Consider the following 144,179-nt stretch of genomic DNA (forward strand, 5'->3'; position numbering starts at 1 on the left):
TGTTTGCACAGCATTTGCCTAACCTTTCTGGCACAGAATAGGATCTTATTAAATATTTGTGGAGAATTGACAAAGATAGATAGATAGATAGATAGATAGATAGATAGGTGATAGATGTGGAGGTGACATGCAGGACAGTACAGGAGGAAGCAGTAGTTAGGAAAATGTTGAGACCTATCAACGTGAAGAGAAGGAGCAGGGACTACTTGAGCTATGGAATGACGTTATACTGAATGGAACTGCCTCTTGGTGTCAGAAGAAAGAGGAGGCATCCTTGTGCAAATTGCACTGCCCCATGGCATTCAGGTAGAGCACACTGTGGATTGCTACACAGGGGGGGCCCCCAACCTGCCTTGTCCACATGTCCTGGCTACCTTAAATCAGGGAGATATCATTTTTGCTTAAGAATATAAGATACATCCTGGATGGCTCAATTGGTGAAGTGTCCAACTCTTAATTTTGGCTCTGGTGATCTCATGGGTCATGGGACCAAGCCAACAAGGGGCTCCTTGGTCAAAGGGAGTCTACTTGAAGCTTCCCTCCCTCTGCCCCTCCCCCCATGTATGTACACATGTGCACACACTCTCTCTCAAATAAATAAATAAATCTTTTTTTAAAAAAGAATGTGATATAGATTCCTAAAGACAAATTACAATGACTTCTACCTGTATTATTAGGGGAGAGATAAAGTATAATTTTTAGTTATTTTCTTTATTTGCTCCCAATTAATAAATACTTGTAGGTTCCCATGGATAGAAGTCTTTGAGAGCATTAGACCAACACTTTAGTTAATATCATTAGCAGTTGGTTTATTCGCAAATATGGTGCCAATGTGGTATTTTACTGTTATGTTTGATGTCTAGGGTTGAGAAGAAGGGAATGCTTTAGCTCATTTTTATAGTTTACAGATAAATCTCAACTTGAGCTCTGAAGACATAGCTGCTATATAACTCTTTCTGCAAATATGAATAAACATGCTGAAGGGCTGGCTCACCGCAGCCATCACTGTTCAAATACAATGGAATCTTTCATCTGTGCCTGCCATCCTGGCTTTGAACTGGGAGCTGATGGAAAACAGTGTTGTGGTAAATGGCAACAAAAGCAGCCCAGGAAACGTGTAGCATTTTACAAATATTAAACAAGAGTACTAAACAAAAGAACCATACTGAATAGCTTGCCAAAGCAGAAGCTCCTAAAATTGTTTTCCACTGGGGTGGAGTGAGAGTGAGATTTTATTTTATTTTTTCAATATTTTATTTAAATTCAATTTGCCAACATATAGCATAATGCTCAACGCTCATCCCACCAAGTGCCCTCCTTAATGCCCATCACCCAATGAAGAGTGGGATGTTAGAAGTAAGTCTAACACCCTCATTGTAATTTGAGGAAACAAGAGACCAGAGTCAATAGACAATAGCTGGCATAATGACCCACAGTGCAGAGAGCAAGGTCTGTCTCAGGGCTTGTGACTTGGGGCTCTTTTGGACGTAAAGCTCTCCTTTGTAAAGAGTCTTCCTACTTTCATCACCTCTGCTATGCAATATTTATTGAACACTAATAACTCTAATGTAAAACTCAATGAGTTTTGAGGTTACCATACCTGACACATCAGATACTCTAATGTGTATGTTTCATGTCCCCTTCCCCTCCCTCTCCCATTTCTGCTCATTTCCATCATGCCTCTTTAAGCAGTTGCTTCTCACTGTATTCTTCACTGACTCATTCCCCTACCCTTTTACTTCTTTTCTTCCCTGAAGAAAAAAGATGATCCATCTCATCTAAGCTCAGCCTTTCCTCACCTAGGCTCAGTTAGGCAATTTAATATATCTTATTATGAATATATTAAAATGTTAAATATGCTAAAACTTTAGCTGTTATTAATAACTGTTACAGCTATTTTTTTTGCAGGTCTTCTCCACTGATCCACTACTTAACCTGTAGATAAATAATACATTTCCTGCTTTACTAAGCTTAAAAATGCCTAATATAAATTCCATTTTCTCAACTTCAGTATTTCCCAAATGCACACATTCTCTTCTTCTTCCCTTTGTTTTCAAATGACAAAATATTTTTTTTCTTATTTCTTTGGCTGATTCCTCCGTCTCTTCTTCTTATGTAGTCATGATGTAATCAACAATACATTTTCTTTCATCTTTAGACCCTACCTTTCTCCCAGTGACTTCTTCTCTTCTTTCCCTACTTCATATTTATGCCTTAGCAGATAAATTTTGTTGTGCTCAAAGCACAACTCTTTGTTTCAAAGCACAACTCTAAGTTTCTTAACTTTAAGTTTTACTTCAAGTAAAACTTAACTAGTTTTACTTTAAATTCAGGATCACAAATCTCAAATGATTATACAGCATGACTGGACCAATCTACACTATCAGAATATGTCTATTTCCATCCTCATCAAAAATGAATACTGACATCTTCTCTTTCTCTTCCAAATTTTTATATTATCCCCTTTTTGCCTTTATTCTTAGCTTGTTTCTTACATCATCAAACAAGTGGATGCAAACTATCAGTCAAGTTAACAATTGACCAAAAATACCCCATAGAATCTTATGAAAAAGATTTCACTAATGTTCATATAAAGGAAGTAGTCCTAGGACTACCAAAGGCCATCTTCTCTACTATACTTCAGATTCCATTCTCTCTTATTCTGTCAATATTTTTGCTATTGCAGTTACCTAACAGATCATTCTCAGCATGTCAACTTGGTACAGTATCTCTTATCTTTAAAGTACCCTCCTATGACCCCACCCCTCCTAAGCTTCAATCTGAACCTCTTCACATTAAAATTTTTCATCTCTTAGCCAATGTTCCCTCCTCATCTTGCACTCTCTTATCATCCCTGACTAATCAGATCTCCATCTCTACCCAAACATGATCACTCATAACTTCCATGCTTGTAAATATCTCTGGTTTTATCCTACTTGACCTCTCATCAGCATTCCACACAATGGACTAATCTCTGTTTTTTCTTGAAATGCTTTCTTTCTCATTCATGTTTTCACATTTTTCTGGTTTTCCTCTCAATCTCTACCCCCTCTTTCAATGTCCAATTTACATTTCGTTTCTCTTCTTCCTTTAACTTCATGTGAATATATCAGAGTATGTACTCAACATCTCCACTTGCTTGACTGGTAGACATTACAAACTTAGCAGGCCCAAAACAGAACTGCTGATTTCCAGTTTCAGTTCCAAAGATGCTCTTCCCAGTTCTCCACATCTTAGGAAACTATCAATTCAGTATTGGACAAAAACTCAAATACACAAAATTAGTTAAGTGCCAGCACTAGGACTTGAACTGGGGTCCTTAGGTTCCAAATATGCAGTCCTTTTAACTTTCTCCTGTACTTGAATATGTCATATATCTACTTAACAATTTAATCAAGGAAGAAGAATAATGATCATGATAAATAAACAATTGTGTGTTCTTCTGTAAGCTTTCTCATGAAGAGACATTCTTAGGGTCACTAAATTCTTCATTCTCCTCCATTGCACAAAATGCTGTTTCTTTAATGCTTGGGTGGCTAGTGTAGCCTTGAAGTCTGATGGTATATTTCTATCGCTTAAACACAAGGCAATTTTACTATGGTGATATTTGTCTTTTAAAGAGCAAACTAAATAAGACAGGAGAGAAGAATTAACTACTAATTAGGATACAACTTCTGAAGTGAATCTTTCTTTCAGTGCCCTGAGGAGTCCTTTCAAGCAGAGAGAAATGTGGATGGGTTTTTCTTTCTTATTAATATTTTGATTTTTAATGTAGCCAGAGGTTTAAGAGAGGAGTATATTTTACAAGTGTCTGAAATAAAATCTCTTGCAATCTGACGGTGCGTTTTCAGTTATCATGACAGAGGGGGCTATTATTGCTAATGACTTATGAGGTACAAGCTTTCTGTAGAATTTATTTAGGAAGGAAATTTGCCCTAGAGTAGAATACATTTGGTAGAAGTGTATTTTTACATTTATTTCCCTTATGTGAATATTTGGCTAAGTTCTTTGTGCAGCTCTCACTAGACCTCAATATTTACTAACTGACACACTAAACTTTCTTGGTGAAAACTGGTGTTTTGAGTTGTTTCAAAACCTGTAGGTGGAGTAAGTGTTTTCAGAACATGGTAATTTTTAAGAATGAATTATGTGTCTTTCAGATAAAAGTATACTTTAGGAAAATATTATTTTACCTTTTCCCTAGGAAAACAATATTTTGTATTTATATAATTTCTCCTCAGAGGCTCTCCAAACACTGTATAGCATAAACATTAAATGTTCCTAGAGTGCTATACATGAGCCATTAGTATTTTGTGATTAGAAATTGGAAGAGTCCAGATCCAGCATGGTTAAGACTTCCTCCAAATTACCAAGCAATATATAGTCGAACTTAAATTCTATATATATTTAATGTATATTTAATATGTTGAGTAAGTAATGATTATTGCTACCTGTGAGAAACTACAAAGATCATTTTTTAAAGTTTTTTTAGAGTATATATTTTTTTAAATTAAGATGGTTGAGAATTATTAATACCTGTATCAAGAACACAAAATCTCAGCTTACTTCTAGTGGGCAGTTATAGATCTAAGTACATACTTGTTTTAGTCCCATGCATTTTTTAATAAGATCACAGCAATGTAATTTATATTTAAATTAAATTACCACCAGCAGTCTTAGAACTTCATTGTCCACAGGAAATAACAAGAATAGAAGCCAAAATTTAAACTACATCTCCCTAAAGAGTATATGCTAGTGTATTGTAAAAAATATATCAGTGTTCTTCATTATTTCAATCTTTGCTTTAGCTTTTTTTTTTTTTTTTTTGCTTTAGCTTTCTAATTCCTCAGTGCTAAAGTAGCTGTTTCTAAACCCAAAGGGGTTCTTATTTTCAGTAACAAATTGATTAGCATAATCCTTCCTTTTGTTTATTCAATCACTTAAAACCTATTTTTGAACATCTGTTGTGAGCTGAGTAATGCAAGATGATGGTGGCATAGAGGGATGAACACAATGACAGGGTTGTGCCCTGCATGCTCTGGGAACACATAAGGCGGCTGCCTACCTTTAACTAGAGGCTGGGGATCAGGGAGGATCTATGCTATAACTGTACAGGAACTATAGCAGAGATCTAGGCAGTTTGAATGATAATATAGGCCTTTAAAGGATGCCACAATCCCAAGTACCCTTGTCCTGTTCTTTCCCGTCTTTCTTCTTCCAGAACTAAGAATGGAAAGAAATGAACCAGTGTAGACACTCTTCATTAAGAGGAAGTGTGCCCAAACAATACAAATGAAGAAGAACCAATGGTGGCCAATGGTGAAAATAGCAGAGTACCCAAATTCCATATTTTAAAAATATTTTGTTTATTTATGAGAGAGAGAGAGAGAGAGACCAGAGGGAAGAACAAAGGGAGAGGGACAAGCAGACTCCCTGCTAAGTGCAGAGCCCAATGCTGGTGCTCAAACTCATGAGCCTGAGATTGTGACCTAAGTCGAAATCAAGAGTTGGACACTTAACCAACTGAGCCACCCAGGCACTCCCCAAATTCTATATTTTAACAGTGATTCAAATCATTATTTATTTCTCATTTCCTCATTAGGAAATGATGGATTATAATGCCTGTGTACTCAGGACAATTAATATCCATATGCTGAGACCGATGTCCCCCCAAAATACTTCCAACTAGTAGCATGTACTGGGATCAGCAAATTGTTTTTCAAAGTAATAGTATGTTTATGTAATAAGTGACACTCATATACATCAAAACTGATTAGCACAGCAACATGATACTAGTCACATATGATCAGCTCATTCATTGCTTTTGTGTTCATGCTTTTGTTCTAAAGCTATTTTTAAAAGTATTTTCATGTACTTATAGCCTCTAAAAAGGACAGATAATAACATACCATTAGCTTGAGAACAGATGTGTCAATTGGCAAACGACCTATTTGCGTTCTGATCATTTGATTCAATATGCATATTTTTTTTATATCCTGAAAATACTATGAATTCCCAGAGGTAACTGTCTTTTAAGAAGAGTGTTAATAATCACTGGTGGATTCATTACTTTTCTGCATCACTTTACCAATTTGACATTATTCATAGGTTTATTAGTATTTTGATATGGTATAGACATTTACAATGCCTAATTGCTGGCAGACTTTTACTTTTATATGTGTAGAGTGTTGATAAATTTCCAATGAAATTTGTCATCTTCCTAACAGAGAGTGTACCCATTATTGACATATATTCAGGTTTCTCTGTTGTTATGCTAATAACTCTCTTTCACTTGTTTTGGAAAGGATTTGAATTGGAAATTGTCAATTGCTGTGAAGAGAACAATTGTAGTTGTTCCCATTACTGTGAATGTGTACTTGGGGCAGGGGGTGGCCATTGTTCCTGCAATCAGAGACATCAGCTTGATTCAGATGAGAAAACATGCATAGGTAATGTATGGTAAATGTCATCTTCAGAATTTGACCAGGATTCATTTAGCCCTTTCCTCTCTAATACATACTTAGAGCTGTAAATATGAGCCATGTCTCTCAAAACTGCAAGGAGAATTAAATTGAATAGTATCTCTGGCTACTGGGCAAATGCAAAAGAAAGATTACTTGGCAGAAGACATCATTATGTTTAGATGGTTACTTTGAAATTAAAGGAGACTTAAAACATTTTAACAAAATATGTGGACTTAACAGTTTTATGTCAAGAAAATATTGCATAGACTACCTAACCATTCAATGTCATTTGAAATTCAAACAGCACATGTACCTTACTTTACCTCAAGCAGAAACTAAACCATGTGCATTGATGTTTAACTTGGTAATGATTTGGGTGAGTGTTCAACTTTGGTATGGCAAATAACTACATTCCAAAAGAAAACTTTAAAAGATATTATTCTTTGGAAATCCCAGCTCAAACCCATTCTTAATGGATAACATTTTCAACATATTACTAGAACTTTTATCAAATGGGAATCTAAGAATGAACTCCACCCTGACATTGCTCTGTATGAAATGTTTAAACTAGAATATCCCTACAAACAGGGATAGTGAGCATCAAACTGTATTACTATGTACTTTGGTTCTGTGAATCTATAAGCCCCTAAAGCAATTTGTCATTATTCAGGAATTCTGATACCATTCTTTTGTGATACTTTATGTCACCTTTCTTAAAAATTATAATATGATTACTGAAAAAATCTTTGGGGCACCTGGGTGGCTCAGTGTTTGTCTGCCTTTGGCTTAGGTCGTGATCCCGGAATCTTGGGATCAAGTTCCTCATCATGCTCCCTATGGGAGCCTGCTTCTCCCTCTGCCTAAGTCTCTGCCTCTTCTCTCTCTCTCTCTCTGTGTGTCTCTCATGAATAAATAAATACAATCTTAAAAAAAACAAACAATTTTGACCATTTAATACTAGTCAATAGGATTAGAGACAAACTGAAGTATAATAAAAGAAGAGGTGAATTTCAGAGGTCTAAGTATTTGGGATTTTTTATTTTGGCACTACAATGTGACAGAGTGAACTTAGAGATTTTGAAGTATTCTGGTTTCATAAATTATTTAACCAAAACAATCACATTACATGTTATTTCTTGATCCAACATTGCTTTGTGCATTTTTCCCAGTTACAGTGATTAACTTAATGAAACCAGTTGTTTCTCTTGCCAATTTTTATGTAATGAAAAATAAGTTTATATGTTTCTATCTTGTTAATGTTTTTATCTCTGAAAAATGTAAAGGGCTTCCTTCTTTCCTCCCTCCTTCCCTGCCTTCCTTTCTTCCTACCTATCTTCCCATTTTGATTATTGGATAAGAGAAACTGGAATTTTGCTAAACCTCTGCAACTTACAATCTGGTGTCTTTCCTTATTCTTTGAAAAGTACAATTCCGCAAAGCTATTATTTATAGCTAGACAAAAAATAAATAAATAAATAACATCTGCCAGGGTCAAAATGTGGAAAAGTGCATATTTATGGTATTTCAGCAGTCAACATGATGTTATATTGTTTATGGCTCAAATTTATTTCATTTCGAACAATAAATAATACTCATTCCTTAAGTCCAAATATTCACTAAAGGCAATGATTTGTTCGGAGTGTACATATGCATACTTCGCTTACTTGCCTGAGAGCAGATTAAGGCCATGTATGCTTTGTAAAAACATTCATACATAAAGGAAACTAAATAATTTTTTAGCTTATTCTAAGACTAGTTTTTTAAAATATATTTGAATATACAAATAGATGTGAAAATCAGTCATCCAATCTGCAAATGTTTAGTCTTACCCAAGTGCAAATTTTATTAGAGTTAAAACCTAGAGATGTGTTAATGTAATTTGAAAGACAACTGTCTAAAACGTGACTATCTGATCAGCAATAAAGTCCCTACATTTTAACAATTTTTAATTATTAGAAAATATTTTTAAGATTTATTTATTTATTTTAGAGAAAGCAAATAAACAGGGGCAGGGGCAGAGGGAGAGGGAGAGAATCTCAAGCAGACTCACCCCTGAGCACTCATTGTTGTGCCTGATGGAAGGCTTGATTCCACAATCCTGATATCATGATCTGAGCCAAAATCATGACCTGGCCACTTCACCAACTGAGTCACCAGGCGCCTCTAGAAAATATTTTTTATTTATACCTTTTGGAGCTTTGTTCAGTGGTTACATATGGGGAACAGATACAGAAGCTCAAGTAATTTTACTATTTACTTTTGATGCTTCTCTGAAATTAGAGTTAAAATGTCAAATTGTTTTGCCTACTTACAATTAACGTTCTGTTTTTTATTAAGGCTACATTTTTATGTGCAGGTGAATTTCTCTGTAATATTGCAATATTTGGCATATTGGCCTATGTAGGAAAAAATAGAGATGAAGAAAGTTAAAAGGGAAAATAAGCAAGCAAATCTCACCAAATAAGATCAGAAAAAAAAATCAAGGAATTTGGGAAACATATGATGCAAAAATTGGGGAGACAGGGCATTTTAAGAAAGGCTTATAAGGTGGAAAGGATAGGGTTTCAGGTGAGTTCCAGATTGAGGAAGTTATGGATTAGACAACCTAGAACTAGCCCCAGAGGAATGATAATAGAAGAAGAATCCAAAATGGATCATAAAATGATAAACTAAGAAACTAATTTTCTAATTATGTGATGTAGCTGTGCTTCTAGCTAGTTGAGAACAAGGGAATCCTGAGACCTGTATGTTTAAAGGTTCTGGTGGTATCTGAGAAGACCTTAAAAAAAAAAAAATCTTAAAATTAAAAAAAACCAAAAAACCTAAAGGATAGTGTTTTAGATGAAATGAAACTGAGTTTTTTTAAAAAAGTTTTGGTCTCCTATATTCATGCTCTTTAATCCAAAGGACAAAGAAGGGTTTGATATTAAAAAGGCAAAAATATCATGTAGAATTTTGTGAGCAGCACTACTTATGACATTTGGCAGGCAGAAGAGTGTTTTGTGTCCAAATGACCCTCATTTAGATATTTTATGGTGACCCTTCACCTTGGCTGATTGATTGCATTTTTTCTCTCTTTTTTTCTTATCTGCATTTCTTACATTAGTACCCTTTCTAAGGTTAATTGAGACACTGACCTTTTATATCTGTGGCTGCTCGTGTAGTTACAGAACAGTGAAATTTAGTAAAGTCAGCACTGCAGGCCACCCAACTTAACAGCTCAACAAACAGACGGGGTCAAACTGAACCAAGGGCAAATAGCCAAAAACCCTGACCACACAATCCCCAGGTGTCTAGCCTAAGGAAATAGTGGGTGAAGAGTCTGATGCTACTCCTCAGCCAATTATGCTAGAAATGATCACCTCAAAACTCAGGCCAGATATCATGTAGCGGAAAGGTTCCAATTTGACATCTTCCAGTGCATGTTTATTTTCCTCCAGGCCATTCTGTCTTAGAAAACAACATTCAGGTTTATAGAATTGTAGAATAATAGGTGTTGAAGGAGACTTAAAGACCATCACTTAGAAAACTGTTTATCTGATAGTCCTGCCAGGCTAATGGTGTCACCCGTGGTGATCGAAGCCCCTAGACCCCCCTCACCCATCCAGTCAAAGCATCATTGAAAAATTCAAGCAAATGCCCTGAAATATTGCCATTTAAAACGTAACATTTACAGTGACTTTCTACCCCCTCTGAATTATGGTTACCACATCTCTTGCCAGTCACGTGGAATCCTTTTGCTTGGGGAATGCTCTTTCATGTGAAGTTCTAGAAGAGTAAACACCTTATGGAGGCTAAGACTACCTCCGCTTTGCAGCTATGAAACGCTCACTAAATGGAATTTTTTTGGGTCTTCTCAAGCTGTTTTTGTTGTTGTCATTGTTCTTCAGGCTCTCTGTTGACTCAGTCAGATTGCTGTTTAAACTGGGAAAATAGCAGATAACTCCTTTCCTGTGCTTATAAATGCATTTGGAGATTATTTACATACTTTAAAAATAAATAACAAGCATAAGAAAAAGCAGGAAAGAAACATAAACCCAAATGTGGGCCTCATTCTTTTTGTGTTATAGTTTCTCTAGTTTCTCTGATGTATGTACAGTGTAGCCCTAGAAACAGAAAATGATTTGTAGAACAGTTGTGACTTGGAAGTGAGGCTTATCGATACTTCCCTAGGTTGGTTCAATTCTTGTCCCTTAAATAACAGAAATGTCCTTTTCCCCTTCAGACCTTGATGAATGTGAGAGTGGAGAACGCTGCTGTGCCCAACTCTGTGTCGTCGTCGACTGTTTAGGAAGCTATGAAGGTAACAGGTAGGCTCTATCAGTCCTGATGGTGGTGGATGTGATGGTAAATTCCTGAGATCTAACATGAAACCATTATGTGATGGGGGCATCAAGGCAGAAGGAACCTCTGAGGCCAAGTGTTAGGGGAAGAAAGGGAACATTTTGACACTCTAGGAACTTGGATTTGTACGTGGTTCTACCATTTACTACTATATGAACTGGGACGACCCTAACTGCCCTGAACCTCAGGTCCTCATCAGTAAAGTGAAGACAATAATAGGATCAGTGGATAAATTAGGTAAAGTAATAAATGTAAAGGGCCTAGTACTGTGATTGACATCAAGAAATCACTCCGCTGAAAGTAGTTATTATTATTATAATATTCATTGGCTCATAATCCCTTTTACCTAATTTAATATATATACAGGCAAGTGAGAGGCCGTAGCACACTGCCATAGGAATCACTCATGGCAAGCTTGACTGGAATTAAACATGGTTACTGAAACTCATTTTAATTAGGGAGTTATAGCAAAATGATTCCCAGTTCATGCGCCACAGTCCAAATCTGTACTGAACCCTTTACATATCTGACATTAATCTAGCTAATCCAAGCTTTAAGATGAGTCATTTTACAATCTTCTAACTTATTTTTTTTAAGATTATTTATTTATTTATTCATGAGAGACACAGAGAGAGGCAGAGACATAGGCAGAGGGAGAATGAGGCTCCCTGTGGAGAGCCCGATGTGGGACTCGAACTCAAGACCCTGGGACCACAACCTGAGCCAAAGGCAGACGCTCAACCGGGCATCCCGTAATCTTCTAACTTATTTGTTAAAATTGATTCACTTACCTTTCAGATGCTTTCTAAATATGTATATATATTTAAATATCATAGGAAATTTAGGTGAGTAGGATTAATTCACCCTTTTTAATACTATTATGAATGGCTCATATAAGTCATTGCTGTAATTTATTTCTTAAAGTTTATCTTAAATATACAACCTTTAAATTTTCATTTAGGATCAATATTATTATCTTGAACCATGTTTTCTTTTTAAATAAAAGCAAAGATTAGAGAATTGATATCTATTTCAATAATGGTAAAATCATGTATGAAGGCTTTAATGCCTCAGAGAGAATAGTGTTTCTTTGCTTAAAGAAATAAATTACTGCACTCTGTTGAGGATGATAGATATGTTTCTTCATACAGATAGCCAAGCTTCCCAGCCTTGCAATGTAGATAATAGCAAAGAATGCAAAACTATATCTATATATTCTAAACACAGTAGAGTATATTACCATTTGCCACATTCCATCCAATTAGCAGGGCCAAAAAAAATTGAATTTCATGTACCATCTGCTTTTAAGTAGAGTGAGCCAAGAGATGATTGTATGGCGTGAATGTACATACTTGGGTACACACATCCAAATGGAAAAGGTATCCAAAATCTGAAGCAAAACTTAGAAACCCAGCTTTATAAATGAACTTTTAGTATCATAAACACGCTGACCAGGGTTTGGGCTCAGATGTGGACATATATGCCATCAGTTAAGCCAAATGAGACCAAGGCTGGGGCTCTTTCATTTCTAAAATTCTCCACAAGCCTTGTACGGAATTACACATGGAGTAATGCTTCACCATAGATACTGAATAATTCAAGAGTGATGAACATTCTACAAAGTGGTGCACTCAGACCATTGAATTTTTTTTTTTTAAGTTGTAAATTCTTCATCAAAATCGTGTGATCAAGAATTCAGGAAGAACTTGTCTGTGTAGATGAACTACAGTAAACTTGGAAATGAGTGGAGGAAAAGTAACTGGCAGGGTATACTTGAGGAAGAATTCAGGGACTTTGCCTTCTATACGGCAAACCCTTAGTATATAGCCTGATAGAGGTGACAAGGGGAGAAGAATTATGCCCATGAGGTCATAATGTCTATTTGATCTCTCCACACCTAAAAGCAGACATTATTTAAATTGTCCTAGACACAGAGGAGAGTCTGTCTGGATGTCAGTATAGTCTATGACCAGCTGTGTATTAATTCTGTGGGGACATAAGACTGTCCCCACAGAAGGCTGCAGAAGAAGAAGGCTGCAGAATTGGAAGTGATGGGAAAACTTGCATCTGTAAGTCCCTGTGAAGAATGTTATTGTATTTCTTCTAAACTACTTCAACCCTTATTTTGTTCTTGGAGAGCAACGGAGACCACATGTCCCTTACCTCAACCTGCCCTCCCCCATTCTGTCTTCACAGACTGAGCTCTTCCTTTTCCTTTGGTTCAGTCTGCTGCTGTGGCTTCAACTTCATGCTTGCTGCTTCTCACCTGCATTTACAAAAGACTTTTTGAAAGGGCCTTCTCAAAGAGTTGCACCTTCCAGTCGCCCCCTGCCTCAGCTGTCTGGTTCAAACTCTCTCATTTCTCTCATCAACCACTGCTCAGTTTTTCCTTCTTTTAACCATTGTGTTGAATCCAGGCCTTTTTCTGCTTGGCCTTAGCCTTAGATGATGGCAAGCTGGAGGAAGAGCGGAAGAATTAGAAGTTGTAAGATGTCCAGGTCTTCGATTCAAGAGCCCACCTCAACTGCTTCATGATGCCGCTATCTCTGTGCCTCCCACGCACGAAGATGAAGAAGATGATGATGAGGAGGAAACACATATTTGAGGAGAACTGACTGCTTTGAGCAAAATTAGTGAGTAAGAGAATTTATTTCATTATACCCACCTCTTTATTTTTAGGTAATGCACATAAATTCTCTTAAAGGTAATTTCATTATCAATATTTAATGCCATCGGATGTTTTGATATGTTAGCAAGAAAAGTGGGACCAAAATTAGTTCTTCACTGCTTCCCATCAAATTCACCGTCCTTTATTTTTCTTCCTTTTGCACAAAAAGGTTTCCATGTAGGTATGGGTAGGGGTGGGGGTGCAAGTTGGAGGGGGGACTGTGGAAGTGCATATGGTGAAATAGAGCTGGAAGCTCTCCTTAAATTAGCATAACAGGGAGAAGGATTGGATTAGGACCTTGTGGTTCTATTAAAACTCCACTAGAAGTCATTATTATATAGTTGAAATTTACCTCAAATAGCCTTAAAATCTAGATTCTTTCTACATTTTAAAATGCCAAGAAGCAATTGTTCATTATGCTAAAGTGGACCAAGAAAAATATCTTTAAAAATGTGAGCAGTTTCTCTTATACATCCACGCAACAGAACTGAAGCATCAAATCACTTCTGATCAAAATAAATTAGCATACCCTCTTTCAAAAGTAACAGTTTGCAGCCAGTCTGCTGCCTCTTTTTTCTTTTCTTTGTAAAACAGAGCTGCTCTTTTTGTTCTCCCTCTATTCATGGCATTTTAACACTATCGAAGCTGGATGATTGCTCTAGGAAGAGTTGGTTGAAATGGAGAAATATTTTAATGTTATGGTCAGTCAGTCCATAAGAATAATACCAAAAAATGTGTCTGTATAAAAATGGAAATGTTTTATTGTTTCTTAATTAAACTCCTGATTCTTTGGCCACTCAAAGTCAGAAGAGAAACAGAATAGAGACCTGGCTAAACAGGACAGGCTTTCCATGAGGAAGTCTGAAAGATCTGACCTAGAAACAGGAACAAAACTTAAAATGGAATGTTCCTTAAAACGACTGAAATCAAGTCTCTCCATTCTTATTCAAATTAAAGTAATTTCCCTGAGGAATAGAATGGAAAATCACATTATGGTACATTTATGCAATAGAAAACTACACAGCCATTAAGAAATAAACTAGCATGCACACAATATGGGTAAGTTCCACGAACATTCTACTGAATGAAAGAAATTTGATACCAAAGACTGCATGCTTTATATAAAGTTCATTTATATGAAGTTCATAAGTAAGAAAAATATAATCTGTGGTGACAGAAATCTGGATAGCACTCAATTTGTGAAGCTAATGATCAAGAAATAATCAAATCACCTTTGAGTTTTTGCGATGCCGGTAATAACCTGTATCTTGACCTGGATGGCATTTACAAGGGGTTATTTACATCATGGAGAAAAAAGTATGAAGTGTACACTTGAGTTTTATGCACTTGTCTGCATGCATATTAAATGTCAATATTAAATGTTTTCTCTTTGAAGAGAAAACAACAGCTTTGCATTTTAAAAAGCCTGGAAGAGGGGCACAGGGGCACCTGGGTGGCTCAGTTGTTAAGCATCTGCCTTCAGCTCAGGTCATAATCTGGCCCCATGTAGGGCTACCTGGTCAGCCAAGAGGCTGCTTCTCCATCTCCCTCTGCCCCTCCCTGCTGCTCATGCTCTCTCTCTCTCACTCACTGTCTCTCTCTTTCAAATAAATAAATAAGATAAATAAATAAATAAGTAAGTAAATAAATAAATAAATAAATAAATAAATAAATAAGCCAGCCTGAAAGGAAGAGCACCAAAGTGCCAGAAGCATTGATTCTTTTTGTGTTCAGGAATCAACGGTAATTTCTCTTTACTTTTTTACTCTCTTTTACTCTTTTACTCTCCTAAATAGTGGTTAGGGTCTATAGTCCAAGCTCTGTTTTAAAATATATTATTGCTATTGCTTTGCTATTCTCTTTGTCTGAAAGTGCTTAGGAAATATGCCCAAGGATCTTTTTTCTTTTCTTTTTTTGTTTTTTGAGGAATGAAGCATCTCATTTCCATTTCCAGTGATATAAATGGTATGAACCAACTAAGATGGTATCATCATTCAGAGGGTGAAGATCACACCTTCAGACACAATAGCAGTGTGAGCTGTGAGGACCATAGGAAAGGAGGCAGATGCCTGGAAGGAAGGAGTGAGTGCTCTTGCCCAGATGACTGGGGAGATAATCTTTGCAGCACAGTAAGTCATACTCTGGAGAATTGGTAAAAGGCTAATGAGCTCTCCTTTACTACTAGTAAAGTACTGTGTTGAGTTCTCCTATATGTGTGCTCTCCCTAAAATGTTTTAACAAGGTAAACAATTGATATGATGAGAAGCTAATTTATTTGCTGTGCATAAAGAATGCCTATGAAATGCTGAGGTTTTAAACTGAACATGTGATTAAAAGGGGAGATTTTGTGTTACCTGGGCAACTTGATGTGCTGTATCTTGTATATATTCGGAACATAAAAATTAATAAAGGATCCTAATATTCTAGGCCTATAAAATCCCTCCATTTAAATAAATCATTAGGCCCTGGCAGGCTATTCCCAATGAAGAAAAAAAGGGTTTGTGTTACAAAGTGCAATTAATGGAACTACTTGACTGCTTCATTTTGTCTGTGGTTTTTTTTTTTTTTCTTTTCCTTTTCTTTACAAAAATGTGTTAATGTAAGCCAATGACACTTTTAAGTTTCTTATGTCTCTCAGGAGAAAAATATCAAAGATTTGAAAAGTGATACCTTGAATACATCTTTTCCTTTGCATTTTAAATGGAGGTACTTGTAGGAGAGAAAATTGCCAAGTACTGAAATCAAAATATATGGACTGGTTCCTCTTTGTGTTTAAAATTTCCCTTATAAATTTTTTAACAAGAGGGTTTTCTTTCCTTCGTTTTTGTGATTAGCTGGGAAGATGATATGAGCAGATTTTCTTTTGAACCCCTCGCATATGGGAAGAAAGATGACAAGATAGATGCAAAACTTGAGTCAGAACACAGTGAAGTAGTTTACCCAAAATTACTAGTTAGAGTGTCGAGGATCTTCCTTAAGCATCCCTCTGATCATGTTCCTATGCTGCTCAAAATACTTTAAGGGTGACCCATTTCCTGATACATAAGCACACACTTCTAATATAGTTCTGGCAAGCATCTACAATCAGGCCCTCATAAATCATTTTCTTTTTTCCTAATCATAGCTTTTTGCTCAACTTATCATTTCCAGCAAACTAAACCACTCACTATTTAATGCTTTGCACTTTCAGCTTTGTGTCTTTTGCTGAACTGCTGTCTTTGTCTATTGCTGCTTGTTGCATGAAGCTTTTTTTTTTTTTTTTTTGCATGAAGCTTTATTTGATGACAACTATTTTTGGTGGACTGCAAGTCACCGTCTCTCTCTCTACATTGAATTAGAGTTAGCTATCTCCTATTATATCTCCTCTACTAGACTCAGAGCTCATTTATCAGGTCCTATCCATGTTTCACCAAAGGGAAGGCACCCAGTACGTGAATGGACAAATGAATAAAAGTTGGCATTGAGACACCCAGCTATATTGACCTGCAACTTGATGCATTCAGCTGTATGCAATTAGGATCAAATAAATGTGGTTTGATGACTATTAGGAAGTAAATACTTCCCTTAAATCCATTTCATTGGTAAATATGTATCTTCTAAACCCTTGATTTCTAACATGGCAGCATGGGAAATGAAACTAAAAATCTATCTCAAATACATCAGAATAAAACCTCTCTGATACACAATTAACATAGAAATATTGAAAATAGGGATCCCTGGGTGGCGCAGTGGTTTGGCGCCTGCCTTTGGCCCAGGGCGCGATCCTGGAGACCCGGGATTGAATACCACATCAGGCTCTCGGTGCATGGAGCCTGCTTCTCCCTCTGCCTATGTCTCTGCCTCTCTCTCTCTCTCACTCTCTCTCTCTCTCTCTGTGACTATCATAAATAAATAAAAATTTTAAAAAATCTCTTTAAAAAAAAGAAATATTGAAAATGAATTTGTTGAAATAAAGATAGGATGATTTCTTCCTTAGCTTCAGAAAATCTTGCTGTAAGAATTCAAAAAAACTTACTGCATATAAATCAACAATGTAGGTTTCAACCATGTTCCCAGTTTCTCTTTCCTATCCCCTTTTGTTTTTCTCTTTCCTTTCTTTCTCCATTGCATAGTATATTCAGGCTTAAAAGAAAAGAAAAAAGTCAATAAGCAGCCAAGTTTCCATGTTAGTATCTGGAATGGTGTGGGTAGGTAGATAGAGAAGGTGATAAAGTGCAGTTTTATAATATTTAGCCAATTATGATAAAATATCAATTAAAATGGTTACTTAAATCATCTCAACAGCTGTATTTGCTTAAGTCGCATTTTCCCCAATTTATTTTTTTAATGGAATACTATACACTTCCTAAAAACCCAACAAATCAAAGAAAACAGTTGTTTGCTTGACTTCATCAATCTTTGACAATGCAAAATACCTTGGGACCTTCAAGCCAGTCTTAGCTACATTCATTCCCAGTTAAAAATACATGCCATTTTTTTTCCTACATTTTCTTCCCATTTTTCAAAATAGAAGGTGCCATTTGTTTCTCATTAAGGTTAATGACAGTTTCACAACAAAGATGTCTAGGTAGCTGTGAAAATGTGAGTGTTAGAGTTTAAGGAACAAGGTAATTTTGCATGTGAATCTTGATTGTTCATTTCATAAGAACCTTCGTTCTTCAGTGACCATCATTTTAACTAGCTGCATTTGTAATTCCCCCTAGGAATGATTATGCCATCCAAGCTAGAAGTATGCCTGTGACTCTTTCTGGGTCTGCAACCCACAGAGATTTTTATTACCTGTAGCATTCTGATAGACAAACATTTCTTTCTCCAATTGTATCGCAAGTATATTACGCTGCCTGTTCACCTTCTCTACTTTCTTCAAAGCTTTTTCTCCAGAGACCCATGGAAAAGTATCTAGCAGCATCTGTGATTGTCAGAATGGAGGCACCCATGATCCTCTGGACAGTGCCAGTACTTCCCCCTCCAAGAGTTCCTGGGAAAACCTACTGTTTATAGGAGGTAGCTGGTGCTAGTCACATGACATAGCTCCTTAACTTCTTGAAGCTTCTAATAAGAAATAAACTAAGTGAAAATTACATCTAAGGGCACTTGGGTGGCTCAGTCAGTTGAGTGTCAACTCTTGGTCAATTCTTGGTTCTGGCTCAGGTCATGATCTTATGGGTCATGAGATTGAGTCCCTTGTCTGGCTCCCCACTCAGTGGAGAGTCTGCTTGAGGATTCTTTCCCTCTACGCCTCCCTCCACTCTCATTCTCTCCCTCAAATAAACAAATAAATAAAATCTTCAAATGAAAATTACATCTGTATTTTTCAAGATAGCCTTTTCTGAAGAAGAAAAAACGTGGTGTCTATGGATACAAATGTACAGTTGCTTTGACTGATACCACATATATCTAAGCAGGATAAATCTTGATACAGAGAAAGGCTTTTTCTTCCACTAAGCAAAAAGTTGAGTTTGTGTATATAGGTTTGGACATAGGAGTTAGAATTTATTTGCTCTGCATAATAAAAGGAATAAAAAAAATAGGGCTCTTTGGGCAAACTAGGGAGGAAAAGAAAGATCTGAGAAGCAAAAGAGAGGATAGAGAGAGAAAAAGACAGGAGAAATGAGGGATAAAAATCTCACAAAATGCCTATGAGTGCTGTGTGTGGATTTTACATAGAAACCAATGAAGAGGCCATATTTTCAGCATGAGCAGATAAAGCACAAAAAAGAAACTGCTTGTACAAGCCCAAGAGCTGAATGCAGAGTCAATGCGGAGAAGAGTCTTTGGAGACTGCTAGAAATCCTGGGGAGTTTATTAGATTCTCACAGATCACAGAACTGGAGATATGGAAATCAAGTTTACTTCCCTTTCTGAGAGATGTAGAAAGACTCCTGTTAGCATTCCAGTTATTTATGCCCCTGAACAATGTTTATTCACTTATTCAAAAGATATATATGAAGTAGTAAGGCAACGTGTATGCTAGGTATTATGATACAGTAGCAAAAAAAAAAAGATGGAAAATAAAGAAGATTCTGGTCTTTCCATGTGGAACTTACAGTCATATTCAGAGCAGACATAGGTTACAGATGTTGGTAGGTATTAAGACTTAAATATTAATGTATTAATATGTGTTTGGAGGTCAGACTGGGAGGCAAAAACAGACTGCATGAGCCAGGGAGCAACGTCTGGAGAAGTAACATTTAAGCTGAAGTTAAGCTGAAGATGGAAAAATGAGGAGATGTGACATGGGATGAGTGAAGGAAGAGGGCCCACACCGAGAGGGCCTCCTACCAGACTCTGAAGTGAGAAAGAGTGAGGTTTACCAGAGGAACGTGCAGAAGGTCAGCTGGTGGAGCAAACAGCCAGGGAGATGTTAATACAACAGAAGTCAGCTGGTACAGGGACCCATAGGTCTTGTTAAGATTGGAGTTTCTGATCTGACAGCACAATGGCAAGTCATTGTAGAATTTTAGACAGAGGGTATGGAACCATATCTGTGCTTTTTAAAAAAAATCTCCCTAGCTTCAGTCCAATTACATTGGACACATCTTACCTGTTACAGTCTCCTTATTTCATATAGCAACAGCTCTTGCACGTTTTTGCATGTGGATTAATATTTGCTTTGTGAGTCCTTCTGACCCTCCAGGAACCCCCAAAAGGATTCTTTGGGAAGAAATGCAAAAGGAAGTGTAACTACACCGACAATGGCCATCATCACAGGGTCTGTGGTGCTTGTATGTGTGGGCCAGGGTGCCTTGGGAGGTTTTGTCACCTGAGTAAGTCATGGGCAATAATTTGCCCTCTACATGAAGCAAGAAGGCTAAAAAAGTACCAAAAATATGTTAGAGGAAGAGGGTAAAAAACCTAGCATTTTATATAGTCCTATCATATATATGATGGTTTACGTTCTAGTCTTTGTTTAGTCTCCTGACATTATAGAATCTAGATTTTGATGAATGAAAGAAAACTATTTCTGAATCACTTACTTTTTTTTTTCTCGTTATTTACCTCAAGAGGATTTCATGGGCACCTTCAAATGGACATTTGACACTTTAGGAGAATTGAATATCAAAAGCCCAGAGCTACTTTCTTTTATTTCTGTGTTCTAATGCAAAGCAATATCCTTCCCCAGGATTTCTAAAACGGCTATTCATTTTGCATTTTGACCATCGATCACATTTTGCAAAAGTTGCAAGAAAATGAAATCACCAATAAATACTTCAGCCCATCAGAAACTTTTAGGATTTCTCCTAGTGAATCAGTGCCAGATGCCCACCACCCCATCTTGAAGCTGTGTACAAGTACCTGTGAGCCTACAGAAATCTCTGCCCTGTTCCTCTGCCTGTTTCACATGCCCTCTGGAAATCCTTCCTCAGTGAACCTCAGTAATACCATGACCTGCTTTTTAATAACAGAGACCTTTTGGAATCTTATCTCGTATTTTTACCTGAATGTCCATCGATCTTATCTGCTTTATAAAAGGCACGCCCCTTGAAAACAGAGAGTAAACTGTGAATACTCTAATAAGAGAGTCTGTGAAGGCATCGTAGAAAACTGAACCTGGGTCATGAAGAAAGGTAGGATTGCATAAGCAAAACAGAAAGGGAGGGGGAAAGGCGTGGGTAAATGTGAACAATGCAGGTATAGATGGTGTGTTCCAGAATGTCATATACCTCCTAGAATATGCCAGGAGAAGAAAACTCACCAAGAAACAAACATAGCATTCTATTATTATTCATCTAGGGTAACAAGACACACCCCATTTTTAATAATAAGTTTTGAATATCTTATAAGTAATATCAGATGTTTTGGCAAAACCATTTAAATCATAGTTCATCTGGTCAAAAACCCAAAGAGTAGGTGATGGGGAAGGTGATGGTGGTTACCATTTTGAATGTGACCACCTTTAAAAAAAAATACACATTCCAGTTCTTCAGGATTCTTATTGCTCAGACTCAAGGCTTCATTTATTAATGCCTCTTACCTGGCACTCGGAAGCTAGAATTTGCAACCCCATATTCTCTAGACTTGTAATAAATTACCAAAAACTGAGTGCCTTAAACAGCAGGAATGTATTGCCTCACAGTTCTGGAGCTAGTAAGTCTGGCATCGAGGTGTTGGCTGGCATGATCCCTCTGAAGTGGCTAGGGAAGGATCAGTTCCGGGCCTCTCCAAGCTTCCCAGAGTTCCTTGGCTTGTGGTCATTTAAGTCTCATCTTCACAGGGTGTTTTCCCGATGTGAGTCTCTCCATGCCCAAATTTCACCTATTTATGAAGATGCCAGTCATATCAGATTAGAGACCCAATCTCACTCCATCCTGACCTCATTTTAACTAATCACACTGGCAGTGACCCTCTTTCCAAGTAAGGTCACATTCTGAGGTGCTGAGTGAAAGGACTCCAACATATGAATCTGAGAGGGCACATCTCAGCGCATAACGAACCCTGAGTAGACATTGGACTGCCAAAAGCTGTTACTTCTTCCAGATGTCCTTTTCTCCCTCTGCTTATTTTCATGGTTATATCTTCTTAATATACCCAGTTGTCACATTTAAGCATTCTATTATGTCTGGGCTGTTCCTTAAACCACTATTCTATGTGCTGAACCCAGAAGAGTAAAGCACAGAAGCCAATCCAGGGAAGTTAGTGCTGTGCAATGAACAAGGGAAGGCCTATCAAGGAAGACCAAAGCTCTGAGAGAGAAAGAGAGACAGAGAGAGACAGAGAGAGACCTGGGGCTTCGTTTGTCTGGGAAAGGACTCAGAGGCCACAGGAAGTTTGAGAGAAGATCACGTAATTTATCATCCAAATGGGAACATATTCACATGAAAAGAGGTCCTGTTAACAAATTTGTTCTGCTTCAAGGGAACCGTCCCTGGTCACTGGGGCAAGGATCCCCCTACATGGTGGCATTGTAACCACTACTTTAAATTATCTCTGCTAATAATAGCAGATATTAGCAGATGCTAATAATCTCCATCCAGTAGAAAGTCAAGTGGTTTATTTTGTTTTCTCCGAGTAGCTTTTGACAACAAAAGCTCTACAGACACAGAATGCAATTACCTTGAGCTTGGAGGTTACTTGAAGGATCTTGATAAGTCCCTTGGACATTTGTAATGAGGGAGGAAAGAACATGTCAGTGGTTTGGGAAAGGGAATCAAATTACTGGATATAACTCCGCAAAGACAGAACTGAGGGTATGTTTTCCTAAATGCAAAGGTGGAACTTCTTCACATTAGAATTCCTGTGCTGACTACCCCCACCCCCCCTAAGACTCAACAGCATGGGGGAAATATTGAAGGGAAGGCAAGCACCATTTGCCAAAAATGTAGCCAAGAAAATGTTGCTGTCATGTTGAAAGTTGTGTGTAATCTACATGATGTAAAATTAGTTCGGATTACCATATAATGAAAGGGAAAGAAAACAATGGTGAGCCTTTACATCAGTGCTTGTCCATCATCTCCTTGCTGCAGCACAATGAGTATAGGGCCTGGCAGGTCTTAACAGTCCCTGGAGAATATTAACTATAGGCACCAATGGAGCACGTTGAGAAGCAATTTCTCTCCCAGAAGCACCAAAGCCTTTTAAGTAGTTCAGGCTTCACTGTTCACATCCAGTTGCCAAAAAGCAAATGAATTGCCTGATTTGAAAGACATTTGTTTTTCTTTTTCTTTTTTTTTCTTTCTTTCTTTTTTTTTTTTTTTTTTTTTTTTTGGCAGTCAGGATGATCCCCTTGTTTTCCCCATAATCAGGCCCTGCAGAACTACATGCCTGTACACTTGACAATGTAAAAGAAACAAAGCATGGTTTTCAGGTGACCCGTTTGCCTCAATCTGCTTGCAGACTGTCCCAAGGGGGTCTATGGAGCTGGCTGCTCTTCAGAATGTCAGTGTGTGGAGGAGAACACCCTGGAATGCAGTGCCAAAAATGGCACTTGCACCTGCAAATCTGGTTACCAAGGCAACAGATGCCAGAAAGGTACAATCTGATGATAAATTTTCTTTCTTCTCTAATAACAATGCTCAGCCTTTGTTCGGCACCATATGATCATTAATTAGTTAACCCACCAGTGTCCTCAGGAGACCGGTAAGCTTTATTAATCCCCTATTTGCAGGCGAGGAAACTGAGACACACGGAAATGAAGTTATTTAACCTTGTCTTCTCAGCTTCTGCTGTTAGCCATTCCCTGGCCAGCTTGAGCAAAAGAAGAAAGATCAAGTTGCAAGAGAATCTGATCTTAAGAAAATTAAAGCCGGCCAGTCACTTCTTTGAGCTGAAGTAATCAACCAAGAGTACTGGTAGCTTCCAGAGTTAAAGAACTGTTTTCTTTATACCTGAAGAGAAAGCGTTCAAACAAATACAATTCAAAGATTCTAACCATGAAGTTTTGGAAAATTTAAACAGAGTTATCAGTGTCATCCTTTTTCAAATATCTTTTTAAAGATTTTATTCATTTACTTATTTGAGAGAGAGAGAGAGTACAAGCAGGAGGGGTACCAGAGGGAGAGGGAGAAGCAGGCCCCTCGCTGAGTGGGGCTCCATCCCCGGACCCAGGGATCATGACCTGAGCCAAAGGCAGATACTTAACTGACTGAGCCACCCAGGTGGCTTCTTTTCAAGGTGCCCTTCTTTTTCAAATTTGTAAGTATTGTAGAAAAATTGTTAATAAATCCATAAATATAAAAGTTTATATAGAGCAGAATTCCAATTATAAATAATGTATAGATATGTAAGTGTGTGCATGCATATGAATTTGGGAAAAGTGTATTCTAAGATGTTAGTAGTACCTGTCTCTGGTTTGTGGACTCATGGAATGCTCCTCCCTAGGTATCTATCTACATGGCTCTCTCATTTTTTCACAAAGTTTTATGTTATGTTTTCACTGAATCTTGTCAGTCCTGCCTTACTTAAACTTGCAAATTGCAAAACTCCTTGAACTTTAAAATTTTTTTCCAAGGTCATCTTCAAACATACTATTCTTTTTATTATTAAAACATTTTCCAATTATTATTATGTCTGATATTATTGCCTTTTCTTCCTGAGCAGCAGTATGTCCATCTAGATTCTGTGGAGAAAGGACTATTTCTGTTGCTGGATTGTGACTTTCTAGGCAAAGAGGAAAATAACTTAGGGAAACAGAAGCCTGACATAACACAAATGAATGAAACACATTTGTGTTTAACATCATATAAGAGTAGGTCCCATGCCAATCTCTAAACCTCCCCCTGTCTTAACTGATATTTAGACCTACCTAGAGTCAGCCCCTTCTTCAATAATTCTCTAAAGGAGTCATGCCCTAGAAATCAACGCATGAGGATACAATGCCATACATACACACCTGGGTAGATTTAATTTATTCTGATAACATTTTCTTTAAGCAGCTGCTGAATATACTATATTGGAAAATGCTTCTGAGATTCCCACTGTGAAGGAAAATGAGTTGAAAGTATATGTAAATTAGCAAAATAGAGAGGTCACCATAATCTCTGGAAAACATATTATTTTTCAATCAGATAACTTTGTCCAATTCTGATATTTTTGTCTAACCACAAAATGAAATTATGAATCAGACTGGAGCGGGTGAATGGGATCGCCATGATTGGCAGTTGAAATCAAGGCAAAAAGAGCTCTCGAAGAGTTGTGCATGATGAAAATCAGGCCTGTTGTTTTTCTTTATCTTTTTTAAAAGAGTGAAGTAGCCCAAGTGCTCCTAGAGCCAGACATATCTTTAAAAATCTTAACTCTAGACCTGTGTCTAGATTGCCGATGAATAGTTAATTAAAGACTGCAAATTGTTTCAATGGCACTAATGAACAGTCCTCTCCACAATCAGCACCAGGCTTTATTTAGCCTATCAGCAATGACTTCTAAGAGTAGAAGAGCTACTTTCTATGTGAATCTGTGAAATAGCAAAAAAAGAGAAAGCGAGAAAAAGACAGCCAGTGTCTTTGCCTTATTTTGATTAGTTTGTAGCCTGTGGTATTTTGGACCTTAACTATAGGCAGATCTCTAAATGTGGAGGTCTCTGGTCCAGAGAGCCCACTGAGTCCATCAAAAGAGACCTAGTCAACCTTTATGGCATCATGAGGATGACAGATTTTTGTTACTATAGTTCCACTTTGGATGCACTTCAAATTGTGAACTCTGGTGGTCTCTAAAATCAAGTTAATTGACTTGAGAGATGCTAAGCACCTAGTATTGTAGCACAAGTTGTGTGTGGTGGCTGAGTTTCAGTTTCAAGGCCAGAAGACCTGGGTTCAAATCCTAATTTTGCTACCTAAGAACTGGATGACCCAAAGTAAGTCACTTTACCTCTCAGAGCTTTAGTTTCTTATGTAAAAAGGAGATGAAGTTGCTTCTATCACATGGCCGTACTTATGGAAATAGGAGCTAATTTATGTAAAGTGCTTGGCACAGAGTAATGATCAATTGATAATCACCAGGAATGGTATGAACATCCCAGAAAATGTCATAATTCTGTTTTTCAGAGATTCCTCCCAGGGGGAGAAGATACTTCACAGCCCAACTTGGACTGATGCAACTTTCCACAATTGTCATATATTTAGGAAAGTTCCCTGGTTTTCCTTGTATTAAAAGAATACTTTCCACCAGGTTTCTAACTCCAGCAGCTTCAATGGTAGTCCAAACACGGGACTGCCTGCAACGGGGCCCCACTGCATCTGCCATCCTTTCCAGCTCAAAGGGCATTCAACAAAGCAGCACATGTTCCTCTTCACTCACATTATGCATTGCACACTTTTATAAAGTACACAAATTATAAACCTCTGGGGTGATTATTCTGGCTTACAAAAGAAGCAAAGCCTGGGACAGGATTCAGGCAATCATTTGGGGACAACTTCCCGAGAACTACACCTCCCAAGTTTCCTTTACAAATTACATCTCATTTTTAGGTTTTGTTCTGTGCAACTGCCTCCAAAGATATATATCAAAATTGCTTCCATTGTTACTGTCTGAAAAAAACACATTTTCAGCAAAAAGCCACCTCTGTCTCTGTGTTTCCAAAGTGACAAGATTTGGCATCATGTTGATTTCTTCAGGGAATATTTTTGGAAGTGCCATAAATCCATGGAGGCTACACGAATGTGGCTTTCCTTGCAGCTCAGTCATACACAGATACACTCGCATAACACGCACGCACGCACATTTTTCCAACCCTCTTACGTGACAGAAGAAATCAGGGACCATCTTGCGATTCATTATACGTCTTAACTCCTTTCTTTGTCTTTATTTTTATTTCTATTTCGCAAGCCTGTTCTGCTGGCCTCTGGGGACTGGAGTGCCAGCTCTCCTGTGGACCCTGTGAGAATGAAAGTCAGTGCAACAAAAGAACTGGAAACTTCAATTGTCCTCCTGGTTACACAGGAAAAGCCTGTACCACACGTAAGTCATTAACTTAGACAGAATACCAAAAAAGTCAGTAAAGCTGTTAGCTTTACAAATGCTCCTTTTTTTTTTCTCTAACTGCTCTGTGAGATAATATGTTAGGGTGTATTTTAATTATCTATTGTGGTATAACAAACCACCCCAGTACTTTGTGGCTTACAACAATGATTTATTATTTATTTTGATCCTGTGGGTTGATAAGATGGTTCTCATGCTTTTAGCTAGCGAGTAGATCATCTGGGAACTTGGCTTGACTGGCCTTCTCAACCTACCTTTCCTACACACAGCATTTCCACAAGGTCAGCTTGAACTTTCTCGCGGCATGGCAGTCTCAAGACGACAATCCTAGAAGCAACACCCTAAAAGTTCAAAAGCAGAAGCTATAACATGTCCAAAAGCTGAGCTTCAGAAGCCACATGTCACTGCTTCTGCCAAATTCTATAGGCTAAATCATGTCATAAGGCCAGCCAGACCCAAGGGGAGGAGAAAAATTCTACCTTATGATGAGTGAAGTAGCAAAATCTCATTGCAAGAGACCTGCAATGTGGGAGATGTGGTTGGAGCCATCCTTGGAGCAAATCTACCATAGTGCACTGTTTCAAGTTACACTGGAAGGCACTTTCCGGATGGATCTACTAGGCTGTTATTTCTCATTCTTGTCAAAATGGGAGCAGATTATAGACTCTTAAAAAGTGATTAAACTGAACCTGCTTCGAAGAGCTGGTGGAAATATTGGCCTTTCTATTTGTGATCCTTACATGGCCCCTGTTAACCCTGCCTGGGTGACCTTCTCCACTTTAGTTCATTGGAACAGTTTAAGAACTGGAAGGGAGTCGTGGACTGGATGATCCAGCCAGTTTTTTTTTTTTTTTTTTTTTTTTTTGGACCTTAAGCAGGGTCCAAATTTTTTATTACAAATGTATCTGAGGTTAGCAAGAGTCTGTTGCTTGTGATTGCCTATGATTTTATAAGGTGTAAACAATGATCCTAATTGGTTTTCAGGGCTTAGGACTTTCCATAAACCAACAAGCAAATAAAACCAGAAACTTACATGTAAACATAAAATGTAACACCAGGATAGTATTTAGCACTGAGCTAATCATCTCATCATTTTGGGGTAATGCATTACTACCCCTACAGATAATCTTCAAGCAAGAGCGATAGGCTAAGGTCTTTGACTGATGATTTTTCTGGATATAACTAGATAATTTTTATTTTAGGACTGTCATTCTGGTACTGTTGACAAGCATCTCAAGCAGCATAAAAGTGTGCTGGAGCAGCAGTTGGCTATCCCTAACTTACATTTTTGCTTAAAAAAAAAAAAAAAGACCTTAAAGGTAAGAATTTACATATTCAAAACGTAGTTACTAGCTATTTCCACAGCGAAGTGACATTTTCTCTTGTCTAACTCAACTTTAATGGAATAATTATTAAGCAGTTAGTGATAAAGTTTACACTGTTCCAATTGTCAGATGATATAAATAGACTATTTAAAAACAAAGGAAGAGACAGATAAACTGCTCATTCTTTAAAATATTAATTTTGATGGTTATGTTATGACTCTTCCATTGTAGGATTTCAAACCCCATAAGAATATAGCATGATAGTTCAGAGACATTTTTGGTGATTAGTAATAGTATTGAAATGTATTGGCAACCTGACAAATGAGATGATGTGTTGAATTGAATAGACAAAAATATTCACCAATTCCTCGTCCAGTTCAATGTTAGTGTTATATGTTATTATCTGATTTTATACACACAGACACAAACAAAAATTATATAATTACCATAATAAGATATTTAGAAAAATGAGTGGAACCAAAGGATAGGACTTACTAAAAATGCTTCACGCATGCTCCACAAAGAAATGTGTGTGGCATTTAAAAAGGGGTTTGTGCTTGAAAAAATGCATACAACATTTTTTTCTAAATATCTTGTTATGGTGCTTACAGAATTTTAAAATCTAGTTACTTTGCATAATGAACTGTAAAAATACTTAGAAGCTATACAAGGTAGTGTGTTTTCAAGGCAGGAGAGACCAAAAAGCTATTTCTAAAGATCTTGGCTTTATATAAATTCCAATTTTTGGTAGTTATAAATACAAATGCTTGGGGACAATAATTCTTTTTTTTTTTTAAAGGGTCTATTCACTGTGCTAGAAAACTATCTGCATTATGGTAGGTTGTAGTTTTCCCTACTTCCTAAGCAGTGTTTGGGGTGTAAGGGGGTGGTAGCTTGGCTTGACAGATCCTCTTATACCCTTGATAAGGATGTACCATTTCAGTGAAGGTTAGCCTTATATACCAGGGCTTTTACCAATAATCTGAGAAGAGGTCCCAGTTTCTTCTTTATCCCAGTACCAAATGGGAACAACCTAAATATTCACCAGAAGGAGATAAACTTTTTTAACTGAGTGACCTATTCTGAGGCCATTAAGATTCATGTTTCAGAAGAATGTGTAATGTCAGGAGAATTGACACTAAATTGACATTACATGATGTACATACAGAATGACCCAAATTTGTAAGAACATATACCCATATATGTCTATGGGCAATTATAGCAGAGAGAATAGCAGTGACCATCTCTAGATGGGGGGCTGTGGGTGACTTTTTCCTCCTCTATACATTCCTGTCTTACCCGTATATACTCTTCACCAGGTTCCCCCTTAACAACTGGGGGAAAACACCAACCATTGACTAAGTACCTGAGTAAGATGGTTATCTGTTCTCTAAGAGTTGTCTGGTGGCCTTCACTGTGTCCACGACAGTAAAGATATATTTTTCCTTCCATTAATTAAACTTGTGGCTCTTTTAATTTGAGGCTGTTTTCTCCTATTTCATGTGACATAGATATTGAGCATAGCTTGACAGCAGCACTAAAACTCTTTTTCTTAAAAAAAGATAAGAACAAATAATGTTTCCTCACAACTCTACATTTCCCTTTCTTCAGCAATCCTATTTTCTATCCTTCTGTCATTTTGTTATGACTTCTCTGAATTCTACTATGTTCTTCATGAGCGTTTACACCATTGGCCCCTTCACTGATGAAGCAGAGAACATTAGAAATAATAGGGGAAAAGACACTAGAAGGAAGATACAAACTCCAACGTAAACACTTTAAATGTCATACGATCAAATATCATGAAATGATTAATCATCATGAAATGATAATTAAACACCATTAAACATTATGAAAACCATATTGAATACAGGTGGGAACCTTCTGGAGCGGTAATCTGATAAATGTTTAACAACTGGTTCTCTGAAATACAAAGCCCCTGGCTTGTAGTGTTGGCTGTTTTCTACAGCGTAAGACTCCCACAGTGGTGATCTCAAGGCAACCAGTGTGATGTCAACTGGCTTGCAAAATTCCTGAAAATTTAACAGTTGGTTTCCCCAAGCTGGTAGTAACAACTCCAGCATACCACTGGCTGGCAGACAATTTTATTTTAAACACACTGAATGATTTCTTAACCTTTATTTACCCTTTTGATATTAAGAAATGATTACTTCTCAGATGCCCATTTTACTTTGCTGTTTCTAAACAGATAACTAGTTTGATCTTTTTGGTTGGATTAAATAAACTGACAAATAGTTCCAGTCAAAAAAAAAAAAAATTCACTATTTAGCCAAGCCTATTTTATTTTTAAAGCAAAAATTAATTGTTTAGCTGAACTGATTAAAGATTTTAAAAACAAACAAAAGCTATCCCAATGTGTAGACACAGCCTCCTCAGTCTTTTTCTCTCAAATTTATGTAGTTGGAGTATTGACTCACATCTAGAGGAACCATGTGTTCCCTTACAGAACCTCTAAGCTATTTTCCAACTTCCTCTAACACACCTACCACAAATCAGGGCTGGCATTTCCTTTATGATGCAGTATTGTGAACAAGAAGACAGTTATCTAAGGAAAAAAAAAGTATATATAAAACAAAAGAAACAAAAAACTGTTAGAACAATTAAAAGTCTTAAGCCTCCCCAGACATGAAGAGGTGAGATGCAATGATATGCTTCTAACCTCTCTGAAGCAATCTTAAATCTGATTTTTAAAGTTGCTGTAAAATAAATTGTATTTAAATAATACATCACCCATCCTTTCCAGCAGTGAGATGCATATCCCTTACCAATCTTGTTCTCAGCAGGCAGTCCAGCCTGATGAAGTATCAGCAAAATGTCAGCTCCCACAGAGAAGTGCGACAAAGAGTCTACACTGAAGCAGTGACAGGCCTTTCAAAAAGCTATTGTGCGAATTCAGTTTTAAGATAGGGACGCGGTTGAGGACTGATGGGTATGTCATTACCCATGCGTTCATCTCCCCATTGTCTGTGGGACTGGAAGGGAGTTGCCATGCAGTCATACAAAGGCATGAAATCAAGGAGTGGCAAATCTGGTCTTTAGATTTATCTTCCCCTGTTTTCAAAGAGTTAATATTCAAATTGGCTGTCATTTTTAGCACATATCCGCTGAAGGGCACCCAAGAGCTGCGCTTTCCCCTCTTCTTATCAGTTTCTACAATATCTCAGTTAGATCTTCATAGTTAATCCTGTTATTATGTTATAAACCTCAGTGACCTGCTGATGCCTTCCATGATGGAATGGAAATCCCTTCAAGAGCTTTGGGCACTAAATGACCATCATCAACCTGTCCCTAGCACCATTTTGGCAATTCCTACACATAATCCTGCATACTTATTCCCCCAAGCATCACATTCTTTTAAAATGTAGTTCTGTTATTCATTACTCTTCCCACTAATGAATTTTTTCTCCCTCACTTTTATTGCCTGTTAAAATTTTTCAGGGATTTTCATTTTCTGGTATGTGTAAATAAAAACAAACAGACAGAAATACTAAATCCCTTCCTTCCACAGCATCACCCATCATGTGGTATGATAATTGTTTACACACAATTAAAGTAACATTTTTTAAAAATTCCTTAGCTCTTGATATTTAAGAAATACTGATTAAAGATTTGCTAGATTGAATTAAAGAACATTCTTGATAACTTAGGAAAGAAGTTTGGGATTAAAGTTTCATACCCATCAAGTGAAAAAAGGAAAGAAAGAAAGAAAGAAAGAAAGAAAGAAAGAAAGAAAGAAAGAAAGAAAGAAAGAGAAGAAAGAAAGAAAGAAAAGAAGAAAGAAAGAAAGAAAGAAAGAAAGAAAGAAAGAAAGAAAGAAAGAAAGAAAGAAAGAGAGAAAGAAAAACACAAAGTTAATGGTACTGAAAAAATATCCAGTAGCCTACACTAACCTGGATTGAATTTTTAGGCCTTTTACAATCAAAGTGACAAAAGGAGAGAAGGGAAGCTTTAGCTACATGCCCAGCACCATAGCTTCATTGGTCTTTATTCCATTTGTGAAAGTACTTTTCAGAAGAAGTGTTTTTGAAAGATTAGAAGACTAACAACCCCAGACAATGAAGTTTTTATAATTCTTTAGCTTCCTCTCAAGATGTTAGAACTATTTTTTTCTGTACGTACTTTTAATGTATGCAATCTTTTCTTTTAAATATAGCAGAGCCACCTTAAGAGAGTGAATAAATAACTCTGACTCTTAGTTTCCTTATATAAAAGGAAGGAGTTTAACTAAACAATGATATGTAATACAAAATATTTATATAATAATATATAAGTCAATGTGTGGTAAATAACAGCACTATATGGTAAATATAAGTGTATGCAATATAGTGAAAATATATTACTCAAAGTTCATGCTAATTGAGTGCCCACTCTATGTTCACTGTGCTACATGTTTTTCATCAATTCACTATTTAATCCTCAGAACAACCAAATGGATTAGTACTATTACTATCCCTTTTTTTTTTTTTTATGAAGGAGGAAGCTGAATCTAGAAGAATTAGGGAACTTGTCTGAGACCAAGTAATTAGTAATCGAGGACTAGATTATCAGTGAAGTCCATACCAACAATACATATTGACAAAATGAGACACTAGCTATTGATCTTAAACATTGTATCCAATATTTAATTTCCAAGCCATCTAAATTTCTAGATAGTCAAGAAGTTTGACTAGAGTGTTCTCTTTTTGGCCCCACATCTGTAGGTTCAAAAAGACTGAGTGCCATAGCTAAAAGCATCGTTGAAATGTCAAATGCCATACCAGTTTACGCTCAGTTTAACGAAGGAGAAAGAATGCTTTTGTGTGTCTGCATGCAGCTTGTCCGACCTATTTCTACAGCCCAAGCCGCCTGCTGCACCACATCAGTAATGATAGTTCTCCGTGGGACCTTGATACTCGCCAGGGTACCTGCCTGTCCAACTGGACCCAGCCTGATGACAGATGCTGTAAGTCAGAAGCTGCCTATAATAAGTCCTGTTCATCATCTAACATAAATAATGACCCGAGGAATTGCCTTTGCTTTCTGCAGATGCTAAGCGGTCTCCGTCCTTTTTGTTTTCATAGGACTGTCCAATCTAACTGTTTAAAATTCTCCTTGTGTGTTGGTAAATATAGCTGGCTAGCTGCCTACAGTAATCCATGATTACATTTGTGGCTTGCTCCTCAAGCCTGGAGTTGAATATCTGGCAACATACAAAATAAATTATTATTTCTACGAAGTGAGTCCTCCAGAAGTTGTACTTTCCAACACACACTTCCAATACACATAGCTTTCATTCACACACACACACACACACACACACACACACAGCCTTTGTGCATTGTTAGTTGAGCTCATGGTCCACTGTATTCTGGAATTTTTATCTACTTATGGTTGAATATTTATTTTTACTTATCTGACATGTATTCATTCCACTACTGTAATTGTTTAATATTTAAATATAAGGAGCAGTCGGACATGTGGAATGAGTTATTTTCTAATTTGTTTTTTGATACCAGTGTGTCTGGATATCGTTGTTTCTTTTTGAAGCAAAAATCTTACAAAGATCTGCATAAGGTCTGTAGACATCCTGAGAATTTTGCAAATGCTCTGAAAATGAGAAAGGTCTCAGGCCGTAATACACATTATGTTTTAATTGTGTTATTGTTTGTTGTACTTTCTATATATATACATGCCTCATTTGCTAAGTGCTGTATAGGATACTAGACAAAAATAAGATGTCTTCCTGCCCTCATGGAATTCATTTACAATTCAGTGGATGAGAGAGTTGTATAAACTACTAATTTTAATTATATATTCAAGAGAGGATGAGATAATAGATGTGTGAGAAGAAGTAATCAATCTCACTAAGGGAAATCCTTGAGGCTTTATGAAAGAGGGAAGATATTGGCCAAATCCTAAAGGGTGAGTAAAAATCTGAATAATTGGCTGATACGAAGTTTATGCCAGGCAGAGTAATGTGTGGAATGGAGTATGACTGGATTTAGTTTGGTTGTGATGGGAGATAAAGGTAAAGGGGATAGAATAGGGTTAGAAGATGAAAAGCCCCAGATGACACATTAGAGGATTCAGTCCTTCTTTTGAAAATAAATAAGAAGTGTCTAAAAGTTTTTGAGGATTAGCTGAATGTGATCTCAGCCATGAGGAGTAGAACATCATTGCAGTTGTGCTCTGCTCAGCCTCTCTGTGGTTTCATTTCTCTTTGCTCTTAGATGAGGTCCCAGAAAGATCCCAAGACTTTTCGAGTCACTCTCAGTTTTTACTGCGTAACCCAATTAAATGTATAGTTCTCTTATCAAAACTTCAATTCCCAATCCAATTTAAACTTGTTCCCTTGCTAGCTCAGACCTGACTCGAGCTTAGAAATGGGCATGAGAGAAAGGGTAGAGCTTTTCACTCTGTCCTGACCCTGTTCTCATCTTCCACCCTTTTCTTGGTGGATCACTCTTCAAGATGCCCTCTATGGTGTGGGCAGCTGGTCTGTGGGAAAGGTGCTCTTGCAATTTGCCTTTGGTGGCAATGCTGCTCTCTGGTCTCTTATCTTCAGATATGAGTCTGATACCAGTTCATGAGCCCCACCCCCACCCCTTTCCAGAAGGCACATCTCAAGCTCCTGGAGTGTTCTCTCTCAGATCTCTACACTGGGCGTAAGGTAAAGAGAAAGCATTCCATGGAGAGCGGACAAGGAAAGGAACGATTCTTTGACAACTCCAAACATGCTGTACCATGCAGGGAAGACCACCTGACCTCCTATGCTTCTCCACTTCGGCTCTTGTTGCTTTAGATACGTATTTACTTACCCTAGTTTCCTCATCCTTAGAATTGAACTAATAAAAAACTTATCATATTCTTAAGAGTATTTAATAGGCTAATACATATTACACCTTTGGAAGGGCATTTAGCACATGGCTATATTCAGTGAGTTACAGGCTAATAAAGAAAATCTCTACCAGTCTTTAAAGATTAATCCATAGTACTTGTTATATGCCCTCAATGTAACCTAAAGGCTAAGAATCGTAAAACTACACTAACACTCCCTTAGTGAAACCTGAATAAATTGCCTACTACACATTGATTTGAAATCTGTTCTGCAAATTGGGACAATTGAAAAAATTCTATTTTGTATCCTGCTTTCTAGTCAATTTTTCGATCCTCACTATAACCTTGTGAGATAGGTACTTTTTTATCCCCATCTCAGGATGGGGAAAGAGAGGCACAGAGAGGTAAAGTAATTTGCCCAAGGCCACATAGTTAGTAAGTGACGATAAGAACCTAAGTAGTTTGACTCCAATGACTGATCTTAACCACTACGTGATGCTAGCTTTCAAAAATACATATACACATGTATTTGTATGCATAATATATGTATTTATATATACAAATACATAAAATATATTTATTTTATATTTATATGTATTTTATATATGTATTTATATATACATATATGTAAAATATATTTACAATATATACACTAATATACAAAAATAACATAATTATTAAATAATACAAATTTTAAAATATATATTATATACCACATGTTTCAGTAAACAGATGCGGAAAATGAAAAATGACCAAGTTTGACCATGATTCAGTATGTACAGTTTGAGATATGCTGAGCAGGATATGCATAAATAATCATCTGCTGGAAAATCAGATCCTAAGAACTCAAAGGAAAGATCAGAAGCAGGAGTACAGGTGTGAGAACCATCAACGTGGAGACTGATTGTAAGAGAGAACTAAGAAAAAGACACTAAAGACAAAAGCTATGGAAACTATGAGCAGAACTCAATAAATACCCTACATTTAGAGGAATATACAGAAGGGGAAGCCAGTGAATGAGATCAAGATTTGCTTAGAGCAGATGTTACAACTGGCAGCCCTAGAGCTAAATTTGACTTGCAGATGTGTTTTGAGTGGCAAGCAAATTCCTTTTACCATATGATTCAATATTTTTAAAAATCAGATGTGGGAACACTGGGACCATATTCCTGTGTGGGCACAAATGGCTACATTTAGTTAGCACCTACCTCTCTGGGTGGGGCAGGCACTTTCCAGTTGGTTGTGGTCCCTACCACTCCCTGGTGTTCACCTGCTGAGACTCCGTCTATTTACTCCTATATATTTCCTGCCTGGGCTTCAGGGACCTGTGTTTGTTACTCCTGCTTTAGAAAGGTGGAAAAAGGTGATGAGGAAATAGGAGAACTTAAAGACAATTTCAGAAAAAGGATGACTTCCAAGAAGAAAAGATAGTCACTGTCTCATATACTGCCTAAAAAGGGGAGAGGGGGAGGAAGGAAAGAAAAACAAAGGATTTGTGACTTAAGATTTGGTAATTAAAACACACACACACACACACACACACACACACACACACACACGATAGCACCTGTAGACTATTCACACAGAAGGCTTGACAATGGAGGGAACAAAATGGTTCACCTGCTTTTTCTCCCCTCCTGTCAACAGAATGCTTAAAATTTTCTTTGTCTCTCCAAGATGCATTATCCCTGTTGATGAATCGTATTCATTCTCAATCCCTCTCACTCTAGAAAGTCAGATCCAATGCAATCATGATAGAAAGGATTCAGGATCCATGAGAGTTATTAATGTTGAAATGACACAAATACCTGGAAATTTGCTTTCACATAAGACTTGCAAAGCATGTATTTAAATCATTGTGTTGATAACTTTGAGAAGTAACTTTTTTAGCTCATTGAAATTCTCTATTGTCAAGTTTTAATTTATCTTTTTCTTCCTCCTCTCTCTCTCACACATATGTCCACATATGCCATATTTATATCATGTATTCTAAGTTATAGTTCTCTTTATATTTTAACATCTCCAATGTTAAGGACAGTTTGCAAATGACAGCACAACAATACTTAACTGTATTTGTAGTTGTCCAATGGTCTAGTTCCTAGGACCACACTAAAGAGTGTCTGTGACTATCTCTTGGGCCTCAAAGGAGATAGAATATGAAAGGAAAGTCAAATGAAATCTATCTATTAATCAATTTTCCAACAGTCTGAAGTGGCTCAATTTTAAATACCTGATTGATCATAATAGTTATTTCCAAATTGGAATGAATAACTGCTTGCTGGCTTTAGAGACAATGGTGAATCTCAGTCTGAGATATCTGTATTTGCTTTTTTTCTATAGTAAAAATGACAGGCCCAAGAAACTGGGGGAAAAGAATCCTTCTGCTATTTTAAGATACAGTCGATCTTACTAACTGTGTTCTTGTGCCATCATTAATCAATTGTCTGAATATAGAGAAGGAAGAGAAGGAAGCCTGCACACCACTTAATGTGCCTCACTTTAGCACAACAGCCAAGAGCTCAGACTTCCTGGATGTCTACCTTAGTGAGAGTCCACATAATTAATGTGTTTTGGAAGCTGAATCTGAAACTTTTCAAATCTTAAGGAAGAAGTTCTGTAATATCATTGAAATTGCCTATGTATTCCCACAAGGGTAATGTGTGTTAGCTATTATCAGGGAATTGTAGTTCATTATATTCTAGAATCTGGAGTATTTTTATTGTAGATTTCACTGTATGCTGCTAAATTTTAATTTAGATTTGAGAGAATATGAAACAATAGTGCCAACTACCCTACCCCATATAGGGTAGACTTAGGAGTTTGCATTTCTATGAGGAAGGTCTATAATTTTAACAATGTTTTTCAAGCAGTCTGATTTACACCTCTAGTAGTCATATCGTGATTAAAAACTGTTTAATTTTTTATGCTTTACAAAACATTTTTCATATCTGTTATCTTGTTCAAACTTGGAAAATTCTCCAAAAGGAAACAATAATGTCCACTTCAATATCACAGAGCTGTTGAAATGGTAAAGAAGCCAACTCCAATTGTATTTAGTCTCTTAAATTTTTATTGCCATCAATCTTGAATTATGTGTTCTTCATGGTATTTAATGGAGCAGTCCTAATATTGTGCTCTCTTGGATTTTATGCACTTTTTTCACTCTTCTGTTTTAAATGTTTTAAATGAAAAGTAGGACAATTCCGTTGAAAACATATAAAAAGACTATGCATCAGATGATGAATAGTTTAAGAGTGCCATGCAAATGTTTGTAAAAGTCATCCTTTATAAAGTGGCACATTCCCACACACTTAGTATTCAAGTACGTTATCCACCTGACAAGATAGTAAAATATCCCACTCATCTGTTCGGGGCTAATTTTTCAAATTTTAATAATTTTATTAATCCCTAGCAAGGCCTTATAAAACTTTGCAAAGAATGTTAATAACTCATTAAAGATTAATTACATGTCAGCTTTGAGGTCAAAGAGTTTGAGTGGTTTTTAGTTATCTGAATTAAAATGTATCCGCTATGAAAAGAACACATAGTGTAAGACCACTGCCATCTTCACTAACCTTTAGTTATTATTTATGAAAGCACATATACATAAACGTGAACTCAAATGTCTTTCACAGTGTTTGAATGAGAAGATGATGGCACTATACATGCTGGTAAAGAAGTTTGGTACAGACGGATGTCCTCAAAGAAGGCAAGTTACCTCCTGAATCTTGGGTAACAGAATTGACTAACTGGAGGACCAGTGAGGGGCATGTGAGTTATGAAGTCTTCCCTATCCAAAATCTATATGTTGTTTTCATGGAGCATGACTATAAAATTAAGCTGAGTAAGAGCTTAGAAATAAGAAGATAGATTTTTTTTTAAATCAGTTATATAAATGAAGAATAGAGGAATTTTGAGAACTGTGAGGTCATAGAAAAGAAAGAAGAGAAATGGAAGAAAGGTCTAGAGGAGTCTCTTTGGTTCTTAAATGATTCAGATTTTGATGTTCATAGAACCAGCAATATATGAATGATGATAAATACAAAAGGAAACAAAAAGAGCATTAAACTGTTTTAATTCAAAACCGTTTATTTAAATCAGTAATGTATTTCTAATGGGACCTCCGGTGAATTAGACTTCATTTTCCTTATGTTTCAAATTGGAGTAACAATAATATCTCTGTTGAGAGATTGTTGTGAGGTTACTATATAAAAACAGCTATACAGGTTTTCATGTGATAGATCCTCAAATCGGTAACTCGTATTACGGCAATTAATTTTTGTAAATATTCAGACGTCGCTTTCCAAGAACTTTAAGTTTTTTTAAAAAAAAAGATAATCTGGTGAACTGTGTTTTGTTATTTAGGATGAATGTGCGAATTTCTATAGTTCTTTCACTACCAATTTGGGGAAAATGATAGTTTCTATGTCTTTCAAAGGATATAATACTCTGATCGTAGGTGGTGTAACTCAATCCTCAGAGGTTTACTGGTTTCCTTTCTAAAAAAAATGCTTTGGGGGAAATTATATTTCTTCTTGGAATTCTGTAACTTAAATGAAGGACTCTGGCAGTCAGCATCGCCAGTTCTCCCTTGGTCCTGGCATACAGAACACAAATTGGTTTCCAAGACAAAGCATTCAATAATCTGTATGCAAAGTAGTATTTTAACATAGCTCTGAATGTCATATCCAAATGTAAAGCCGCCTGTTGCCTCAAGTGTGAAATTCACTCTCATTTAAATTTTGTGTTTCTTTGCAACTACTGTTGCTGGTATTTGCGGACAGGGCCATGGAAACACATGTGACTGTGGTTAAAAGTAGTAAGAAGTGCGACTTCCCCCACTGTTGCCTCTGTCTCCATGAAGAGGATTTCATGTTGGAAGCCACCCGGAGGCCAAAACAGTAGTTCTGCAGGGTTCAAGGGAATAGATATTTCTGTCTTGGTATTATTTTACAGTCTCTTCCAAGTTGTAGAATATGTTATGATCACCAATATGTTGTGATCATCAGTGTTTTTAGAAAGACCATGTTTAAAAGTATATAGGTTCTTTTATCATCTGAATTCAAATAATGTAATGGAGTAGATACTAGGTTGTTTTCAGGTTTGCTGAAAATCTGCTCAGCAATTAGGTTTTGGTTTTTAGGAAGAAAGAATTTTAGGATGCTTGTCTTTGCTCATGTACAAAAGATAATTCTGGGTCCAATGTCCCAGTTGATGCCTGCTCATGATGATTTAAAGATATTAGCCATTTTTCTAAATGCATCTCATCTTGAGCTTTTGAGGTTGATTTCAGTTCAAAGTGCCAAATGAGGATAGAAAGGTTACTAGAGAGTTTGGCTATTCAAGATGTACCTCACTTTTCATCTGGATCCCATCACCCCATGTTTGGATCACTTTTAATACTCCCACCACTTTCCTGTAATGGTGCTGATGCTTTGAACTACCTTTCTTTTTTTTTTTTTAGGATTTTAATTATTTGTTCATGAGAGACACACAGAGAGAGAGACACACAGGCAGAGGGAGAAGCAGGCTCCATGAGGGAGCCCGACATGGGACTCGAACCCGGGTCTCCAGGATCACACCTTGACCTGAAGCGGCGCTAAACCGCTGAGCTGCTCGGGCTGCCCTAAACTACCTTTCTAATGCAGAGGGTCAATGACAAGGAACTAGTGTCGCTGTGGTTAGTCAGATCTCCTTTTTAGGAAGTGCATCATACCAAAAATCTGGATTTTTAAAGCCATTAAATGTAGTAATTGTATGAAGTACTGAGAACTGCGCCTCACATGACATAGCAAAAATGATAATAATGGCTGTAATCTACAACTGAAAGGAATGTGAAAAAAAATCTTTTATTTAGAGCAGTAACTTATTCACCATAATGTCAGCCAAGATTGTGTAGCTATTGCTGTGTTGCACATGGCCTTCAAATTTAACGACACAAAACAGTAACTATTATCTCTCATGAGTCCATGGGTAGACCGGGCAGTTGTTCTGGTCTGGGCCAGACTTAGCTGGGCTCTCCAGTGTCTGTGGTCAGTTGGCGGGTCACCTATGGCTGGCTGGTTCAAGATGGCCTAGGACTAAGCTCAGAGCCGGTGCACCATCACCTTTGCAGTCCACTGGCCAAAGCAAGTCACAAGGCCAACCAAACTGCAAGGGGTAGAGCAATGAACTCCACTAGTTGAAGGGAGGAGCTGAACGTCACATTGCAAAGGGCAGGGGTACAAGGCTGGGCGAAGAATTGGAGACATTTTTGCAATTAATCAATAGCAACTGCTTTCTCAGATTCTGAGTTGCGATATTAATAGCCCCTCATGTACTGGATTGTACCAATTCCTTTACTCATGGTATATGCCAAATTTGAGATGTTAGACTTTGTTTTTTTTTTTTTTTTTAAGATTTTGTTTATTTATTCATGAGAGACACAGAGAGGGAAAGAGGCAGAGACACAGGCAGAGGGAGAAGGAGGCTCCATGCAGGGAGCCTGACGTGGGACTCGATCCCGGGACTCCAGGATCACACCCTGGGCTGAAGGCAGGTGCCAAACCACTGAGCCACCCAGGGATCCCCGAGATGTCAGACTTTGAATTATCTATAGCCCTCAGTGAAGTTAGCATTTGCGAATCATAACTAAGTTGTTCCATATTGGCGTTTTGCACTAGTTACTACATTTCTACATCGGTTGAATACTGACATAATTTCTCTATTTAATGGAGACTTGATTTTTAAAATAGCCTGTTCTGAAAGGGTTTCTTCATTTTTTTCTTTCTTTTTTCTTTCATATATACGTGTGTATATGTGTGTGTGTGTATGGATATACATGTATATATGTGTGCATATAAATGCATGAGTGTAAATATGGATATACATGTGCATATGCGTGTAGATGTATGTCTGCATATATACATATCTATTTTCTAGTCTGCTTCTGCCACCATGCTTGCTAGCTTCCATGTCATCCTTTGGCACTCTGAGGCACTACCTCGATTACCCATTATTCTAAAGGTTACTGAACAGAGAAGGAGGAGATGTTACCGGTCTCACCGGGGCCAAATAGTTACTCTATAGAAGGCGAAGATGTTAATAAGCATGTTGATACATCCCTTCATGTGGTAGTTCTAATAGAAAAATCCATAGCCTTAGCAATAGGGACCTCAACGTCTGGCCCATAATTTTGCACCCGAGGTAGCTGCATTTATAACCCTCCATCGGTTGTACTGTTGTCATTCGCATTAAGAATTTAATGAGCAGCAACAAGCCTAGCTAATGGACAGAACGCAGGTAGCCACATCCCCTGCCCAGCGAGCTGTTGCATGATTACAGAGTTGCTGGCATACAACAAGGACCTGGGACCTCCCCCATTTTCACTGACTTCGTAAATCTAGACACAGATCTCACTGTGGGGCTCATATTATTAAGAGGAGACTACAGAGGAAAAATAAACCCCATTTGGTAAAGTAAATGGTATGCCTGCTTCTGTAGCTTCCCATGGTTTATTACTGCTGTATGTTATTTCCAGCAGTACTTATAACAGTGATCATAAGGGACCTTTAAAGACTTGCTGATGCCTCTTGGGCAGTTTCAGAATAATACATTTTATAAATAATTCTGCCTACATATCTTATGTCTTCAGGATTCCTTTTGCCTTACTTTGTTTGTTATGAGTATATTTGCATGAAAACAGGTTATTTGGATATTTGTCCTTTGAGAGCTATTGCTTACTTGTCCCCCTAAGTCAGAGTCACATGCTTTCCGTGCCAGAGTCATTTCCACAGCCAAGTAAAGATTTTCAAACTGTAATGAGGGACATGACATAGGACAGATAAACTTCTAAGAAAGCACTGTGATCTTACTGAAATTTGTGGGGTCTCCAACTTGTGTCTGTTAATTAAAGATTCAGAATTGGCTACTTGGAGTGCAACAAGTGTGTACGTTTTGAGCAGGGGTGATGTTCACATTATAGTGACATTTAATTGTACAACAGATGCATATATTTTATAGATATCGCCTCTCTCATGCAACAGAAGTTATAGATTAGAATCAGTAGAATATATGTGATTCTTTTAAATTCATATCATTTTTACTCTCCAAAGGCATTTAAAAATATGAGTTCTTATATTCAGGCTTTAATTTTTGTCTTCCCCCATTTTGAAGAATTTTTTTCTTTTATAGCCACCAAATACCATGTGTATTTGCAGTTAAACTGGTTTCTGTTTGGAATTCTGAAATGCAAGTATGTACTGAGGTTTGCAAAAAAAAAAAAAAAAAAGTCTACAATTTTATTTCAGTATTTTGCAAAGTGTTGCACTGGAATATTTGTTAAAAATACAAATTCATGGCCCTTTGTCGATCCTGCTGAATCAGACTCTCTGGGAGTAGAGGCAGTGCATTTCCATTTTAAGTCAATCCCCTAGGTATTTCCTCTGCATATTAAAGTTTGAGAAACACTGCTAAGCTTATCTCAAAATTAAATTTGATTATTAGAAAACTATATACCGGGACCGTATTAATTTAATTCCCTAGAGAATCATCTTCATGGTACAGTGATTCACTATTTTGTGCTTGGTTTTTATCAAGAATTAGTATCAGAAATGACAACATGTAAAGTGATTCTGTACTTTTAAGAAACTGTCATCAAAAAATAGTTCATTATATTGTTCAGAGACCCTCACACTGAAATCATGATACATTTCCTCTTAATCTAACTAAACTGTTTAATTACAACATACATTTAGAAAAGTGTTCAGAATGAGAAATTTTCAAAATGAACACATCCATGTCAACAATACTCAGACCAAGAACTAGAGCATATTGATATTCTTAGAAGCCCCTTCATGCCTCATAGAAGAGTAACCACTATCTTGGCTTCTATCACCATAGATTTGTTTTGTCAGCTTTTGATCTTTATGCAAATGAAATTATAATATATGTACTTTTAAGCATCTGGTTTCTTTTACTAAATATATTTGCAAGATCCATCTATAATGTTGCACATAGTTGTAGTTTGTTCATTCGCATTGCTGTTTAGTATTTCATTTCATGATTATTCTACAATGTTCCATTCTCTTATTGATAGATATATTAGTTACCTATTGGTGCATAACAAATTACCTCAAATTCCTAACAGTTTTGCACCTTAAAACAACAAACATTATCTCCCAAGGTTTCTGAGGTTCAGAAACCTGGGAGCAACTTCACTGGCATCTCTGGCTCGGGGACTCTCATGAGATGGTGTTTAAACTGCCAGCCAGGCTCAGTCTCTGAAGATTTGACTGAAGCAAACTGCTTCCAAGTTCACTTATGTGTCTGTTGGCAGAAGGCTTCAGTTCCTCACCACACCTCTCTTCATAGTATTTCTCTTGATATGGCAGCTGGCTTCCCCAAAACAGTCAGGAGAAAGAGAAGGGGGGAGGTGAAAGGAGCGGAGTAACGAGGGGGAAGAAGGAGAGGAAGTGAGAAGGAGAGGAGGAGGCAGTGAAAGGAGGGGATCGGAGGCGTGGAGAGAGCCTGAGAAGCTCCAGTCTTTGATGAGGAATCCCAGAAACCACATGCCATCACTTCTGCCATAGTCTATTGACCACACAGCCCTGTTATAGCGTGAGAAGAGCCTACAAGAGGGTGGGACTATCAGGGATCCTAGCAGGTCATCCCACAGGCTGGCTACCCCAGCGGCCACTGGAGGAGTCATCAACTTGTGGCTAATGTGCATAGTGCCTCTCTGAGCATTCCTTCATATATTTTGTAAGGATACTGTGCATTTCTCTTAAGTATGCACCTAGTGGTGGAATTCCGGCATCTTATATGGACCTTTATCTTGAGTAAGGTGGTACCAAAGAGTTTTACAAAGTGCTTATAATAATCTGTACTTTTGTAATATTCGAGTCGCTCCATCCTTGAAAATGCCTGATACTGTGCATTCCATTTTAGTCATTCCAGGGTTGTGTATAATGGTACCTCATTATGGTTTTAATTTGCACTCCTCTGATCATTAATGATATTTATTCCTTTTTCATATATGTATTGTCATTCAGATTTTCTCTTTTGTGAATCTTTATTCTAGTACTGTGCCCAATTTTGAAGTGGGTTGCCTGCTTTTTATTTTTGGCCCATAGAAGTTCTTTCCATATTCTGGATATGGTCCTTGGTAGGCTTATATGTATTACAAATATCTTCTCCCACATTGTGGCATACAGTTGCACTCCTTTAATGATGTTTTTCAGTGAACAGAGGTTCTTAATTTTATATGGTTTAATTTGTCATTCTTTATTTTTCTGAACTCTGCTTACTCAAGCTCATGTATAAATTTGCTTATGTTTTTTCCTAAAAGCTTTATTATGTTATCTTTCACATTTAAATCTAGGATCTGTATATATATTATACATATCCTATATATATGTTTATATATATATATATAATATAGATGATAATATATCTTGCCCAAGGAGGTTCATAACAGGAATTCAAAAGTAAAGATGCAATTGAAAATCAGTGTAGTGGATGGACTATAATATTCGGGAAAAATAGAACAGAATTATATGATCTTGTTATTATATGCAGAAAGTTACATCATTAATTTGACATTCATTATAATAAAACACACATACACTCTTAGCAAATGCGGAAAAGAATTACCTATTTTCAAAAATCTGGTTTTTAAAAATATGAAAAAATGAATACAGCAAACATCATACTTTGTGGTAAAATGCTAAAACTACCCTCTTGAGATTGACAAAACATGATAAGGACATTGCTATCACTTCTTTACAATATAGCAGTTTAAGTCCTATCTAGCATAATAATTCAAGAAGAAGACTTCCGGAAAGCAAAGATACAAAACTGCCATTGTTCCTAGATAACTTGATTGTGTGTCTAGAAAACAAAAGAATTTACCTACCTGTTAGAACAAATAGGTAACTTTAGCAAGGTCACTGGATACTACATCAATGACCAGAATAATTGCATTTGTATATACCAGAAACAAACAAATATCAATTTTTAAAACAATTTTTAAAAAGATACCATGTGCATTAGAGAATATCAAATATCAAAAATAAGTTATACATTAAGATGTATAATGTTTCTAACTTAAAACTATAAAATATTATTGGGGATCCCTGGGTGGCTTGGTGGTTTGGTGCCTGCCTTTGGCCTGGGGCGTGATCCTGGAGTCCTGGGATCAAGTCCCACATCAGGATCCCTGCATAGGGCCTGCTTCTCCCTCTGTCTGTGTCTCTGCCTCTCTATCTCTGTGTCTCTCATGAGTAAATAAATAAAATCTTAAAAAAAAAAAACCTATAAAATATTATTGAAAACAATTTAAAAAGCTAAGTAATGAAGGCATAGCATGGCCATGGATTGGCAGATTTATAATACCAACTCAATCAAAATCAAAATCTCTGCTTTTTTTTTTTTTTTTTTTGAAATTGGCAAACTGACTATAAAATACATTTGGAAAAGTAAAGATCTAAGAAGGGCCAAGACAATCTTGAAGAATAAGAATAGAGCTGGAGAACTTTAATTACTACATAAAAGTTATAGTAAGTAAGATAATATCCAATAGAATATAATAAAAAGTTCAGAAAAGTGACCCTTTCATACAGAGTCAATTGATATATGACAACAATCACCCTCCAGTACAGTGAACATGCAATGGTCATGACATCGGATCTCCTGAATAATCATAGAGGGGAAAAAAGGGATCTTTACTCCTACCTCACCACATACACAAGTCAAAACATTTTAAGTTTAATAGTACAAAAATTAGTGTCTTTTTAAAAAAACTTAGTATTCTTTTTTATCAGTTAGGAAACTATATTCGTTCATTTGTTTTTCTTTAGCTATCTGGAAACTCATGAATAAAGCATGTCTATTTACAGTTATTTTCTTTAATCCAAGGTTTTGGGCACAAATTTCATGTCCCTTTTATGGCATACTTCTTATTCTTTATTTTTTTAAAAGATTTTATTTATTTATTCATGAGAGACACAGAGAGACAGAGACACAGGCAGAGGGAGAAGCAGGCTCCATGCAGGGAGCCTGATGTGGGACTCGATCCTGGGACTCCAGGATCATACCCTGGGCTGAAGGCAGGTGCTAAACTACTGAGCCACCCAGGGATCCCCACTTCTTATTCTTTCATTCTTACTTTAATGATTCCATTTTATGGCTCTCTCTTTTTTGTAAGTTATTTTAAAACTTCTTTTTTTTTTAATAGAGTATAAATAATGAAAAAATCAATCAATGAGGCAACTTAATAAACTTCTTTTGAAATTTTGAAGCTTGATTGAATTGTCAAAAAGAATTATAGCTAATATAGTAATCCTTGTAATTGTACTTTGATAAAATTATAACTGTCCAACATCATATTGCTAGTACATATTATGCATATAAATATTATATGGAATATTCTTTAAGTGCTAATGTGTGTGTCAGTATTTTAAAAAATAGCATTTACATGGAGAAAGAATCTACTTTTTGTAAACTGCCTGTAATCTATACTCGGACAAAAATAATAGTTTTGTGCCTCTATAGTCTTCATATGGAAGGAGTATGTAGGAAAGAAGAAATAATTGTTCTGAAGATAAGAAGCATAACGACTGAGTCCTTCCAAGCTTGTTAATGTCAGTCTTATACAATACCTGGTGCTCCTTATATCACATGCCCTCCTTAATGTCCATTACCCAGCTACCCTATCCCCCCAACCCCCTCCCCTTCAATGACCCTCAGTTTATTTCCTATGATTAAGAATCTCTTATGGTTTGTCTCTCTCTCCAATTTTGACTTGTTTTATTTTTTCCTCTCTTCCCCTATGATCCTCTGTTGTATTTCCTAAATTCCGTATATGAATTAAATCATATAATTGTCTTTCTCTAACTAATTTCACTTAGTATAATATCCTCTAGTTCCATCCACATTGTTGCAAATGGCAAGATTTCTTTTTTCTTTTTTTTTTTTTTTGGTGGCTGAGTAGTATTGCATTATATGTGTGTAAATATATATTTTATATATATATATATATGGACATCTGGGCTCTTTCCATAGTTTGGCTATTGTGGACATTGCTGCTATAAACATTGGGGAGCAGATGCTCTTTTGGATCACTACATTTGTATCTTTGGGGTAAATACCCAGTAGTGCAATTGCTGGGTTGTAGGGTAACTCTATTTTCAACTATAGAACACTCATGAAAAAAATTGAGGAAGATACAAAGAAATGGAAAAACATTCCATGCTCAGGGATTGGAAGAACAAATATTGTTAAAATGTCTATGCAATCTAGAGCAGTCTATACATTCAGTGCAATCCTATCAAAATATCATCAACTTATTTCACAGAGTTGGAACAAATAATCCTAAAATTTGCATGGAACCATAAAAGACCCCAAATAGCCAAAGGAATGTTGAAAAAGAAAACCAAGACCAATGGCATCACAATTCTGGACTTTAAACTCTATTACAAAGCTGTAATCATCAAGACAGTATGGCATTGGCACAAAAACAGACACATAGAACAATGGGACAGAATAGAGAACCCAGAAATGGACCCTCAACTCTATGGTAAACTAATCTTCAACAAAGCCAGAGAGAATATCCAATGGAAAAAAAGACAGTCTCTTCAACATATGGAAAATCAGACAGCCACATGCAGAAAAATAAAACTCGGCCATTTCCTCACACCATCCACAAAAATAGACTCAAAATGGATGAAAGACCTAAATGTGAGACAGGAATCCATCAAAATCCCAGAAGAAAACACTTGCAGAAACCTCTTTGACCTCGTCTGCAGCAACTTCTTATTAGACACGTCTCCAAAGGCAGGGGAAACAAAGACAGAAAAATGAACTATTACTTGACCTCTCTTAAGCTTTGGTTTCTTTATATCCAAAGTGGGTATAATAATACCGACCTCATACATACAGGCACGGCTCCGTATATGGCTGAATGTATGCATGAAACTGTGTTGTGGAGTGTAATTTTTCTAAATCTTAAAAAACCTGTCCTTGAATACTCAATCTTGAGATTCTGGAATAGACTAAAACTTGGACACCATATGAAAGAAGCTGGCTGAGTATGGAGTGGCTCGACTAGGAGAGCAGGTTAAAAACTCAAATGATGTGGGCCAAATAAGAAATTCTGAACACCGTGTGCAGCCCATCAATCGCAACGAGGACCCGGGGAGTTGTAACCTCTGAAACTGTAGACGCTGTTGCTGTACTGTGAAGCTCTGCAGTGCTGGCGGGCTCTCTGAGCTCCCATTCCACCTAACACGCGTGGCAATAAAGTGCAGCGCATGTTACCCACATTAGAGCAATAGCTACATCCTCAAAATAACATTTTAATGACTTCTGTAGTCTGCATTTGGGAAGATCATTTTGTCTTTCTCTGGGTTAGCACACCTTTCCCTTCAGATCCCTGAATTTGGGGCAATCTCACTCACAGTGTACTTCTCTGAGAGTATTTTTGTCTGATTTAGAATGCCCAGAGGGCATTCTTTGATACAGAATGTGAGGTCAGCAGCTAAAACCAGAATCAGGATGTCTGTGGTGGTGTGAGAAGTCCTAACATATTCAGGAGGATGGATAGGGATGGATGGTTTGTAGAAACACTGATGTTTCCCTCCTTTCCCGCTCCAATCTGGTTGCTGATGGTTTTAGGCCCTATCATTGTTGGCAAAGGCATATTTTGTCAGCAAACTGGAACTCTACCTCATGTTGTGTGGGCAGTTTCTAAGTTCTTTGTTCCCTTCTGCTGACCCCTATCTATCATCATATTGGCAATGCTCTAACTTGACTGTTCCCATTGCTCAGGGGACCAGAAGCATCATATCAAGATGCACGTAAGGAAGCATTTGTGATATTTAATACTAAGTCATTCCCACACCCCTCGCTCCACCACCACCAGGAACCTGCCATTTCTGCTGATAGTTCAGAATATTTTGTTTTAGGACAGGGAACAGACTAGAGAAATATGTCTTTCACTTTGACAGAACCCTGTTATCCTAAGAATCCAGTACTCCTCATATTCTATTAGTTATATCGATAAAGTAAGTTATTATAAAGTAAGATTAATAGTCAATCAGCCAATCGAAATGCACCAAAGACTTACTCTCCTGTTGCAGTCTCACTATAAAAAGAGAAGGTCCAGGTAGATACTGTAGTAAGCAAATTTAGGAAAGTTCAATTTTACTTGGCTGTATATCTAAAATTAAGCAATGCAAGAGAAGAAACAAATTCACTTTTCAAAAATGATTAAAGTCTAGAAGCAAATTTACTATCACCCAGTAATTTGCTAAACTGAAGCCGGGGTTATTTTGTATTGAATTTGTTACATAGCTCATGCATGAAATGATCTGTTGCTTGTTCTTGTGAAGTTGTTTTCACACTATGAAACGGCAGAGGGGAAAGATGCATTCTGTCTGAGGCATTGTAAAAATATTGAAAGCTCCGACGGAGGCTTTTTGTAGAGGTATCTGACTACAACTTGTCATTTACACTTTATGGGCCAATAATTGTTAAGCCAAAACCGCAGATGCTTAGCTTTCCGAATTATCTCTTAATGTGTAATGGGTTCAGAAACCCAACTCCAGCACCATGACAAGTGTCACTCATGTGATTACACTGCCACCGTGTGGTTTTAAGGATTCCTTTCAATTAAAAAAATACATGTATCAAAAGAAATGATCCTCTGACGGGAAAATGATAAGAATCTAATGATTATCTCTGCTTTTCTCATTCATTTATCCTTAGTTACAATGCCATAGCTAGTCTGTGGATTACCGTAGATGGTAGGGCAGGGGAATAAAAACATAGAGCTGGTCAGTGGTATAGGTATGATCCTAAGAATTCTGGATGATTTATGAAGGGTTCAGCCTCTGCCTAGTGAATGTCATCCAGATGTTTGCTAGGAGGTGCTACCTTCACTGACGTTTTCTGCATAAATATGGCATTTACAAGTGTTCAGAGGAATCTGAAAAATTCTATGTATGTATAGGCAAGTGGATCTAAAACTGAGGTCCCCACACCAGTAGCATCAACATCCCTGGGGAACTTGTTAGAAATGCAAAATCTTTGGCTCCATCCCACGTACTAAGTCAGAAACCCTGGGGCCTGGAATGCTGTGTTTTAATAAGCCCTTCAGGTGGTTTTGATGCTTGCTAAAGCTTGGGAACAGATGTTACAGACAGTCATACCTGTCTTGAGGTAGATTAACACATATTTTCCTAATAGAGCTAAATTTAGCATCACCTGCTCCTGGTTGCTGAAAAAGAAATTCCAAAGAAATTGGAAGAAATTCCAAGAGCAATGTCCCAGGACTTCCCATGAATATGGTTGCTCAGCACCCCGGAGATGCCCCTGGGAAGGAAGGAGCAGAACAGCTGTGAGGGTTCCCATTCCCATCATCTGCTGTGTCAGCGCTTTCTTTCCTCCTTAACTCCACCTGAAGGAAATGCTATAGTCAATCAAGAATAAATCTTTCAGCCTTTTGGGATTTTTGGAGCATACTGGAACAGCAGTCTGATATGAATGGATATTAGATATATAGACACTTTTTCTGGTATTAAATATACAGTTTTAAGAAGAAAAGTTGAAAATGTGAAAATCCTTCAGGATCCAAAAATGTTAGGGAATATTGGGATGGTAGGAAGATTCCCTGCCCTGTCACGGAAGTTGGCCACCAAGCTGCTTCCCAACTCCACTGACTGTGTCCAAGCAAGAAGGTTGATCCCCAGATGCCAGAACTTCTCATTTTTAAGAAAAGCCCAGAAATTAGGTTTTTTCTTTTTCTTTTTTTTTTTTTTTAATGAAATGTTCCATTTTTTAAGCATGGGTGTCATTGTAAATGCATGTTTAATTTAAAAAATCAAAACATATCTACCTGTTAAGGAAAATTGTGGATGGCAACTTCCACACATGCACATATCTTGTACTTAAGTAATTTCCATCTGTGCTTTTTTATCTCTGTATGTATAAATATGTATATACAAGGCTTGGACATCCGTACCTCAACACATGAGGGGAAATCCTCTATTCAGGAATGAAGTGCTTCAAGCTGAATAGGGATCAAGAATTTAAAAGATGCCTGAATTCAAAAAGTACATCACTTGAAGTGCCACACTTTAAGAAGAAAATATATGATATTTCTACTAATGTGAAGTATGCTTTCACAACATTTTTAAATCTTACAAATGTCACAACATACACAGAATAAAAGTACTGAGGAGATACAAATTACTTGTAGTGTGGCTTTTTCCTAAGAACTTAAAAAATACTTCAAAAATATCAAGCTTACAAATATATTCAGGCATGAATTTGGAACCCAAATCATGTTTTAATGACATATTTTTAAAATTCCTGGCTCTGAAAGGAGTGCTTAAAGATAGCTCCTGAATTAATAGAAGATCAACTATTGTTCCAGATGTCACCCACGTGAATTTTCTTTACCAGGTACCCTCTCTCTGGCTTGACCCTCACTGTTGTCACTGCATCCAAGACTCAGAAAATGCTCCCTTATTTTCTTTCAACTGATAGATTTTCTCAAAGACATTGAGGATAAACCAACTTTAGATGGACTCTTGGTTTTTCCTTGTGGTTGCTTTCCAAATCTAATAAAATTCCAGTGTCTCCCCTGGTGATGATATCTTTAACATTGTCTGATAGGACAACTAGTTCTGGCGGGGCGGGGGAGGGGGGAAGGATAACAATGCTCACTCTGAGCTGAAGACCATTCTAGTCACAAGGGCCAATGCGTAGATGTATCCCCACCCTTTTGTGCAATAAGAGCCTCTTTTGAGGGGCTAGTTCTTCAGATATGTTGGCAGGTTTAATGAAGATTCCCTAACCAAAGTATGTTTCCCCATAGCATACCATTGTGTTTAGGATTCTGACCACAGGAATACTTTACCTTTTCTTCTTAGGGATTTTTGGGTTTCAAGAGTATCATACTGAAATGTATATACTCTCAGTAGGAAAGAAAACGTGATATTTTTCTCATCCATTCAGAAATGTTATTGGGAATTTTGCACTGGAACAGAAGAAAGCCTGATGGATATGTTTAAGACTTTTACAAGGTTCCTGACCGGAAGCACAGAAAACAGGAACCAGAAAAAATAATTGCACGGAAGTATAATTGAAGTTTGAAAAAAAGTGCTGTGAATCCACTGAGCAAAACACAAGAAATCTGTCTCAAAGGATCTAGAATGTTTGCACAAGTAGTATTTGACCTGGATTTTGCAGGATTAATAGGCACTTACCTGGTGAATGAGGAGGAGATAAAATGTAAAGAAAAGCTGGTCGTATTTGTCAACCACTGCATCTTTGAAGTACAGCACATGGTCTCTATAATGAATCTGATAGCTATTCTTTGAATACAGGAGTAAATGAGTGGAAGAATGATCTGTGCTTTATAGGGCAATAGGACTAATGGATAAAATAAGACTAGGAAGATTAGTTAGGGACAAAGACCATGAAGGCAACACTAAAAACTCTTAATTTTATTCTGTGGATTAGTGTCTTTTGAATCAGTGTCATCAAGATCTTTTGAAGTACCTTTTAAAAATGCAGATTCCTGAATCTTTCCACAGTTTGGTTGAATGAGAACCTCTCAGGGGCCGACCCAAGGAATCATTCTGTTCTGCACTCTGTAAAAACCCCAGCTGAAAACAATGACCCAATTTGCAAAACATTTTTTTTTTTTTAGTTTTTAATCACTTTTTTTAAATTGAGGGGATACTCAACATCTTACAGAATCTATCAAAAGCTATGGAAATTCTCCCTAGAAAAACATAGGTACACATTCATTTTTGTTCGTAACTCCAAAAAGATCATGAAACCACTGAGATTAACTATTAACTCGTGAACTCATATTAATAACCCCTGAAACCAACCCAGCTAACAACTAATGTAGAGAAAGTCAGATGAGAATCATTGTTAACCAGGAGTTACAGTGAGGGGAGGCATGTAGATGAAGAATGCACACAGTGCTGCTTCTTTTTTTTTTTTTTTTTTAAGATTTTATTTATTTATTCATGAGAGACAGAGAGGGAGAACCAGGCTCCATGCAAGGAGCCTGACATAGGACTTGATCCCGGGACTCCAGGATCACACCCTGGTGTGAAGGTGGCGCTAAACCACTGAGCGCTGGGGATGCCCCCACAGCGCTGCTTATCTTTTTTGTCTAGGACCCAACTTAACCTCATTTTGTCAAGATTTACTATAAAAGGGACATGTTCTCATTTGAAAAGAGAAGAACTTATTCTGGGAGCCAGGGAGCTTCTTGGTCATTTCCATCCTAAGTAAGATGGTTAACAAAAAATCAGAATGTTTTGAAAGGAAAACTAAGGGGTCTTAATGAGCATTTAAAAACTATATGTTGTTTTGCCCTGTTTCAAATAACAAATCAAGTTGTTGGCATTTTAGAAAGTGTATGAGTTAACTGTTTTTATACTTAAAGCTTCACATATTTAGATCATATCTAAAAATCTCATTCTCTTTCTGATAATGTCGTATTTGGGAACCACAGTATGGTTCTATTTCCTCCAAAATTGAGAGCCGTATCTGCAAATAACAACTAAAATGGTCTATTGCTGGAGATATGTCACATGGAACAAGATAAAGTCTATGAAAACAGCCCTTGAGAAAAGTCATGGTTGAACTCTAATGACCTAGATTATTTAATGTGAACATTGTGTGCAACTTTTGGAGATTTTAGGGCAGCCCTCCCTATAGTCAACTCAAGCCAGCCTGTTTATGTGACACTAAGGTAGAAACAGTTCAGAGACACAACTTGCTATTCTTTGTGAATGGGGTGGAATCACTGAACTTCATCCAAACTCGGAGCAGAGTTGAGAAATAGTCATGTATCAGCTAGGGACAGTAACATTTTGTAAAGTTCAGCCTTGGATCAACAGATAACCGCATGCTGGGCATTTCAACCTACAACCTGACTTTTCCCTCAACTGTTGTTTTGGAAGTTAGTTTGTATTGGTAGATGTTGACTGGCTCCTTCTGAGTGCTCACAAGGCCCCTGCTGCGTGAAGGTGTGGAAGCTTTGTTCTCCACTTTTCTAACCAGAGTCCCATAAGCTATTTTCAATTGTTGAGCGTTACCAGCAGTGTTTCAAAACATATCTCTGTGCCCGTGACCTTGTGTACCTATGGCAGGGTTTATGTAGGGTTTGTACCAGTTGTGGGTTTGCTGGGGCATAGGGCACTGCATCTTCAACTTTGTTTAATAATGCCCAATTGCTGTCCGAAGTAGGTGTGCCAGTTATGTGAGAGTTGCAGTTGCATAACTTAGTCGTCTAGCTTATGTCAGGTTTTCAAAGGAAATAGTATTTGTATTTGCCTCTCCCTGATTACTAGTGAGGTTTTGCGTCTTTCTATACCTTGTCTCTTCAAGTGCATTCCCCCATGAATTGTTGATTAATGTCCTTTGCCCATTTTTCTGTGGGCCAGGCACTGATGGAGGCCCCTGGTATGTACCCAAGGACTGCCAAAGAGCACGGCCCTCTTAGAGCTTACATTCTAGTGAGAGAAAACTGTTAATAAACCTCAAAAGAAGTATCATCTGTAGTATGATAGGTAATAAGTACTGTTGGGCAAAAAAGGCAAAGTAGAAGAGGTAAAGTCAATGGAATCGGGAATGCAGGCTAGACAAAACAGTTGGTAGCAGTAAGAAGTGGTCAAGGTGGATCTGGAGGAGCAAGATTGGAGTCCAAGTGAGAGTTTGGGAGCAGTGAGAGGCCAGTGGATCCAGACCCAGTGGAGAGCCAGACCGGAAGAGCTACAGAGATGAAATCGGAAAAGCAGAGGGTTGTTACATAGGTCCTTGTGGGCCATTGTAAGACGTTGGCTTTTAGCCGAATGAAATGAGGGAACCACTAAAGGACTTCGCACAGAGGAGTGACATGATCTGCTGTGTGATCTATAAAAGGACCATTTACAATAAATTCTCCAATGCTTACATGCTATAGTCCCTACATAAAGAGCAACGTGGCTAAATCCCTCCTTCCTGTGGGAACAATCTGATTATAGATCAGCTAAGACTGAGAAACACTGAAATGGATTACTCCTTGTGCTTGAATGAACAACGAAGGTTTAGGACTTGAATAAGCAGGGTGAGTTCTCTGAGTTTTATATGTTTCCCCTGGCAGCTCTGGGCTGTTGCCTTTGACCTCTATCCCTTAGCTTAGCCACTTGCCACTGGGAGGAAAGCTGCTCACCGCTGCTGTTGCCAAGTCCATGCCAGGCCCTGGGCCAGCTGTGGTTTAAACATTATCTCTAATACCTGGCAGCACAACGTACAGAAAGAATTGTCACCTTCATTTTGCAGAGCTAAAATGGAAGCCAAATCCGTCCAATTCCTTGTCCCCTCTTGCTTCATTACACTATGGAGCCCACTGTGTACAGTAGGGCAGCCCGACAATTGCCCTTAACTAGATGGCAATGAGGCTTAAAACAAGATGGCACTGAATAACACATGAAGCCACGCTAAGATTTTACAAGAAGTAATAATTATTTTAATTTATATGACTTCCAAAGTACCCAGCTTCTATCTTTGAAGCTGGCTTATAACAAGAGCCGTTTCTTCTCTTTTCCTGTTTGTTTTGGCACTTGAAATGAAGCAAAATTTATGCATTGAATTCTGGGTCTCTAGAAAGATTTATCCTTGTCCTTGAGGCAAGTGTAGTTTCAATTTAAAATGCTAATAGGATATGCTAATGTATTATCAAAACCCAGAGTACGTGACTGGTTCAAAGTGTTCTAACAGAGTTAAAATTTTGAAAGGGGAAAAATTTCTACCCTGGCAGACTGTGAGTAACAAACATCTTATTTTCTTTTACCTAAGAACCCTCCGTAGAGTGAGAGGTCTCTTCTCTTCAAGTGTATTTGTGAATCCCTGTGCCTCCTGTGCCAGTACCACCGGAGTCCCAGCCCCAAATGAGTTCTATCAGTTTGCAAATTAAGGGAGCCATTTAGGCCTCCAATCCAGGAATTTTCAAAGGCAGCCTCAGCCAAGGGATGCCTGTGCTATTTTTTTACATGACTACGTCAAGACCAAATAATGAGTTTTTTTTTTTTTTCCCCTGAGCCTAGAAGTGTATGATAGTACACATTCCCTTTAAGTACACTTCAGTTTTAAACTAACTTCAAGATAGACAGGTTAGAATAAATCATTTCAACATTAGATTGTAATACGTTTGCTAGGTATATCATCATTTATATATATATATATATCATCATTTATAGCAAATAAATATTCATGGCTGAACTTAGGGAACCTTGGGTGGATGCGAATTCAACAACCCAGTTACAACAGTGATGGGAAGCAGTCCTGCCCACTGCCAGGTTGACCATCCAGCTCGGTCTGGAAGAGCTCTTTCAAGTTCGCCTCAGTTGGGTAGACTTGGGGTCTGGAGATCAAGACGGTATGCACGTGTGTGGCTGTGTTCAGTTGGAATAAACATTTTCTCCTTGCAGATCGCTTTTTGTAACAACCAAAGAGAGGCAAAACAAAGTACACAAAACAAAGTTTAAAACTACATCTGATGATTTATTTTGAAAAAAATCTACTCCTATACATTCATCTATAATAAAAAAAAAAAAAAAAAAAAAAAGGAAAGAAAGAAACTTGAAGACAAAAATGGTGTCCTGATACATTTCCCCACCACAGGGACACAGCTTGGGAAAGAAAACTAATCAGCCACCTTCATTGCTTGTCTAGAAGAAAGTTTTGCCTCTTCAGGAATTGCCTCTACTGGTTAGGCTGTTCTAACCAAGTTTTCCCTTTGTCACGTGTGAGATTTCACTGGAAATAATAGTGGCCTGTCCTTGCTTGATAGCATTCCTGCACAAGCACTTAAAAGACAAGGTAGTCTGGTCAATTCTTTCTTCGCAAGAGCAAAAACACTAGTTTACTTGTTCAAGACGATAAAGAGTTAAGATCCGAAGTTCAGACATGAACTTATCCCACAACACTCCCTCCCCCTTGCACTTGATGAAAACATGCTCATGTGAAGTGAATTTGGAAACTGAATCTGCTGAACACACTCAGAATTTGGTGCCAGATTTGTACTGTGACATTCAAACTCCTGCCATGGCTGTTGCAATGTAAATAGGAAATTCTAAATGTGATTTGAATTGCCCTTTGGGGAGTTTTACACTGAGAGACGGTACATTTCCAAGGTAGCCGATCCTTAATGCGGAGCAAGCCCAGTGGTCGGGTTGGAGACTGTTCTGCTTCAGAGCGCAGGTTGACAGGAAACTCTGCACGCCTTCAACTGGACCGAGGGAATTGGGCGGTTGACACAGCCATATATACTTTTGAAATAGTTTCTCTTGTTAGAAATGTTTTAGATTAGCCCATGAAAATAAGTGCCTCTATTATTCACATCCAGTGATTCAGTTTTGAGGTGACAGTAGCCGACTTGGATCCTAGTGTAGAGATTGGCATGAGCAAGGATTGGTTTTTAATCAGCAACAAGCTTCTGTAACTATCAGAAGTCAGCCCTTCCTATGACTGAAGCATCCAGGTTAGCAAATGTACTTTCTCAGCAAACAGACACACTGACTCTGCCCATGAAATGCAACTGAGTAGTGTGCTGTGCTGCACACAGAAAATGCATCATAGATTAAAATTTTATCAGAGGATGTTTCCAGAATTTTTAATGTAAGACTTAAATTCAAGGGCATTGAATTGTGTATGTTTTGTGATATTTCCTGATATAAAATTGTGGTTGGTTCTACCCATAAATGAATTTAGATGTTGAGATTTCTTTAAAATGCGGGATTCAGTAGGGTTAAGAGAACTGCATTGTTGCAATTCTCCACTAGAGGGCCGTAGCTCCTTCTTTCCAGGAGTGGGTTTGGGCCAGGCCTCAAAAAAAAAAAAAAAAAAAAGAAAAGAAAAGAAAAAAAAAGTAAATGCTACATCGTTATTATTTTACTCTCAAATCTGTTGTTTTATACATCTTATATACATAATAAGTATATGAAAAATAGAAATATATATTTTTTAAAATAATGGTGCAGAGGTGTGTAGAGTGAAAAAGCTTCATTGCCGGTTTCCCCCTTCCAACAATCCTCTTCAGGGTTTTGTTTTGTTTTGTTTTTACAGAAATATGTTTGTGCCAAATCTTTTTTTGTGTCTTGCTTACTTGTTTATTTACTAAACTATGGACTGTAGTCATCCTTCCCTATCAGTTCATTCATATCTGACTTTTCTGTACAGCTTTAGAATACTCTTTTGTAAACCGCTAGAATGATTTGTTTACTAAATCCCCTAAAATGGACATTTAGGTTGTTTTTATTATTTTTCTATTTTAAAAAGACTGTGGTGAGCCTTCTTGCATTTTTTTTCTTTGCACAGATGTGAGATTTTCTCTGTAAGCTAAATCCCCTAGCAATATCATTGCAGGGCTTATTTATTTAAAACCTAGATGTTGCAAGTGATGTCTGTCTCCAAAAACCACCACTACTACCACAACCACAACAGAACCGGCACTGATTTAGAATTACGCTATGTGTGAAGGAGCCTTTTAGCCCTGACGCTGGCAAACACTGGGTATGTAAGACCTTACAGTCTTGTCAATCTGTCAAAGGAAAAATAATATCTCAGCAGTAGTTTTAAAAATATTTAGGTCTATGATAACCTCAACCAGTGAATGAAATTGAAAATTGAAAAACATAAACTCTTGAAAATTGCTAATACAGATTTTTATCAGAAGATGGAAGCAGGAGAACCAGTTGTTAATAGTAAAAAAAAAAAAAAATCATTGGTTTCCATAAACCATAAGCTAGTGATCTAAATAAATATTTCAAATTTTCCGCTATTACTTTTATATCATTTGAAAAAATTTTGTTACAGAATTCTATAAGATGAAGTGAGCAGACATGATAGATGAGAATGAAGAGATGGGAATGAGTCTTTGAACAGTATTCTTGCTGCTTCATCACTGTCACGGTCCAGTCTTCAGGTTAAAGAGCTTCAGTCAGGAATGTTGAAGTTTCTTATCTGAATTTTACTTCACCTCCTCAGCCTGCTTCTCTCCCTTTTCCTTAGAGACTATCTATCACAATTTGCCCATTCTTTTCTCTCATTCTAAACTACAACACCCTCCCTTTCCTCTCAATTTTTAGCAAAGAACAAAATGCCCAGAATTGAAATGTCAAGTATTTTTTTCCCTAACAAAATATTTTTATTACTGGGTTAAATATACACCCAAGTATCAGATTGAAAATAATTGCAACAAAAGTTGGCTAGTTTGTTGTACCAGTTTTGTTCATTTTCCGCCAACAGAAAACTGGTTCTTTTGGTGATAGCCACATATATCCTCCATGACCCAAAAATATCCCATCGAAGGACAAGCCCACCTTGGAAAATTGCAAAGCAGGCAAGGCTTGTCTACTTCCCTTCCCCTCCCCCTGCCATATTTTCCCCATCTGAATGCTCCTTTCCTCCTTCTACCCTCCACCTAGCTGTGTTTAGCTTTGTCCCAGTAATCTACACAGGAAGGGAGATAGTCTGCGCACTTCAATGTTAGTTGAATATGTCTTCCAGGGTGTGGAGAGTGCATATAAATAGAGAACATTCAGAGACTCAAAGGAGAGTTTCTCTCAAGGGGATAATTTAGGGAATAGTGGGCAGGAGATACATTTTCAAGCATACGATATTTTATAGGTGGTTTCTCTGCCTACTTATATGGAGCATCTCTGGCTCTGTAAATGTGAAATTTCAGATGTAGAAAAATAAAATGGCAAGGAACCATTAGATGTACTAGGAGGATCACTATTTCTTTCAATTTAGTGGTTTGCTCTATTTTTCTCTCTGTGTGTGTGTGTGTGTGTGTGTGTGTGTGTGTATGTGTGTGGTTTGGTTTTGGTTAGCCATACTTCAAGCTTTAGAATAGAATGTTTTTAAATCCACATTTCAGCTTTCCTGGGGATGGGATTGTGTTGGACTCTAGCCGATACTGATTGAGGAAACAGCTCCCTCCTTCTGTTCCCTACTCTCCCTACTGGAGAATAATCAGGTGACTTCTGTATCTCTATAATTTCTTATTTTGAAGTCTCTAAATTTTTAGGTTGTCTTATGTATTCTACTTTTAGTTATTAACTAATATATTTGAAATAAAGTTGGTGAAGTGAGTCAGAATTGTTATTATTAGCTGCCAACTTATAAACGTGAAAAATGTGACATTGCTAGAAAAGAAAAATACATATGAATCAGGAAAAATGAGTTAGCTATATACATGGATATGGTTTTTTGTGTGTGTGAAAAATGAGTTAAATATATGGGATGAATTCCTGAGTGAGAATGTTATTTTAAGAAATAATAATTTAATAAAAATGCATTTATACAAACCAGAAAGGAAAGAGATTTGTGTAGATAAACTTGAATTTATTTCTGCCTTGTGCTGTAACTTTCTGTGTTGAACATGTGATTTTGGATTATACAATTCCAGGTGTGTAGCAATTTCTTATCAGTTGTGCATAATAACCTTTGGCCTGAATATTTTGAAATTGTTGTATATTTTCCATAACAGACATTGTGCATAAAATTTTCCATGCTCTGTATTAGAAAGGTAAGGCATACTTTGACAGAGGGTCAAACCCTGTTGAATATAATTGGGGGAAAATTTTTTTTAAATATTAAAAAGTTTTCCAGTGGAGAAAAGTTTATGTCCAGATGCCTAGAAACAGAGTTGGTTCATTTACCAGGCACTGGAGCAGTACAGAGAAACAGGAGCTATGTGGGAAAGAGAGAAAGAAAGAAAAAAAGAGAGAGAGAGAGGTTGGGAGGGATGTTGATTTGTTATTTGTCATTTTCTGCTTGTCCACATGGACTTTCTGGGGTCGAATTGCCACTACATGTGTTACACTGTCAATCCATCTCACGGACATCCTGATGCCTCTCTGACTGGGTTGGAGCCAAAGGCAACTATTGAGGTAAACAGAGCAATTCTATTTCCATACCCCAATTCCACCCTATACCCCATCCCCACTGGGGCATTGCACTTGGACCTGTTGATCTTTAACCTTTGTGTTTCTTCTTTCTTTCTTTCTTTCTTTTTTTAATAGATTCCTATAGTTTAAAATGAATAAAATTCCAGCCAATGAAACATACCCAAATGTGAGTGTTTCTTCCACTTTAGTGTTGAATTGTGACAGTGTCTATTTTCCAAATGTTATCTTTAAATTGTTATGGTGGGAAAGAAGCTACACATTTCTAATCCTTGAATATGATATCAACCCAATTCCAAAACACAAACACAGCTGATCAGCTCAATTAATTCAAAAGGAAAAAAAAATCAGACCAGTTAGTGTAGGCAAAATAACCAGGTGAGTTATTGAATTTTCATGTTTCAACCAGCACTTTTGACAGCAGGTTGATGAGGTCACGGCAAGAGGTGCATGAATGCATTTGTATCCTTCGGCGAGTATGTGTCCTGCCAGTACTCTTGGGTGCATACACATGCTGTTAGCGTCCACAGGGGCACATGTATGCCACTTTCTATTAAGTTGCATTCTCCAGAGACCCAAACAAATGCTTATATGTTTCTAAATAACTAGCTCGTGCCAATGTTGAAAACCGTCAGATTTCACAAGAGCTTACGCTTTGGCAAACTATTAAAAGGAGAAATGTCTCTAGCATTTCTGGGATGTATCATCTTTTCTTGGAAACCCTGAATTCCAGAGCATTCTGGGTAGAATCCTCAAAGAACTTATTTGCTGTTTGTGTAGAAAAGTGCTTTTTGGTCTAGAACGATTTCCAGAGAGATTTTGTTTTGCAAAATCGGCATTTTTAGGGAGATATCAAGAGCAAAAATATTGATTGTCACACATTTCTGGACTGTTAGAGAAGCTTCTCCCCTCCCAGATCCGAAGCGGAAAGTAAATAATAAATTTAACCTTCTAAAATATAAGGATCAGTGTTAACTCATTAATACCAGACCTTTCAACGTTTAATTTTAACACAGTCTGTTTTTCAAAACTGGATCTTATAAGCCTTTTTAAAAATTAGATATGCACGTTAGTTGTTACCTCTAGTTTCTAGCTAGAACTCACTGGAAAAAATTGAGCTGGTGTCATATACCAAAAACAATAATGATCTGTTATGATTTGAACTTCCAAGTCTTCCTTTTCCTCGGTTGTGGACACACACTGCCTCAACTCAGTTCAGCCGACATTTAATAAAATTGCAGTCTAACTTGTGACATGATGAGATTTAACATGCTCATAAAATTCTTACTTGATGATCCGTTTGGCCTGGCCTTAGCTCTTGCCTAACCTCACTACACCTCCTTCACTTACCAAAATTGTTTGTCTTGTCGGGAACAAATTCTTTCCCCTTGTCTCCCTGTAGCAGCCTTTTTACTCCCTCTCTCTACTTTTGCTTCGCCCTAAAGCTTGCAAGTAAACCCATTAAAACAATATAATCTACTCATTGGATTCTGTGGCGGCAAGGAAATTAAGACAGCATTATCCATGTTACTACTGGCTAGTGCCCTTTTGTTGTCTTGCTCATAATCTCAGAAAAACTTCACTCCCACGAACTGTGCAGTTAGCAAGCTCTTGGAATTATTCTATTTATTCATCAGACTATTTGAAACCATGGCAAAGTTTGTTCCTCCATATTTTATTAGACTCAATTAAGTAATGGGATCCTTTGTCATCCGTCTCGACTTCATCTTCCAAGGAAAACTCACTGCACTTTACAGTTCCTAAGATGCCAACCATTCATTTCTTTGTGGTGTTGAAGGTAATTTGATTTATGTCTTGCTCTAGTTAAGATGCCCATGTTTTCAAGCATTTTTGACTCGGAGTTAGAGGCTACGGTCAAGTTAACAATGGTAATCTGTCTCTCTGTTTGCAAACAATGAATCACCAGTTGGGATTTTAAGACCATGGTAAGCTTTCACTTGGCAGCTTGGTTCAAAGGTTGTCAGCAAAATGTATGAAAGTGGCCTGTGCCTGGAACCTCTGATCATAGATGTCAAGGATTTTCTAACAAGGCCACCAATATAGTTGTGAATAATTGGTCAGAAGGAGGGGTGGTTAAAGAAGCATTAGTCCCCTGCCTTATTTAGACTGGATTGATTTGATCTAGACTTAATAATATTAAAAGCTCTTCTAGTCATTCCCAGGGCACAAATGAAAATGCTTTCAGATTATTAAGAAGGAATGTGACTTATTCAGGACAATATGTAAGGAGAGAGTGCTACAATGAAGTAGTTCATTTCAGTCCTTTACTTTGGACCAAGCAAACTGCCATTAGGAAGAGAAAGAGCTTCATGGAGAGTTGCAATATTTTATTACTAATTGAATTGGAGTTTGTTTTGGAGAGTTGGCAGTTAACATAGTTGAAGTTGAGATGAACAATTCATAAAAGTTAGGGGCCAATTTTCTTCAAACATCTTTTTGTTCTTATTCTTGAGGAATTCAGACAGAGTGATGACTTTGAAATAGAGAAAATGCTGAGATCTGATCAACTTTGAGTTTTTTTCTAAGTAAACTCAGTGGCTGCCACATTGTAAGATTTGAATTAAGACTGCAAATTGAGTGGATGAAGATGTTGGGAGATGTTTACGAGTGAATATTTGTATCTGTCTTTGAAATATTGGTCTTAAGAAAAGGAATTTGTTTTCACAAGCCATGACCTAAAAGCAACGGTTTTATGATTTGAACTGACAAGAATCTAGTTACTCTACTACAGTTATTTCATTTTATCGTATCGTCCAAAATAATATTAACTGCTTCCCTCGTGTTTCTATTTTGATGCTTCATATTTTTCTATAGTGATAAAAGGGGACTAATATTAAGGATGCCAAATAGACATCTGTTTGTCAGGCCAGGGTTTGAGCTGATCACTGATGCAGAAGTTTCATTACTATATTTGAATATCATTTGTTGTTGTTCATTGACCTTAATGTTGATATGAAGAAAAATTTCATTACGGATTCATTTTACGTCGGTGCCCAAAATTAACACTCTAAGATAATCATCAGAAAGCATTGCCTCTCTTCTGGTAGCAAATCTGAAAAAAAAAAAAGAAATAATTATGATTAATTATGCTGCCCCTGGATTCTTTAAACCTTATCTTGTATATGCATTTAAGAGAGTATCAACACACTTGAGCAGAAGCATGAACAGTCAAGAATTTTGTCTTTCTGGGTTTCCAACTTACTATGTAAGTGCCCCCTCTTTGTCTAATCACCATATTGCTCATCATCCAATCTGTGAGTTCTAAGTGGATAATATTGATACCTCTCTTTACCGTTACAAAGGAGAATTCTTACATTATGTATGATTTATGCAATCCACTAACTCAGTAGTTTGAACATGGGTGTTCCTCTTTCTGTATACCACTCTTCTCCTTTAAATTCTATGGATCTTGAGAAAAGTGGAAATTGGTGACATAGCATCTCAGACTTAGTATCTAATCACTTCATACAGGCACAGAAGATTATACAATCTAATCTTACTTATAATTTACTGTGGTTTTAAATACAGCATAACCAACTTATTATACATGATGCTAATGTAGAATGTACCAGATTTCCATCATTTGAGATGTTTTACTGATCACTTTCATAATAAAAAGTATTTGAAATTTAAAACTTAGTAGAGTTATGGAAATGACAAAATTCAATATGGCCCTCAGAGAGGAGGTGACTTTCCCAGAGTAATATGGGTAGGAATTGATAACTGCTTAGTCCAGATTTTTTCTCACTGTACTGTCCTGATTTTGTGAAATGAGGTGAGAAAATAGGTCAAAAGTCCTTCTGTAAGGATCCATAAACCAGTACTATATGCTCATATTCCCCTGTTAATGTAGTAACTCCTGGGAAGAAGAAGAGTATCATGTTTAAGAAAATTGAGTTATCAGTACTGACTCTGGCTATGAGAGCTTTAGGTGAATGACATCGCATTAACTTTCTTAGTTTCTTCTATAAAATGAAAATAATAATAGTTGTTCCCTCACAGGGTTGTTAAAGCTATCAAGGCAATGATACAGTAGAGGGCTTGGAAGAGGTCTGACACATTTCAGGTACTTAGAAAATGTCAGCGCTTTCACCATGACTCATGCCTCAGGCTTCCAAGACGCTCATTTTTTGTATTTGCTATCTGGTCATTCTTATCCTCTCCTATGTCTACAAACTTCTTTATCTCCCTCAACTTGAGTTCCTGCATTCGGAACATCTTCTACCATTTAGAGCCTCCTCACAACAATCCACAATATTACTGTGCTATTTATTTTCACCTTTTAGCAGCTGAACAGAACACATGAGAAAATTGAAAAGCAGATATGAATAAACTAACTCTCGGTTTTCAGAACAGATTTAATTCTTCTGTGGGTATAATATAATCAGCATTCAATCGAAATGTTCAAGTTCTAGAATTATGATTTATTGTTTGGCTTTTATCTGGAGCACTGATGAAGAGGAAATGTTGTTGCTAACTATTTATGAATACTATCCACACATCCGGTAGATGGCAACCACCAAGTTCCACAAAAGGGCAGTAGTCATCGTTAATGTCCTAGCGCGATACCAGACTGATAATGGTATATACGGTGTCCATTCCAACAAGAAACATCGTCACTTTGACTTCAGCACTGAAACACTGAATATTTCCTTACGGAGTGTGCTCCATATGAGCATATACTCAGAAAGCAAGCCTGAAAGTAATGAACCATGTGGAACTCACTTCCAGAACCTATCTCAGCCCCAGTGTCTTGGGAGGATCTCTCTTTTCTGACCCACAGGGTCATGCTGCTTTCCAATCTGGAGCCCCCAGAGTATCCACATTCTATAGTTCTTGTGATGCCACTGTCCTGGCAGCCTGCCCTCTCCAGCCAGTGCTGTTATTGCCAAGATAAGCTGAAAAGGCCTGGTTTCAAAACTATAAGAATGGCTGCATGCTGATTCAGATTTGCTTATTTGCTATGGCCTTCTAAAGTCTGTGTCATATTTTTAACCCCTTCTGTAATTGAAATGTGAGAATACTAGACCATTCTGGAAAAGAGACACCAAATGGTAAAAACAAACAACAAACAATGAAAGAAATGTCTAGGAACAGAAAGAGCCTTACCTCTGGTCTCTTAAACAATCTGTCAGCCAGTACTATCTAATCTACCTAATAAAAAAAAAAAAATATATATATATATATATATATATATACACACACACATATATATCGTGCTATATTTCCTTATCTCCATCCCTTTTCAGATCTCTAATTCAGGCTCTTGTTGTCTCATTAGGATGCCTGTGATAGCCCCCAGTCGGACTCCCATCCTCCAGTCCCACATGCGCATTGTCAATAGTCTGATCATGGTGCTTCTGTGGTCATCTATGAGCACCAGATTAAGCTTTCAATGTAATACAGAAAACACTTCATTTTTAAGGGCCAACAGTTCTTTGACATCGTACTTGTTCCTAAACCCTGCCCTCTAGCCATGAAGCAAAGGTATCTATCACTTTCAATAAAAGACTTTATTCATTAATTTCCTTCTTTCTGACTAAGGAATTTCTACTCATTCTTTTAAGCCCAGTTCTAATGCCACCTCTCTGAGGAGACACCAATTCCCTCGTGATAGGGTTAGCTATTTTCTTTAATATTCTTTAACTTTTTTAAACATGTTTGTAGCATTTGTCAGATTATTGTCTATCAATTTGTCACGTCTTCCTAAATTAGTCTGTTGGGTTCTCGCAAACAGATACTAGTCTTGTTCAATTTTATATCACCAGTACCAAGCACAGAACCCTGTAAATAATTATAAGTGTTGAATATCTTTTTTAACAAGGAAGTGAACATATAAACATGCCATATAGGGATCCAGTGTTCTCTTTTGTGTAGGATCAGTCTTTCATACAGTTATGTATATTGGGCTAGAGAAGCTTGCCGGCCTGCCTGCCTTCCTTTCCTCCTTCTTTCTTTCTTTCTTTCTTTCCCTCATCAAGCATTTATAATAGACTAGCTTCTGTGTTCTTGGTTTATGTGAGATGTGAGGCACTTGAAAATAATCATTGTCTCTGCCCTACAAGCACTCTCAATTTTAATGTGAAGAAAGAATAGTAAATTAATAATATAATTTGGGACCCAATACCCTAATAGGAATCCCCTTCATGCTTATAATTGGGCTGTGGAAATGCCCTGTGCTCTCTAAAGATCAGCATTTCCATTGAGCCTTTAGTGCCAATGATCACCTCCATATTGTACCCTGACACATTAGCAATTGGCTATTGATAGGACTTCCTCAACGTATCTCTCAAGTAGCTCCTGGAAAATGATATGTGATGAGAAAATGAAAAGGGCATTGATCTGAGGGTGGAGACCTATGCGTTCTAGTTTCATCCCTGCTACTAAATAGCTGTGACCTTGGGCAAGTGATTCAATCTATCAGATACCTTATCTATAAATTGAGGGCATCGATCTAAATTCTACTTTAATGCTTCTCTGCCAGCATCATAGGAGTTTAGAAATATATATACTTAGTCCTCACCAGAGTCACTGAATTAGAATCAAATCTTATAGAATGAGGCCAGGCCATGTTTATTTAGCAAAAAACTTCCTGGTGATTCTGAGAGGCTCTGACTTGAGCTGTATCTCTTCTTGGCATCTTGATAGCTGAAGTCTGGGGGCCTCTGTCTGGCACCCCCGACTCTGATTGAGACATAGAGACTCTAGACTCACTCCAGTCTTTCTCCTTTAACAGTCTGTGAGAACAAGGAACATTGTTTCAAGAAACAATCAGATCAGTAGCTGACATCATAGGTCTTCCTGAAAGAGAGGAAAGAGATGCAAAACAGAGATAAGACTGAAAAAAAAAAAAAATCCCAAATGCTTGTGGGACACTGGTAATCACAGCCATCACCAAGACTATCCTCGGCTTCTTGAACTTTAAGATGGACCCAGTCATTCTGATGCCCTGACTCCCATATATTTATTCTCTGACTAAGGCACAAAGATTCGGGTGAGCTAATGCATCAACCCATGAAAAATGAACAATTAAAACAATGAAGTTGTCAGTTCTTTTACCAGATTGCAAATAAATAACCTGCCTGTCAGGCTGGCTGCTCTGCTGGACCATTAGTTTAATACAAAGACATTCTGAGGAACGGGTGGGTGACAGCTGATCTATCACCAGGCCTTTGATAAAGACCTGAGCAAAATATGCTGTCATAAGCCATGGAAGGTCAATCCCAATTTGTGAGAAGCAAAGTATTAGATGAAATTTGAATACACCTCTCTGCCCATCATGAGAGCCATAGGCTTTTTATTTTTTCTCGACTAGTGGGATGGTGGATGCTCGTTTTGACAGTATAAAACACTTTTCTGCTTATGCTTATTTAGCTTGTCAAGGACACTGTGCTGGTGTAGATGGCCTTGGAGTTTGTAACTGTCACTGTGGAGAGACTATGATCTTGGGACTGCACAATGTATCTATTTGCCAGGCTCCACAGAGTCTTCCTACAAGAAGTTACTCTGCATCATGTCAAATGCTAAGACAGTCACAAATTTCCAAACAAAAAGTCAACTCATTGCATTTTCTTATATGTATGGCTTGAATTCGAATATGCCATCTCATAAAATGTTTGCCAGCCAGGTATACAGCTCACAGAAAATGATTATTTACAGAAGGTAGTAGGTAGGACGATTAAATAAAGACAAATTCATTAAATTCTCTGGTTGATATCTCATTTTATCTGTAAATTTAGCAGGGATAGTAAAGATACAAATCACCTTTCAGAAGTCACCTTGAAGAGGTTTTTATTTCTTTGAAGCAAAAAGTACTATTAGAAAGTTTGCCCTGTAGTAAAACTATGCGAGGTGTAGTGTTTATGAGGTCATCAGGGCTAACCGTCTTGTCTCTGTAATTGACTTTGTCTCAACCTGAATCTTAGCAAAGCTGACTCCGGAAGTTTTAATAAAAATCAATCAAATGCCTGAGAATCCAACAAATCAAAAATACAATTTTTCCCCTTTCCAAAATCCTCTGGGTGTTTATCCAAATTCAGTTTATATCTTCATGATCAAAGTAATATAAATTCTATCTAACCAAAAAATAGTCACTGTTGATCCATTCTCATTCTTTAGTATATTCACTGGTTAATTCAAACAGTAAAGTTTGATATGGAGCTTTAATATGGAGAATCAGCTTAAATCCCTGTAGAAACCACTGTGCAGAAGCTTTGTGGTCATTTGGTCACCCAGAATAATTTCAGCTAGGAAAAAGTAGGGTAAGGGTACTTCCCAACCTGTTTGACCAGTTCTTCCAGTGCTCCAGATGGCTAATTAGTAAACAAGATAAACAAGAAATTTTCAACATAAAATTTTCCAGGCTGATTTTTCTAACTAGTAAGTCAAACCACGACTTGGGTTGTAGAACTGTGTTCTACAGTTAGTCTTTCATTTCTGAGTTTCAGCTCTTGAGAAGTCTCTTCTTCCTGTTTTATGTCTCTGGGTAATCAGACTGCTTCCCAGGTTACTTCTGGGTCCTGATTTTTTCCAAAGAATCTCAAATCAGAAGCTGTACTTTGGATCTATTAATTTTATGTATATTAACAAATATACTATATATATATATATGTTGATGATAGTTTCCTCATATAAATTTTACATAGTTTTTAAAATACAATATTTGTATTGATTTCTGGAAAGAACTGTGCATCAGGTTATTGTTGAAAACATGACCCTCTATGACACCATGGTATCTAAGGAATAAATCAGAAGCCACCCAATTCATTTGGGAATTCAGAGATTTTGGTAAATTGAATAATATCCTCTCAAAGATGTCCATGTTCTAAATTTAGAATCTGTGGATGTGTTATCTTACATGGCAAAAGAGACTTTGCAGAAGTGATTAAAGATTTTGAGATAGAGAGATTTTCCCAGATTAGGTAGGTGGGTTCAATACAATCATAAAGGTTCTTGTAAGAGGGAAATAGCCAATCTGAGAAAAAAAGAAGCTAGGCTGCTGGCTTGGAAAATGGAAGAAAGGGCCACAAGCCAAGGAATGTAGGTATCTTCTAAAGCCAGATAAGACAGGGAAATAGATGCCCCCACCCACCAAGTCTCCAAAAGAACTCAGCTCTGTCAACACCTTGATTTTAGACTTCTGATCTCCAGAACTGTGAGATAAGTTTCTATCGTTTTGAACCACTAAATCTGTGATTGTTACAGAAGCCATCGGGAACTAATACAGAAATGCTTAAAATAAGATACGCCTCACCATTGTCTAACATACCTGCATACTATTGCCAACATCCTATTCAGGAATAGTGTCAGCATCTCATATGTACCTGGATCTTTCCCTCTGGAAATTTTTATGCCCCTTACTCTTTCTTCCCACCCTTTCCCTCTCCTTCTCCCACTGCATATATTCTCTAGTGTTTCAGATCTCAGTTAGTGATCTCTTCAAAGAGAACATCTGGAACTAAATACCCTCCATTCCATGCCTGTCAGTCTAAATTGGAGTCCCTGATGTTATGGTCTCTCACAGCACCCTGCACTCTTATATTTTTAAAGTATATGTTTATTTGATGGTTATTTTATTGTAATTATCTCCCCACTATTGCAAGCTTTATAGGTAGAAGAATGATGTTTAGTTTTGCTCACTGTTGTGAACTGGCACCTAGTAGGTATCCAGAAAATATTTCTTGTTGAATGAAAATATTCCAGAATTCTGCTCATCTTGTAAGATGGGTTGAAAGTATGCTCCATAATGTAGTCCATCTGGGAACATGAGGCAATAAACTAGCACCCCACATTCTCTTTCAGAGGATACGAAGCAGGCTTTACATGAATTTCGATTTTCTCTGAAGTCTTAGTCAAAAATCATAATTTTTTCACAGGTGACAATTGATAGATGTTTTCACAATGAGTATGTAATCTAAGAAATACAACAATATGTCTCAAAAAATCTTTTAAGTAATATTTAGAATACTTTTTCTTGCTTTTATTTCCGTCTTCATTTTATTACTTTGCAATAGAAATTGTAAATTCCTTCAATGACATTTAAACATCCATTTGAGAACTGACTTTATAAACTTTAAGGGGTCAGTTTTGCACAGGAAGATAATTTATATATTCTGTGATTTTGACTCCTCTGAAGTTCAAGAATCAAAGGTAAGGATGTGCCTGAACTCTTGGGATGGAGAAGTGATTAGCATTTGTGAATGGTTTATGAAGCCTCAAAACATTGAACAATTAGTGAGAATCTGGATAAATTTTAGCTATATGTGTTTCAGAAACTTCATGGCATGTGATTTTCATGGTTTTAAATTATTTTCTTTAAAAATAATTTTTCCTCATAGCAGACACATGTGAAGATGATCTCTAAATATTAGATATCCTTTTCATAAGTCTATAAGTTTCATACATTCATTATTCTGAATGTAACTATCCATAGCGTTTGCCCAAATATACCACTTCCATTGAATAATTGATTCTGATTTTATATATAAGAATTTCCATGGAAATGAAACAAATTTTATGGAGACACTATGAAATTCTCGTATGTTACTATGTCCACTAGGCTACTCCTTACAACAATCTGTGAGATAGGGTTTATTAATTCCATTGTACAGAAGAAGAAACTGAGGTTCTTAGAGCTTTTATAATTTGTTAAAGCCAGAGATCAGGTCACTGACATTTCTGGGCCAACCTGACTCAAAGCTCACACCATTTCCTCTAGACCACACCCCTTTCAATGGATGCTTGCAGATTGTCACATAGTCATGATGGCAAAAACAGGTCTTCTTGGGGATGGGAAGAGTTTGTAATAACTGCAGCTCTTGGTTTTAAAGTTATTGGAAGCCTCTGATGAAACATATTTTGATTTTTCTGATTATTTGTCAGCCTTCCATGTGAGAAAACTTCCATTAGGGAGCCCCCTTCCATCACGTCACCGCGGAATGTGAGTGATGCCCTCATGTGTGTACTGACGAACACGGTGAAGGAAGGAAGAGTACACAAACATGCATGCTCAGTCATGTCTGAAATGCCATGATCAGTTCTTCTCGCTTAGCCACTTATTAACAAACAAAGTTAATAAACTTTTCAGGTAGTAAAGCCAGATGTGCTTTCTGGCATACCAGATAAATGCTTTATTGATATATATTTGAACAATCGGTGAATCTTAGGTAAAGGAATGTCTAGCCCAACAACAGACTATTTAAATAGTTGTTCAGAGGCTCAGTCAGAGTCCACCTACCACTCTCTGATTTGTACATATCCCAGACAAAAAGGAAGAAACAAAGAAAAAACACCCTCTTTTTTATTAATTCATTAGTCTCTGTCCTTAATACTAAGCAAGCCACTAATAGCCCTTAAAGTTAGAATTCTTACCATTCCTGTTATTTTTACTTACAGAAAACTGGAAGATGAAATATTCTTAAAGACAATGGAGGCTAAAAAAAAAAAAAAAAGACAATGGAAGCTAAGCAAACAAGTGACACCACAGGCACACAGGACAGCCAAAGAAACAGGGACGCAGAGAACAAAACAGTCAATAATTTCTCCAGTGGGAGAAGAACCTTCTCAAACAGGTTCGTTCTTTCATGATGCCAAACCCTTCGGGTGATAAATAAAAAGGTTGATCCAGAAACTATTATTCAATTTTAGGTCGACAGGACATATAATAACTGAATTGTTGGACTTCGCTTTTTACTGAATTTGTTTGAATTATTGTCAGACACAACCATGAAACTTAACATGTCTATTTGACTCTGTTTTGTAAGCTGAAAAATACCGAGAAACCTTTTTATTTTCTTAACAAAATGGAATGATATTATTTAGAAGTTGGAGGGAAAGCTTTTACTGCTCGGCCTTAAAAAGAAAACAGCACAACCTAGCAGAGTAGCTGACAAGTGACACAAATACAGTACATGCTAATGTGCAGAAAGAAACAACCTTGAGAATTTAAACCGGCTGCACCAGAAAAAAATATCTTTATCCAGATATGTGGTCCCTCATGAATTATACTATTATTTTAGTTGATTTTACCTGACATCACCCTATGATTTTCTTCAGTGACAAGAAAATTGCAGCCGGCCCTTGACAGTCGGTCACAAATTGACTGAACAAAACAAAATCAAACAGTGAAGTAATCCCCAAGTAAATTTAATGAAACCTAAATCCCAAAGGGCAGCGCACTTCTGTAGGCAATGGTCTTATTTAATAAATTTTTCTCTGCTTTCACTTTTAGAGCTATATTTACACAGACAAATTTAATTCATTGGGTTTACATTTCCTCTTTCCCTTAGTTTGTCCACCAGGCACATATGGGAAGGACTGTAAACAGGTATGTCAGTGTTCAGCTGAGAATGAAGAGTGTCACCCAGTCACAGGGAGATGTACCTGTCTGCCCGGCTGCCATGGAAACTGCTGTCATCTCTGGAAGTGTGTTCTGTGCTTTTGTTGTAATTTATCGAAGAGACACCGGTAGGGTGGGTCATCAGTCAGAATGCTAAAGGGCAAATGTTAATTCAAGGTTCTAATTTATAGCAAGTCCTGACTGTGAGAATGTTTATTGGAATGGTTGAAAACCATATGCTTTCTTGTGTAACGCTTTCTCCTGTGTTGCCTTTTCTAGCCCAAATATCCCCAAGAAAAAGACAAGGAATAGAGAAAGAGAAAGAAAGAAAGAAAGAAGGAAGATAATATGAACTGATTGTTATCAATCAATATACAACAGATGGGAACGTATTTAAAGTGATTCAGAAAGTAAGTTAGTTCCAGGATCTGCTTAGGAACAATCAAATTAAACAAATTGTTATTCTGGAATGAAAACAGTAACTTGCTTAAAGGACAAAATGCCAGTTGGCTCACTGCTATGTAATAAAAAAGGATAGTCCCTAGACCAAACACCTTATATTGATTTGTTAGGACATTTTAACATCGAAAATGGTTATAGGGGAACACATGATAAAATGTCCCAAGGAGCATGTTAAAATGTTCAGTCAGCTACTTAATTTTTAAGCTTGTAATTATTTATAATGTACTTTTTATAGGTTTCAAAATAAAATGATCTGGCCTCAGTTTCATTTTTTCCCCCAACTTGGCCACTGCTCCTCTTTTCTCCCTAGTTGCTCCTGTAGCAGACTACCTTTTACTTTCCTCTCTTAATGCTGCACGTATATGGATGATTTTGGGATTTTCCTTCCACTTATAAAACATAGACGTATGGTCAAGCTATGGATTTTCATTTTCTACAAACCATAGAGTATTTATTTTGAATATTCCTTCTCACTTTGCCCTAATTTTAAATATTATCAGCCAAATACACAATTAAGCAGATATGAAAGTGGTTTCAATTAGTATTTTGTCTGGAACCCATAACCGCTGTGGGTATACAAGCTTTAAACTGAAGAATTAAAATATAAAATTCATAAAATTTCAATTATATTTTTGGTTATGGTGAATTTCAAGCACCCTTGTAATGGAAGAAAGTTATTTCCTCACTTTCAGTTCTGTCACATTTTTCAGGAAAAATTTCCTCTTGCTGTCAAGGATATTTTATCTTAATAAAATAAAAGCAAGTTACATAGAGGGCAGCTCAGTCAGTTAAGCATCCACCTCTTGATTTTGGCTCTGGTCATGATCTCAGGGTCATAAGTTCAAGCTCCAAGTGGGGCTCTGCCTTCAGCGGGTATCTGCTTGAGATTCTCTCTCTCTCTCTGCCCCCTTTTATGTGCACATGCCCTCTCTCTCAAATATATAAATAAATAAATACATACATAAATAAATAAATCTTTAATATGAAACAAACAAACAAAAAAACAAGTTATGTAGATCTGGTGGTACTTCTACAACCGAAGGCAAGCTACCTTGGTCTAAGGAGGGGAGCTCCACCTTGTAAAATCAAGGCTGAGTCGGAGAACCGCTCCCTGACTAGTCAGATGGGCTTAGCTCCAGGCAACACGTGGTTGGGAGTTGCTGCAAAGTTTCCTTGGCAACATCCACCGTAATTACAGAACTACGAAAAAGGGTTCAAGAAAATATCCATAAAAGGTGTAGCTGGCTCAAAAGCAAAAGTTTCAGCAGCCAAAAACAACTGGGCTTTCATGTTCTCGAGTTTGGAGTGGAGAATCAAGATTTTTCTCTCAGCAGAGGTCAGAGGAAGCAGACAACCTTGTAGGAGGATCTCACCACTTGTCCGTAATTTATAATGGGCAGGTTGGTCTCAGCCTGTGGATGGCATGTGGGGGGAAAAAACTGCTCCGTGGATAGAAACTCATCATGCTATGTATTTTATGACCAATGAGAAATTGCAAAGTAACTCCATACTCTGGAAATATTTTATTTCTCCAAACTGTAATACCCACTATATATAATAACTCTCTTTGAGAGCATTTAAGGCATTGGAGTCCTCTAAAAATCATGGGCCGTTCTTTTGACAGTTTTCATAAGAACACCCTTAATATAGAATGTTTTGAGAAGCATGGGCCGTAGAATAGCACACCTGTGCCAGGAGGAAGACATCAAAACATCAGTAGAAGCTTGCCTTTATTGCTTGTAGCAATAAGAATTCAGACAGACCAAATCTTAGCATCTCTTTTGAAGAATAAAGCAAAACTGTTTGACTGTAGCTAGTATATGTGAGTAACCTGGTCAAATACTGGGAAAAGACTGTGGAAAACACATTGATGTTTTTTGTTTGTTAGCTAAGCATCTCCGTATACAGTCACAACCTTGCTTGTTCTAAGTTTCTAATGAAACTACCAAATGTTTACGTCATCACAGTATAGAGTCACCTTTAATATTTAAACCATCAAAACTCTGTATTCATATCCCAGCTTCTTCCAATCAGTCTCTTTCAAGGAGAAGGGATGGTGCACGGATGGGATAAAGTTGTCATCGCTTGATGGGAAATATCTAAATATCCCTTGCCAGAAAAACCAAGTTTCCCAGGAGAAATCAGTGTAAAGGATAGTGCAAAGGCCAAGTAATGATCAAAATGAAACTTTAGGAAATGAGGGAGGGAGACCGAATTTCACTCAAACAAATCAAATGGAATCATTATGTCCCGGGCCTGTGTTCCCTTGTGAAATACAGTGAATGTTTGAGCAAAGGATGTGTGCATGATCCCAGAAGTCAAACCTTCACATCAGTACAGAATTATAAGAGAAAGTGGAATTGTCAGTAAATAACTTGTACTTGGGGAAAAAAGTTACTGGCACTTTTGTAAACACATACTGTAATCTTGATATAAACTTAATGAATTTCAAAGCTAAGAGATTATACGCACATTGTCTTTCAACAGATGGCATACTCATTAGTAGGTAAATTCCATCAAGATTCAGTGTCCCAATTTCAAAAGGATAATTAAGTTGAAGGCTGACACTCAGGTGATTTTTGTTTTCTGTGTGTGAAGAAGGAACAATAAAAGAGGATTCTATCAAACACAAAACCACCATTAAGATAGTTGGCAAAATGAGTATATGTCAGATAGAAATTATGTCTCCCAAGTAACTTCAACTCATATGAAAGTGATCTCAAAATATAGGCATATGTCTATATTTACATATTTAATAAATATAATAGAAATATATATCAGTTATTTAAATTTATCAAATAATTACAGGTAAGCTTTTTTTCCCTTTAAACTGAGATGATAAATCTTTTATATCCTGATTACATCTACAGTTTGGCATTTTCCTCATTAATAAGTACATGAATTTCATATTATCAGGTGTTTCTCTTTTCCTTACTTTCACAGAAATTCATGCCAGCTTTCATTTCATAGCAATGTGACTACCGAGTTTTCCGTACCAATCAAATTTCAATTTAACCTTCTTTTGGGAAGCAACATCCCAGCAGTGCACACAAGACTTCATTGTTTCAGATTCCATACTTTCAGCTTGCTTTATGTGCATTTTCTCTAATATCAACCAATCAAACATTCTTCTGAAGCATCACACATAGAATTGATTAAAAAAAACTATAAAAATTTGCATGCCAAAAGTCTGACCCAATGGACATAAAAACATTGTATATTTTGGTGAATAGGAGAGAAGGATATGAGGACTTTTTAATCACTAATCTTGTTTTCAGTTATGCGCTGTTGAATTTTTTGTGAGGGTAAAAAGTTCTTAGGAGAACTAATGAATGTTATATACCAAAGAAGAGATGATGAGCTATGGGAACTGACATTCCTTGGGAGGAGGGAATGAGAGAAGACACTGTAAAGTGAAGCTATCATTTTTCATAGAGAAATACAACAGCTATAGCACAGGAATAACCTTCGGTATGAATAACTATAGTGGTTTGCTTTCCATCTCCATTTTGAAGAATTTTATTCTAAAACTGGAAGAAAAAGGAAGAAAGAAGCCATTCTTTGGATTTGAGACTCAAGGTGAGCACTCTAGGATTTAGGACAGGACATATATGGGGATAAACAATCTGAACCTCAATAAAACCCATTCTTTGCTGCTACCTCTAAAACATGCTACATGTGAGGATACATGGGTGGCTCAGTGGTTGAGCCTCTGCCTTTGCCTCAGGTCATGATCCCTGGGGTCCAGGATCGAGTCCCACTTTGGGATCCCCACATGGAGCCTGCTTCACCCTCTGCCTGTGTCTCTGACTCTCTCTGTGTCTCTTGAATAAATAAATAAAATCTTTTTAAAAAAACATGCTACATGTGAAATACTCTTTAAAAAATGTTCCTTTACTATCTGATTCTTACATAAAAACACAAGATAAAAGGAAGGAAACAAGAACCATTGGGTCTAGTTTGGTCACTTTTAGAGTGATGCTTCCAAATGAAAAGATATTCCAAGAGGAAAGACCTGAGGCAAATACCAAACACTTTGACTCAGATCAAGCAGGCAGGGAAAGAGTTTTGCTACATACCTTGCAATGATACTGCCATCATTAATGAAAATAATGGCCACCACTGACACGGGAGCTAAGTTTGGCGATATACTTATTCATTCTAGTCACCACAACAGGACCATGATTTTGTTATTATCCTCATTGGTAATTAAGAATCAGAAGTTCAAAGAAAAGAGTTAAAGCTACAACATTAATATGTGAAAAATATAGGTTTCAAATCACAGCCTATTCAAAATTTCCTATAGCCTCATATTTAAATATGTGGCAAGGATAAAGATGTTTAACAGGTGACAGAATTTTGTGCAATCTATGTTCCAAGTCACTTCATTCTGTAGGCCTCGACTTTACCATCTTAAAATAAGAATTGAACCAGACGGACATGAGGTCTCTTGAAACTCAAACTTTTATAATTTTAAGACTTGGAAGTACCAGACATTTCATAGAATAGGAGAGTATCACAGATGGAAGTGCTTCAAAGTTAATCAAGTATTTGAATATCCTCTATATTTTCTCTACTGTATACTTATCCTGTCTCTGTTTGAACTCCTACAGAGATGAATAACCATGTCTCCTGAAAAAAAAAAAAAAGCTTATTCCAATCTTGGGCAGCTCTTTCAAAAGTATTTCCTTATTGAGATAAAATCTGCCTTTCTTCTTTTCCACAAGACTGCCTTTTCATGTCTGAAGACATTTCTGTCTTCTTAGCTCTATTTTCTCCTGAATAAACAACCCCAGTCTTTCGATCATTGCACAGATGGTCTTCAGCTTACTCTTTGTCCTGTTTCATTTCCCTTTATCTTGAATTCTGGAAATTTATCTATCTGTTACACAGGTGTCATCATGGTAGGCCATACGTCCATGGAGGTGAAAGCAGGAAAGTGAGAAACTAACTGAAAATGAAGATGCTTTCTTTATGCTTCATGCCATTTTGAGTTTATACTTGTATTAAAACCCAGATCATTCCAAACAAACTGTAACACTTAAACATTAATCAAAATAATGAACTCATCTCAACTGGAATGAAATAGCCTTCTTTGGCAAATTGTCACCTATTCTGAGCACTCTCTAAAAGCGGGCGGATCTCCAAGGAAACTCAAAGTTTCCTGTGTCTTATTAATGAGCAGCATCAAGAACATTATGCCCCCATCTTTATTACCAAGGCATCTATCCATATCATCTCATCTCTTCAGATAAGTCCATGCCTTGAATCACCACACTAGCTTGAAGTTGATTGAAAATACCAAAGAACTATTTGGAATGTTGAGTTAGCCACATGTCTATGGGCATGAATTTAAACAGTGATTGCTTTGAGTTACAGTATCACATATGGTTTTGTTCGCCTTCAATAGGATGCCCAATGGTACTTAGGGTCTAAATTGCCAAAGGATGTGTAAGTGCCTTAATGGCAGCAGCTGTGACACCGTGATTGGCATCTGTTACTGCCCTCCTGGCTTCACTGGGGCCAGCTGCAGTCAAAGTAAGTCAGTCTACCACTTACAAAGTGGATATGCTAAAGTAGAGTTCTTAAGAACTGTACTTACAGACTAAGTGTTGTTGCAATTATTACTTAATAATTTACTGCGGTAACAGCAAGCACCAACTGACCTACATTCTAGGCGGAGGAGTACTTACATCAGGAGTTTGAGAGCTGAAGCAGTGAAGGCAGCCAAAGAGAACCCTTTGGTCATAACATCTCATATGCCAGCAATGCTAGACTCAAGTCAGGATTAGAAAATCTGTTCCATAAGATAACAGTGGACTGGCAATGCCTGTGTACACAATGTCAAACTCATTGGGTAAAGCTCCACAATTTCATTTGCCCTCAGCGGTCCCCAACTCAGAATTAAGTAGTTCCCCTATTTACCAAAAAGTAACCAGTTCCCTAAAATGTAAAGACTTAACTACCCATCGTAAAGACAACTATTGACATAAAGTTTAAGGGACCAGATGTAAATTAAAGATCCCTGAAAAATGCACTATCCTAGGCTCTATAGGGATATCCTTAACAAATACATTTTGATCTATCAGATTTGCTATTTCCTCAATATTTGAGGACAGTTTGCAAGATTATAATGATTTTTAGAGAGGGTAGATAAACAATGCATGGGCGAGTGCATGATGGGGAGGTAGTTCTGGCAATATTGTGTTCAACCTATTTGCTGTTGAGGATGTTCACTTGTGATGTTTTATTGTGTTCAACCTATTTGCTGTTGAGGATGTTCACTTGTGATGTTTTATTGAGCTGCGCATTTGTACTTTTGTGCACTATTCTGCATTTTATACTTTAGAACTAAAAGAGTGAAAGAAACTATCAATAGATCTTTAATGAAAGATAGAAGTGCTGTAATTGCAAACCTGAGATTACTTCATTTGGAGAATGATAACGAAGTTTGTGATCATTGTTGTTATGCGCTAAAGATATCCAAATGCTTATTTTGCCCAGGCAGATAGTTGCTCTGTCTTCTTTGTATGAGAATAATTTTAATTACCCTGCCTCAGTACCCTGATGTTCTGAAGATAAAAGACAAGCAAGACAAAGTCCTGGCTCCATGTAGTGGAAAATTGAAACATAGTGGATACTGCCTCTGAGGCCTCACCAGCCAAGTTGTCTTTGAGTTAAAGCCAACCCATAAACATCTCCTAAGGAAGGTTCTAACTGGCCCCTTTGTTCCTCAAAGAAATCATTGAGAGAAATTTCTTAATTTCCTCAGGCCAAAGCATCTTCAAGAGTTTTGATTTCCCTGAATATTAGGAGTATTTTTGTCTTCAGAAGGCTGTGATCTTATACTTGAGTACTTTTCTTTCTTTGCTTTGACAGCTAGGTAGGTCAGAGCCAATTTGCAGTCTACCTCTCACAAGTTCAAAGAATTATGATATTTTTTATGTTATAACTATATTTGTTCCTTCACTGGATTCTTACAGATATTTATTTTATCTTTGAGGGTTATCTGTATTTTGGTAAGCATCTCAATGAATTTGTGGAATAAAGTTGCAATGAGGCAAGGTAATAAATGTGTTAATGTATTAATAAATTAAATTTTAATTTATATTAATTAATGTAATAATTTTTAAAAAATAATTTAACAAATCTGTTGATTTTAATAAATAAAAAATAAACTTACAGATAAATTAACAAATACATAAATGATATTTGGAGATCTGAGCATAATAGATTCTACGTTGATACATGGAGGTGTAAGCTGAAATTCCAGAGTGGACTTTAAGAGGAAACATATTCAAGATTATTGCACACACATGCATGCACGCATACACACACACACACACACACACAATTTGCTGAGGCAGCCATGTGGTAAAGCAACACTGAGTTTGTAAGAGTCATTTATATCATATATGTAAGTGTTTGACACTAGATATTTGGTTGGAATTCCTGATGTCAACCAAAATTGCACTAAGTAAGCAACAATTTGAACAGTTCCTTTTTTTGTTTTGTTTTTTCAAAGTAACCTTTTAAGTTGAAAACCAAACTGAAGGCAAGACAAGGAAACCTATTTGATTAAAAGAAAGGGTCGTGTATTTACAAGGTTTTTAAAGTCTTGACTGGCAAAACGTTTTAATAAGAAAAATCTGGTTTTGTTTTGCTCCTTCCTGCAGTTTGTCCCGAGGATCACTATGGGCAAGACTGTGTCCAGCAGTGTTCCTGTGGCTCAGGACAGTGTGACCTGGTGACTGGAGGGTGCCAATGTCCACCTGGCCAAATGGGAGCCAGGAGTCAGCAAGGTAACAATGACTGCAGGGTCACCTTGTCCGTCCAGGCACTAACTAAACTACACTGTGAAAGCAGATTTGGTGCCAGGGAATATAATTAAATGGGCATTGTTTAAAACACTTTCTTCTTAAATGTGGATTTAATAACATGAAAGCACACACTTTCATAGAGCCATATAGGAAATAGCCTACTGGAGGGTAAACAAGAATTGAAAACAAAAACAAAAAAGAATTTATGTATACTCTTGACTAGGAGCAAATTTTGAAATAGGTTTAGTTAACTTTTGTAAAACTGCCTAAAATTTTGTTAGGGATGTCTAATTCTAATAACTGAAAAGTTTTATGTTTTCTTCAACTTTCAGAAGCCCATTGAAAGCTGCAAGAAAAATGGGAGACAGAAAGCAAAACATGATCTCTGTTTAAAACTACAAAACTTTCTTGCTCTAAATCATATTATTATCACAGTAATAATCATAATAGAAGAACTCTCAAGTTCAGTGAAATGAAATGCAGAAAGCCACTTCTCCAAAGCACACACAGAGACAAAACCAATGACCTTTTGTTAGAAAAGAAGGGTTGGTAAAAAAAAAAAAAAAAAAAAATAGAACGGTTGGTTGCATGAGCATCCTGCAGGAGCTACCTTAAACCCTTCTGGACATCACAAAGTTGCAGGAAAAATGGGGTAAAACCAGGCAGAGCACAGACCTATCATCTTTTCAACCCTACACTATTATAGAGGAGAATTTATGGGCAATAAGTAGCCTTGCAGCTAAAGGAAGCTAAGCCTACACAGAAACACACAGACCACAACTTTGTGTCACATGGAGTTTTACTCTGGGCCTAGGAGGTTCCCAACTAGCTGAAATAATTCTTCTAGCCTCAAATCCATACTACCTTCTCCAAAATACCTGGTTCACACAAAACTAACCTGATACAAGAAGATGAAAGTGAAAACAAAAACCTGATGCATTAAAAAAAAAAAAACCCTCCTCTCATTTTGGAAACAATATATGAAACCATTCAAAGTTTTGGCTACTCTTTTAGTGAAAATTCTATAAGAAGGGTAAAGGAGAAAAGGAATAAGAAAACAAAAAGCAGATGGACGTAGAGCAGAAAAATTTTGCTATGGTGCACATGGAAATATTAACCAGAATTTCTTCCAAGAATTCAATGGACATAATGAAAAAGTGTTCTCTACAAATTGTGAGTGCAATGCAGAGATACAAAGGTTCATGGAATAAATGAAAAGACAACAAAGGGAAATGAAAAAGTAAGCTGGCAGAGCTCAGAAAGAAGTAGAAATGAAAATTAAACCTCACATCATATAAATGAGGACCATATTGAACACAGGTAATAGGAGGATTGAATCTGCTTCTGTGACAGCCAGGTAAATGGAGAAGAAGCTTGAGGAAAGTGGAAACAAATAGACAAATAGACAAATATATAAATGGAAAAGAAAATATTCAAATAAAATATTTAAGATTTTTTTCCTCTGAAATGAAAGAAGATCTGATGCACAGATTGAATACATTCTATCTCTGGAAACTGTAGTTAAGATTGATCATAAGCAAGGGGAAACTCCACTAGGAATAAAAGAAAAAAAAAGTGTGAGATCTCATATATAGAGAGGGGAAAAAATCAGTCTGGCTCATGGCTCACAGCAATAATCACAACCATTGCTAGCATGTGGTTAATCAATGCCTATGAAGTTCTTGAGAAAAATTTGACTCAAGTGTTTTATACACAGTTAAACTATTATTCAAGTATAGTATGACTGAAAATAAATAGCTATTTTTAATAATAAAAAGTTACTGAGGATATGTAGCCATAAAATATTTTTGAAGAAACTGTAGAAGATAAATTTGAGCAACCAAGCAATAAATGGAAAATCTCTGGTAAAAAGAGTATCAGTGAGTATTAAGTCTATTTTTATTAGAGCTAAGTTTAAAATAAATATGGGAACTATGGTCACATGATATAATAAGTATACACATATTTAATATTATAACAATTTTGATAGTTTAGCAAAATGGACATAAGTGGAAGGAAGGAGAAGATGGAAGAGGAAAAGTATATTTCTTCATTAGAAATTGAAAAGGAGGGACAGATCTGTGACAAAACATTTCGTTTAAATATGACAACTCAATAACCATGTTTAAGTGCATAAAGCTAAATGCTGGAATTTAAAATGCTGGAGCTGAGAATTTAAAAATAAAAACAGCCAACTAAAATCAGGTAGAGGAGAGGAATGAGAAAAATTAGGAAAAAGGAGAAACATATCCATTCCATTACCACTCATGCTGCTGAGCCAATATAGGCTAAATAAAGAAATTAATTATGTTATATAATAATATGTTCACTGTCTAAAGAAGAGTCCCTTAGTTATATAAATTATATCTTTTTAAAAAATATTTTATTTATTTATTCATGAAAGACACAGAGATCAGCAGAGAGAGAGACAGAAACAGGCTTCTCACAGGGAGCTCTGTGGGGGACTCCATCCCAGGACTGAGATCATGCCCTGAGCCAAAGACAGACACCCAATCACTAAGCCACCTAGGCATCTCTATAGAATTATATCTATAAGACTTAACTTAGAGAAAGATGGAATATACTCACTTTTCCACATTCCTCCCTCTAAATAGTAAAAATTCTAGTCACTATATCGAAAACAAACTTAAGAATCTCTGATGTGGAGAGAACAAGGCAGACTCTATAGGGAATTCAGATACCTAGGGAACAGGAATGGGGCATTCCTTGGGTTTCCATTTTTTGACTCATATATCCTGGGCTGCGTGGTGGAGAACTTACAACCTAGTAGGCCAATGGGTACAGACAAAAAAAAAAAAAAAAAAAAAACAGTCCAAGATATGCCTGGTTTCTCTAAACAAAAGGTAAGTTAAAGGGTGGCCAAGCAAGAGAGAGAACTCTTAGACAACAACTGGTAAATTCTCCAGTCAAACACTAAAGAATAAAACTGCATCCTTGACTCCAACCCCACTAGCAAAGGCCAAGTGAGGAGCCTACCCTTCAGACTCCACAGGGATATATAAGGTACCCCTGCCCTGCACCAGGATGGTGTGAGAGAAAGTGCTGCGACTTTCATCCCTGGCCAATTGGAATGTATCCCCTGCCCTAGCAATGTCAGTGGAAATTATGTGGAGACTGTGAACTTCTACCCCCATCAGGCAGTATAGAGACACCACTGTTTCATTCTAGGGGACTGTCACAGGAGGTCCAGTGGACAGTCAAGACTTTCACAACCATCAAACAGCAATGAGGCCACTCAGTGGAGGTGAGAGTGGGGAGCCATAAGAGGCACTTCTACTCCTCTGTCAGATAGGTGTTGGGAGAGGTCCCATGAAAGCCTGACCCTTAACACTGCCACTGCAGGAATGAGGCACATTTATCCCCCCTTCACTTATAGGATATGTGGCTAATGCTATCTGAGGAACCTCTTTCCTTGCAAATAGAGTATCATAGGAGACCTGCTAAAATGAGATCCAGAATTTTCTATCATAGTATTCAAAATATCCACATTTCATTAAAAAGTTATTCATCATACCAACAACCAGGAAAATTTCAACCTGAATAAGAAAATAATCAACAGACACTAACATTCAGATAATACTGATTATAAAATTATCTGATCAGAATTTAAATAAGCCTTTGTAAATAAAAATGCTTCAATGAGCAACTATGGCCATATATGAAACAAATTTTAAACAAATAGAATAAGAATAAAACAAAGAATCAGAAGCATAAAAAAGAACCAAATAGAAACTTGAGAATTGGAAAATATAATAGTCAAAAGAAAAAAAAACCCACACAAAACACAACTCAATCAATGGGATTAATAGCAGAATGGAGAGGACAGAGGGGCAGATCAGTAAATTTGAATATAAAACAGTAGAAAATTACCCAACCTAAACAATAGACAGGAAAAGAAAAGAAATGACAAAAAAGACAGAGAGCATCTCAAGGACCTGTGGAACTATTAAAAAAGATTTCTTTTGTCATCCAAATCCCAGAGTGGAGGAGAAAAAGAATAGGGCTGAAAAATATTTAAAGAAATAATGATTGAAAACATTATGAAAATGACAAAAAGAAAATAAACCTATAGCTTTAAGAAACTGTGTGAATGACAAACAGGATAAACTTAAAGAAATCTGCAAAAGACATATCAACATTAAACTTCTAAAAACTAAAGAAGAAATTCTTGGAAGCACTAAGAGAGAAATAGCACCTATATTAGCTTAGAAAAAAAGACTCCAAAATAAAGTGAAAGTAAGAAATGGGTTACAACCACACAAAACACATGAGAGAAAAATAAACAGTAGTCATAATACCAGTATCAAACAATGTTCAATTTTATGGCAACAAGCAACTAATGGGAAGGTCAGTTATAATAATAGAGAATAAAACTGACAGTGAGGATTGAAGTGTCACAAATATGTATAAAACCAATAACACAGCATTAAAATTCATAAAGCAAAAGCCATAAGCTATACAAGGAGAAATAGCAAGAGCAATATCAATAGAACACTAATTCATTCATGTTAACTCATACACATAAAACTACATATGCACATGCAGGAAAAAAATAAGTCTATAGAAGTTTGAACATAATTAGTAAAGTATATCTAATTATAATCCAAACTCTGTTCCCTAAAATTTTTTTATCTTTTTAAATATTCATGAAATATTCACAAAAATTTTAAAAGAAAGCAAATCAATTCCAAAGTGTATGATCTTTGGCACTCTGTGATCATAAAGCAGTAAAACAGGAACTAATAACAAAACTAACTCCCTACCAGGGAAAAATCCCACAACCCTATACTACATGAGCATTTTGAAATCTCCTTCTTAAATAATCAATGGCTCAAAAAAGGCAAACAAAACTGTATTTCAGAAATTTAAAAACAGTAGTAAGGACATTCATATCCCATTATGTAAAGCCACATCAGGACATAGAGGAAAATTTATATTCCAAAATACTTATGTTAGTAAATAAAGAGTGATGAAATAAGTAAAAAAAAATTTTAAAGTAAAAATGAGGAATGACTAAAGCAAAACATAGGGAAAATATGAATTAATTAGTAAGTTATGTTGAGTCAAATGACCAGCAACCTAGACAAAAGTAACTCTTATAGAAGTAATTTGGTTCACCAAAATTACTACAAGTGTATAAAGTACTTAGAGATAATGACAAAAACTCTGGGAATTAACATTTTTAAAAGTTGTTTTGGAAAGCTATATTATAAATCTTGTTAAAAATTTAGAGCCATAAAGAAAAGAAAGTCCATGCTGTTTTGACTTAAAAGAAATAAAAAAAAAATTCAAGGCATAAAAGACATACAAAGTATCAAAGAATTTTAAAAATGGAAGAAAAGGTAAAAAAGACTTTTTTTTAATTATATAAGTGTTCTTATGCATTAGTAAGTAAAGAATCTATGACACCAAAAGATCTTATGAAAAGATAAGCATCATTCATAATGTAAGAAATCCAAATTAAAGTTGCATGTAATTAGATCTTTAGATTTTTATAATATACTATTTTGTCTAAAGAAAATGGCACATAGGTAATCCATATTACATTTACAAATCTCTTTATAAGGAAATTTGATACTGTCACTAATTAAAATTATTTTATTTTAAAGTCTTCTGGTGACTTACCCCACAGATACAATGGTATATATGAATAAAAACGTCCACAAAGATATTCATTACAGTGTTGCTCATAGTAGCAAAATATTTTAAACAACCTATTTGCCCACCAATAGTGATGTGGTAAAATAAATCTTTTTATATGCAATAAATCCTATGCACCTGATAAAAAACAATGTGGCAGGTCTATGGTGTGTACTAATTTAGAAGAATTTGGGAAATATTATTTATAGAAGAAGGAAAATTCACATGTCTATATTAACCTTTTGGGTTAAACAAGGGTTAAAGGATAAGAGAGATACACATACACATGCTTTACTATGCATGGGCTGTTTCTGGATATATTCAGTCATTTATCCACTCAATTCAAAAGTATTTATTTAATGCCAATGCTCATTTTAAACATATGGAACATATGGATAAAATATATATCAGCCCTGCAACTTGCTTTCTAGTGGAGAAGAGAGTGAACAATGAACATAACTAATAAGTGAGCTATATGTATGTTAAAAGGGAATAAAACCAATGTTAAGAGAAAAAACACAGCATGATGCGGGGCTCCAGAGAGGCATACGAGTTGAAATTATTTTATTTTATTTCATTATTTTATTTAAATTTTGGTGGGTTGATATTTTAAATCAAATGCTGATTCCATCATTAATTATACAGTTGTAACTGTCTTTTAAATAAACAGAATTCAAACCTTTCTTTTATTTGATGCTAAAGTTAAGTCAAGTAGAGGCAGAAAAGAAAGTGTCATACAGATTAAATTCAAGTATGAACTCTGTTATGTATTAAACAATGTCTTTGGGCAAATAAAAAAATCTCTAATGTCTCTCCCACTAGCTGGAATAGAAAGAATGGTTGATGAGAAGTCAGAAGTCCTAGCTTGGAATCCCAGTTTTTATCTTTCCTGGCTACTTAAGCCTGAGAAAGAATTAAGTTGCTAGACTTCAGTTTTCTCAAGTGTAAATAAGAATACTGTTACCCACATCAGAGGGGTATTTGTAAGCATTAAATGAGATAATTCATGTGGAAAATATCATTATGTAAAAATACTATAAACTGGAAAGTATAAATGACAGGCCTTTGGCCAAATCTAGCCACAAATGTGTTTGAATTGGCTGATACAGTTTTGGCTTCCACAGTGCCGTAAAACAATTTTAATTAGTTGCCAACTTTCAAAGATTAAATAATTTCATATAAAGTATGGATTTTGAGTTTTCCTGAAAAAAAAAATCATATTGGCTGGCTATATTGGACCCATATTCCTCATGGCAAAAGCAACTAAATGTAAGTAGAGCTTATTCTCCTACTGGGGGCACTTTCCATTCAGTCTTTTTCCCCTGATGATGAAGGCGCCATCTTTTTTTTATGTCTGCTTGGCTTTTCTGCACTTGTATCTTACCTCCTCTTCACAGTGCTTTTTGTGTGTGTCACCCACCACTGTAGGCTAAAGTGCTTTTCAGATTTCAGCACAAAGACATTAAGGAATAAACTACGTGTCTGTCTTCTTCATCCATTATGAGTTCAAATATATAAAATCTCCTACGCCAATCTGGGATTGACCTCTGCTTGTTTGATAGGGCATCTCAAGTTCCCAAAGGATACCAAGCATGTAGTTATAAGCACAATAAAAGTGTGTATTGTGATTGAAAACATGAATGAACAATTGTCCTTACTACCTTAAGGTAACATCTGAGTAGTTGCTTTAATTTGAACATTTTCTTATGCTTTTGTTATATACTTACGATGATCTGAAACAGAGAAAAATATTCATGTGACATTTATTCAGTTTGGTATATATATGTGTATACATATATGTTTTTTTCCTACTGTAGGATGTTCCCAAACAACGTGTAGCCCAAATTGTGAGCTAAAATGTACCTGTAAAAATGGTGGACCTTGCAGTCCTGTGGATGGAAGCAGTACCTGTGGTCTTGGATGGACAGGAAATTATTGTGAAAAAGTTAAGATGATTATCATTTTCTTTTATTCAACAAAAATCCAGGACATACTACCGTTGGTTGATAAAATATAGTAGAGACCTGCGAAGAGTCTATTTTCCAATAAGTTCATGCAAGATGTTTATAATTATGACTCCATATCCAATAAAACAAATGTTATGTTAATATTGATTTTGTTACCTTGTTACCAGAATACCACGTGAAAATCTTTAAAACCCCTGAAATAGTATTAATTTTTGTGAAAGAGCTCTTGTGAGACCTAAACCCCATTACCCCTCCAGCTCTGTTGAAGCCTGAAACCTTTGTGGATGGCAGATTTGCTGAAGCTTGAGTTTCTTGGCTTGCTACCGAAGACCCTCAACCACCACTGAGGCATTGAGTTTGGCAGAGTGGAGGATGCGGGCCCAGACAGAGCCACTTCACATTAAGAGTGGGTCCAGCTGCAAGGGACAAAGACGAGGACTCTGGGAACTGAGGTCTCCCATCTTCGCTTCATTAAGAAAAAATTAATCATGTACCACCATGAATTTTTTTTTAAATTCATAAGTGACATGCATGTGCTTTTCAACTAACATCAGGAGATTTAGCGACGTGGCATAGAAGATAGCACCTTGCAGTGAGAGGGGATAGATCCATATGTGACTCTTGCATTCCTGATACAATGCTCTGTGCCTTTGGAACATCATAGTCTCTCCATGATATGGTTTTCCCATCTTGAACTGAGGCTAAAGACACTTTGAAATGACAGCCCTTCTAAATCTAACATTGAAGATTATTTTTTAGGGAATTTTTTTTAACAAGGATATTTTCCCTAATTTGTGGAAAATAGCTTTTTTCTTTTTCTTTCTTTCTTTTTTTTTAAGTAGACTCCATGCCAGGCTTAAACTCATGACCCTGAGATCAAGACCTGAGCTGAAATCAAGTCAAATGCTTAACTGACTGAGACACCAGGCGCCCCACATGGAAAACCACTCTTACCAATTCTGTGATATTTGGGATTACTAAATCAGAATAACAGCAGTACTTTAAAAATAGAACCATCATGGTCATATTAGTTTTTTTTTTTAATTCCAAGTTGGATAATTCTCTGGCATTTTGGAATATAGGATATTTTAACTTTTGATTCTATCATTTAAACTGTTAATATGGAACATTTCAAACATATGCAAGAGTTGCTGAGTCATTGGGTAAATACAAATATAATTTTGCAACATATTATAAAATCCTCCCTGTGAGGTTTACCATTTTGCTTACTGACAAGCAATTACAGAATGCCTGTTTCTTCATGGCTTTATTCTTCACGGATTTATCAAAATAATATGTAACCAAAATTTTGGTGAGAAATGTCATATCAATGGAGTTTTAATTTCATTTTTATTATTATGAAAATTCTTATCATTTTCCCTAATGGATCAGGATCTTTTACATTTTTTTCCTATAAATTGTTTGTTCATAACCTTAGCTTATTTTTCTATAGGGTTGTTGCATTTTCTTCTCTAATATTAGAAGTTCTGTGTATATACAGATATACATATCTATATGAGACATTAACTGTTTGTTGTGAATCATTCACCTTAATTTGGGAAAATTTGTCTTTTGTCTTTTTACTATGCCTATAGTATGTTTGCCACCTGATTGGTTATCTATCTATGTTTAAGAGACCGTCCCAAAGCTTAGAGACTTAAAACTATTTATTATTCTCTCATGATTCTGAGGATTAACTGGGTTCAGGTGAGTGACTCTTCTCTCAGATACTAGCCTGGGCTGAAGATTTCCGGACACTCAACTGGGTGGAATAGAGAAGATAGCCTCCTCACTTACACATCTGCCACTTCAGGATGTGTTACGTGTTTTCAGATCATGACCCGCCAAAACCAAGAGTCAACATTTAACCAATTGTGCCACCCAGGCACCTAGTGAATTTGTTTTTCAAGTATATTTTCTGCATTTATGGAATAATAATATGACTTTTCTTTTTAGGCTGATAAATATGATGAATTTATTAATGAATTTCTACGTTGAATGAACTTACATTCTTGGAATAAATACTACTATTTATGATAGTCATGATATATTACTTTATAATATGCTGTTGCTTTTTGTGTACTTATATTTTCTACAAACTTGGCATCAATATTCATAGGTAAAATTAACTCTAGTTTTTTATGTATTTTGTCAGGTTTGGGAATTGATGTTATGCTCAATAAAATGTGTTTGAAATTTCTCTTCCTTTCAATGCTCTGGAATAGCGTATACAGTAAGGTGATAATCTCATCTACAAAAGTTTATAGATTTCCATGTGAAACCTAGGACAGATGAGATTTTTGTTGCTGTCGTTTTAATTCAGAAACTATCTTTATTTTCTTTATTATTTTACATATAATTAGCTTATCTAAGTTTTCTACCTCAGATAGGAACAATTCTGGTAAGTTGTCTTCTGTAACTTTTCGATTTCATTTGGGTTTTTGTATTTATTTGTACTATAATTTTTGTATTTATTCTTTTTGGTGGCTATTCCACATTTTTAAAACGTGTGTATTTATGCTTTTGTCTTGATTAAGTTAGTTAATGATTTATCTGCTTTTATTTTTTTTTTTTATCAACTCCACTGTTTGTTTCTGTCTTTGAACTCATTACAACAAATTCAGTTGTCTTAACTAGAACTAATGCTTTAGTGGTTTCTTTTTTTTTAATTTATTTTTTATTGGTGTTCAATTTACTAACATACAGAATAACCCCCAGTGCCCGTCACCCATTCACTCCCACCCCCCGCCCTTTTCCCCTTCCACCACCCCTAGTTCGTTTCCCAGAGTTAGCAGTCTTTACGTTCTGTCTCCCTTTCTGATATTTCCTACACATTTCTTCTCCCTTCCCTTATATTCCCTTTCTTTTCCAGAATGTTATCCTGGTTATTATGGCTCATGCTGCCATTTTAATTGCTTATGCCAAAACAGTGGAGTTCGCAATAGGTTTTGTGGAAACTGTGAGTGCCTCTAAGGTTACCACGGAAGGAACTGTGAACATGGTAAACAGAGATAATGAGTGGGCATGTTATAGTGTTGACAAATTTTAAGCTTTAAAAACTGCTTTAAATCATAAAATAATACATTCACAGTATATAAAATTAGGTAAACTGTTAATTATATAATGTATATTCTTAAAATGATGTCATAGCTCTAATTTCCATTCTAAATACTGACAAATGTCATATAATCAGTGATTGAACTTGTTCATTCTTTTTGTAACTCTTGTCCAAAAAACAACAATTCTATGGTTCCATGATCATCTGGATAGACACAGGCAGGGGAGTCAGCTGCCAGATGTTTTGAACAAAGTTATTCTCCTTCCTCTGGCTGCCTGTAGGTAAAATATAGACAAGGAATCTTCTTATTTCATGTTAATCTAGGCTGAACTCTGAAAAATCTGCTTTCAAGTTCTCCTTAAACATATTTATATCACTTCTTTATTTGGACTCTATATTTTAATTTAAAATGAAGAAAAGGGAGAATTACACAATAATTTGTTTTATACATCAAGGATTCCTAATGGACAAGTTAACAAATTAAGATGAGTTTATTTTTTTTTATTTCTTTTTATTGGAGTTCAATTTGCCAACATATAGCTTAACACCCAGTGCTCATCCCATCAAGTGCCCCAAGTTAAGATGAGTTTAGGCTCTGGAGTTAGTTATAGGCCTAAATCTGTCATATAAAAGATGTGTAAACTATTAACTTCTGTAAGTTTCAGTGTCAACGAATGTAGAATGAGGAATAAAAGATTATCCCTAAAAGATAATCATCAGGACTAAATAAGAAGATACATGTAAATACTTAGCACTAAGGCACATGGCAAAAGCTTGACAAATATTCTAAATATTATTTAGAAGTAAAGAATTTTTTAAGCTTCTGAAATAATATTAATGTTTAAAATTGTTCCCGTGTCTTCCAACTTGTTTTTAGGCTCTGGCAAACATATTTCATAGGAATAAATCTTATTAACTTTTTGAAGTTTAGAATTCTTGCCAATTACTCTGTGGTTTCTTGGCTCAGAAAGTATGAAACCAAACATCTTGTAGTTTTTGTTTATTTGTTTGTTTTGTTTTCACAATTGGAGTAGAGTACAAGAGAGGAAAAATTATCTATCTCAGGCCCATACATTTCATCCTGCATGCGGTGGGTTATTGAGGAAGATTATCAACAGACAAGAGACATCACTTTAGTGAAACAAATATGTAAAGTGGGTACATTTATTGATTATTGGGAAAAAATAGTCATTAGTGTCAATAATAGTAGTCATTAGTGTCAAGTAGTCAAAAAATAGTAGTGTCTATGTGAGAAGGTTTAATGATAGTCTAGGATTTTAAAAATATAGACTGGGATAAAAATGGAAATGAATGAGCAGAAGATTATTTTGGAAGAACAATTGACTGTATTAGGCAATTGATTTGGACATAGAGATGAGGAAAATGAAGGAATCAAAGATGGCTCCAAAGCTCTAAGCCAGAGAGACTGGGAGAATAGTATTATTTAGAGAACTTTAAAAGTTGAGCAAAGCAATATTTATGGGCTTTATTTATAATTAAAATAAAGAAAATAAAAGATAGTTGATTTTGGAAGGAAAACTTCCAAACTCATTCTATGAGGCCAGCATTACCTTAATCCTAAAACCAGACAAAGACCCCACTAAAAAGGAGAATTATAAACCAATGCCTTAAAACCAGACAAAGACCCCACTAAAAGGGAGAATTATAAACTAATATCTCTGATGAACATGGATGCAAAAATTCTCAACAAGATACTAGCTAATCAGATCTAACAGTACGTTAAAAAGATTATTCACCATAACCAAATGGGATTTATTCCTGACCTGCAAAGATGGTTCAACATCCAGAAGTCAATCAATGTGATACACTACATTAATAAAAGAAAGGATAAGAACATATGATCATAATGGATGCAGAAAAAACATTTGACAAAATACAGCATTCTTTCTTGATAAAAATCCTCAGGAAAGTAGGGATAGAAGGAACATACTTCAGCATCGTAAAGGTCATATGAAAAAGACACATAGCTAATATCCTCAATGTGGAAAACTGAGAGCTTTTCCTCAGTCAGGAACAAGACAGGGATGTCCAGTCTCACCACTGTTGTTCAACATAGTACTAGAAGTCCTAGCCTCAGCAGTCAGACAACAAAATGAAATAAAAGGTATCCAGATCAGGAAAGAAGTCAAACTTCCACTCTTAACAGACAACATGATATTCTATGTAGAAAACTCAAGAGACTCCACCAAAATATTGCTATAACTTATAAGGGTTTCAGCACAATCACAGGATATAAAATCCATGCACAGGAGCTTGTTGCATTTCTATACACCAATAATGAGGCAGCAGAAAGAGAAATCAAGGAACTGATTCCATTTACAATAGCACCAAACCCCAAAAGGTACCTAGGAATAAACCTAAGCAAAGAGGTAAAAGATCTGTACTCTGAAAGCTATAGAACACTTATGAGAGAAACTGAGGAAGACACAAATAAATGGAAAAATATTCCATGCTCATGGACTGGAAGAACAAATATTGTTAAAATATCTATATTACCTAAAGCAATCCACACATTCAATGCAATCCCTATCAAAATAACACCAGCATTTTTCAAAGAGCTGGAACAAACAATTCTGAAATTTGGAACCAGAAAAGACCCTGGATAGCCAAAGTAATGTTTGGAAAAAAGAAAGCTGGAGGCATCACAATTCCAGATTTCAAGCTGTATTATAAAGCTATAATCATCAAGATAATGTGGTACTGGCACACAAACAGACACATACAGATCAGTGAAATAGAATAGAGAACCCAGAAATGGACCCTCAAGTATATAGTCAACTAATCTTTGACAAAACAGGAAAGAATATCCAATGGAATAAAGACAATCTCTTCAACAAGTGATGTTGGGAAAACTGGACAGCAACATGCAAAAGAATTGAGCTGGACCACTTTCTTATGCCACACATAAAAATAAATTCAAAATAAATGAAAGACCTAAATGTGAGACAGGAATCCATCAGAATCCTAGAGGAGAACACAGTCAGCAACCTCTTTGACCTCAGCTGTAGCAACTTTTTACTACATACATCACCTGAGGCAAAGGGAGCAAAAGCAAAAATGAACTACTGAGACTTCATCAACATAAAGCATCTGTACAGCAAAGGAAAGAATCAACAAAACTGAAAGGCAGTCTGTGGAATGGGAGAAGGTATTTGCAAATGACATATAAGATAAAGAGCTAGTATCCAGATCTATAAAGAACTTATCAAGCCGAAACTTATCACCCGAAAACCAAAAAATTCAGTCAAGAAATGGGTAGAAGATATAAACAGACATTTCTCCAAAGAAGGTATGCAAATGGCTAACACACATACGAAAAAATATTCGACATCACACTCATCATCAGGGAAATTTACAAATCAAGATTTACAAATCAAAATTACAAGGAGATACCACCTCACACTGGTCAGAATGGCTAAAATTAACTCAGAAACAACAGATGTTGGTGAGGATGCAAAGAAAGGGGGACCCTCTTACACTGTTGGTGGGAATGCAAACTGGTGCAGCCACTGTGGAGAACAGTATGGAACTTCCTCAAAAAGTTAAAAATAGAGCTACCTTATGACCCAGCAATTTCACCACTAGGTATTTACCTAAAGAATACAAAAATAATGATTCAAAGGGGCACATGCACCCCAATGTTTACAGTAGCAATGTCCACAGTAGCCAAAATAGGGAAAAATTCCAGATGTCCACTGACAGATGAATGGGTAAAGAGGATGAATGGGTAAAGAGGATGTGATATTATATATATATATATATATATATATATATATATATATATAATATCCACACACATATATAATATATATAATATACACACATATGCATATAATAGAATATTACTCATCCAAAAAGAATGAACTCTTGCCATTTGCGATGACATGGATGGAACTAAGGGTATTATGCTAAGCGAAATAAGCCAGTTAAAAAAAGACAAGTACCATGTGATTTCACTCATATGTGGAATTTAAGAAACAAAATTGATGAACAGATGGGAAGGGAAGGAAAAATAAAATAAGATAAAAACAGAGAGGAAGACAAACCAAAGGAGACTCTTAACCAAAGAGAACAAACTGAGAGTTGCGAGAGTAGAGGTGAATGGGGGGGAATGGGGTAACTGGATTATGGGCATTAAAGAGGGCACTTGATATAATGAGCACTGGGTGTTGTATACGACTGATGAATCACTAAATTCTACCCCTGGAACTAATAATGCTCTATATGTTAACTAACTTGAATTTAAATGAGATAATTAAAAAAAAAGAATAGTTGATTTTTTCTGTGTTTTCAGTAATGATTATATAAGAACAAACAGAAGAAACCCTACACTGGATCTTATTAATTAATTAATTTATTAATTTATTAATTTATTTATTTATGAGAGACACACACACAGAGGCAGAGCCATAGGCAGAAGGAGAAGCAGGTTCCATGCAGGGAGCCCGATGTGGGACTTGATCCCGATACTCTAGGATCATGCCCTGAGTTGAAGGCAGATGCTCAGCCACTGAGCCACCCAGGTGTCCCTGTTATTTATGTTTTTAAAGAGTTATCATGCTATCAAAAAATGGAAAATATATATTATATAAAATTTCCTTATCTCTCTTTTTTAAAAATTTTATTTACTTATTCATGAGAGACACAGAGAGAGAGAGGCAGAGACACAGGGAGACGGAGAAGCAGGCTCCATGCAGGGAGCCCAATGTGGGACTCAATCCTGGGACTCCAGGATCATGTGAGCCAAAGACAGACGTTTAACCACTGAGCCACCCAGGCATCCCTCCCTTTCTGGTTTTACCTTATTTTTCTTCTTCCTGATTATAAGTTTTTCCTAATGTTGAATCTATTCTAATTTCGTGCACGCTGGACAAGTGTCCTACACATGGAGTCTAGGCAAAACCAACTCTGAAGAGGGGTGGAGGACACAGAGAGAGAAAGAAAGAGGAGAGAGAGCTCTAGAAAGGAAGGAGGGAGGGGGGGAGATGGAATTATGGATAATTGAGGGGTGAGGGAATTTCATCCCCTTCCCATTCTTGAGTGGTAAGCCTAGCCTTTAAGAAAACTCAAGATAGGAAATGGCAATCTTTTCTCTGCAGTCACGCTTAGCTCTCACACACCTCTCTCAGGCCAAATCTTCTCTCAGAGCAGCTCTCTGGGCACATGACAATTTTAGCCTTTAAGGAAATGCATTTGCTTGGATTACATAGTCTCTAAATGTAAACCAAGTACTTCTTCTGATGTTCCACCACAAAAATATTGATCATCTCCAACTCTGGAAGAGAAACAGGTTATACTGGACTTCTTAAAAAAACCTATTTTGTACTTTTTGGTCCATCTAAGGAAAATTTCCAAATATTAAGTTTCACTGACTTTAAAACTTAACTTCCTCATAATATGCTAACCTACTATATATTATATATACACCATATTCTCATTTATTCATTTTCTCCCTTTTCTTTTCCTCCCCTGTTTTTCTCGTACTCACCTTTGTCATACAGTCATACATTCCCAGGACTTCAACTATCAAGAGCTATGAATCACCCTCCACAGGTACTCTTATTTACTTAATTAATTGAAAATCCATTCTCACCAAATTTAGCCTGAATCTGAAGTTTGAGAACATCAGTTTGGTAATTAGGGTATTAGAGGGCTTTGATGAAGTCTTTGTAGGAATATAGCACCTCATAGCAAGTAAATTTTATCTACTTGAAGATGTTTTACAATTTCTTATGGTTTTTTCTAGACTACTTATAGAGAATGGCATTTCATATATTCATTTACCTATATAACTAAAATAATGTCAATATTCATGTCCTAATAACCTTTTCTTATTTTCCAATTCTTTTCTCTCATCTCCTTCTTTGGTCCTGGGGGGAAAAAATGACTTAGAGCAGGTCCTTTAATTTTCCCTTTACTTACTCTTAAAACCAAAATACACTTTTGACATTTCCATTTTCTAGCATGCCTTTCTGGATTTTATGGCTTGAATTGTGCTCACATCTGTGACAGCAAAAATGGAGCCAGTTGTGATGTAGCAGGTGGACAGTGCATTTGCCCAGCAGGTTTCCATGGCAGCCAGTGTGAAAAAGGTATGGCCGGGGCATTTTTAGGCATGTGGGAATTCTGCATGACTGTGAGATCTTTCATTCTGAGGGCAAAAATGTAAACTCAAATTGAAAACATGGAATAATTACCTAAACTTCTGACTTGGACATTAAAGAGACAAGAAATCATCCTGTGTTGATATAGTAGTTGTTTCTGATTTTGCTTCTGATTCATCAAAATATTTTGCCTCCCATAAATGAAATTGGTTAATATCTCAAAGCAGACTAAGCTGCTAGTCTTCAATGGACAGAGAACCTCCCTCTGAATGAAAAATATGTTCTTAAATGTTTTTAAAAGGCTGTATTGTATTCAATGGTATTGAAATAAATACAAGGGCTTTATGAAAAACCATTTAAAGATGGGAATTAGGCATTTATCACAAGAAAGTAGAAGCAGCCATGAATGTGGATGAAGGGATAAGAGGTGGAAATTCGGGCTACTCAGTTTGATATAAAATATTGTAAAATCCTAAAAGTCTAGTCAACCTAATCCAAAAATAGTGCCAAACTACAGAGTTCTCAGTAGACAACTATAAGTCCAATTTATCTCATATTATGTACACTCTTATGCATATGGTTACAACAACCATGATGATATGATAGTAATAATTTGACTTTATGTGAACTAAAGTTATTGCCTTTAAAAAAGATTCATATATTAGTCCCATATCATATCCTCACATCACTAGAGTCTTATATATGATATTTCTTATCCATCCTTTATTCATTTATTATTTAGTGATTTGATAATGCGCACTTGTTATGTGCCTGTTTTTGCATTAAAATCTGGGAATATAAAACATGAAGCTTTCAGTCTTCTGAAGAGATACAAAATAAATAACATTTTAGGGAAAATATTTTTTTTCATTATAAGGAAAATATTAAAATACACAGCCGGTGGACTCAGTCTCCTTCCTTAAAATTCCTATCTTCAAAACCTTGCACACATTCTAACAGATATAAACCATTGCCAAAATAAATCCATTTTAAGACCTGGTGTGAAATCACATATACAATACAGCTTCTTTCTGAGAATTCCAAAAGTTCCCTCTCTTCTTCTGACCAACCAATATAATTTTACCATCCCACTTTGCTACTTGAGGAAATTGTATCTTAAATATCAATTTAGGTGCATCAATGAAAGCTCAAAGGGTTAAATTTTCAGCATTTCTCTTTCCTTGGTAGAGTGTTCCCCTGGAATGTTTAGGAGACAATTGCCCTCAACTTTGTAACTGTGAACGAGAAAGATCCTGCCACCTAGTAGCTGGAACATGGTTCTGGGAAAACCGGAGCCAGATGTGATACTGGTATGAACCAAGGCACCTCATGACATCCCTGATTCATGGGTTACACAGAGATATATAGACATTTCCGTACTAAAAACATTACTCAATTAGAGAACATTGCCCCACCACTGCTTGGCACTTTGCCTTAGCATGATTAATTGGAGTATGTAGGTATTATATCACAGGCACCCCAAACCAGCACCACAACCAAGAGAGAGCACGTTGTAAGTACCTCAGAGTGATGCAGTTAAACACTCCAATCACAAAACATATTCAGAGAAATAATTAAAATTAAGACAATTAAAGTACAATCCAGATAATGTTCTTGGGAACAAGCTCCCACTTATCTTTGTATATTGAGATTTATCCTTTATTTCCCTTTCCACCCTCAGGAAGAATGACCTAGAATGTAAAGTGCTAACTCTTCGGGGACTGTCTTAAGAAGGGGAAAAAGTATATTGAATTGACTCATCTCTTGCTATTTGACTTCCTGGATGCTTACTATATGAAAAGGTTTTATTCATTTCACGATAGCCCTGAAGGACTGACCCTGCCCCGGATTATGACCCAAAGTAGAGTGTTTAATCTTAGAATTTACTTTCCTCACAGCCAAAAAGAAGAGTTGAAGAGTATTGCTAAGATCATTTCCAGCACTAATCTATGATTATGTAATTTGGAATTTCAATATAGCTGAGAAAACTACAGTAACTTCCCAGGCTATAGGAAAGTGCTTCTTACCCAGCACCATCTCCTTCACCCCCACCTTGCTTCTGAGAAATAGCAAGCAAAGGTACTTTTTTAAAATGCCTGGCCCCATCTTAAACACTTTGCTTGTATTTGTTTAATTCTTACCATCACTGTATGAGGTTGTTGCTGTTTATTCCTATTTGACAGATGAAGAATCTGAAGCACAGAAAGGTAATAAGTGGCAGAACCAAGATTTGAGCCCAAGCAGTCTGGTTGCAGATTTTGGGTGATGCTATTAGTGGACGATACTGTATGTGTGAATATTGATACATAGGCCAGAATAAGGAACTTTCAGTAGCTCATCAAGAGTGTTCTAGCCCTACTAGCCTTTTTTCTTCCCTTTTCACAGACCTGTACAATAAGGTCAGGGGGTATAGACTGACTTGGAACCTTATGGAATCTTCCAACTCAGGAGCTAATGGATCTGGACACTGCTTTTTTTTTTTTTTTTTGCAAAGCTTCTTCATTTAAATATCTAATCCTTGTGTTTCACGGTACCGTAAGTTTGTGAGCTGAATCAGTGTTTATTAGTCTTTTATTTGCCTTTTAGAACAAGGTCTAGCATATGATAGTCTTTAGCAAATTTTTGTTGAAGGAATCCTGGCTTCTCAACATTCTTCATGGAGTCATGGTAGACGAAAGTACCTGAACCTTGTCATACCTAAACTAAATATGTCAGAATAAACATCTACATGACATCTTGGTGAAGCCACAGTACCTATGTCACCAATGAAGTGCTCCATAAAGGAAGAATGCTTGTAGCATTTGTGGTTTCATCTAAATATGAAGAAAACCACTAGTGTTTATTGAATGCATATTATGTGCTGGGCACTTTAATTTATGCTTTACAGTTCTCACCATTTCCATGTTATAGATGAAAGAACTAAAGCACAAAAAGATTAAGAACTTGCCCAAGGGGGGGGCACCTGGGTGATTCAGTGGTTGAGCACCACCCTTTGGCTTGGGTCCTGATCCTGCTCCCTGCTCAGCGGGGAGTCTGCTTCTCCTTCTGCCTGTGTCTCTGCCTCTCTCTATGTTTCTCGTGAATAAACTCTTGAAAAATATAAAATAACACTCACCTCAATCAGGCATTACATTTCAAGTGCTCAGTGGCCACACAGAGCTATGGGCTACCGTGTTTCATAGTGCAGTATAGAGCATTTTTGCCTTTGCAGAAAATTCTCTTGGACAGCACTCAGCAGTGGCCTGACACTAGGCACTAAACCAAGAGAACTGATGGAGAAGCTGGAAATTAAAGGCTCACTTCTCTGGACTGTTTTTGGACTAAATTCTTGCATCACATAGGCTCTTTCATCCCCCAAATAAATTACCACGTGACAATAGATCATGTGTATTAATGTGTCCATTCTCAGTGGTCACCTCAAGGCCCCTCTTGTCATGGGCTCTTTGGGGGTACACACAGCCTCCACAGATGTACTACAGGGTCTTTTATTTGCATTTTTATTTTCAATTAGGCACAGTTCATCTGTGATATTAACTGTGAGCAGCTGTGTCTATGCAGGCACTATAAAGATAAAAGACCTCCTTTTAATTTGAACTCTGGTAAAGGACCTATTAAACAGCCATAATGTTAATTCATAAAAGAATGTAACAGCTTTTTATTGGATTATTTCCCCACCCTCTTGGTAAATTAACATTTGCAGACATTCAAACAGATGTCTTAAATACACATCATTATTAACATGAAAATGTGGTATTTTTATAAATTAAAATCAGATTCTGAACCGCGCAGGAGAGATCCTGATTCATAACTCCTTTTCAAACAAGAGCACTAAGTCTTACCACCAAACTAAGTAATCCTCCCACACACTGGGCAGAAGTAGGTATGTTAGTTTAAATTTGAAATGACACAGATTTTTAAAAATTATTTTAGAAAGTTTGAAGTTTTAAAGAGGAGATTCATTTCAGAGCAGCATTTGCATTCTCCTCCTTTTACCTACCCGTTGTACCTTTAGGAAGGAGTTGAATTGCTCTGTAAAAGTAACTAATTGCAAAATTGATTTCCAAGTCTCCATTTACACCACAAAGTCTAACTCATTAATTCATTGAGACAAGAAAGCTAAACCACCTCTTAACCTATCTTCATTGTCCAAGAGAGGGAAAAAAATCCAACTGCTTGTGATAAACCCAGCAAAGAGAATTTTGAGGCAATAAAGAAATGTTTAACAGAATTTTGCCCACAGACTTAGAATTTGCTGTCATACCTGTATCTTCATATTTATAATTATATGTGTGTATTATATATTACACACATAATTTTTCTAATTTTTCCACTTTTCCATCTTTCTTTTTTCTCTTTTCCAGCTTTCTAATTTATTTTTATTTTTATTATTTCTTTAAAGATTTTATTTATTTATTTATTTATTTATTTATTTATTTATTTACTTATTTATTTATTTTAGAGAGAGCACATGGAGCAGGGGGAGAAGCTGTGGGGGGAGGAGAGGGGAAAGGGAGGGGAATCTCAAGCAGACTCCCCGCTGAGCACGGAGACTAATTCAGGGCTCAATTTCATGATCCTGAGATCATGACCTGAGTGGAAACCAAGAATCCGGCAGCTTAACAGACTGGACCACCCAGGTGCCCCAGCTTTCTAATTTCTTATTTTCATTTTCATATATATAGATATGTATATATATATATTTATGTATATAGATATACATACACATACACACACATACACACACACACACACACACACTTGATACCTTGTCTTTGTACACAGTAGTGCAGAATGAGTAATGAGCAATAGATGAGAACTTAGAAATCCAGTCCTACCATTTACCTGGGATATAACATTTAAGAAGGTTTCTCAAGCTATCCCAAACCTTGGTTTATCTGCCTCTAAATGAGAGAGCTTGTCTCACAGCCTTGCCTACCTCACAAGTATATGTTAGGACCAACTGAAATAATGTATTAGGACCCCATTTATAAACCACATAGAGCCAGGCAACTTTACTATTGCAAGTTAAATTTCTCTGGTCCTTAAATATTGGTAAATTGAGTTAATTTTCATCTTGCCTGAGTGACTAGGAAATATGAACCTATTTTCTGTTTCCACAGGCTGGGCTAGGTGGGGCTTTCTCCCTCAACTCACAGAATGTGCTAATTCTCTGCTAATTCTTTGTCGGATATCAGACTAACACCAAGTACCCAGACTGGGGTGTGATGCTTGTGGCACTCCTTTTAGTCCATGTTTAGTTATTTTGATGAAGCTAACACTTTTTAATCCTTTCCCTTTATTTCTCTACTCGTTGCAAGCACAATGGAATTCGATTTAAAGATAGTTATATCCCTTTACTACACATAGCAGGATTTTGCGGAGTTGGGTACACAGGGGATCTATGGGCCTTTTGACATATTTTAAGAGATGAAAGAGTTGAATTTAAAGCCATTTCATTTTCAATAACATAAGCTCAAATAATTGTGTTTTCAACTTAAAGACAAATTTCATATATTGTGTATTCTGAGTGAGTGTTGCCTTGTTCTGACCTCAAAACAACTAATCCATTTTCCCTGGCTCCCTCAGAATGCCACTGCTATAAGCTCTACTGAATAATCTAATTCTGAGAAGCCACTTTAAAACTGTACGTTGCTGTCCTACCTTCTCCTCTTTTCAATTTTGTCACTACCTTCCTTGACACTCCCAGTTTCCTCCTGTTTTCCATTAAAGTCCTTACTTTTATTATATAACATTCTAGCATGGGAAAAAGATACCACATGGTTAACCAGAATTCTTTACAAGTCTATCATTATCCTATTCAGTTCCAAGAAACAGTAGTAAAAAGGCTGTGTGATAAAAAGCATATTGGAATTGCCTTTATTTTTATTTTTTCCCTCCCAGGATGCAGGTCAGGCCAGTTTGGACCTGACGGTGCTCCCAAGTGCCATTGTATCCACAGAGCTCACTGTACCCCTTGTGATGGGAGCTGCACTTGCCCCTGGAAGAGAATGGGCCCAACCTGTGAGGAAAATGATTTGGACGATCCTGAACAACCAAATACAGCTTTTCAGTGGGTGAATAGAATTTTGCCAGGGTTCACCCATGGTTCATCATCTTAACTTTGGCAGAGAAATGTACTTACTCAACTATCTTCAGCCCAACTTCGCCTGTTGTGAGGTGAAAAACAGGACGTCTCAACTTTATGGCTTCCAAGTATAAGTTCCTTTCTCTCTACCCTTCCCAATTGCTTTTTGCTGAAGAACATGCCCAAGAAATAGGGAATGTTTTTCCAAGATCCCAATCATAGTAACATTTTGGACTAATAAATAAAACTCTCTCTCTCTTTTTTTATATGCACAGGCGGTATTTAAATTTGGAAGTAAGAACTGCTTTTCAGTTCAGGTTGGACTGCACTGAGATATTCACACCTATTCACTGAAGACCTCAGTGGCTATTAAGTAGCTGGATCCTCTTTAGAAATGTCTAGAATTTCATCTATTTATTCTCAGTATCCTGCTTCACAACTAAGTCTGCTTTGGATTGCTAATGTATTGAATTTCAAACATGATTTTTGGTGTGGGAGACTATTAAGACTTTAGCCACATAAAAATCAGTGTAAAAATATGACGTGCACACTTATAATGAATCATCAAAATGTTTAGTGGTGTTCTCCCCATCACTGGTCAGCAGACAGGAAAAAAGTGAGTAGAAGGGATCAAGACAAGTTCCTAGCCAGCTCTGAGACACACAGAATTCCCAAATAGTAGGGCCTGCTGGGAATCATGTTTTTAATTGACATTGGTAATCTTCACCCAGATTGCTCATTCAGTTCAGTTTGGCTCTACAGCCATTTGTAAGCATGAGCCCTGTGATAAGTCCAAGGAAGATCCAATGATAAATATTATTGTATTTCTTGACTTCAAGTAATTAGTGAATATCTAAAATTTCAAGCTGTTGGTGGGATGCCTGGGTGGCTCAGCGGTTGAACATCTGCCTTTGGCTCAGGTCGTGATCCAAAGTGATCCCAGAGTTCTGGAATTGAGTCCCATATTGGGCTCCCCACAGGGAGCCTGCTTCTCCCTCTACCTATGTATCTGCCTCTCTCTCTGTGCGTCTCTCTCATGAATAAATAAATAAAATCTTAAAAAATGAAAAATAAATAAAAATAATAAAATAAAATTTCAAACTGCTGGTTAATTCACATTAGAAACAACAATTTTCTTGATTGGAAATGTTATTCCTGTTATCCATGCTTTACTGAGATAAAAATAGAAAATATTAAAATTGCATGACTAGATATTTGACTTATGCATAATGTCTAGAGTAGCTTTTTTTCAAAGATTTATTTATTTATTTTAGAGAGAGAGTATGAGAAAGAGGGAAAGGGCAGAGACACTCTTAAGCAGACTCCATTCTGAGCATGGAGCCCCACATGGGGCTCAATCTCATGATCCTGAGATCAGTACCCTGAGATCACCACTGGAGCCAAAGCCAGGAGTCTGGTCTGCTGCCCAACCAACTGCACCACTCAGGTACTCCTAGAGTAGCTTTTAAATCAAAACTGATTTAGGATAGAATTGACTGAAGGGTTTATACAAAATTCTTGGCGTTATCAATTCAGTATGGTTTCTGAACTTAATGTTTCCTATATCTCAGTACATTTAATAGATATATGGCATATCTATAATAGGCAGCCATGCCAAATTTGATATTTTTAAATTACATGAAGGATTTGATAAGTAACTTTTTAAGATTTAATCTTAAAAGAGCCGTGATGATCTTACCTTTTTTTCTCTACCTGCAGTATTTAGAATTAAAGTTTTATGTTTCTATTTAAATTCATTTAAGGGGATCCCTGGGTGGCGCAGAGGTTTGGCGCCTGCCTTTGGCCCAGGGCGCGATCCTGGAGACCCGGGATCGAATCCCACATCGGGCTCCGGTGCATGGAGCCTGCTTCTCCCTCTGCCTGTGTCTCTGCCTCTCTCTCTCTCTGACTATCATAAATAAAAATAAATAAATAAAATAAATAAATTCATTTAAACTATAACAAATCAGTTGAAAACTATGAGTATTCTGAGTACTTGCTCATTTTCCTTGATTTTTTTTTAAAGCTTCTCTTAGCTTCCCCATCGGACCTGCAAAGAGAATAAGACATATTAAAGCATCATTCTCTCTTGGGCTGCCATCCACTGCTGGACTCCCTTTATTTTGAGACTTAAAAAAACAGTGATTACAAAGAAAAGAATCAAGAAACTACATTTCTCTTCCTTACTAGAGATATTATCTCCTATTAAGACAAGAAATCTAGATATGGCAGGGGAAAAAAAAAGAGTAAGATTTCTTTTGATTGAATTTGTTTCCTTATATATTGCTTAACTTTTTATAAATGAGAAGCCATGTGTAAATATTAAGCACAGTTCTTGGCAAATGTCAGGCGGTCCATATATTATCTTCTTTCACCCCCTTTCCCACCCCAAGGTCTAAAACAAATTAGGAGAATGGGCAAGCAAAGTCAAAGCATGTGCTTGTACTTGCACCATCACATGACCCATTAGACAAATTGAATTTCACTTTCCTCCTTAAAACAGTCAACAGGAACAAATGCAAATGACTGTAGCCTCATTTCTTTACAACAATGTTTCAAGTTGTCTTTCATATCAAAAAAAGAAAATAGAGAAATGTTTAAACTCTGAAACATTTCCATTTTACCTTTAGCCACCTTGAAAAATCTTGATTCAAGCTGTACCCTATGAAAGTTAATAGTCATAGGGTAAGTCATCCCTCCAAAATAATTGTCTAGTCCTTCTACTTGAGGATGCTGACAGATGTATGAAAATCACTACAAGCAATGCCATTTCATTTGTGGACCAATATTTAATAAAAGTTTATCTTAAATAATTTAATAGCAAGAAAATTCAGTTTTAGATTTAGAAAATCATATAGCTGAATTTTAAAATTCATTTTAATAATTGCCATGTTAGAATGCTTCAAATTAAGAAAATAATATATATTGACCCACATTTCTGAATAAATAAATAAGGCTTATTTTTTACTTTTATAAGGATTTAGTTGAGCTTTCTACCTACAAAAGCTATTCATGTATTCATGTACAGTGAAGGGTGATTTGGCTTCCAAGAAATAATTTGCACAAAATTTTAATGAATTTAACTACTGTTTAAAATAAAGCATGATTTACTAGGCATACCTTCTTTAAGCTAAAGTCCACTGTCAAATTAGAGTCATTGTCATTGGGAAGAAATGATTTATATTACTGCTCTCATTTTTCCTCCCTGTATAATCTGCCCTTTGAATGCAGAAGTACTGACTCTAAAAGAAATTCATCCACCCATAATACCCGTTCATAAAAGTGCTTGCACTGTGATGGCTCAGGCTCTTTCCCTTGAAATGCAAGATCAGAGTGGGGATTATTATGCTTTTCTGCAATAATATAGCTCAAGTTTAAAGAAAAGTGAGCAGATGTATGGAAGCGTGCTGGCTAATTTGGAGTTTCAATCTCACATGCCTCAATCTCAAATGGATATACCATTTCAGTTTAACACCTAACTCCCTCCCCTACTCTTTCTAACTTCTACACTCATTTATTGAGTTTTCCAGATGAGACAGCTATTTGACACAGGTTAAATTATTTTTAGAGAACTTGGAAATCATTCCAAGAGTTAGTGGCAAGAATGGCATTTCCTTTGTTAGAAATAGCAAAGAGGGTTTGGCTTCTCCTGGGCCTCTTTCACCTTGGTTTCTCCAGGACCTGGTAATACAGATGTAGCAAGAATTTAAAAAAGCATTTTGATGAAGTGAACAAATAATAGCAACTGTCTACACTGTAGGAGTTATGTATGCCATTCAGTTGAAATAACTTTTCATGTTTCTATAATAGAAAAAAATCAAAGTAGCTGAGCTTTTAAAATAGATTTCAAAGTGATTCCAAAGTTTTGACCGTTTTAGCTAATCATTTGGAGACTATGTTCTTTTTTTCCTGCTTATATTTCACTTTTTCTAAATAAAAAACACAAAATCCAATGATTAATGTCCAGGAAATACATTTAAAAGCAGTAGATACCTATTTTTTTTTTACAATCTTCCAAATACATACTCTTTCATCTCTAAATCTTTTATCAAGATTACATGAAACACCATTTGATGATTTGTCATTTAATGTTTATGTATAAATAGCTCGAATTTCAAAGGATATCAATTAAATTAAATAATGAATATCAACATTTTAATTAATATTCTCCCACTGGATATCTTTCAAATACAGAGAAAGTTTAATAATAATGCATCCACTTAAAAAGGACCTAAGGTTAGGGGCTCCTGGGTGGCTCAGTTGACTAAGCAGCTGTCTTTAGCTTAGGTCATGATCCCAGGGTCCTGGGATCCAGGAGGACTCCCTGATCAGCAGGGGAATCTGTTCTCCCTCTCCTGCCCCCCATCCCTCACTCATGCTCTCTCTATTACTCATGCTCTCTCTATTGCTCACTCTCTCTCTCAAATAAATAAAATCTCTTTTTTAAAAATGGACATAAAGATATCTATGGAGTACAATCTTATTGCCCAGACTTCACGAGAAAAATTCAGCAAAAGTCCTTCAGACAAAAAGATTTATGTAAAAAATTGAATATTAAGTGCTTAAGTGTTGACAATATTGGTTTCTTGAAATGTAGAGTATTGGTTTGTGAATAAAATTCCATATGTAGGATTTGGATGGATATGGTAGCAAAGGATTAACATGAATAATGAACTTGTGATGTATTAGATATCTAAATGCTCAATTGGTGTTTTGAATCATTTATTAACTGAGAAGTACTTTCATTAGTGTCACTTTTTAACCATTGCCTAAAAAGCAACTTTCTGTATTTTAACTCTATCTTGAACTTCCTAATTCCCTCAAAAATATTTATTAAGTGTCTACAACACTAGATACTGTTAAAGGCATGAAAAAAAAAAAAAACCTGTGGTGAACAAGATGGATGTGTTCCCTGCCTTCATAAACTTATAGTCTAGTAGATGACATGAGCCAACACGAGCAATGGTTTTTCAACATTCTTAGCTTTGCAATGAGTTTTATAGTTCATCAATCCTTTTATAGTTCACTAATCCTTTGCTAAGTCTATTTCTCACAAATCTGTTAATTCTTCTATATTAATACACACTTTGATAAGTCAAATGTATCCCACCTAACCTTAGAAATCTACACGGTAGATTTTACTCTTAATGCCACTACAGGAAATGAAATATTTTTTAAAAAAACTTGTGAAATACCATTTTACATTTTTAGAACACTGTATTATTTTTTACCATGTAAAATGGAAGTCTACTTTCAAATCTGTTATTGCAACTGTAATGGCATGGGAATTTCGGTAGTGGAAGTAGGAGGAAGAAAAGAATATTTCTTTTATTCTGACAGCTGTCGGATCTGTTCAGCATCCACCACTGCCTTCTCTTTTGGTCAAGAGAGTGTTTACCAGGGATAGAGGAAGGCTTTAGATGTTTTTAAGGATATTATTTTATTACAAAGCAAGTAATTCTCTCGAGTATTAAAAAAATATCTTGCTATTTTAGTGGTGCCTTAAAACAAGATTGATTGATTGATTAATTAATTAATTAATTTTTATAGTGTGGCAAAAGACATACAGTGTAAAATTTACCATCTATATGATTTTTAAGCTTCAGTGGCATAAGTACATTCACATTGCTTTGCTAGAATCATCAAGGATTATTTCTTTTAACATAGGAAGACGTCACTGATGCCAACTGAGTAACCTGTAGCATCCTCAGTGCAAGTTGTTGGTCTCCTTAAATGACTTAACTCATGTACTGCCTGTCCTTAGGAAAATCTTCATATTCTGTAAACATTTTGATTATTTCAAAGTATACTTCTTGTAAGTTTCTTCCTATTTGCAGGGCATTCTGAAGTTAATGCATTTTTCGCATTTAAACAATCATACTAAATAAATAAATAAATTAATTAATTAATAAAAATAAATAAATAAATAAATAAATAAATAAACAATCGTACTTTTCTGAGAGATCCCGTGACAAGAAGACCAATCATTTTTCACGATGTCTATCACAGTTGTAGCTCATCTACTATATTGTATTTCTAAACATACTGAAGGAAAAATTGACACAGTCAGCAAATTCATTTGACTGATGAAATATTAATCAAACTTGTAATTCCATTTTGAACAACCCTCATGAATTTCTGAGATTTTGTACCCTTTTTCTATACCTGCTCCCTGGACTGCACTCTGGCCTTGAGGTGGTCATAGCGATGGTGGAAACGCTCCCAAAGCCTTGAGGCCGCCAGCAGCATGTCCCAGTGAGTGTTCCATGGGATGCAGATTCATAGCATTTAGCAAGGAGAAAAGGGGCAAGAGAGAGAACTGCTGGCATGTTAGAATGAAAAAAAGCACCATCAGCTAAGTAATTCTAGGTGTCTAATTTCTTAAACAGAAATAAATAGTAGACTCTAATACAATACTTGTTAGGAATTCTAATATCTTGTCATGACTTGTGAGGTTTCAGTAGAAAGATTATGCAAAGAATTCCAAATTGTTTAACTAGGAATTCCTTTCTTCAGGAGTGTTTTGAAAAACTAGTGTTCCAAGGAACACCATTTATGAAAAATGGGAATAAATATATAATCGAGAGATCCCTTAGAAACATCCTTGGTCTAGATACCCTGATCACACATTTTTATGGTGTTTCTAGTAATTGCCTGAGAGAATTCTGAGCAAGGCCTATATTACTTTATAGTTTCCCATGGATTTGCTGTGAGCCAACAAATATTTCTCAAAATGGAGCTTTGGAAATGCAAAGTAAAATGTTGATAAAGCTCTTTTACAGAGGTCTTCCTTTCTTGCTTGTCTGATTAATATGAGAAATTGAGTAAATACTTTTTTTTTTTGAGTAAATACTTTTTTAAACATTAAGGACAATTAGGAAGATGTGAAATAAATTGTATTTTTTAAATGAAATAATATAAAATTTTTATAGGAATATGTATTAGAAAATAAAAGACCAAAGTTTTACTAACATCTGGGCATTTTATAGTAGTTTTACATACCATATTTTGAATAACCCCTGGGGATTATTTAAATGATTTAAAAATTCCAAAGAGAATGTTTAGTAGTGCACTGGAATGAATATAATTTCTTTTTGAGAATTACTAAATGGTTACATGAGTTGTTGTCATGTCATAATTGAAGTGTGTAAATTCTAATAATACTAGAGTTATTATGATCTAAGTATTATTTGCTAATGATCCTCATATCATTTATTAAGTGCTTAACATAAATTATCTCCAGTTCTACGTGCACGCACACACGGATATACACATACACACAGACCTATTTATATTGTTGGTAAAAGGTTATGGAAAATTTCCTTTTGGATTACATATTTAAGACATTTTTGGTTAAAACTCTATTTAAAATCCCAGATTATTACAAATGAATGTACACAGTGCAATATTCAAAAAATCATCTTTCTCACTAACAAAAACCTCCAGTACTACGTTGACTTTGATATATATATATATATACACACACATATACAAGTATGTATATATATATGTCAAAATACATATATATATACATGTATATATAAATTTTAAAACTAATAAATAGTGGTATGAATCAGTTCACATGGGATCAGGCTAAATAAAATAACCCTCTATTCATACTTGGAGATGCCATTATCTAGCTATGTTACAGAAAAGCAACCAAAACAAGGCAGCAACACTAAAACAGAGTAGAGGATCTTTCATTACTTGGAATCATAGAAGGACAGAGTTGGAAAACAGCTTAAAGCTCCTCTGTCTTTTTGTTTTACAGGCAAGGAAACTGAGGCTCAAAGAAAGTCTTTGTTTTGTTTTTCATCTTTTGCTTTCTGATGGTTGCCTTTTCTGAGACATGTGAGAAATTCTTTTGGCTGGAAGGGTCAGTGAACTTTGCTTGACAGATCCCTTTGAATCCTCACTGTAGTATCACAGAACTTCCAAACTTGCAGTGTCTTCCTTTTTTGGATATTCACATTTTATCTGGGAGCAATAGTTAAGTACACATATAAAGAAGCCAATGAGAGGTACTAATGATTTCACTGTACTTCAAGAAAAATAATATGAATTTTAAAGGTTTTTATATCTTCTTCAGCATATATTATTCAAATTTTATATTTTGAAAGGCTGTTTAGTCTACAAATTTTAAGAGTATCTTATTTTGTCACTGGTACCAATCTCTGTAATGAACGATAAGTATAATTCCTAGATTTAAGCCACATATACATGAATACTTCATTTAAGTTAATCTTATACATGCCAAAGAAACTTATAAGAAATATTTTTGGTTAATACACACACTTGTACCCATAAGGAAAAGTTGCATTAACGTTTTCTCCCCCATGGTGCGAGAGCATCGGGATAGAAACCCCAGAGATACCAATGCATCTCTTCTGTAAAAATGTAACTAACCAAGTACACTGCCTTATATTTACTTACTCAGGAATTCAGAGAAATTTAAATAATTCAATAAAAATGATCTGAATATGTATGTACTTCTAAAGCAATGGTTACCAACTTTGACCAGGAAGCAGAACAACTGAGTATCATAGTATTCAAAGTAGAATTTGAATTATTGCATTATTTAATCATATTACATGAGTTGGAATCAATACTGCTTAGAAAACCATAACTCTATTATAGGTATATAAAACAAAAATCTTAAACATGAATATATAACCACAAAAATTTATTAACTGTTCAATTTAGGCACAATCACCTTTCCAAGAAATTCTATCAATACATATTTTATGAAACTTGGACATTCACTTTGTCAGAGCCAAAAATTCTTGAACACCAATTTTTTAAAAGAGAAATTTTAGTGATCAAAATGTTAAAAAGAAAATCCAATCAAATGTGAAAACTTGGAAATGACTGGCCATATTCAACTAAATGATGGAACCCTTCTTTATGCTTTCACCACACGATCATAGAGTTTGAGAACTGTCACTTCAAGGTCTATATTATAGCTTATGGATCAGTAATTTAAATAATAGGTAAATATGGTGGCTGTATTTCAGTCTCTAAATGTGTAATTTTTTAAAAATAGGGAACCTAAAACTATATTCAATCATGTACTTTTTAAAACCAACTTCTGTATCATAAAAATCATGCTTATTTTAAATAAATGTTTTTATGATATTTTGTGATGATGTATGTGAAGAGTCATAAGCGTAACTGAAATATTACTTTTGGAATGAATTGTTTAAACTTGAGAAATCAGTAGCTAGTTATAAAAAAATAAAAGGTTAAATATGCCTGATATTTGTTAGCTCCCCATCATTCGATTTGACAATGTCAGTTCACTGATTGATATGATGTCTTTTCCACTCTGATTATTTGTAAGTATTTACGGTGACAACTCAATCTTTTCAAAGGCTTTCCTTTCTCTCTCTCTTTTTTTTTTTTTTTTGCTTTGTCAGTTCTTGCATTTATAGGTATTTTTCTCTTAGTTGTTTCATCCTGATTTCTTTTTTTTTCTTCTTTGTAAGCAATAAGAATATTTTATCTTTTGTAACTCACAGGATTGGTGCCAAATTATTTGTTCATGAGGGAATACTTCTTAGACACTAAAGTATTATATATATGTTATTATCCTTTACATCATTATTTAATCACGCAAAATGCAGTGAATCAACTGGCTCAGTGTGTAGATAAAGTATTTTTAACAGATGTTTTTTCTCAAACTGATTGTGTGCGTTTATCTTTGGGTAATGAAAATAATTATATAATTGGTTAATGACATTTATCACTTTCTTAATATATACCAGACACTGTAATAAGCACTTTTCAAACAATTTAATTAATCGTCAAAATAATTATTTGGTAGATATGAGTTTGCATCTGATTTTTCTTTTTAACAGTTGAGAAAGTTGATACCTAAAGTAATCAGATAACTTGCAGAGGTCCTATGGCTCCTAAGTGGGACAGAGTTCAGGTTTGCCTGATTCTATGAGCCAAGCTCTGGACTATGCTATGCAAGCAATTCTAAAATACTACCATATAGACTGAAAATCTATCTCTGAAAATGTTAGAAGTAATTAAAATTTAGTAAATTCAAATAAGGTTGCATTCATTTTCCAGATGCTGATTCAGACACATGGAATCAGTCGCATTTTCAACCACCATTATTTTCCTGTATCAAAATGCATGTGTGTATTCTTTTTTTGACATGTACATAAGAAATTAATAAACAAGTGGTATCTCTGGGTGACCTTAACTTTTTTTTTAAGATTTTATTTATTTATTCATGAGAGACACACAGAGAGAGGCAGAGACACAGGCAGAGGTAAAAGCAGGCTCCCTGCAGGGAGTCCAATGTGGGACTCAATCCCAAAACCCCAGGATTATGCCCTAAACCAAAGGCAGACGCTCAACTCCTGAGCCACCCAGGTGTCCCTACCTTGACTTTATACAAAAAACATTTACACAAATTTCACCTGTAGCTTGTTTTCCCCCGGTTCTCAACCAGATTCTTAAAAATCACAATTAAAAAAATTCTTTGAGTAATCTAAGATATTGGATTTTTTGGTTCTTTGCTTGCAACAGTATTTCCAGGTGACTTTTGCCCCTATTTATCTGTCCACCTAACTTCAGACATTTGTTACAGACATTCTTTGCTGGGACAAGGGCATTAGGTTTTCTTTTCACGTTTGTGGGAATATAATACTCTTTTTTCAGGACTCACAGGGATAGAGCTTACATTCTTCATTTAAAACTTTTGATGATGGCTCTTTGCACTAAGCAATCCATCATCTCTACCATACCCTTCCCACTTACGTTTCTACATCCATTCCACCATATGCCTTCTAGCCACATCGAAGAATTGCTTTACCCCTGAACTTACCACACCTCCATACCATTCCCTCTGTTTGAAATCCCTTTTATTCTCTACTCAGTGAATTATTCATCCTTAAAAGATCATTCAAAGAGTCTTACCTCGCCCAAACCCCCACCCAAAGGATAGAGAAGTTTTCTTTTCCAACTTCCACAGCACAGAAGCTGGCACATAATGGAGAGAAACAATGATTTATGGAATTGTCAACAGCATTAAAAATGAATTAGAGACTGATCTACCTGTCAGGAGGCCTCTTCTCTCTTACAAAATTTAGAGCTCCTTGTTTAAATTTCAAACACTCATTTCCCTTGTGGCTATAATTGGCTTGGACTAGCAATAGCCAAATGAACATATGTGGACAGTAGATGCCAAATAATGTGATTTTATTGAAATATGCATGTGGCTTTTTTGTTGGCGGGAGAGTATACTGCTATCCCACCATATATACTTAGTTCAAAAAAATGCAGCATAAGGAAAAAACCAGATCCCATCTGCCAGGCAAAATAGCTATAAAGTGGAGAAATCAGATTTTTAATGAATCCATTGAGAGTGACTTGAGTTATTTTTTAATGTAAGAGCAAATAAACTCTTGAGCAGAACTGCATAGCCATGTAGTATTCTTTTAATTTATAGCTAGGCCAAGTCCAAATCCTGGTTTTAGCTAAATTAGAATGTTCCCAGAAGAGAGAATGATTAGACAATGCAAGTGGGCTTATACTGGCCTTCTAAAATCTGGCTCACAGTCTAAGGGGACTAGAATTCCATTCTCAATTCAAGACATGTAAACACTTCTCTATATATTCATGAGATTCACTGCACAACTTGGCTAGATTTTTCTGTTTTCTTTAGCACATTTCCACAAAAACAAGAGTGTTGCTCTTCCATATTCTAGTCTGAAGGAGTGTGGGATAAGGGCAAACACCTGTTCTTTCTTCTTTTTTGGCCAACATTTTCTGTCTCCATTTCTGGACTTCCATTTTATCAATGTTTTTGTTCCCTTTTTTACTAATAGAATTACTTGAAATATAATTCATTCATAGGATTTAATGGCTAACAAAGGAAGGACCTCTACTGATAATGATTAATGATGAGGTACATCATGTAAAGGCCATACATCATAAACAATCAGAGGTTTGGGAACTTATCACTATTGAGATATGTTTCTTTAATATTTCAAAACATTCTTCTTCACAGTAGGATGGAAAATTTTGCAGAAACATGACCTTGGATCTCATGTGTGTCCTGTACCGAGTATCTTAGACAGTGGTTTAACATGTCTGTCCCAAGAGGGAATAGCTGTGTGATTCAAGCAAAATACCTACTACTTTATATTATTTGTTTATTTTATCCTAGTAATGAATTTTATTTATTTATTTATTATTTATTTATCTATTTATTTATTTATTTTGGTTTCATGTTTTTATTTAAATTCTAGTTAGTTAACATATAGTGTAATATTGGTTTCAGGAGGAGAATTTAGTGATTCATTATTTAGATAATACCCAGTGCTCATCCTTAGTGTCTTTCTTAATACACTTCGCCCATCTAGGCCATCCTTCATCTGAACAGAGGACAAAGTGAAGTGAAGATTCAAAGCTACCAAGAAGATTAAACAAAAATGGAGTGCAATACCTGCACCATATAGATTCTCATTAAATGTAAGTGGAACCTGGACTGTTTAGTCTAAATCTCTTAATAGCAATACCATTGACAATAATAATAACACATTCTAACCTAGTGCAGAAATCTGGACTAAGAGGTGCATATATTAGTTCTCCTAATACTCCTGCAATAGCTCTTCTGGTAGTTACTCTTGTAGAGAGCAAGTCTGCCTGTGCCCTTATATAATTGTAGAGAGCGAGTCTGCAGTCTCTTATAAATACTGTCTTGTATAGGACAGTACTTCCCAAATAAAAAATCGAAACATGGGAAGTGGTCATGGAAAGTTGAACACAATATGTTTGAAACTAGAGGCTTTCTCAGAAAATAGAGAATTAAGAATTACAGTTTTCCGTTCTATGGCATATCTTTATATTCCAGAATAAAAGTAAAAAAAAAATCACATTTTATTATTTATCAAGGAAACACATTCAAAGGGCTAAATCAATCCTCTAGTATTTATGCCTTTGAATAGAATAAGTTTTCTAAATATCTAAACTGCCCAGGATTCTAAATATCTATATTCTGCTATTTTTACTAGCAGAAAAATGGCTATTGGTGTTTGGAACAAAGTTTCTAATACTGTTTGGTTCCTAAAAGAATGATATTACAAAAATATTTCCTGCCAATCTAAAGCCAAAGAGAGGTGAGGATGTTACACTCATTAGGGATTGCACAAGGGACAGACTGAACTAGGAGACAGATGTCTGGTAAGCTTGGTCACAGAATCCCTTGGGCCATATTTGAGTAAGATGGTATGGAAATTGATGAAGTGGAGAAAAGAATGGATAATATGGGTCATGTATAAATGCATGATCAGATGAGTTGCAGAAATCTGAGCCCATCTTATCCTTTGTGATTTTTCTTAAACCCTGCAAACCCCAAGCCAAGGAAACTCCACCCTACTATTTATGGTACATTATTGATACATCGTGGTAAATTAGACAAGTCACTGTATTATGTAATTTCTGAGTCTATTAAAATCAGAAGTGTTATCACAAGAAATTGACTGTTCCTTTAGCATTGTTTCCAAGGGCAATTTGCCCCAATGAGTCCTTGGACAATCCAGCATTTTTTGTCAATATGGGAGGAAAGTGAGAGTGAGGTAGGGGAAAGAAAAGAGGAAAAGAAAAACTAAGACTTCTGACCCCTAGAGTGTTGGGCAAATATGTTAGCAATGTTTAAAGTAATTGACTCCAAGTGTTGAAAGGACTTTAAGAATCCCGTAGTCTTAGTTCTCACTCAACATCAATGCTATAACTGTATGTCTGATATCCATCCAACTTCTTTTTGAATATCAATTTCTTCTCTGATTGCTAGAAAGGTCTTTCTTAAGACAAGTGCTGACTCCATAAAACTTCTAGTCTTTGGAAAATAAGTCTTGATACTCCACTACCTGAAGAGTCTTACAAATGGTTAGAGCCAGTCTTCATGTTTCATTACTCCTTTTTTCTCCAGGTGAAAAATTGTCAGTGCTTTCCCAGCTCCTGATATCATTTGCCAATCTCTTCTGAAAGTGTCTCAAATTAAGTGAGTATTTTTCATAATTGCCAAAGCTGTAGTTGTTTAAAATATATTACTATGTAAAACTTACTATTTCTCTCATGATTATTTAAGGAATATATATTTATTGAAGCAAATCACCTATAATCTCACCCCTGAAATAACCACCATTTATGTTTTCATGTACTTCCTTTCATCTTTATACATTTTGTATTGTTTTATAAAATAGATTATATATACATTTTGTTTTTAATGCTTTGTTTCTAATGTTATGGTCTGAGCAATTTCCTATTTCCTTTACACTCTTTGAGAAGATGTCTGTAGCAATTCATCCTAAATCCAGTATTCTAAATTATATCCTGATAATATCTTCTTTTTTGACCCTTTCACCCTAAGTATCTTCAGAAATTCTTTTTTGAAGCACTTAATCAACATCAGAACTATGGGTTTAAAGACGTTGTACTTGCTAGGTAATCATTGATAACAAAGCACTTCAGGTACAATAGAAAGCCAATGTTTTTTATTTTGAGAGTTGGTTTAAACTGAGAACACTTCTTTCTTTGTTGACCAAGTCTTCCTTTTTGAAAAGACGCTTCTGAAGCAGATTAAAAAAAAATTGCGCTCTCCATTCAGAAGGTATTTAATCTTTGTATTCTCATGGTGACAAACTGAGTGCCATTAGCCAAGGAGACTCTCCCCTGATGACAGAGGTGGATCCCCAGTGAAAGGAATCAAGTAAAGGTGAGGCAGCACAAGGCTTTGTAACCATAGTTACTTTAAGTCTAAGATTATAAACATATTGCTTCCATTATGAAAGATGCATTAACATTCCTTTATGTCCAGTCTTAGAAACCTTGTTATCAAGGCTAGCCTGTTTACTTAGTTATCTCTTAAGAGATGGCTAGGCTTAATTAACACTTAAACATTAACCTTGAAGATAGTCCTAGAAAGTGGCCAGGGAGTGGGGATAGAACTCTTTGAAAGTGGGATGGAGTGATCTCAAAGAAATACTCAAATTCTGAGAGAAGCAAAAGCTTTATCTTATGAGCCTCTTCAAGAATTTGCTTCTACTGACCCAGAAAATTCTGGAAATGACCTCCTATATCTTTATACATGCACCTGAATGAAGTGAACGGTGAAATGGGAGTACTTTAGAAAGCAATCCTTAAAAATAAAATTGCTATATACTTTGCAGCTAATCATTCATCTAGTTCTAACAGATGTTTTCTTGTAAACGGTAAAAAATATTCACAGTAAACCACTGGAATGATTAATATATTCATAACAATAAGGTAGTATATTCTTTTATGACTAGGCTGTCACCACATTTGGGGAAACTGCTGCCTCAGATTTTTTTCTGCCTTTGTAGCAAACTTCCTGACAACCGCACAATTTTACCATTTGCATGAGGAGAGCCTGGCTATTGTAAATCATTATTATGGATGTATTATTGTACTGTTGCTATTTCCATGGAGTTTTTTGGAGAGAAGACACCAGGATGAGTTGTTCCTAACTATTTATAATAAATGTCCAGGGTAAGGAGTTTTCAACTGGCTTTCCAAAAATATTCTAAACTCTAGGGTGAGCCTTTTTTGAGATCTTTTCTAAAGTTTCTTTGTCCCTGGTAAAGCATTAGGAGAAACCTAACGCTCTCACAAAGTAGGACTATCTCACTTAATGTGATAATCATCCCCAACTTGACTCCCAATGCTTACTTGACTCCTATGCATGCTGCCGAAATGAGCTCAAATATAATTTTCTCAAAGAAACCTTCTGTTTTTCTGCAATAAATTAACTAGTCCATCACCCATTAACTGATCATGCTTTATACCCTCACAGTATCCTGAATTTCTTCATGTGACCTAGCAAACTTTTAATTCTTACTCAATGCTGGTCTTCTCCCTCACGTTTAAAACTACATCAAAACAGAGACCTAACTATATGTTCTCATTGCTCTCTCCTCACAACCAAAGATAGTGCCTTGCTTAAGGCCAGCCTTCCATAAATATTTGCTGAATTAATAACATTAATGCGTTAGGCATACTGTACTGGGGTCCTTGAAGCATGAGTTTTTCCATAACATCACTTTACTAGTTTTATCTGAAAAAGGAGATGAAGAGTGGATCTCCATATTTTGAAATGCAAAATCTGGAATGTCTGGATTTAGGTACACTCTATGGTTAGTGAAAAAGTCTGCTGTTTGGGGGAAACTCAAGGCTTTCTCCTTTTCTATCCTGTATTCCACCTCAGGAGGAAGATAAACGTGAAGAAAGGGCAGTATTGGGTCAGTATCATAAACAACGGCATAAATTCCTCCATGTGACAATGGAAGAAGTTAAAACATCTTGTGATCCAATAATAAATTTTCTCTGTAATTGGGAAGAAATTTTCATGCTCTTGGTAATTGAGAATACATACTTTAATGGAGAAAAATTAAGACCATATGATTAGAGGAAACCTTTACAAAGTATATATTATTATTTCTATTTATCTGAACCAGGATCCTTGCTTTGTTATAGATAATGTGCTAATACTGTTTTGCTTTGTTTTTAAGAGAAATTATATAGTAAAAATTTTAAGTTACCTTCTATGTGCAGGGTATTGAATTACCTGTCCCAGATAATTACAACACAGACTGGAGAGAAGAGACAACACTCCTTTGTAAAAATAAAACAATAAAAATAAAAAAATAAAAAAATAATCCAAATAATTTATGCAGAAACTCCGCCCCAAAGGAGGTGGAACATTACTCCCCATTACTTAAGTATTGGTTGTGCATAGTGAATTCTTTCCAAAGATATCGTGTGTGTGTGGCAGGGGGTGGGGGGGGTAAAAAAAACTTTATAGAGAAATCTTATAAATACCACTTCAGCTAGGTGATCAAGGTTAACATCAGCAGTGATGTCATGTTGGTGGTATGATGTGATGAAAACAATACCTTACTTCTTTAATCTTTCCCAAAACTTGCCATCCCGGTCTAATCATGAGGAGAACATCAGCCAAATGCCAATAGAGGGATGTTTCACAAAACACTGACCGGTCTTCCTAAAAAATGATCACAGTCGTCAAAATCAAGGAAAGTCAGAGATTGTCACAAGCAAAAGAAGCATAAGGAAACATTACAACTAAATGTCACATGGTATCCTGGATGGGATGGGACACTAGTTAAAAACTAAGGAAATCTGAGTAAAAGTGTGCACTTTTAATCAATAATAATTTTTAAGTCTAAAATTGTTCTAAATTGGAAAGTTTATTAAAATGACTTATCAGCCTTAGAAATCTTACTAGATTTAAATTCTTGTGGTCAAAAGTTGAATCTTACTTATACGCGAGTTGTTTTTAAAAGAATAGGGACTGTCTTAGTTTCCTAGGGATGACATAATGAAGTATCACAAACTGTGGCTTAAACAAAAACATCGTCTCGCAGTTCTGGTAGATTGAAGTCTGAGATGAAGAGGTCAGCAAGGTTGGCTCTTTCTGAGGGCTATGAGGAAAAAAAATCTGTCCCAATCATCTTGCCTACACTCTGATGGTCTGCTGGCAATCTTTGACATTCCTTGGCTTGTAGAAGCAGCACCCCAATCTCTGTCATTATCTTCACATGGTTTTCCGTGTGTGTGTGTGTGTGTGTGTGTGTCTGCTTCTGCTCAGATTTCCATTTTATAAAGGAACTAGTCATATTGAATTAGGGTCTACCCCAATAACTTCAACTAAAGTTGCTCATCTGCCAAGACTCCATTCTCAAATAAAGTCACGTTCATAGGTACCGGGTACTTTGAAGATTCTTTGGAGGGATGCAGTTTAACTCATAACAAATACAGTCTTTGAAATCTAAATGTCTGTTCATCTAGGAAATCACTTCACTTATTGTGTGACCATATGAAAGTGGAAGTATTTGGATAGTATTTATATTTTCTTATAAGCCTGTAACTGCTATTTACTGCAAGTGATCCTGGAGTTAACAAACTACTGGTCCTTTCATAGGGCCAAAGGATTTGAGTTGACAAAATCACAGCTAAACTACAGACATAACATCCAGCTACTTCTTAAACTGACAAGAATTTTTAAGCTCAAATAAATACAAGTACATTGAATTTGGATATATGCATATTTCTCTCTTATTGGTCCCATTCCACTTCTCCATCTGCCCTATTTCCAACCATGTTCAATAGACAAAGTGTTCAATTATTATTGTAAAACACAAAACTGATCAATCATATAGAAGTTTTCAAAACATAGTTCCAAAAAACCTGCCCAGTCAAGCCTTTTGGCAACAATATGCAGGTAGTCAGGAGCACTGTCAATGAAGTAGATTATGGACTCCACTAATGTGGGCACTTTATCCTATCTCCCTAACCTGTTATAACAGCTATGCTGCTATTATCCGTTTTTAAGGCTAATTCCTCCAGTTGGGCTTTGAATCACATGACTTCAAAGAGACACACATTAAGCAATATAAGTAAGTAAAATGCATTATTTTAGAGAGCATATTAAATCATTCTAAGGGCTAAGAAAAAAAAGTATGGGAAGACAACATGAAATGATGTCAGACTGTGAAATTTTAGATAAGATGTCCAGGGATGATCTCACTGAGAAGGTAACTCTCCACTGGCAATCTAAAAGTGAAGAACTAAAAGAAATGAGAAATTCAAGTATGTGGCTATGTGCAATGAGACAACCAATAATATTCCAGGTAGAGAGAATAGGTCATGTGAAAGCATTAAAGAGAGGGCATACCTGGCATGTTTGAGATCAAGGTAACTGGAACAAAGAGAATGAAGGGAAAAATAATAAAAGATGAAATCTGAGAGATATCAGGGAACCAGATCACCTAGGTGGTTGTTCAACATAGTATTTTGGTTTTTACATTGAGTAATGTGGAAATCTATTGAACTGCTTTTGAAAAGGGGAATAATAAGAAAATAACTATGCTTTCTGGGTAGAAGATAAATTACAGAGAACTAGGGACAGAAGCAGAGAGGCTGAGGGACTGGGACTATGGCAACAATCAAGGAAAGGGAAGATGGTGTCTAGGATGTCAAGAGTGGAGTGGGAAGAAGTTATTAATTTTGGATATAATTTCATGAAGGATGAAGAGAATTTCCTCATGCAATGGATGTGACAAGTGAGAAAGAGAGAGAAGACAAAACATTGTCAACATGTATGAAGGAATTGAATTATTATTTAACTGAGATGAGAATGACAACAGAAGGAGCCACAACTTTAATGCGGAGAGGCAGATGTCAGGAGGTCAGTGTTGGGCATGTTAAATTTGAGATGCAATTATAGTTTCAAGTGGAAGTGTTAAGTAGGATGTTGGAAAGTTAGATTCAGAATTTAGGTAGAAACTGCAGGCTGGAAGCAGAGAGTTTTGATCCATTAGCATACAGGTATTGGAAACCATGAGACTACATGGGATGACTTAGTAAGCGTAGGCAGAAAAGAGAAGTGGTCCAAGAACTAAGCCCTGGATGCTCAAGCATCTACTAAATTTCAACTTTCTTCTGATGTTCCTTTTGTGCATTTTCTACAGTCATCTGCTCTGTAAATAACCATAAATGCTGGTTATTGCTCTACTGTATGTCAAACTTACAAAGCTACAGTATTTAAGAAAGCATGGTATTAGTTTATAAAGAAGTAAGTAGATCGAATGGATAGGATCAAGAGCTCATCAACAGACTGGTGTATATATGGACATGTGATGTACACCATGTGGGGAATATGGCCTTTCCAGCAAATGATATTGGAAAATTGGCTATGTATAGAAAAAAAACAAAAGTAACTTAGCCGTCCTTCACATTTTATATAAACATCGATGAATTCCATATATATTATAGATTTAAATGTAAAAGGTAGTATAATAAAACATGTAGAAGATAATATAGGAGAATAAATTTATAATATGTAATAGGTGAAAATTTCTTTTTTTTTTCTTTTAGCGAGAGAGAGCAAGCAAGCATACAGAGGAGGAGAAGCAGAGGGAGAGGGAGAGAGAAAATCCTTAAGTGCCTCCTAATGTAGGGCTTGATCCCACGACCTTGAGATCACGACCCAAGACAAAACCAAGAGTCAGACACCCAACTGACTGAGCCACCAAGGTGCCCCTATAGGTGAACGTTTCTTAAATAAGAAGGAAAAGTACTAACATAAGGAAAAGATTGATAAATGGAGGTTATATATTAAAATTGAACTTTTCTATTCATCAAAATATACCATTAAGACAGTTTAAAAAATCAAGAGGAAAAGATGCTTTCAACACTTATTACTAGTAAAGACCTTTTTTCCAGATTATATAAAGAACTCTCACAAAAATAAGGAAGAAGCAGACAACCAAATAGGAAAAAAAGGACAAGAAAACTGAGAAGTCACTACATGTACACACACAATGATAGCAAGTATCCATCACATATGAGATATATGAAAAGATATTCAACTTCATTAGTAGTTAGGAGAACACAAATTAAAATCTAAAGAATGGTTAGATTTTAAATGATGATAATAATAATAATAAATATTAGGGGACAAAGGGAATTCTCACATACAGGTATTGGATGGTACAACTACCTTGGAAAAATATATCTACTAGAGTTGACCATATTTTATGGTCCTGTAATTTTGCTCTTTGATATATACTCAAGATAATGAAGAACATATGTCCCAGAAGACATGTACAAGAGTGTTCATAGCATAATGTTCATTATTACCATAGTCAAGACTGGATAAAATGTCGTTCAACGATATGGCTAAATAACCTGTGGCGTAACCATGAATGAATGGATGTAATGTTGAGTAAAAGAGGCTAGGAAAAAAATTGTATTAATAATGTATTATTAGTTAGTAATATATTATAAATCATGTATTCCTTTATATATAATACATGAACATATATACATACTTGTAACATATACATGTGTGTATTATATATAAAAGAATACATAATTTATATATATATATACACACTGTGTATGATTCAATTTAAATGAAGTTTAAAAATAGCATAAACCAGAGTGCTTAACAATCCATATTTTGGTGGTATCAAGAAAAAGAAGGAAATTAGTATCAGGACCTTCAAAGTATTGGTAATTGTGAGAGAGAGGGAATGATTGAAAGAGGGTGCACAAGGGGGCCTCCCAAGCACTGACAGTATTTTATTTCATGGTCCTGGTGACAGTTACACAAGTATTCACTTTATGATAAACAACTGAACTCTCAAAAAAGAAAAAAAAAAGAATTGAATTAGTGAAGTGAAAGAGCAATTATGAGTTTTTGTTGTATTTACCATATTAAAAGAGTCTGCTTACTGCAGTGTCATATGTTTCTTTTGATTTGATGTTTGGGTCAACTCTAGAAATCAGCAGAGCACTGTAACAGAAAATAAAAGAGGGATACAAAGCAGCATGATCATATCAGACCAAGACGAACCTGCAATCAGGGATAGCACTAACACTCTGATTGATAGGGAATGTGATCAATCTTGGAACCACCCCATGAATCAAAAAAGAAAGTATCCTGTAATCAATTATTAATATCTATTTTCTCACTCCATCCAGCCTGCTATAACATGACAGACTAACTTGTAACAACAGTAACTTATCACTCACAGTTCTTTATGGATGCTGGGAAGACCAAAATCAAGGCACCAGAATGGTTGCCTTCTGGTGAGGACCCTCCTTCTGGGTCATAGCACATGTGTCATCATGTGCTGAAAGGGGCTATGGAGCTTTGTGGAGCCTCTTTTGTACAGCACTAATTCCATTCCAGACACTTCCATCCTCATGATCTAATTACCTCCCAAAGGCCCCACCTTCTAATACCATGAAATTGGACATTAGGATTTTAACACAAATTTGGGGTGGGGAACATAGATATTTAGACCATAGCACCTATAATTAGTAGATATTTGCCATATTTGTCCTACATGATACAATTCCCAGGAAACAGACTAGCTCCAAGTCCTGCTGAAAGATGTGTTTGAGGACAGAATGGTTCAATTAAGGCTGGACTTAATTAAGAAGGAGCCTCAAGGGGTGCCAGGGTGGCTCAGTTGGCTTAGAGTCCATCTCATGGTTTCGGCTCAGGTCATGATCTCAGGGTCAGGAGATTGAGCCCTGTGTCTCGCTGAACATGGAGTCTGATTGGGATTCTCTCTCTCCCTCCCTCTCATGCTCTCTCTAAAATAAAAAATAATAATAATAGAAGCCTCAAATGTGCATATAAACTCAGCCTGCATTACTTCTTCTGAATAAAAACAGAGTATGTGTATTTTGAGGGTGTGTGTGTGTGTGTGTGTGCGTGTGTGTGTAATGGGGTGGTGTAGAATGTGAGGTGAAGCGTGATTTCTCAGTAACAGGAAATCATTAAGTACCTACTCAGCAGAGAGGGAGGTTTGTAAAGTTGACTTGGAAACCAAAGATTTCTCTTAGGATAATTTTTTTATATTTGTATATAAAAAGTGCTATTGACTTAGGATAAATATTGAAAAATAACTTGGAAAAAATAATGGAAATGACACCAAGTTGGAATCAGAGCCTCAGTTTCTAATTTCAGCAATGTCACTAGTTAGGTGTGTGAACTTGTGTGAATCACTTTTCTTCTCTGGACCTCTGCCTCTTTATCTGCCAGGTGAGCAATTAGGGCAGAATGGTTTCTACATTTCCTTCCAGCTCCAACAGTCTGTAATTCTCTGACAGCCACCATTTGAGTAAGTAGAGAAACTGTAAGCATTTAGCGTCAGGCTTTTGTGACATGAAGTTTGTTACTTAGCCTCCCAGAACCTCATTTCCTCACCTGTAAAATGAGGGTGATTATATGTATATACATATATATATATATACATCATTTCATTGTGAAAGTAAAAAAAGTAAAAAAAAAAAAAAAGATAAAATTGTCAATTGTAATCAATGATGTCCACTGCCTGGACATGAAAGAGCTTCCAAAAATGGTAAATTACCATTAGGGCTCAAATCATCTGTGTGAAACTATCTTCCCCGCTTTAGACTCCAGAAGTCCCCTTTCTGTTGATCTCAGCACAATTAGCATCTGAATCAACCATTTGATAACCATGCCATCATGTGACATCTCTTCCACTTATGTATTAAATATTACCTAAATATTATATTATTAGGAATGATATTAGTGACCATTTACCTATTACCCACTATGTGCCAGGCACTGTATTAGGTAATTGCATACAATCCTCAGAGCAGCAATGTAAGGTAGGTGTTTCCTTGCTTGAGGGTTAGGGCCAGGTTATATTTCATTAAATACCCGCACAACACCAAGCACAGTACCTTGACCACAGTAGACACTCATTACATATATTTTTGATTGACTGAAATGTGGCAGTGGGTCCCCTGCATCTCCCTCTAATGTATGTAGTCATTTGATTTATAAGAAATTTCTGTCCCTTGCTGTGGTCAGCTATTGAATTTATGTTTGACAAGAAAACCATAGAGTTTGGCAACTCTGCAGTGATAGGTGATGTGTGATTCATTTGGGGGAAGAATAGACATTTTCTATTCAGACTTTGAATTCCTGGGTCTTATGGTTAGTTAATCATGTCTATAGGAATGCATGACTGAACAGACAGATTCAAAGGTAGGAGACTTTAATCTAAATTACTCCATTGTGTGCTTCCAGATATCATCTTGTTACCCATTGGTAATATTTTCTATAGCCACTGCTCGAATGTATGAGATGAATACAGTCGGTGTTTATTCATCTTAAGAGAAATTCTGTAGTACAGGAAGCACGGTCCAAGCTGGAAGCAGTGGGTACCTAAAACCCAGAACATTATGACCCTTCAAAGCAGCCAGGATATTCCCCCAATAAGTCATATCTGTTTGTGTCCCCAGGAAGCTGCTTGAGTTGGCACACGAATGGGAGACTCATGGGAACATACCCTTCTCAAAAGAAGCTCCAAGGCAGGAATTAAAAATGGTTCTGGAAGCTTCTCAGCAACAGAGGTAACAGGGTGAGAGTTGGCAAACATCACAGAGAGCCACCGTTCCAGCTGCCTCTCTCAACCCTTGCCCCCAGGAGGCTGGCACAGCAGTTCCTCCTCAAGTAATTACTGTTGGCCTCCTTAAATTACCCTCAGGTTCCCAGTGGATGTTTTTCTTCACTTCCTCTTTGAAATCACTTGAGTCTAGTGGTTGAGCCAGGGGAGTAGTATGGTAGGTGCTAAACAATTCCAGTTTCACCCGTGGGAGACGGGGCCCTGTAAATCCTTTCAAAGAGGGCCCACCAAGTCCTTCAGAAGGAAAACAACAGTCAATGACATGAATACAATTATTGTAGTGGAGCAAAATGTGTGACCCGTCGGGATTCTGTTAAATCCAGGAAAAGGGAATGCCACAGTTAGCCCATATCCCTGGGGACCACTAAACCTGAAGCAGACTTATTAATTAGAGCTTCTGAGGGGCACAGAAAATGTGGGGGTAGGAGGCTCTTTCAGTTCCAGAGACAGAGTTCCTTTCTAGTTTATTCCTTTCCGTGGGGGCAACTCCCGTATCTTTTTTTTTTTTTTTAAACCAGTTTGAGCTACAAACTCACAAAATCCCCGTTGTGCCAAGAGCATTTTCAATTCAACAGGAGAGCAGAAAAAAAAGTTTTTAAAATGAATCAGTAGGTGGAGCTCTTTCTTTTTGTTTATTTTTCGATCCGAGGTCCCATTTTTAGTGGGGACACAGAGCCTTTGAATGAAAAACATAGGCATTTTAAAAATGAAAACACATATACGATGTGCTTCCCTAATTGAAAGGGTATATTGTGAAATCATTACTGTCACAGAACATTTGTGTTGCATGCGAATGCTAAAGCAAAGAAAATATATAAACCCAAATTGACTTTAGCAATTTGAAAGTGATAGTGGACATCTGTGTTCAATAACTTTTTGCTGGTAACTGGTGTTTAATATTTCATGTCAAATCAAGAAGAGTGAGAGAAGGTTTTTGAACACAGAGACGGCTGGCAGTTTTGCAGCACAGCCTGCCCTTTGTCATACTCACCATAAAGAAACTTGGTGCAGTGAGGGTTGAAACTCCACCAGAGTGACTCCTTTCTCAGAACTTATATAAACTTACAGAATACACTGGTCTCTATTTTCCTGTAGAATGATGTCTATAAGAAGAAAAAAAAAAAGGTTAAAGGACTTCCAACGCTCATTATTTACTTAAGGGAAAAAGGGGTATGTGTGTGTGTCTGTATGTGTGTCTGTGTGTTGAGGGTTGGGGGCTCTTGGAAGAAATTACAGAAGAATAAATCATCTAGAACAAATCTTACCTTTGTGTTTTCATCAATCCTGTTTTTTTTTTTTTTTTTTTCCTGATCGGTGTGCAGTGATGTTTAGGAAGTTGGTTGCCAATAGAAACATACCTTCTTAAGGCTCACGATGAAGTATGTCTAGATAGTATTTTAATGTTTATGTAGTTGGGCAGGATGGAGATGGAGAGTGGAGAGTAGGGAGCAAGAGCTTTTAACTTTATGACTTTATAATTTCTTTTTCTACATCATCCTAGATATCTTAGACATGCAATCTTGATTCTAAACACGTGTTTCCCTTAGCAACAAATGTGATAAAAGGAAGGACTGAAGGGGCAGCATTATTCTTTGACTTGACTGCGGAATTAGCACTTAGTCCTAAAAATGACTTGCTAGTCATTTTGGGTCTTGCAGATCTCAACATCTTCCATTCAGTTCTCAGGAGACTGACCCTGGGATTACCTTGAATAGTCTATAATGAAAGTAAAATAAGAAGGCCCCGAGAGTTTGAGATACTCTAGACGTCTGGGCATATTTTATTTATATTCATGGTGATATAAGAGGACTGAATATCTGAGCAAAGAAATATTTCCCTCCCTTTCCCTAATAATAATGTGGTCCTAGAAAGACCAGATTTTACATAGATATATGCTCTTCTTTATTCTAAAGAAACAGATTCTAGTAGTAGAAAAGCAAGATGCAGAAAGAATCCAGAAAATTGGAATAATTTGTGTGCTTAGATTCAAGAATGGAAGGAAATAGGAGTAAGCAAGTTATGTAATTTTCTATAGAAAAATCTCCTCCCCTTCCCCCCTCCAAATTGTTAGAACTAATAAATGAATTCATTAAGGTTACTGAATACAAAATGAATACACAAAAATTAGTTGTGATTCTATACAGTAACAATGAACTATCAGAAACAAAGATTAAGGGGGAAGAAACAAAGATTAAGAAAACAATCTATAATTACATCAAAAAGGAAAAAGTACTCAAGAATAAATTTCACTAAGGAGGTGAAAAGATCTATATATTGAAATCTATAAAGCATTGATGAAAGAAATTGAAGAAGACACAAATAAATGAAAAGATACTGCAAGCACATGGGTTAGAACAATTAATATTGTTAAAATGTCCATATTATACACAGCAATCTACCGATTCAATGCAATCCCTATCAAAATTCCAATGACATTTTTTTCACAGAAATAGAACAAACAATCCAAAAATTGTCTGGAACTATAAAAGACCTTTGAATAACCAAAGCATTCTTGAGGAAAAAAAGGAGCAAAACTGAAGGCACCACACTTCCTGATTTCAAATATCTTTCAAAGCTATAGTAATAAAACAGTATCGTATTGGCTTAAAAAGCAAACACAAATATCAATAGAACAGAATAGAGAGCCCGAAAACAAGCCTACATGAACACAAGCAATTAATTTATGACAAAGAAGCTAAGAATACATAATAAAGGGCAGTCTCTTTAATAAATGGTGTCAAGAAAACTGAAAAGGCACATGCAAAAGAATGAAACTGGACTCCAATCTGACCCCATAGACAAAAATCAACTCAAAATGGATTACAGATTTGAATGTAAGACCTGAAACTGTAGAATTCTTAGAATAAAACAAAGGAAGGAAATTTTTTTAAAGATTTATTTATTCATTTATTCATAATAGAGAGAGAGACAGAGACACAGGCAGAGGGAGAAGCAGGCTCCATGCAGGGAACCCGACGCGGGACTCGATCCTGGGTCTCCAGGATCACGCCCTGGGCTGAAGGCAGGCGCCAAACCACTGAGCCACCCAGGGATTCCCAGGAAATTTTTTTGACATAGGTCTTGGTAATGATTTTTAGATTTGACCCTAAAAGCAAAGGCAGCAAAAGCAAAAATAAAAAAGTCGAAATATATCAAACTAGAAAACTCTCGCACAGTAAACTATCTACAAAATGAAAAGGCAACTTACATAGTGGGAAAAAATATTTGCAAATCATATATTGATAAGGGGTTAATATCCAAAATATAAAAATCTCTTACAACCCTGTAGAAAACAAACAAAAAAGTCCGATTAAAAAATAGGCAGAGGGGGGGCAGCCCGGGTGGCTCAGTGGTTTGGCGCCTGCCTTTGGCCCAGGGTGTGATTCTAGAGACCCAGGATCGAGTCCCAGGTTGGGCTCCCTGCGGGGAGCCTGCTTTTTCCTCTGCCTTTCTTTCTGTGTCTCTCATGAATAAATAAAATCTTTAAAAAAAAAAAATAGGCAGAGGAACTCAACATTTTTTCCAAAGAAGACATACAAATAGCCAAAAGGTAAATGAAAAGGTGCTCAATATCACTGATCATCAGGAAAACTCAATCGAAACCACAATGAAATATCACCTCACACTTGTTAGAATGGCTGTCATCAATATGACAAGAGATATAAAAGGTTGACAAGGATGTGGAGAAAATGGAGCCCATGTGGTTGATGGGAATGCAAACTGATGCAGACACTATGGAAACCATTATAGAGTCCCTCAAATTATTAAAAATAACATGATTCAGAATTCCATTTCTGGGTATATATCTGATGGAAATGAAATCACTATTTTGAAGAAATATCTGTACCTTCGTCTCATTGCAGCATTATTTATGATAGCCAAGACATGAAAACAACCTAAGTGTCTGTTGATGGATGAATTAAATATATATATACACATGTATATATAAAATATATATATACACACATATACATATATATGCTTTACATATATCTATTTATACACATACACACATATATCACATATATATGTTATGGGATACTATTGAACTATAAAAAGGAAATCCTGGGTCACCTGGGTGGCTTAGCCAGTTAAGCATCTGACTCTTGACTTCAACTCAGGTCATGAGCTCAGGGTCATCAGAATTGGCCCTATGTGGGGCTTCCTGCTGAGTGTGAAGCCTGTTTAACATTCTTTCTCTCCCTCTGCCCATACCCCCCTGCTAATGTGTGTGCTCTCAGTCTCTCTTAAAAAAAAAAAAAAGAAGAGAAATCCTTTTACGACATGGATTGACTTTGAAGACATTATACTAAGTGAAATAAGGCACAGAGAGAAAGGCAAATATTGTATGACCTCATTTACATATGTAATCTTAAAAAATGAAACTCCTAGAAACAGAAAACAGATTGGTGGTTGCTAGAGGCAGGGGGTGGTGGGTGAGGAAAATGGGAAAAGTAGTCAAAGGTGCAAACTTCCAGCCATAAGATTAGTAACTCCTACAGCATGGTGACCATAGTTAACAATATTGTTCTATATATTTGAAAGTTGCCAAGAAAGTAGATCTTTTTTTCTTTTCAAGAAAGTAGATCTTAAAGGTACTCATCATAAGAAAATATAAATTTGTAGCTATGTGAGGTGATGAATATTAACTACACTTGTTTGGGTAATTACTCTGCAATGTATACCATATATCACATCATTATATCGTGCAGCTGAAACTAATGCAATATTGTGTGTAAATTATGTCTCAATAAAAAAGAATGGGACAATTCTACATGTACGACTTTAGAAAAATCTTGGAAAATCTCAGCAACATAGGAGAAAGCAGAGTAGACCAAAGGGTAGACACATGCTTAGTGATACGATAGAGTCTACTGGCAAACCGGGCTCATTTTGCAACCAGAAATACATCTGTAGGCAAAATGAGGTAACTGTACATAATAAATCACATGGAGAAGGTATAAAGAACTCCTTACTTTGTTTCACAGTGGCATTAACCAATAGCGTGATGTTTTGCATTTTTCCTTATGTTTTGCAAGATCACAATTATCTTGTCATTTGATTGTCATGAATCTCCTGAGGATCAAGGAAATGCCAGCATCTTCCTTGTCGGGGACACAGGAATAAGGGTGGCCTAACAATGATCTGTGACCAAGATTACTGGGAACCTTTGTGAGTACATTTGTCCGAAAACCCAGACGGCCTGGATGGGGCTGCTGGCAGGGGCTTCAGGGCCACAACCGAAGAGCTCCTCTCTCTTTTCCCTTATGGCAGGAAGCTGCATTTGTCTGCCAGACTCAGGCATTCAATGTGCATCATGCACAGGACCAAGCCGACTTCCCTGTGGATGTTAAAATGATAGAAAAATGCAGATAACATACATGGGAAAGTAGAGCCTGCTCTTTCTACAGCTGCCAGGGTGATCTGCCTTGGGGCTTAGTCTGTTTCCCATATATTTCTTAAGTAAAATCCCAGCCATTGTGGCTAGTTAAAAGGGTGAAAGAAAAAAGATGTCATCACTCAAATGTTTCCCATGTAGGGTATGTTTATTAGTCATCAGTCTTATATATCACCATTCAATGGAAAGGCCCACATTTACAGTAACCATGCACCCCTTCTTTTTCTACAAGCTGCAACGAAGCCTGGACAATTTAAATGCCTCTATAAGCATCCATTTGTGAGCCATTGTAGCTTCTTGCCAAGTTATTGTGGCATTGAAGTCCGGAGTATGAACAGAACTTTATGGTACAGCTAGAGAAAATGATCTTTCCAGCAACGTGTAGAAATGCCCCATTTGCCTCTTCACCATCAAAGAAGATCCAGCTCAGTCACGGAATGCTGTCAGTTCAGAAAGTTGATTCTCATTTTCTCAGGAGCCTGCTTTAGCCACCTCATTGCAAGTCAGCATCATCAGCTGCATGTAAAAGTGGGCTTGCTTCTCAACTGTTGGTTCCTGTTGCCTATTTTCATTAATAATCGCTTGCGTTCTTTTCAATTTTAGGCACTAACTGTCTTTTAAATCAAAATGAAATGTGTACTTGGCAACTTCTGACTCAAGCATTTTAGTTCCCCGTAAATCCTGGAAATGACACAGTGTGCACTTCACCTCTGGCGCACCTCTTCAAAAACCAGAGTTATGCAAGGAGGAACACTTGAGAATCGGGGATCCCTATCCCTCAGAGCCCTCCCAAGTTCTGGGAAGTGGTGGCATGTTGAAAATAACAGAAACAAAGCTGCTTAATCACATGGAATTGAGACACACAGACACACACACACACACACACACACACACGGTGTGGCACATGGTTGTGTGTGTGCGTGTGTTCAAGTAGGCCAAAAAAAGAACCACGCTGAGTTTCACTTCCTAGCAGTCTTAAGAAATAATTTCCTGGAGTTCGATACTGTTTATACTTTAATGATAATCCATGATTTTAAATTCTGATTTTATTAGAATCCTGTTTCTCACCTTCTTTGTCCTAACCAACTTTTCCATCCAGTTATGCAATTACAGTCTCTTCTCCAAAATGTTCTCTCACCCAATTAAAAAAAAAAAAAAGAGGTTATTTAAAATTTTTACTTTTTTCTGACTCTTGGTCTTCTTCCTAAAACAAACAGGATAATTGGGCACATTCCGCATCAACCACTGCAATAATGACAGTTCTTTCACATTTTATCCTTTTAATGATCCCATCAGATAGGAAGACATTATTCTCCAATTTAGAGAGGAGAAAACTGAGACATAAAGGTTAAGAATTGTCCATGGCTCTAGCTGTCCATGGGCAGTAGAGGTCAGGGGTCCTCATTCCTAATAAGAACTTGATTATCATGATAATCAAAACTACTATATATTGAACAGTGTACAGGGAACTACAGTCAGTGCTTCACATTTTGTATTTATTTGAATCCTCAGAAAATACTAGAAGGCAGATATTAGAACTGTCACCAGAAAGATGGGGCAGGCTTCAAAAGATCACACAGCCAATAAGCTCAGAAACTGAGGCACAAACCTAAGTCTGCCTAATTTGCAAACTGCTGGAGTCAACTCTGTGCTCTTGAGTCTCCACATACTTCCGGTCTGCAGGCTAATGCAAGGGCTGTACAAGTCATCAGAAATAACATTGCTGACCTTCTCTTGATGAATATCTTTTTTTTTTTTTAAATTTCCCTAAATTCTCGTAAATATGACTGTGGGAGAAGTAAGAGCTGATAGTGCATTTTACTAACCAAAACAAGGGTCTGGTGATGTCACCCACATCTGGAGAAGAGAGAAACAAGGCCACAAGAACCAGTTTGGAGAATGAGGTCAATTGGCACATAATTCCTGGGTGAGTGGAGATCTCTGTTTTGTATCTGTTCCTGACTCCAAAGAACCCCGTGCAGGTACCTACCACCGTAATGTAAGGATAGAAGACGATGTGATATTCTCAGGCCTATTTCTCCTGTGGATGTCATCTGCCATCTTCCCTTCACGTGTCAAAAGACTTATATGAGAGGGAAGAGAGATCCCAAGCTGAGTAAAGACTAGTAGTTTCTGTCACTATGATCTTATCAAAATAACTGGCCCATGGTTGTCTTTTTTTTTTTCTTTTTCTTTTGAGAGAGAGTATGAGGGGAACAGGGAGGGTCAAAGGGAGGAGGAGAGAGAAAATTCTAAGCAGACTTTACGTATTCAATGTATACAACTCGATAAGTTTAGGAATATAAGCACAAACCATCCCCACCATCAAGGCCATAGATAGATGTGTCCATCACTCCTGGTTCCCCCCAGCCTCTGTATCATTATAAATACCACTTTCTGTGGTAGGGTAAAAACAAAACAAAATAAAACCACTTAATGCAAGATTTATCTTCTTAGGAAATTTTAGGTATTGCTAGGTTCTGAATGTTCTGTTTTCAAATCCATATGCTGAAATCCTAATGCCTAATGGGATGGTATTAGGAGCTGGGCCTTTGAGAGGTGATGAGGTCATGAGTGTGGAGCCCCCATCAAGAGGATTCCTGCTCTTATGAAAGAGATCCCACATTTCTCCCTGGTGGTTTCCCTCCTGTGAGGATGTAGCAGGAAGCCCTTCCACTCCCCTTGTGAATCAGGAAGATTCTGGTCCTCACCGGAATGCAGCCATGCTCACAGCTCGATCTTGAACTTCCCAGCCTCCAGAACTGAAAGAAGGACATTTCTGCTCTTTGTGACTTACTCAGTCTGTGGAGTTTTGATCCAGCAGCCTGAACAGACTAAGATAAATATACAGTACAGCACCTATAGGCACTGCATTGTGTAATAAACCTTCAGAATTTTTTGCCTTATATAACTAAAACTCTGACCATCCCATTTGCCCTTCCCCATAGTCCCTAGAAATCACCATTATACTGTTTACTTCTATGAGTGTGACTATTTAAAATCATATACATAAATGAAATTATTCAATATTTGTCTTCCTTTGTCTGGATTATTTCATTTAGCAAAATGTCTTCCAGATTCATTCATGAGGTCACAAGTGGCAAGATTTGCTTCTTTTTTTTAAGGCTGAATAATATTCTACTCTGTCTTAATATACCACATTTTTCTTTAGCCATTCATCCATCAATGGACATTTTATTTCTATATCTTGATTATTGTGAGTAATACCTGTATGTGAGAGTGCTGATACCTCTGCAAGATAATGATTTCAGTTCTTTTGGATAAATAATCCCCAGAGGTGGGGTTGCTGGATCATATGTCACTTCTATTTTTTTTTTGTCACTTCTATTTTTAATTTCTTAAAGAACCTCAGTGCTATTTTCCATGAAGGCTCTATCAATTTACATTCCCACTGACATGTACCAGGGTTCCCATTTCTCTACATTTCACCAGCAATCGTTGATCTTTAGTTTTTTGTTGTTGTTATTGTTTTTTTTTTGTTATTGTTTTTAATAGCCATTCTAGCAGGTAATATTTCCTTGTGGTTTTGATTTACATTTGCCTGATGATTAGTGATGTGAGCACTTTTCATATACTTGTTTTCCATTTGTACATCTTCTTTAGAGAAATGTTAATTTGTTGGCACAAAATCTTACATAGTTTTCTCTTATGATCCTTTGTTTCTGTGGTATAAATGGAATGTCTTCTCTTTCATCAATAATTATATATATATATATATGTATGTATGTATATCTTGTCTTTTTTCTTAAGTTAGCTAAGGGTTTGTCAGTTTGTTTGTCTTATCAACTTGGTAATTTCAAGCAATCTGTCTTTGAGCTCACTTATTCTTTCCTCTCCTTGATGTCTTCTGTTGAAATTCGCTATTTTTTTTTCATTGCAATCACTGTATTTTTCAGCTCCAGAATTTGTTTCATTACTTTCATTATTTTTATATCTTTGTTGAACTTCTCATTTTTCTTCATGTATTATTTCTTGCTGTCATTTGTCTATCCATGTTCTCTTGAGCTTCCTTAAGATAACTATAGTGAATTCTTTTGCAGCAGTTCATAGATCTCCTTTTCTTAAGAGTCAGTTATTATTTGGTTCCTTGGATAATGCTATGTAAGTCTGATTATTTGTGATTTTTATTACCTTGCATTGAAATTGGTGTATTTGAAAAATAGTCACCTTTTCTAATTGCCAATAGACTGGCCTTAGTAGGGTAAGGTAGGCAGACCTGCTTCCAGAGGCCGTGAACAAGTGGGCAGGCAAGTCTGGTGCCTGAGTCCATGGGGATTAACTTGTCATCAGTGTCCACTGTCATCAGGCTAGTGTGTGGGTCTGGAGCCTCTGTTCACCAGGACCAACCTGAAACCTGAGTCTACAAGGATGGGCCTGCACCCCAGGTTCACGGGGACCAACCTGGCACAAGAGTGGGTCTAGAGCTTGAGTCCACAGACAGGGCTAAGCCTGAAGCCTGGGTTCATGGGTCTTGTGCTTTTTTAAACCTAAATTTTGAAGAGAATAATTTTATTTTTAAAAAATATTTTTTTTATTTCTTCATGAGAGACACACAAGGAGAGGCAGAGACATAGGCAGAGGGAGAAGCAGGCTCCCTGTGGGGACCCTGATGTGGGACTCGATCCCAGGACCCCAGGATCATGACCTAAGCCAAAGGCAGAGGCTCAACCACTGAACCACCCAGGTGCCTCCAAAAAGAATAATTTTAAAACCAGGGATTCAAATGACATAGCTGCTGAAATTTATAATGAGTAACCCCTTTATGATCTTAGGGACAATATAACATCTGATCATTTAGTGTACTATTTGTGCATATATCTTTCTTATTAAACTGAAAGCTACTTCAAAAATCAGCTTCATTGAAGTATAATGTACATACAATAAAAGACACCAATTTAAGGGTATATATCTATATGTAACTGTCCCTAAAGGTGTATACACCTGTGTAATCACTGCCTTAATAAAGATTTGGAACATTTCTATCATCCCAAATATTGTCTTGTGCCCTCTCAGTGAATCATGACACTACTCCCAGACCTAGGCAACCACTGACCCAATTTCTACCATTATGAATTAAAATTTAATATAAAATGAATCATATAGTGTGAACTCTATGTTTCTGGTGTCATTTGCTTAGCAAAATGTTTTTCAGAGTTAGCCACATTATTGCACATATCAAGAATGTATTCCTTATTGTTATATAGTATTGCTTTGTACAGATGTACTACAATCACCTGTTGGACACTTGATTTCCGGTTATAGAATGATGTCGTTATGGCAGGTCTTCATGTGACATATGTTTTTTCTTCTCTTAGGGAAATGACTAGGTATGCTTGTGCTGAGTCATATAGTAAGTATATATTTAACTTTGCAAGAAACTTGTTTTCAATGCTTTATTTTATTTAAATTCAATTTGCCAGCATATAGTAGAACACCCAGTGCTCACCTCGTCATGTGCCCTCCTTAGTGCCAATCACCTAGCTACCCTATTCCCCCTTGCATCTCCCCTTCTACAACCCTTTGTTTATAAATATTTTCCAATGGGTTGCACAATTTTACATTCTCATCAGCACCGTATGAGATCCCAGGATCCCCATATCCACACCCTCACCAATGCCTGGCATTGTCTTCATTTAGCCATTTGATTGGATGTTTGATATTATCTCCTTGTGGTTTAAGTTTTCGTTTGCATACGAACTAATCAGCTTGAGCATTTTTTCCATGAACTGATTGCCATTTCTATATCTTTGGTAAAATATCTGCTCAAGTTTTTTTACCACCTTAATTGGACTTATTTTCATATTATTGCATTGTACAATGAGTCTTTCTCAGATATATTTGGAGAAGATTTTCTGCCAGCCCATGCTTGTCGATTCATTTTTTTAATAGTGACTTTTGAAGAGCAATTTTTAATGTTGATGATGTCGAATTTACCAACTTTGTATTATTTGTACTCTTTGTGTTCTATTTAAGAGAGCTTTGCTTTCTCCAAGGTCACAAAAATTTTCTCCTAGAAATTTTTATATTAGCTTTTATATTTAAATGTATTGTCATTTGGGGACAATTTTTACATGTGGCTTAGTTAAGGGATGAGATTAATGGTTTTGTTTTTGTTTTCCATGGAGATGTCCAGTCTTCTGGCACTGTATGTTGAAAACACCAGCCTTTCCCCATTAAATAACTTTGGCGTCTTTTTTCAAATTCAATTGGTCATCTATGCATACGTCTATATCTAGAATCTATTTTGTCCCATTGAACTTACTATTTTTTACAACAATATACTATGTCTTGGTGTTGTGGTTTTATAATAAGTAAGCCTTGAAGTCAGATAGTGTAAGCTCTCTAACATTTCTGTTCTTTCCTTTGGCAATGCTACGTCCTTTGACTCTTCACATGGATTTTAGAACTGGATTGTCAATTTCTTTTTTTAAAAGCCCACCAGAATATTGATTTAGATTGTGTCGAATCTGTATCAATTTGAATAATAATGAGTCTTCCAACTAAACCGTGGTGTAATTGCTCTATTTTTTAGGTCTTTATTCTCTTAAAAAATGTTTTATATTTTCTAGAGTACAAAGTATTTTACCCATATTTTATTAAATTTACCCCTAAGTACTTTGTAGTTTTGATGGTATTGTAAATACCATTTAATTCCAATTTCCATTTTGTTTTTGCATGAATATAGAAATATAATTAATTTTTTTATCATCTTAATATTTTGTTTCATTTCTAACCCCTCTTATTAGATCTAACAACAATTTTGTGGGTTCCTTATGAACTTCTAGGTTTATGAATATGCCACAAAAAACAGGTTTATAAATTTCTAATTTTTGTATCTTGTCTTTTTTTCCCCCCTCCCTTAACTGGCTGGACCTTTTTGTACAATGTTGAATAGTGATAGTTCTCAATATTAGGTGAAACATTTCAGTCTTTTTTCAATAAGTAAGTTGATAGGCATAGATTTTTCTTAGATGCCCTATATCAAGTCAAGGAAGTTGCTGTCAATTCTTAATTTTGGTTGTTTTAATAATTAATGGGTATGGAATTTTGTCAAAGGTTTTGTGGGGGTTTTTGCAATTGGTTTTGTTTTGTTTGTTTGTTTTAATAATTTATATACCCAACATGGGGTTCAGACTCATGACCCTGAGATCAAGAGTTGCATACTTTTCTGACTAAGCCAGCCAGGTGCCCCTTTCTGCATCTGTTTTTTTCCCTAAGTTTTTATTTAAATTCTAGTTAGTTAGCATATAGTGGATTAGCATATAGTGTAATATTAGTTTCAGGAGTATAATTAATTCTTCACCTACATGTTATAGCAAGTGCTCATCAAAAGTGCCCTGCTTAATACTCATCATGCATGTAGCCCATTCCCCACCCACCTCTCTTTGCATCTGTTTTGATGATCTTATAGTTTTTCTTTTTTATTCTGTTGGTACAGCGATTTACATTGATTGCTTTTTAAATGGTAAACCAAATTTATATTACAAATTTATATTGCATGATGTTAGCCATTTTTAAATTATTAGATTTGATTTGCTAAAATTTTGTCAAACATTTTTGTGTTGATGTTTGTGAGGCTACTGGTCTGCAGTTTTCTTGAAAAGTCTTGTTTTGAGCATAAATTTACTAGGAAAACTATCTAGGTTCAGAGTTTACTTTAGGAAAGGTTTTTATTTAATTTTTTTTAAAGATTTTATTTATTTATTAGAGAGAGAGAGAGAGAGAGAAAGAGAGAGATAGAGAAAGGCAGAGGGAGAAGCAGGCTCCATGCAGAGAGCCCGATGTGGGACTTGATCCGGGGTCTCCAGGATCATACCCTGGGCTGAAGGCGGCGCTAAACTGCTAAGCCACGGGGGCTGCCCTAGGAAAGGTTTTTAATAACAAATTCGATTTCTTTAATGAACATAGAACTGTTAAGATTTTCTACATTTTCAGTCAGTTTTGGTAATAAATCTTAAAAGAAGTTGTCTGTTTTACTGAAGTTGTCAAATTTATTACCATGAAGTTATTTGTAATATTTATTATCCTTTTGATATGTATAATGATGTCATTTGTTGAATTCCATATGTTAGTGATTTGTGTATCCCTTTTCCTTTGATCATTCTAGCTAAAGATCTATTAATTATTTAAAATATTTATCATGATTTTTAAAAAAATCTAGCTTTTGGTCTAATTGCTATTATATATTTATCTGTTTTATATTTCTTTGATACCTGCTATTATGTATATTATTTCCTTCCTTCTGCTTAAGTTTACTTTGCTCTTCTTTTATTTATATCTTTCAAGGTGGATACTCAGATAATTGATTTTGAAACTTTTTCTTCTCTTTACAGGAGCTTTTGAGACTATAGTTTTTCCTCTAATGGCAGTTTTAGCTACACCTCACAAATTTTGATATACCTTTTTTCATGTTCATTTATTTAAAGGTAATCTGTTATGGCTTATTTTTGAGTCATAGGATATAAAGAAGTGGTTGTTTATTTTACAAATATTTGGAGTTTGTCTATTTATTTTTCTGTTGTTATTTCTAATTTAACTTCCTTGTTCATAGAGAATGACTAAATTTATGAGGGTTGTAGCTTTGCTATTATGGCTCACTGGTAATAATATTTCAGTGTGTATTTTTTCATATATATGTGTGTGCATATAAATATGTATATATATGAAATATATTGTTTTAAGGAATTAGCAAATATGATTATGGAGGCCAGCAAGTCTACCACTGTGGAGTGGGTCAGCAGTCTGGAGATGCAGGGAAGAACCCATACTGCTGATCAAGTCCAAAGTCCATCAGGCTGGAGACACAGAACACAGCCAATGTTATAGTTTGGTTTTGAAGGCTATCTGTTGAAGAATTCCCTCTTGCTCACAAGAGGTCAGTTTTTTTTTTTTTATTTTTTTGGGTTTTTTTTTGTTGTTGTTGTTTTTTGTTGTTGTTGTTGTTGTTGTTCTTGTTTGTCCTATATAGGCCTTCAACTGAATGTGGCCTGCCTACATTATGGAGGGCAATCTGTTTATTCAGTCTGCCAATTTAATGTAAATCTCATCCAAAAACACACTCACGGAAACATCAAGAATAATGTTTGACCACATATCTGGGCACCATCTCCCAGCCAAGTTGACAAACATAATTAACTATCACCGTCTCAGTCACAAAGTGTATATTAAAGACATGAGTGTCAGGCCAAAAACCCAAGTTTAGAAA

General features: G+C 36.3%; 1 protein-coding gene across 1 annotated transcript; it reads left to right on the top strand.

Annotated features, from left to right (window-relative positions):
• Positions 1-15,520: 15,520 nt before the first annotated feature.
• Positions 15,521-92,488, top strand: LOC140622273 (uncharacterized). The gene is made up of 11 exons (XM_072807987.1): positions 15,521-15,605; positions 18,346-21,044; positions 23,311-23,445; positions 26,737-26,868; positions 32,936-33,177; positions 38,687-38,760; positions 73,424-73,599; positions 74,317-74,354; positions 74,646-74,776; positions 82,505-82,630; positions 82,981-92,488. Exons 2-9 carry the CDS (start codon positions 21,035-21,037, stop codon positions 74,676-74,678), a joined length of 840 nt encoding a protein of 279 aa, XP_072664088.1. The 5' UTR covers positions 15,521-15,605; positions 18,346-21,034; the 3' UTR covers positions 74,679-74,776; positions 82,505-82,630; positions 82,981-92,488.
• Positions 92,489-144,179: the final 51,691 nt, after the last annotated feature.

This window comes from Canis lupus, chromosome 31 (genome assembly GCF_048164855.1).
Source record: "Canis lupus baileyi chromosome 31, mCanLup2.hap1, whole genome shotgun sequence".
NCBI lineage: Eukaryota > Metazoa > Chordata > Mammalia > Carnivora > Canidae > Canis > Canis lupus.

What these genes read in the sequence shown, in the direction of transcription:
- LOC140622273 (XM_072807987.1), top strand. An exon ending in AGGAAAAGCCTGTACCACAC is followed by an intron (nt 26,869 to 32,935) that starts GTAAGTCATTAA and finishes CCACATCTGTAG; the next exon opens with GTTCAAAAAGACTGAGTGCC. An exon ending in CCAGCCTGATGACAGATGCT is followed by an intron (nt 33,178 to 38,686) that starts GTAAGTCAGAAG and finishes TGTCTTTCACAG; the next exon opens with TGTTTGAATGAGAAGATGAT.